The sequence below is a fragment of the Syngnathoides biaculeatus genome, chromosome 18 (assembly GCF_019802595.1).
Source record: "Syngnathoides biaculeatus isolate LvHL_M chromosome 18, ASM1980259v1, whole genome shotgun sequence".
NCBI lineage: Eukaryota > Metazoa > Chordata > Actinopteri > Syngnathiformes > Syngnathidae > Syngnathoides > Syngnathoides biaculeatus.
In genome coordinates, this window is record NC_084657.1 from 18,629,128 (window position 1) to 18,738,191 (window position 109,064).

The 109,064-nt window shown below is 40.6% G+C and overlaps 1 protein-coding gene and 1 pseudogene across 2 annotated transcripts; one reads left to right on the plus strand and one right to left on the minus strand.

Annotated features, from left to right (window-relative positions):
- The first annotated feature begins 390 nt into the window (after positions 1 to 390).
- kctd16b (potassium channel tetramerization domain containing 16b) lies at positions 391 to 66,365 on the plus strand. Of its 2 annotated transcripts, XM_061803432.1 has the most exons (5): positions 391 to 1,224; positions 11,282 to 11,293; positions 12,217 to 12,252; positions 26,415 to 26,429; positions 65,970 to 66,365. In XM_061803432.1, the coding sequence occupies exons 1-5, from the start codon at positions 391 to 393 to the stop codon at positions 66,363 to 66,365; spliced, it is 1,293 nt and encodes a 430-aa protein (XP_061659416.1). The 2 variants fall into 2 exon arrangements, with proteins under 2 accessions (XP_061659416.1, XP_061659415.1); XM_061803431.1 differs by lacking the exons at positions 11,282 to 11,293; positions 12,217 to 12,252; positions 26,415 to 26,429 and having other exon boundaries at positions 391 to 1,213; positions 65,902 to 66,365.
- Positions 53,789 to 53,907, minus strand: LOC133492330 (5S ribosomal RNA; annotated as a pseudogene).
- Positions 66,366 to 109,064: the final 42,699 nt, after the last annotated feature.

Genomic DNA, 109,064 nt, shown 5'->3' on the forward strand with positions numbered 1-109,064 from the left:
CAGTGATGTCAGTGAAAAACCGATGAGGTAAGATGAGCTTTGCCTTCCCTCCGTCCTCATCTAGAACGAGTGAGAAGAACCTTGTTTGGACCTTAAGTTTTTATGAGTTTTCCTGTATGTTTCTGGAGCTGTTCTATACTATTTTGAGCATTTTTTTTTAAATGCAACAATTTTTTTTATTTTGTTCTGTTTGGGATGGTGCCCGCAAAAAAACATTAATATGCTCTATATAAGGCATATATAAGTGGGAATTTTTTCACTCCAAATATGGATCGATGATGAGAATGGAAGATGGAGATGGAACTTTTGCCACCTTTGTCATTTTCATCCTTATATTATAACAGGGTATATATATAAGTTAAGCAGCGGTTCCCACCTCCCCCTACCACAATGGCGCTGAGTGTGAACTGCAGGACTATCCCTAAAGAGCAGGCGTCGGTCCAGAACAGTGTCCCTGACGTCCTGGAGCTTAACGTGGGAGGCCAGGTGTACTTCACACGATATTGCACGCTAGTGAGTAGCCCGAGTTCTCTCCTGGCCAAGTTGTTCTCCAAAAAGGACGCCTCCAACGACTTAGCCCGAGACCCCAAAGGTCGTTACTTCATTGACCGAGATGGCTTCCTCTTCCGCTATGTGTTGGACTATCTGCGGGATAAGCAGGTCGTCCTCCCGGACCACTTCCCGGAGAAAGGTCGGCTCCGGAAGGAAGCGGAGTACTTCCAGCTGCCTGACTTAGTGAGGCTTCTCAGCCCGGAGGAGGTGAAGCAAAGCCCGGATGACTTGTTCCACAGCGATTACGAGGACGGTTCCCAGGGGAGCGAGTCGCGCCATTGCCCGCCGCCCTCGCTCGTTCCCGCGGACAGGAAGAGCGGTTTCATCACGGTGGGGTACCGGGGCTCGTGTACCATGGCCCGCGAGGCTCAGAGTGACGCCAAGTTCCGCCGGGTGCCCCGCATCCTCATCTGCGGCAGAGTGGCCCTGGCCAAAGAGGTCTTCGGAGAGACCCTGAATGAGAGTCGGGACCCGAACCGGACCCCAGAGCGTTACACGTCCCGCTTCTATCTCAAGTTCAGGCACTTGGAGCGGGCCTTTGACATGCTGTCCGAGTGTGGCTTCCACATGGTGGCGTGCAACTCGTCCGTCACGGCCTCATTTGTCAGCCAGCACACTGAGGACAAGTTCTGGTCCAGCTACACCGAATACGTCTTCTACCGTAAGTCGAGGGTTCTGCTTCTGTGCTGTCCCTTTTTAGCTTGGACCTTTAATACAAGTTTGGTCCTTTAGGTTTACTTGGTTCTGGAAAGCCCAATACAAGATTAGCACTGTTAGGTTGTAGCCAGTTTGATGGTCTTATTGATCCCTTTTAACTGGACTTGGTTGTATTAAACACAATTATAGTGTTTCGGGTCTGGACCTAGTTTAATATATTGGACCTTAATATGTGTCGGGTTATTTTGGGCTTGGATCCTTTTTTATATCCTACCACATGTTCAATTCTGCTTCTGTATAACGCGTGGTCATTATAGAATGGATCAGTTTCGGTATCGTTAATATGGAGTGACCATTTCGAGTTGGACCTAGTTTTGCACAGTATACCAAACCTTTGATTCTGGTTCTGCATGGCTTTCCATGGTTATTTCAGGTTTAACCGGGTTCCGAATACCTAAACACAAGTGTTGTCCGGATTGTATATGTCAGTAAAATTGTGGTTCTATTTGGTTGTACCTGGTTCTTTGGATTGGTACCTGGCTCAGGTTTGCCAAATTTAAGTTTGGTTCTGTTAGCTGAGAACAAGAGTGGGTCTTTTTGGCTGTATCTGGTTTTGTATCGTGGTCATTTAGAAATGGTACTGGTTTAGTACAGCCAAACCAAGTTCTTATCCTTCATGATCTACCTGGCTTTTTTTTAGACTGGACCAGGTTCTGTATATCCTAATATAAATTTCGGCTTCTTTAGGTTAGATCTGATTCTGTATGGCCAAAACCAATTCTGTGCTCTGCTTATATCGTCATTGCCTTCATTTCACGTGTTCGGGATGGGCTCCTTTTCATTTTCTACTTTCATTTTACTCTTTGTGGCTCCGGCACTTCTGTTGGCACCCTTCCACATTTTGGCAGAGGACTAAGACAACTGACCATGAAGACATTGCCGCGACGTTCACCGGCCCATAAGACTTAATGGCGCGACACAATAATTCACATCCATGGATCCCGCTGGCAAATAATTTATGAAGCAGTTTAATACCGCACATCATGAAGATGTCTGCGGTGTGTGTGAGGGAGGCTGATGCATTTGTATTGAAGTTCTCAACATCCTATCAATTAGTCACTGAAATTCTCTAAATTAGTAGCAAAATTTTGAAGCTATTAGTGAGTAATACACAATTAGTGTGCATTGAAATGATTTTCATGGGGGATTGAGACCAAGCCCTGATGAATAGTGAATGAAAAATTGCCTGGACTATTAAACCATAAACGACTATCTCAAACCACCTAACATTTTGAAACTCGCCTTACAAAAAATTACCCTTGAAAATAAATTATTACAAATGAGTTGATTTAAAAAAAAAACCACACACACACACGATGAAAAGACACTTATTACTTCTGAACTTAGCTCCTCTCTGACAAACAGTACAAAGAGCTTAAAAATCATAATGTTGACTTCATTGAAACAAATTAGTCCTTTCCGACCAAGCAAGAGCCTTGGAGGTATCTTTATTTCATTTTAGGACGTTACAGAAAGAGCACAAAGAGTATGTTGAGAGTTGCAAACAGGTACATTTTTCAGCGAACAGCTGAGGATACGTTGCAACAAAATAAACAGAAATGGGTTATACTTGGCAAATCAGTGAGTTTCCAGTGATTAAAAAAAAAAAACATCACGGTGTCTCAGCTTCACGAACTTGTACTGGTAGTGTTCAAGCAAGCATCATTCAAATTAGCCATTTCTCTGTGAGTCAGAAAATTGTAGGACACTTTCTGGTCATTTTCTTTTCTGTGTGGGTTTTCTCCAGGTACCCTGGTTCCCTCCCACATCCCCAAAACATGCTTGGATTCATTGGAGACTCTGAATTGCCCCCAGGTGTGATTGTCTGTGCGACTGTTGTCTGTCTCTTTGTGCCCTGCGATTGGCATTCTCCATAAAAAAATGGGATGTGAAGGGGCCCTGTTCTTCATTACTTGGAGGTTCAGTTTGAGGCCCCAAACCTGAACACAACAGGCTAAAAAACATTTGTCAGTTTTCAGCAGCAAATATGCAAATTTTGAATTCTTATTCCATCCTCGCTCTGCTAGTCATTTCAGATTGCACGGGAAGGGGACGTTTCTGCTACTTTTAGCAAATGTAATGAAGTGGTGCTCCTCTTTCATATTCATAGGAAAACAATTTTGCAGATCAAAAAGGAAAGATGTTATTTTGGTGCCTTGTTCTCCAGATGTCTGGTAAGCAAAATTAGGTACGGGCAGAGACACAAACACACTCATTGATGTTCTGACACAAATAGCTGAATTTGAAAACCAAATCTTTTGTGTAGCCATACGTTTAAGAGTGGTTCTGTTGGACAGGGGTTACTGGTTAGAACCTTAGCTATCCTTTAGCTTTCACTTTAACGGTGTGGGCTCTTTTCATCTTGTTCCCATGCCTTACACCGCTTCCCAATGCACATCTTAGTAAGCAGGAAGATAACGCCTGCTGCTTTAAATGCTTCACTGCTCTCTTTTGCAACCCGCCTGTTTTCGTCTGCATGCTTGTACATCTTTATTAATCTTCATTCAACCTTCATTTCTACATCACTGACATTTCAGTTAGTTCGTCTAGCAGTTGGTTCCTAAATGGCGTGACAGAAATGAGGATAGCTGCGGGTGAACGTCTGAGAATATGCTTTTCGAGTGTAGGACTTAATTCATAGTCTTCTTTTGTCGCAAAATTGACATCTCTGATGAATTAGGGTTTGTTTGAACCATGTTTCTGTAGACCAGACTCTGTCCAAACTTTTTTTTCCAACTGAAATTAAGACTTTGACCTAAACTTTCTTCCCTGGGACCCGATACTTCCTAAAATATATAATGTATTAACATAATGTCACAGTTCACCGTTTTTCATAACTTTTATTGAGAGAATCTCTTCGCGCAGCCGACACGTAGAATGTATCCGGTTTGGTGGCCTCAGCATCACATTTCTGCTCTTTGCAGATGATGTGGTTCTGTTGGCTTCATGAAGCCATGATCTCCAACACTCACTTGAGCGGTTCACAGCAGAGTGTGAAGTGGCTGGGATGAGAATCAGCACCTCCAAATCTGAGACCATGGTCCTCAGTCGGAAAAGGGTGGCGTGCCCTCTCCGGGTTGGGGATGAGATCCTGCCCCAAGTGGAGGAGTTCAAGTATCTTGGGGTCTTATTCACAAGTGAGGGAAGAATGGAGCGGGAGATCGACAGATGGATCGGTGCAGCATCTGCAGTGATGCGGACTTTGCATCGGTCCGTTCAAGCGAAGCTCTCAATTTACCAGTCGATCTACGTTCCTACCCTCACCTCACGAGCTGGCGGTCAGAACCGAAAGAACAAAATCTCAGATACAAGCGGTTGCAATGACTTTCCTCCACAAGGTGTCCGGGCTCTCCCTTAGAGATAGGGTGAGAAACTCGGTCATCCGGGAGGGGCTCAGTGTCGAGCTGCTGCTCCTCTGCATTGAGCGGAGCCAGATGAGGTGGCTGGGGCATCTGATTCGGATGCCTCCTGGACGCCTCCCTGGCGAGGCGTTCCGGACATGTCCCTCCGGAAAGAGACCCCGAGGACGACCCAGGACATATCTTTCGGCTGGCTTGGGAATGCCTTGGGATCCCTCCGGAAGAGATGGAAGAAGTGGCTGGGGAAAGGGAAGTCTAGGTATCCCTGCTGAAACTACTTCCCCCGCGACCCGATCTGGAAAAGTGGTACAAAATGGATGGATGGATAATGTCACCATATATAATGTACAAAAAGATTGTTTGACATAAAAAAATGATGTAAAAATTCATTTGCTAAGAAAGGCAGCTTGATGGTCAATACTATTGATTACAGCAATTTCACTGTGATGATTGATGACAAAAAAATATGAAAGGCCCAATTTAAGACATTTGCCAATGACCAAATACGTTTTTGTAAATCAAAAATTTCAATTGCATGTGATGATGCATAAGAAAATAAGTAATTAAGCAATATGATGTTCATTCTTACATGACATCATTTCAGGGTAATGATGAAGTAATGTGCAAATCCCAGCTTTCCTTTGTGGTGTTTGCGGGTACTCCAGGTTCATCCTCTGTTCCAAAAACATGCACGTTAGGTACACTGAAGACTCTAAATTGCCCATAGGTATGAAATGTTGTCTAAATTGTTGTTTTCTTATACTGTGTGTCTGCCCTTCCAATTGGTTGGCGACCAGTCCAGGATGTAACCTCCCTCTTGCCTAGAGTCAGATGGGATAGGTTCCTGCTCACGTGCAACTTGAATTAAATGAACCAGAAGGATCTTTCTTTTTTTAAACTGATGTTATAAGATGTTCTGCCAGCCAACAGTTTATACCTTTCAGCTTTAATCAGGACCTCCATTATCTTCATCAATCCCCCCGCCTTTTTTTTTTTAAGTTATCTGCTTCCGCTCTCACAATGTTTGTGACTGTTCAAAATGCCGCTCAACCCCTAGAGGGCAGAGAGGCATATTCATCAATGTTTTTACATGGCTGGGCTGACTTATAATTTATCATTTCGACTGACAGTCAGTTCAGCCGTGTTCACCGCGGGGCCTGACAGGGCTGAACCGGTGGATACCCACAACAAAACATTCCTTCAGCTGCCAGAAACATGTTTTAGTCTGCATGTTGATATGTGAGCTATAGGCTTTATTCTCACTGCTACACCACATAAATGGTCTTTTGAAATGGCTGTTTAAATATGATAAATATGCCAGCTCGCTACTATTTGAAATGTTTTGTTTTTGGGTTGTTTTTGTTTTGGTATAAAATCTAACCAAGTTCTCATAGTCATAGCAAGTTAATGTTCTCAACATTTTAGATATGGTGACACTGGTTAATACAGTGTAGAGTCTTTAATGTATTTCCTTTATAGTTCAGGGTGTTTGGAACGTCACTGTGCAGTTATATTTTTGTTAATAGACATGTTTCAATCTAGTTGGCCACCTGAACCTCTGCTGGAGACTTGAGGGGGTCACCAGAAAAAAGTGTCAATGTCGCAGAACTGCAGCCAGTCATCATTAACATTTATGTGGCTCTCTCTACTCATGCACATTTCTAGCTCCAAAAATGTTAGAATAATGGCCCCGATATTTCATTATAGAGGCATTTTCTGGTATCTGTGTTCCGATGGACACTATGTGACACACCACTCTTGGGTTTGTGAGTTTAACCGCTCGTCCTTCCCCCAAAAAAAGGTGACTTTGGGAAGCCCTGAAAAACAAAGAATGATCACTTAAAAATGTAAGATAAGAACAATGACATGATATTGTGGGGGAACACTAAATGATTGATAGTTCATTTTTCCCTCAGTTCATCAAGGTAATTTCTCATTTTTTCATGTAGGTAAGCGGGCAAACTCAAATTCGTGTGATCCCTCCCTGGCCCTTGTGGGTGACGACATTAGCCGTGGCAGTCCCACGCTGCGGGCCTGTAGCAAGTAATTAGCTGAGGAGCAGGCAGGCCGTGACAGCTCTGAGGAGAGACTTGATAGGTACAGCTGCTACCCTGGCCTCATCTCAGAGGGGGAGTTTAACGCTCCACACAGCACCTCTGCATTATTCAGGCGACGCTGTTCTTGCAAATGCTACTGCTACGGCGGCTACAGGCTCCGCAGTGCTGCTCTAACGAGAGCAGCTGATTATCCTCATAGTGCCGTAACTACTTGTATCATTAATCAAAGTTTTACTGCTGTTGAACCATGACTACTGTAACACTGTGATGCTTTGTAGGGCATAGCAAAATATTTGACTACTTTTGCAAGGGTTCAAAATGATCTTATAAAGCAATAGAGCAGTGGGAGTTATACTATCCAATGAGAAAAACAATGCAACACGCAGTTTAAGTGTGTCAAGAGTGTGTTTGACTGGAAATCAGACCACGGATGGTCTGGGATAGACCCTTGCCAACTCTCAACGAGAAAGGAGTTGTAGCGGACCACAGTATTTCCTTTCTATTCAAGGTACTGGTGTATCATACATTTTTTTTGGTCTTTTTTTTTCAACAAAACAACAAGAACACATTTATATTATAAGACCAGGTAAACTGTAAGCCCCCCTTTGAATGGCACTGAATCAATGACAAAAATAATTCATCAAAATTGCTGACAGAGAACATTTTTGGCCCATGTGCTCAAGAGCTCAGGTTCACTTATCCTCTCCTTTTCCTTTGGTCTTCAACAATATTGGAATGTGAGTCATACAGTAAAACTGAGACCTGTGTTCTGAACATAAATATCTCAGATGGCTATTAAGCCAGTTTATCTCCTGGACTACTCTGATGGGATACAGTAATGGGTATACAAGATGGAGGGATCATAATAATGAGAATTAAAGCTCAACTTCCATGGCTGAGAAAGAATTAAGAGGTTTTTACTTGAAATATATAGTAAAAGGTACAGTATACTGTATATCCCCACTGACTCTAGATGCCACACTTAACTTGTCACAGGTGTAGAAGGCATAGTCTGTCACACTAAACGACGCTAATGCTGTAGTACACTCATCTTCTTCTTCTTTTCCTTTCGGCTTGTCCCGTTAGGGGTCGCCACAGCGTGTCATCTTTTGCCATCTTAGCCTATCTCCTGCATCTTCCTCTCTAACCCCAACTGCCCTCATGTCTTCCCTCACCACATCCATAAACCTTCTCTTTGGTCTTCCTCTCGCTCTTTTGCCTGGCAGCTCCATCCTCAGCATCCTTCTACTAATATACTCACTCTCTCGCCTCTGAACATCTCCAAACCATCAAAGTCTGCTCTCTCTCACCTAGTCTCCAAAACATCCAACTTTGGCTGTCCCTCTAAAGAGCTCATTTCTAATCCTATCCAACCTGGTCACTCCGAGCGAGAACCTCAGCATCTTCATTTCTGCCACCTCCAGTTCTGCTTCCTGTTGCCACCATCTCTAATCCATACATCATGGCCGGCCTCACCACTGTTTTGTAAACTTTGCCCTTCATCATAGCAGAGACTCTTCTGTCACATAACACACCAGACACCTTTCGCCAGCTGTTCCAACCTGCTTGGACCAGTTTCTTCACTTCCTTACCACACTCACCATTGCTCTGCATTGTTGACCCTAAATATTTGAAGTCGTCCACCCTCGCTATCTCTTCTCCCTGTAGCCTCACTCTTCCCCCTCCACTTTTCTCATTCATGCACATATATTCTGTTTTACTTCGGCTAATCTTCATTCCTCTCCTTTCCAGTGCATGTCTCCATCTTTCCAATTGTTCCTCTGCATGCTCCCTGCTTTCACTGCATATGACAATATCATCTGCGAACATCATGGTCCAAGGGGATTCCAGTCTAACCTCATCTGTCAGCCTATCCATTACCACTGCAAACAGGAAGGGGCTCAGAGCTGATCCCTGATGCAGTCCCACCTCCACCTTAAATTCCTCTGTCACACCTAAGGCACACCTCACCATTGTTCTGCTGCCATCATACATGTCCTGTACTATTTTAACATACTTCTCTGCCACACCAGACTTACGCATGCAGTACCACAGTTCCTCTCTTGGTACTCTGTCATAGGCTTTCTCTAGATCCACAAAGACACAATGTAGCTCCTTCTGACCTTCTCTGTACTTTTCCACGAGCATCCTCAAGGCAAATAATGCATCTGTGGTACTCTTTCTAGGCATGAAACCATACTGTTGCTCGCAGATACTTACCTCTGACCTGAGTCTAGCCTCCACTACTCTTTCCCATAACTTCATTGTGTGGCTCATCAACTTTATTCCTCTATAGTTCCCACAGCTCTGAACATCCCCTTTGTTCTTAAAAATGGGAACTAGAACACTTTTCCTCCATTCTTCAGGCATCTTTTCGCCCGCTAGTATTCTGTTGAATAAGTTGGTCAAAAACTCCACAGCCATCTCTCCAAATTGCTTCCATACCTCTACCGGTATGTCATCAGGACCAACTGCCTTCCCATTTTTCATCCTTTGTAATGCCTTTCTGACTTCCCCCTTAGTAATCATTTCCACTTCCTGGTCCTTCACTCTTGCCTCTTCAACTCTTCCTTCTCTCTCATTTTCTTCATTCATCAACTTCTCAAAGTATTCTTTCCATCTATTTAGCACACTACCGGCACCAGTCAACACATTTCCATCTCTATCCTTAATCAGCCTAACCTGCTGCACATCCTTCCCATCTCTATCCCTCTGTCTGGCCAACCTGTAGAGATCCTTTTCTCCTTCTTTCGTGTCCAACCTGGTGTACATGTCTTCATATGCCTCTTGTTTAGCCTTTGCCACCTCTACCTTTGCCCTACGTCGCATCTCGATGTACTCCTTTCGCCTCTCCTCAGTCCTCTCAGTATCCCACTTCTTCTTCGCTAATCTCTTTCCTTGTATGACTCCCTGTATTATGGGGTTCCACCACCAAGTCTCCTTCTCCACTTTCCTACCAGATGACACACCAAGTACTCTCCTGCCTGTCTCTCTGATCATCTTGGCTGTCGTCGTCCAGTCTTCCAGGAGCTTCGGTTGTCCATCGAGAGCCTGTCTCACCTCTTTCCGGAAGGCCGCACAACATTCTTCCTTTCTCAGCTTCCACCACATGGTTCTCTGCTCTACCTTTGTCTTCTTAATATTCCTACCCACCAAGAGTCATCCTACATACTACCATCCTATGCTGTCGAGCTACACTCTCCCCTACCACTACTTTACAGTCAGTAACCTCCTTCAGATTACATCGTCTGCACAAAATATAATCTAGCTGCGTGGTTCTACCGCCGCTCTTGTAGGTCACTATATGTTCCTCCCTCTTTTGGAAATAAGTGTTCACTACAGCCATCTCCATCCTTTTTGCAAAGTCCACCACCATCTGCCCTTCAAAGTTCCTTTCCTGGATGCCGTACTTACCCATCACTTCTTCATCGCCCCTGTTTCCTTACCAATACCAAAGTCCATTACAATCTGCACCAATCACAACTCTCTCGCTGTCTGGGATGCTCAGAACTACTTCATCTAGTTCCTTCCAGAATTTCTCTTTCAACTCTAGGTCACATCCTACCTGTGGTGCATAGCCGCTAACCACATTATACATAACACCCTCAATTTCAAATTTTAGTCTCATCACTCGATCTGATACTCTTTTCACCTCCAAGACATTCTTAGCCAGCTCTTCCTTTAAAATAACCCCTACTCCATTTCTCTTCCCATCTACTCCATGGTAGAATAATTTAAACCCTGCTCCCAAACTTCTAGCCTTACTACCTTTCCACCTGCTCTCTTGGATACACAGAATATCAACCTTTTCCTAATCATCATGTCAACCAACTCCTGAGCTTTTCCTGTCATAGTCCCAACATTCAAAGTCCCTACACTCAGTTGTAGGCTCTGTGCATTCCTTTTTTTCTTCTGACGCTGGATCCGGTTTCCTCTTCTTTGTCTTCGACCCACAGTAGCTGAATTTCCACTGACGCCCTGCAGGTTAGCAGTGCCGGGGGCGGGCGTTGTTAACCCGGACCACGACCGATCCGGTATGGGATTCTTTAGATGAACGCTCATATTTGTTTGGCACAGTTTTTACGCCGGATGCCCTTCCTGACGCAACCCTCTGCATTTATCCGGGCTTGGGACCGGCCTACAGATTGCACTGGTTTGTGCCCCCATAGGGCTGCATTAATGCTGTAGTACACTCATAATTATTGTAAATATTTTCATGAAAAACACTTCTAGACCATAACTGAGAAAACAATTGAAAAAAAAAAAGCAATAACTACAGAAGTAATGAAGCGTGACTTCTTGTGGTATGTGACAACATTGCTATGCTCCCTCGCAAACAACTTAATAGCAGGTTCGTAACCTGATAATGACCCATGACCAGACGATCGTATTCCAAGGATCCCCTGTACATAGTTCGATTTTGGTAAGCATTGTATAAAATGCATGCAAACATACATTGTTTTTCAATGAGTTCTGCATGCAAGGTCACGGCAGCTGCATGTAAAGGTGCAGCTTCAAGAAAATCAGTCATGGCCCACACTGATGAACAAAAAAAAAAAAAAAAAATGGTTCAGGCCAAGTAGGTCTTACGGAGAGAAGATTGTTTCTGTCCTGGCTCCTCTTGACCTTCTCCCCTGGAAGCTTAGTGTAGGTAGGTAGTGTAGATTCCTATAATCCCGGCACCCTGGAAGATACGTGCAGATGCGTATATCTTGAGGGGAAGGGAACGAGAGTCAACAACAAGCTTCCCCCTTAAGCCCTGGGTGACTCACCCGTGTGCTCGCCATCCATCAGCTAGTTTTCTCCTAATCTTTTGACTCTTGACTCTCTATTCTCTCTGAGGTGGTTGCCGCGCTTCCTCTGTCGGGGTCCAAAGAGAGGCTATGACAAGGGAGGGGGGGCATCCCAGTGTGGCGCGCTTGTGGAGAAGCAGCCAAATGCATCCATGCTTCAGCAACTGCTCGGCGTTAACCGTACAGCGAAAAACGTCTCAAATGCAAGTTTTGATGCAAGAAAGAAAAAGAAAAAGAGAGACTTTGGATGTTTAATGTCTGATTTAAGTGGGGTACAGACCCATTTTTAACATCACAGTCAATTTTTCAAAATGACGAAAAACTTGACAAGGGTTTTCTTACTCGCAGTTGTGAGTGGAGATATTGTTATGAGTTTGTGGTGCTTTCTTGGACATCACAAATGCACCACACATGATAAGAACAATAAAAACACCATTGCTGATTTTTCCTCATCGTGTGTGAAGTCTCGTCAAAAAGTTCCGTTGTTAAAATTTGTTCTAGGTGGTTCTTTGGGGGCCATACAACATAATACTAAATATTTGTATTCTATCCATCCATCCATCCATTATCTGAGGAACTTATCCTCACAAGTGTGGCAGGAGTACTGGAGCCTGTATATTACGAGTATGTATGAGTTCAATGGTTCATTTTTTTTTTTTATTGTAACAGGTCTTCTGAGATTTGGTTTGATTTCGAATTTCACGGCGGGTTGGCTCAAATTCTCTCTTGGGCCACCAGAGCATTGAAGAGACACAAATGAGGAAGCATGACGGTGTGAGAGGAAACGTGGTACGAGAAAATAACCATCAAAGTCCTAACATACCTTGTACGCATCAAGCCAGCATATAAAATGTGTGTTTTTAGTGCGGCTCGAAACTTGTAACCGTCAAACTTTTGCCTGGTAAAACAGCTGGTCAATCTTCAGCCCATTAGTACTCCAACTTCAAGATGACCCCCCCCCACCCTCCCCACTCCACCCAGTTTGATCGCATTTCATATCACAACCGTTTCCCTCCTTTGAATCCTGCATTGTCACTCCTGCAGCTTGAACCGGCATATATGGCTGTGTGTTCATTCTACAGCGGGTTATAGCTTGGTGGCGAATGAGCATATCAACAGCGTTTCATTTGCGAGTCTTTATGTCCCTTAACAAACCGAGGGGCACTAATGTGGCAACTCCAGAGGAAATTAACTCCAGGGGAAATTATCTCCAAAGGAAATGGCTGGAACCAGTCATCTTGATGCCTCATGGAAATATATAATGGCTTTTTTTTTTTTTTTACTTATTAGTAGCTCGAGCAATGGTTTTTAATGTATTTGTCTTCATCATGGCTGTCTTTTATAAGACACTTAACATGTTTTCAGAAATTCAAACTTTTATTACCAGAAGACCATAGGGGCAGATTAAGAGTTGTATTTCGTACTTTCGTACATGTTTCGGAAGTTTTTTTTGGTTACTTTTTTTGTTGTTAGAAATCGCATTTCTACTGTCACATAGTGAGATTTTGAACACAAATTACCTGATAATTTCCAAATTTAAAGGTAACCAGAGCCAAAACGGTTATTCATCTATCCGGCCAATCGTTTTCTATAAGCTAGAGCCTATCCCAGCAGACTTTGGACGAGAGACCCTGTAACGGTCACCAGACTATCTCATGAAACAAATAGAAGACAAATATTTAGACCTCTGGAGAATTTAGTCTTCAATGAACCTAACGTACACGTTTTTGGAATGCAGGACGAACCCCACAAAGAAAGAAGAAATTTCAACCCAGAGTTCAGAAATGTGAGGCAGATGAGTTGACTACCACTAATACTTCACTCTGTTGCCCTAAAATACTATGCAAAAAATAGTGATATCTTGAAATCGTCATTTTAGTTTGAATTTTCAAGCTCCCATTTCAATAGCAGTAACCCTTTTACACCGGCTTTAACACATAGGAAGGATGTTGCTTGGGTGTAAGGGAAAGCCACAATGAGGGAATAGGGGCGTGAAGTTTCAGACTCGCCACCTTTTATTCGGCTTGTAAAAGCAAACACTTTAGTGCCTTTTGCTCCTGTGTATAAAAGGCATGCACACGGAATGACTCGTCACGCAAATATTACATCTTTCGAAAATATATTGGAAACTTTTTACTAGGTTAACTGAGAAATGCATAAAAAGCTGACATTTCATTGACCGTATGTTGAGCACCGTTCCAGAAAGTAAGTAATGTCACTCGTATATCATACACGCACTCAATGAAGACAAATTCATATTCACGTCTTCATCCATCCATTTTCTACCGCTTATCCGGGTCGGAATACCTTTGAGCAAGGATGCAAAGACTCCACTTCATAGAGCTCTTCTGGAGGGATCCCGAGGCATCCTCAGTCCACCTGAGAAACGGAGTCTCTCCAGCGTGTCCTGGGTCTTCCTGATGAAAAATGACAAGGAAAATATGATTTGGATGGAGGAGATATGGATTCAGTCTGAACCAATGGCAGTGATATACACAGCTGAGCACACTGAACTGCAACTCAACACTAGAAGGTAGTCCGTCTTTATCTGTTTAGCTGTGATTTCGACTGAGAGGCCTTTAAGCGATCGAAGAGGATTTAAACGGCTGAATGAATCAGACAGACTTTGCTGTCCACCTCACTGATGGGTAAGCAGGCTCTGGTCGAGAGGGAAGGTAACCTCTGGACTGGTCGCTCGCCAATGGCAGAGCACATACAGACAAAAATACATCTAACCTGCAAGTTACTCCTATAGACAATTTAGAGTCTTTCAGGAACTCAACCTGAATGATATTGGAACTCGGTGAAAAACCATGCAAGCACAGAGAGAACATGCAAACTTCACAAAGGAAGGCCAGAGACTTGATTCGGACCCAGAGCCTCTGGGCTATAAGACAGATGCACTAACCACAAGCGGAGCCATCCCGAGCGATATTGACAGCAGTACCTGATCAAACTAGTGCCCTAACATATGAGTTTATCAAGTTATGAGCTGTCGGGTGGTTGATCTTTTTGCTATGTGCTGTGAGCCGGAATTTGACTTTGCAAACTTAACTTAGCAAGCTTCAGATATGCTGTTGCTTGAGTAAAGTGAAAAAAAGGAAACAAATTAACGTTTTGTAATACCCTCGCTTGTAGGCAAAGAGAGCTACTGTGTCCGATGCACTTTCAGCCATTTACTCAATGGGACCAATATTCAAACACCATCCATCCATTTTCTTTGCCGCTTATCCTCACAAGGGTCGCGGGGAGTGCTGGAGCCTATCCCAGTTGTCAACAGGCAGGAGGCGGGGTACACCCTGAACTAGTTGCCAGCAAATCGCAGGGCACATTGAGACAAACAGCCACACTCAGAATCACACCTAGGGGCAATTTAGAGTGTACAATTAATGTTGCATGTTTTTGGGACGTGGGAGGAAACTGGAGTGGCCGGAGAAAACCCACGCAGGCACGGGGAGAACATGCAAACCCCATACAGGCGGGGCCGGGTTCAAACCCAGGTCCTCAGAACAGTGAGGCCAATGCTTTACCAGCTCCTTCACCGTGCCGCCCATAGTCAAACGCAAATGCAAAATGAAAACACTGACATTGAGCAGACCCTCACATTGAAATAACCAACAAACAAATACAACCCCAAAAATACACTTTAGAAAACTTTATTTCTGAACATAATATAATTAAGACAGAAGTAGAAGTTTCTAGCCAATCTATATTTGTAACAATTTGTATTAACACTTTGGTCATTTAGAGCCATTGTTTTGCTTAAAATGAGTTAAATCCTTTGATTTTAACATTCCAAAAGTAAATATTGCAAAACAATGATCAAAACATTTGCCCATTTTCTGACAAAACCAGTAACTGAATAATAATCACTTTATGGGAAAAATAAATAATTGCTTAATCTGTTAGCAAAACTAATGGATATTTGCAGCTGTAGTATTAATCATTTGTAAATAATGTAGTTGAACCTCAAGCAGTATTAGGCCTTGCCTCGGTAAATAAAAAGTACTTGTGAAAAAGTTTTTTTCAATAGACTAATTCTAAATGTTATTTTAGCAATGAATCTGTGACCTAATGGCTAGAATAATCGATTCTAAAAATAAAAAATAAATCAACACTGACAGCCGTAGTTATGAGCTCAGTCATGGGAGGAATGAGGAATGAAACTGATAGACTTTTTGAAGTCCACCACTCAATATTTCTTCTTTTGGTACAAAGTCAAGGCCTCAATATCAAGATGTGAGCACAAAAGTATAAAAATGAGTATCTATATTAGCGTTTGAAACGAGATGGCGTCTTCGTGTCACGTCAAATCATTTCAATTTAAAGAGTTTTGTGGCTGAGCGACCGTCTTCTGTCGCCTCAGGACGATGATTTGTCACCGACGCCGACGACTATCTGCCATTGTCCCGTCTCGGCGGCTGTTTGTTACTCACCGTGTAATGAATTATTGAGTACTGCTTAGCGCGGACAGCTAACCTGTCTCGCAGAGGGCGTCGCCGCCCCTTTGTAAATGTGATAGGCTACTTACATGCACACATGCTTGCTGTATAACACAAGGGAAGGATGATTTAGTGGGCTGAGAAGCTACTCTTGCAAACCCTGCTTATGTGTTGTCAAAATGGGAGCCAGTGGCATAAACACACGGCGACGCACACACAAACAGTCAGATAAGAAAAGACAGTTGCATCTAGCCTTGGAGATGCAGCAATATTAACCCGGCCTGTGAAGTGACTAGTGAACTTCATGTCCAGAGAGTGGTTTTGCAGATGTGATCGTTTTTGCATGCATGTGCCGGATTGTTGTGCGGATGAAGCTCGGTGATTATCGGCATCCATCAACTCGGGAAGCCATTTACCCAATTAAAATGCATCAGGGTTGACATTTGGACGTAGCAGTCCCTGTTAATTATCAAGGCTCTCGCTTTCGTGCATCATGGTGGGATCATTGTAATAATGACGTTGTCTTATAATATAATGACCTTAGAGAGCACTTGGCATTTATCTTGATCAGGACTCTGTGCGTGTACATGTAGACTTTACAATTATTGGAGTCTGTGTGTGTTTGTCAGTGGTGCACAGAAAGGACACTACCCCTTGTTAAGGTCACTTAAGTCATTTCACCTAATAACAGTAATTGTCTGTCGCCCTGCTCCATTCTACGTCCCCTGACAAACACATGCTGGACGAAACATTAGGTACTCATGTACAATTCAATACAAGAGCTGCATCATGAGTTAATAATGCTCAGTTTCGGTTCAATCTGTCTGAGAGGTATACGAAAAATGATAAATCATTCAACAACGACCCAGTGTTACCAACCTACTGTAGCTGCAGTGTTATATAGGTCACTTATGTAGCAAATTTTCCGACCCCTCTTTTATTACGCTCCCCCACCCGCTCAAAAAAAGGATTAACTGTAGATGTTAATTTTTAATGTTAATGATCTTGATGTTCAACCTTTTGATTTGTTCCATTGTGAAATAAATTTTCCCATTGAAATTAACTTTAACAATTAATATTGTCAAGGATTCAAGCCCTCACCATTCTAATAAAATATGGAGTTTCATTTTTCTACCATCCTGAATACAGTTGAAATGTGGAGAATAATCATTAATGGCAATCCAGTGTTGCTAATGTGTTCTCACCACACACGAGCTCGGCTGGCATGTAGTCATTAAATGCGTAACACATTAAAATGGCGCACTCTGATCTCTGAGAGGAGTTAACGTTTAAAAAATGAAGTGGGAAGATGATGTGCACAGAAGTGGAGCAACAAAGGATGAACACAGACACATACACACTCATAGATAGTTTTGGCTCTGTGACACCATGATAATGTGTTTTGGATAACAACCTACAAGTGGGCGTTTTTCTACGAGAATATTATTTCTTGCTTTGCTGTGTAGGTCTCACCTTCCTGTTCCATATTTGCCTCTGCCAGAATGTTTGATTTTTTACTTATTTATTTTTTTCCGTCTTTTATGTTTCTCGCGGAGCATTTGAAGCATGGAGATGTTCTTCTGAGATTTTACCCTCTCCCATAAAAAAATTATCACTTGTTACATGGCTGATTTTGAAAGTCTCATTTGCCAGGGCATCACGGAGCAGCTGTCAGACAAAGATAGTCTCTGATTTATGACCGCTTTAGGTTTGGACCAATCAGTTGTAAATCAGAGCTTTGCAGTCACTCCTATATGGAAGCATTGTGAAGTGGAATGTATCTCGAACTTTAATCCCTGCTGCAAATGCTCTCATGGGAGGGAAAACAGTACATCAGTGTGGCTTTAGTGGTACAATACAGTAGGATTACCTTTGTACCAGTGATTTCAAGAGCTTGGAAATATCCATATACATGGTTGACCTTTGGAAAGGACATCTAAGTTGAACATGCGATCCTTTCACCACCCATTTTATTTACCGCCTTTCATCACAAGGGTTGTGGGAGAGCTGGAGCCTATTGCAGCCATCTTTGGGCAGGAGGCGGGGTACACCCTGAAATGGTTGCCAGCCAATCGTAGGGCACAAAGAAACAAACAACCAGTCACACTCACAATCACACCTAAAGGCAATTTAGTCTTCAAATATTGCATGTTTTTTAGATGTGGGAGGAAATCTGACTGCCTAGAGAAAACCCACACAGGTACATGGAGAACATCCAAACTCTACACAACCGGGGCTGGGATTTGAACTTCGGTCCTCAGAACTGTGAGGCTAATGGGGTAACGGTTAGACTAACCAGTCACTTCACTGTTCACATCATATTATTATTTTAAAATTCTCATATTATTATTAAATGATGATCATGAATGACATTTAAACATGTATTAAATAATATTAATATCAATTAATATTTTGGGAGCATGTTTTTCGGATGTGGGAGGAAACCGGAGAACCCACGCAGGCACAGGGAGAACATGCAAACTCCACACAGGCGAGGCCGGGGTGGAAGTCCTCAGAACTGTGAGGATACGCTGCGTCAGCTGACCCACCCATATATATATATATATATATATATATATATATATATATATATATATATATATATATAATAACATACACATATAACATGTAAAAACGTGGTTCTTAACATAGTAAAAAAATAGTAGTAGTTACTTTTAAATATTGCATCAAATGGAAAAACAAAAGCTAATTTTATATTTTTACCACGTTCAAAGGTAGTTTTTTAAAAAAAATAATATATAGCTTCCTCATTTATTAATTTTATCCAGACATCCATTTCTATTCCCGTTTTTATCACATCGTTGACATGACCTGTTTTACCCTGTCCATTTCTCTTCTAGTATCAGATTACCATATTTTATCCCATGATTCATTTCTATTCTATCGCTGGTATTATGTTTAAATCCAAGTGTCTATTTCATTGTTGTCATTGCTATCTTTTTTCTTATCACCCTTTTCTATACTATCGTCAACATTACCATTTTTATCCTAACGTCACCATGACCCTTCTCATCCTATCGTTCATTTCTATGATATAGTCCACATTCCATTTCGTATCCCATCAGCCATTTCTATTCTATCAGCATTACCTTTTTGATGGTATCATCCATGCCTATGCTTTTGCCGACATGATCATTTTATATCACATTGTACATTTCTATCATCGGCATTGTTTTTATCCCATTGTCCATTTCTGATATATCATCAACATTACTATTTATATTCAATCACCCATTTCTGTTCTATCAATTCCATTACCATTACCTAACAGTTGCATGCCCTTTTTTTATACTCTTATCAATTTATGTTTTGTAGTCAGCATTCCCGTTTTCATCCTACAACCCATTTCCATTCCATTTTAGACATTAGCATTTTATTCTATCACCCCCCCCCCCCCACCATATTATTTCACCGTTACTTCTTTATCTTATCATCCATTTTCATTGTATCCTCTGCATGACCATTTCCAAACTATCCTTGGTATGGCCATTTTCGACCTGTAGTGGGGGAGTGAAGGGGGATCAACACATGTTGAGTCGCTACAGCTCATCCTGTCTTATTTTAATTCGGGTTTTGGAATGGTTTTGGTTCTACTTTGGGATTATGTTTTCCTGTTAAGTTCTGGTCAATTTTTTTTTTTTTTTTGTGTCGTTCACTGCTGATGAGGGCCAACATGAAGTCAAACTGTTCCAAATGAGGGTTGCCACTGACTATCCGTATTGCTTTTTATGATCCTGCTTTTGTTTCCTGGTTGTCATATACCCTTCAGCCTCGTCTCTTATGAACTCTCATCCATGGTTCTCTTCACTTCCTTTGTCTCCCTTTCAACAACAGCTAGAGTGGACTGTGCTTTTTCCACTGCTCCAGGCTTCTGTCTATTTCTGTCCATCCTCTCTCTATCTGCCCATTTGCCTTTTATTCCCTTCCTGCGGCAAGAGCTGCTGTGTTTCTGCCCTCTCTTATTATTATTTTCTTTCAATTTTCATCCTTGTCTTCTTGTTTTTTTTTTTTTTTTATATCTCGTTGCCCCCCCCCCCCAACCTTTTCCAACATCTCCTTTCCTGATGACCGACTGAGAACACCACTGTACACTTTTGCCACATTTGCGATATTTCCATTTTCCACAGGTCTGAGCAATGGGAGCACAGAGGCAAAATCCACTTGGCTGTACTCCTGCTCTATTAAACATACATAAGATAAATACGCAGCCTAACCAAGTGTACATATGGCTCACCCAAAAGACTAAAATCTGAAGCACAGGAAGGTTGTGAGCCAAGTTTAAACGAGATTGGCTGCTAGGTTAGGCGCCATTGCTCAGGAGACACATGAGAGAAAAAAAAACAGGTTGGCTAAGCCTCATTTAAAAGAAAAACAAAGAGTGTAGCTTTGAAAAGGGAAATACTATTCCCAAAATTTCATCACATTTTATTTCAGTGCAGCAGAGTAATTTAAGTGTCGTGGAAATTTGTGTGATTTTCTTCAAAATTCTTACGGCATCCCATTGTAAATGGAGGACGGCACTCAGGAACGCACACATTTGGATCACCCCCATTCCTACCTTCATTGATACCAACATCCAGCTGACAGTATCTAAATTCTGTCTCTAAATTTAATGTACAACACCCTGGGAAAATGAGGAAAAACTAAATGTGCAATAAAACCATCTGCTCTGACCAAAAAAAGGTGATGAATGTCTCACCCAACCACAGATTTACATGGAATATGGCTAAAGTCATTTTTGTAAAACCCCGTTTCTTCAACAAAGATATTACAATAAAATATACTGTTAATAATTTATTTGTCAGAGGTAAGAAACTGTCTGTATCTACCAAAGCTGAATCAGTGAATGTAAATGTGGTACCGTGTTATAGTGTCCCATTACTTGCCCGATATTGTACTTGGCACTCATGCGATTTACCAATAAAGAAGCATTAATTAGTAAGTTGAGCTGTGACTATCAGAATTGGTAAACCCAGCGGCGATAAAGGAGTATACAATGAAATTAAAACTGATTGTTAGTGTCTCTTTGCATCGTGAAGATCATTTCCATCTTAATCTCTTTATTTGCCTCCATCTAATGGCCTTTCTTGTTCTTCCTCATTGTCTCCAAGTAACCTTGTTGACCCCTGTGGGAAAATTACTCAGCAAAACCATTAAATCCTTTTTGAGTAGCTATTGTCCTGGAAGACACCAATCAGACTGCATTGTGGAGATCGTAATAACAAACTCCGCCCACGTGAGCATGGCAGCGTTAATTTAGTCTTTCACATGGCAGAAGCAGTGCATGATGGGTACTGGAGATTTCTATCTCACGGACACATGCACATTCTTCTTGCACAAAATGAGGCAGAAGCATAGTATGCATCTGGACACACTTCTCCACTCCAATGGCCTGCGAGGCATCCTGGGGGATGATGGTGAAATATTTCCCAGGATGGGATTCGTAATCCCTTCTGGATACTCCTGGGCACCCCCTAGGGTTTCGGATCGCTTGGATGTGCCCAGAATATCTTCAGAGCGGATGTCCAAATGGTACCCCGATCCCACCTTTAAATTGCAATGTAACATGTGGAGCTTTCCTCAAGAATAGCTTTACAAAAGGATAACAACTAAAAAATAACAAACGAACAAAATGTGACATTTTTGTATTTGCATTAGATGTTTTTTTTAGGTTGTTTAAAGGCTTTTCTCTAAATGTTTTGAACTCCTGTTGTATTGCTATTGCCCAGTTGTAAGATAGTAGAGGTGAATGTGGATGTACAGAAGGCAAACTAACTGAGACTAAAGATAACTGCATTTTCCTTCAATTGTTTAACAGCGTGATTGATCAACAATTGACCTAATTCTTAATTTTTTTTTAAATAAATGAATGTATTAATTATTCAGTTCAATATACCTACAGATGCAGGGTGACAACTCTATTAATTTGATCAGCTTCTATAAGACCACAGTACACTTGTAGATTTGTATTTTTAAACAAAATGGTGACTTGCACGCTGGATGACTGGTTTGAGCATCTGACTCACAGTTCTGAGGACTGGGATTCAAATTAGGCATTAGCATGTTTTCCTATGCCTGCATGTTTTATCTTTTTCCCTCCGGGCACTCCTGTTTCCTCTGACATCCCAAAAACATGCATTAAATGGAGACTCTAAATTGCTCATAAGTGTGATTGTGAGTGCGACTGGTTGTTTGTTTCTCGGTGCCCTGTGATTGGCTGGCAACCAGTTCAGGGTGTATCCCGCCTCCTGCCCCTTGACAACTGGCATAGGCTCCAGCACTCCCCATAACCCTTGTGAGGATAAGCGCCCAAGAAAATGGATGGCTGGGTGACTTGCAATACAAGTGACGTTTTTTTGAGATTTTCCAAGATACTGTACGAGACGTCATTTCTATGCTTTGACCTGCAAGCAAAGATATAAGATACAAGTGCTGCATGGTGTCGGTGAACACACTTCAACTCAAAAGTGGTAGTTTGACAGATTGTGAACAATTCTTCTAAAAAGAAGTTTAAGGCTCTTGTTTGACACTCCTGGTTTAAGTCAGCTGTCAAACTAAACATAAAACAGAGAAAATTATACACTGTGTAGTTGAAACAACCTTATGGCTTTGCTTTGAAGCTATGATGTTATGTTAATGTAAACAAACAACAACAACAAAAACAGACAATTAATATTGTCCTAGTTTTATGAACCTTTAAGCAATGGACATTTAAACACAAACAGTGGAACAGCACGTGAAGACAGACAATATAACAATACTCAGAAGCTTTTTCCTTTGGAAAAATGACCAATATTACTTGTCACGACCCATCGGAACGGGAGTAGGACCCAAATGGAGGACTCGGAAGATGCAAGGTAAACGTTTATTATTCAGTGGTCGCGGATCGGGCAGGCAGTCAGGTGCAGCAGCGGTAGTTGGGACGTCGGGCGAAGAGAGCAGGTGAGCGGGCAGGCAGGAGTCGGTACAAAGGAGAATGATCAAAGCAGGCAGAAGTGTCAAAGGAGTCAGGCTTACGGGGTTGGTCGGAGAAAAGGCGAAGGTCGGTACACACGGGTTGTCGATCAGGGATACGCGAGTACTCGAACGGGACATGAAGATCAACGATCTGGCGCGGACCAGTCGTCATCGGGGTCATATAAATACACAGGATAATCAGCCCGCATGAGGCGTAGGTGTGCGCCTCCCAAGCAGCGCAACCGCACGGGCACCCACTCAGGCACCCGCACAGCTCGTGCTGGAGCGGCAGGATCATGACATTACTGAAGCTTACTCAGTCAATGATGAATTGTTCTTTGTGTGTGTGTGTCTTTGCTATATTAAAGTCCAGGTCGCCATGGTGTACACACCAAATGAAACAGCACAATGTCAATTGAATTGAAACAAAAAATATCAAATATTGTTAATTCTTTGCATTCTGTTCATTTGATGGGAATAATTCTTTTTGGATGAGGTGTGACATTCTGGATGGAGCTCAACTTCCCACAGCTCTGATAATATTGTGCTTTCTTTCTTTCAAAACACTATTAATTAACTACCAAATTCTACACATTGAACTGAATCCTTAATCATTTAATCGAGTTTTACTAGTATAATGTCCCAAGTGGATTTAAAAAAAATAAAGATCTTATTAAAGGTTTAGTGCCTGTTGGTTGCTTTGACAATCAAATCTCCTGTGAACATTGAGGCCCTGAAACAAGCCTGCAGAATTCCCTCATCTAACATGTCACATCAGCATCTTTTAACTTGAAAGGATTTCTGCAGATATTGCACAGCGGCGACATGTCACTTTTATCCTTCAGTCCCCAAAACGTCACCGACCTTGACTGTTCATTTGCCTGTTAAATCGAGAGTTCTGCATTTTTCTTCTCATAGCAAACTAGCTGATAGAAGTGCTGGCTCAGCAAAAAGCAGGGATGCGGCGCACGGGCCATAAAGTGGACAATCGCCTCAACCTGCCTGAGCTCCACTGCGTGGACCATTAAGCACTGAGGGTGTACAAGCTTGGCAGATGGTTTTCAACCTCACACAGCGCCTTTTTTTTTTTTTTTTAATAAAATCGAAGAAAAAAAGGGCCTCATCCTGTCATTTCAACATTTTCACAAGTTCTAGTTTACATTGTCTACCTCTTATAACATTGTGTAGGTTTTTTTTTTTACCGTTTATAGGAAAGTCAGTATAAAAGTCAATGCTTGATTATTCACTAATTCTAAATACACACAAGGCTTGTTAATTTTTTTATCGTTTTCTATTCATTGGCCTGTTCTATTTCATTCAAGTGCTGCACAAAGCTTCTAAGTAAAAATGAGAATATGAAGAGGCCTTTTGTCCTAGTTGAGATGTTGAGTCTTTAACATACTGTTACTTCTTTGACAATAATCACTATGTTCTGTTTTGTGTGGGCTTTGGCGCTATGTTTTGGTATCTTTGGGTATTCTGGAGAAAACAGCAAACAAAAAAAAAAAAAAATGCAAATACAGTAGGTCGAGTAACCAATCCCGAACTGCCATGTGTTTACTGTATATCTCCTTGGTCTAAAAGGAGGAAAACCCATGGTATTGCCACCACTCTCCCCTAACCTCAACCCTATTGAAAATGTCGAGCATCCTTCAAAAGAAGATCTAGTAAAGTAGACTGCAGTATACCTCCAAAGAGCCACTCTTGAGGTAATTCCTGCATCCTTCAATGAAATAGATGGAAAATTCCCAAGGATTTAGAAGTTCAATTGATGACAGTTGTTTAGATGACAAAGAAACATTCTAAGAACATTATAGAAACTCTCCCCTAGACCTTGACATTTGACTGAAATACATTTATATATTCTTTCCCGTTTGCTTTGAAGTCATGGCTGTTAGGGCTGCAGCACGCCTGATGTATTTCATACACGACGAAACCAGCTTTGATAGCCGCGGGAAACGTCTGTTCCCAGACGGAATTCTTTATTGAATTCAATTCGTGTGTGTACGTCCGCAAACTTTATAGTGCCCCATCTAAAAGACGCAAGGTGATGTATAGGATTCATCTTCAGCGCGGGGACCAGAATTCAAATGCAGCGTGAGATAAGCAGAAGTGTCACATCGCTGTTGGAGAGACTTGTTTATGTATTTTAATTATATCTTGCTGTTCTTGGTTGGGGCGAATCCTCTCCAAGGAGCAGTGAGGCTGTTATTCCGTCATTTATCCAGGAAATTAATTCTAATGTTGCTCCTGTTTGGAGTCCTCGAGCCACCTTGGGGGACTTCTCCAGCACTGTCGCGTCAACTGAGCCGCTTCATCGGCATAATTATAGGCTGTTGTTTGCTCAAGGGCACGTCCAGTGTGCATGCAGCCCCACTGCTCACCTTCAGGCTGCACCGCCGGCTCCCATGCCATGAATGCAAACACAGCAGTAGAATAGAAAGGCACCGCATACAACCATCGCATATCCCATTAGGAACTTTAATTATTCTTTTCTTTTCCAGCAGTGTGTTATTTTCATATATTTGTTTAATTTGACTTCATTATCACAACTTTACCCGTGGAATGTATCATAGTTTCAGCAAACAACTTTATAACCAACTGCACTTTTCTTATGTATCAGAATTCTGCGTGATGGCAAAGCTAAGTTTTGTTTGGCAGATACCAGCCATCGCATTTGATACATTCTAGACCCACTCGCTAATGGTGAAATTCCTTAATAGTGAATTATAATTTTTTTTTTTAATATCTTTTTAAATTGTTTAACCCCGACATATACTGTAAACATTTATTTAACACACTGAAAATATATTTGAACCCAAATGTACTTGCTTTTAAGAGATGGGGCTTTGTTGGGTGGCACATAATGTTGGCAAGCCTGCATGTGAGTTTCTGGGTGTGAGCAGTGTCCGACAGCAGCCTCCGTGTGAGTGTTCCTGCTGTTCAATAAATGGCTGAAAAGTCTATGAGTGACTGTTGCGCTCCTTTCCCACATGTGATAGCATTACAGTAAATATTGCATTGTTTTTTTTGTTTTTTTTTCACCTGTCATGTTCCACTGCTTAGTCGTGCAGTATGATCCCTTATCATCCCAGAACAGTTTTGTTTCTTACAGGTTTAATTTGAAGGTATTTATGTCCAAATCAGTTGAATGGTGGAGGAATTATGAGTTTATATCTATATGGCTGCTGCTTTTTAAGGCACGAAAAGTAATAGGAGACATTTGAAACATCAGTCAAACTTTCGCTTTCTAAATAATCAGTGACAATTGCTTACAACTTGAAGTCTGGAATGCATGGACATCACCAGACGCTGGATGTAATCCTTGGGGATGCTCTGTAAGGCTTCTATTGCAAATATCTTCAGTTCCCACTTGGTTTTGGGGCATTTTCCCTTCAGTTTTCAGTGAAATGCATGCTCCATTGCATTTAAGTCAGGTGATTGGATTGGCCATTGCATAATATTCCAATTCATTGCTTTAAAAATCTATATGGTTGTTTTTGCACTGTGCTACAGGTAACTGAGAAGGCAGTGGTACACCCTGTGAGGAAGGGAGGTGATGAGCCCCTAAGGGGAACTGAAAGGACAGGACAGAAGCAATGGAACTGGTGCGTGGGAATTGTTGTGGAGTGCCAATTACAGTTTTTTTGTTTTTAAAAAAGGATACAAATGAAATCCAAGAGATTAGTGTCTGTGACTATTGTCTTGGAAATCGTGTTAGTAGCTCAACTCATCCAAAAAAACCTTTCAATATTTTGTGTAGCTAAAGTGTTTTAGATACCGTCATAGTGGTATGAATTCAACACGGATTTATAAGATGTTAATTCGCTATTTGAGATGTACTAGGGGTTAAAAAAATTCTCAATATATTCAAGCGATCTAAGTACGTTTGACTGTTTGCGACTATAGCCTACAAACAAGCAAAACACAGTTGAGAATATACCTTTTGACAATGTCGATTGACTGTGAATTTACACCTCTTGTGTAATAAATGTCATTAGACTGTGCAGATTGTGCGTAACTAAGGTTCTAGCCGTGAGATTTGAAATGCACTTTCTTAAGTTCTATGAAATCACTGGAGGTGAGCGGTTAATTGAACCGATGAGTAAGACTGATTACCAACCTTTTACACCTGGTTTTAATTTTCCGAGCTACAAATTACAATTCTAACAGTGGCCTTTAAATATATATATATATATATATATATATATATATTTTTTTTTTTTTTTTCTTCTTTTTACAGCGCCGAGCCCAAGGCAGTAAAAAGGACCTCTTGAAATTGATGTTTGTTAGAAATCCTTTTTTTGGGGGGGGAATCAACATGGCTGGAAAAACACATTTTTAATCGGTTTCTCCTTTAACATGTATCCTGATGAAAAAGTCTGCATTTTAGGAATACAGAGCATAACCTCCTCAAATGTTTCTCAATAGTACCATGTGGAAAGCTTGATATCATTTAGCCCTGAACATAAGTTTCATTAATTAACACCAAAATGGTTAGATACGTCTATCTAATTAAACAGGAATCTTGGTTTAAGGAAAATGATTTTGGCAAATTCCTGAGCTCAGTTGTTGACGAACTCCAAACAAGGAAAGTAAAGGACTTTTAGTTTTAGTTAGTATCTGCGTCAAATCCTAATGATCATTTCGAGGATTTGCCATTGAAGCGAGGATGCAAGGTCCAGTTAATCGATGTTTGGAGCTTTAATTTTGACTAAAATTAGCTTGAAGTTGGACTCTTGAGGTACAGGATATGAAAGTTGGTGCTGAATTGTCAGGCTGTCTCATGATTTGAAAGGGCCCGGAGCCTCACGGGGATTGACAGGGGTGCACATTATGTATTCTCTGCTGACATTACTTCTTGATGTTGTCAAGTTGTGGACTAAATCAACTGGGACAGGACTTTGGCATAGAGGAAAGATATCCCCCCCCAAAAAATGCAAGGTGACTTGAAGTAATTCCCCTGAAAGGACAAGCACCTTTAGCCTTAAACGCAGGTGTAATGCACTTTGGCATGACCGCTTTGGCATTATACTGGAAAGTTACTACTACTGGGTTCTGTGTGGCAGTTATGACAGCCATCGGCAGTTTACAAGCTTCCCCAAGTGCTCAAACATTTATTTGCTTCACAGGAGATTAAATATTAAAAGCATTTCTTTTACTCACTATTTTTAAACTCTTTCTCCACACTTCCATCGAAATTGTTTTTGACTCATTTATCCACTTGAAAGCACATTTCCAAGCTGTCAAATGCCTTCTAAATATCGCACCATGCCCCCTACCTGCACAGTCCTTCTGAGTGTTTCAGAAGCAGGAAGAAAGAACTTTATTTATATTCAGTCTTTTTTCTTAACATATTAAAATAAAAATGCATGGGAAAATCTTGTTTTTACATTTCACAACCTGAGAAAATCCATTCTTTCAAAATACTGAAAAAAATACACTGTACTGCAGTAATCTTATTTAGTTAAATTTTAGATATCTATGACCAATTAGGTTGTTTTTGGAAGTTTTTTTTTACCTCTTTGTGGTCTGAATTTGCGAGCATATATTTTCGGTAGGCACTTTTGCAATTTCATTTCTTCTTAGTCATTATCATTCCTGGGTCCACCATGGATTCAATTTTACTACCTTATTTGAAGGGCTTTCTCACGTTTCTCGAAACAAAAACAAAAACCTTGGTTGTGTAGGGAGGAGTTGCACATATGACCCCCTCCCAAAATGCAAAACTTCATTCTCTAAAAACTAGTTTGCTGCAACAAAATCAAATTTGACAGGCATGTCTATCACAAAGAGACCCAGTGGGGGAGTCTTAAATCTATTACCAAAAAGAAAGAAATGTAGCAATTTAGCATGTGACTACAGTGTGGCGGCATTCTGAATCCCACTAACTTTATCGCATCCTAACGCTAATCCTAATGCATCATAACCTCCCATAACCCTAACCCTAACCCTAGCCTTAACCCTTGATTGCTTTTGCTTGATATAATGTGATACCTATTAAGAATCATCTCATCACATCTGCGTAGCCTGCGCCAGAGGGGGTTATCTTGCCAAGAACACTACTGGGATTCCAAATAGCGAGCCTCCTGCTGTTAGAAATAGATTGGTGCATAATATCTCCGATTTTCTTTCAATTGGGTATACTGGCATGTACTGTAGTCCTCCAACTGGCCTCTTTCATGTATCCGTGATGGGCGTGTGTCTTTTTTTTTTTGGGGGGGGGTATATTATATTATCCCCGCTGTGTATCCTTTCCACCGTTTCCTATTATACTCTGATTTAGCGTAAGAGTGCTGGTTCAGTGTCAACCACATACAAAGCTCTTTGTGACAGCTAACAACGATCCTTTACCTTTGTTGTCTTTTCAATGGCGCGTTGTACTTGGCTCCCTTTCTAACATTGATAGCAATAAACGTACTCCACAAAAAGCATCTTATCTGATTTTATAAACAAGCATTACAAATAGGCAAACTTCATTAATATAATCTCCTATAATCTCCCCCCAGCAGCAGCAGCATTCTTGTCTTGCCACACACAGAAGCACATTAATTCCTTACTTTATCCAGAAGAGTTACTGCACAACAACTATTATGAAATTACCCAGATGTTAGCTGTTTCCAACCTTGCCTTGAAAAAAAAAAAAAAAAAAAACACCTGAAACTGAATAATGATGTTTCTAATCGGAATGGAGGGATCATTACAGCACAATGGAAAGTATTGACATGCACGCAGTCACAAATGACACATATTCCAGGTTTTGGCATGTTCGGAACCTTGCCGTGTGGGCGGGCCAAAACAGATCTGTGTTCCGGTGTCAGCCCAGACGACTTCAGGGCTGAGGTCTAATTCGTGCACATTGAATAGCAATCTGATTAGAGCTCTAAATTGCTTTTTCCGCTCAGCCTTTTTGAGCTTTTGCTGTTACTCAGGTCCCGCAGCAGCCTATCTTTTCTCCTTTCACCACCTCGCTCTCTATCTGCCTCGCTGGTTTTTCAAGCATTACAATTATGCCTCGGCTTTCTGTCTCTCCAAATTTTATTCTCTATCCCACATGCTACGACAACAGTATATGACAATTCACTTTGTTTTCCCCTTTTAAAGTTCTGTTTTCGACTGTTTGCACTTTCCACTCTTGTCTTTATTCCATTTCATTAAGGTAGAGTGCATTCTCCAGTCTTTACCATATTCGTGCTGTTGAGATGGATGTAGCGATGCAGCGAACACTGTAATAGACATGCCTTGTTGAAGGGAAAGTAATTCACTTCACCATGACATCTCACGTACTTGTGGGTGGCAAAAGCCAGAGACAGTTAACAAACGCTGACATATCATTTGACTAAGGCAGAACAATTGAGAAAACACTGTAAATGGTTTGAATCACGAGTTTGTTTTTCTTCTTCGAGGTCTGTTCCCACAATGGCAGCAGATTTGAGCAGAAGTGGTATCGCGCCATGCTAACCCAGTAGTATAGATGTAATTACAGTAAATATTTGTATAAAAAACATGTTGTGGCGATGAACAGTAAACAATCAAGTGAAATAAAGCATTAAGTACGGCAGTAACGGCGTGTTGCCTCATGCTGTGTGACAACGTATTTTTACGCCACTTGGCAAAGGAGTTGACTGTGCACTGCCCGTAACCTCAAAATGTTTTGTTAGCACCGGGGGTGTGCTTTAATTATATTTTCCACATTATCTCTGTAAATACTGTATTAATCTTTGACAAGGAGATCATTTCGTCACAACACTTGGATTCCATTTCAAATTGTGGTTGGGAATACAATTTCTAACACTTATCGCTCTTAAATTCATGAAAATGTTTATTTTTTGTGTTTCATGAACTATTTTTGTGCTGGGGCATCAGAATCTACGGTTACGTGATATATGAAGGTATCCTAAGGTACTTGTTTTTCATTTCATTTTTTAATATTTGTGGCTAAGAAGTGATTTCTACAAATATTTCGTGTAATTATATTGTAACGTAATGTAACGTTTCAACGTGTGTACAAATCCAGGTTCTGTTATAAACAGAAGACGCCCCTACATAACTTAATGTAAACCTCCCCTAGCTTTAATTCAGCATGTTTCTGGAGTGTGCACCCGGGCGATAATGCGATGGTAATTGAAGTCCCCTCCAGTGTCGCTATTGTCATTCAAAAGAACATGCTACGAATTCCTAAATGTATTTGCACTGCCCGGTTTACGGTGAGTGATTGATTGCTCATCCCGGGCTTCCAAGAAACGCATATTTCATTGGGAATACCGTGAGTGAGCTTCTTGGAAAAGCATTCTCTTCCTCCTCCTCCTGGAGTCAGGTTGATAGAGAGCTCTGATTCCACTCAGAAGAGGCTGTGATCACATGCAGCCCTCATCGTGCTGCCTCTCCCAATCATCTTCAACATGTTTCACCATCACTCCTCCAGCATAAAAACACAATCACATCCTCCATCTCCTTTCATTCCCGTCTCTCTTGTCGCGCAACCCTCGGCTCGCCTGCAGCCCGATGCAGTTCTGGCCTTCTACCAGGTCGGTGAGGTGATGGATTTACTTTCATCACCCCTTGTGATCTCGCCTCTGGCTATTCATTGTAACACCCTCCGCCCAACACATAGCATTTAGCAACTAGCACCCAACCCACTCCCCTCCCGTCATTAACCATATTTCTGCAAGGTCCATAGATGACCTTTCAACTCTCAATTTCTATCAGATTATTTAACTCTTCTGAGTCACAACATGGGAGGACGGGGGCGGTTTGAAATTAAAAATATGAGCTCAACTTACGAGAAGGGCAATTTCACGGTGTGGCTATTCATCACTCTTAGAAAATTGGTTGAATAATGATATAAAGACAGCAGCATTACAGTAAATACAAAGGCGACAAGCATAATGAATCATAGACGCCCCTGGGTAATAATGCTGTACTGTACTTTGACTTTAAATGGAACCTAGAAACCTTTGAGGAATGAGCACATTTGCATGTTTCCAGTGCCCATGAGCGCAAGTGATTGTGTAAATTATCCTGCCGCTCAAATCTGAAGGAGTTGATACTGCTCTGTGAAGGAACTATTTAATTTTCTAACATCCGTGACCTCACATAGAGTAGGTTCTTTGGGGGACATTGGGTATATTAGCATAGACACACTTCTTCACAAATCTTATAGAAAGCCTTGAATTTCGTATCAGGAATTCAGTTCATGAATTCAAGTTACTCATTGTGTTGACTTCTGCGGAAACATTCCTTCAGTCATTTTCCATCCCGCTTATCATCACTAGGGTCACAGGCATGCTCGAGGCTATCCTAAATATCTTTAGCCAAGACGCAAGATACACCCTGAACTGGTCGCCGGCCAATCGCACTGCAGATACAAACAAACAACCATTGGCACTCAAATTCACACCTACAGTATGAACAATTTAGAATCCTCATTTAATCTACTATGCATGTTTTTGGGATCTGGGAGGTAATCGCAGCTCCTGGAGAAAACCCACGCAGGCATGGGGAGAACATGCAAACTCTTCACTGGAAAGGCTGCATTTGAAGTCCGGTCCTCAAAACTGTGAGGCGGATGTGCTAACCAGTCACCACCTTTTGCCACCTTTCTGGGCAGGTACTGTAGGTTTAATTGTCACTCAGTGAATATGACTGTGAATGTATCAGTAGCAGGCCACCTATGTGTTCTGGGCTTTTGCTGGAAGTCCACTACATTAGGCTCCAGATCCTCGCAAACCTAAACAGAAAATAATGATGCCAAGTTTTACAAGGGTCTTCTTTTGTCGGTTTGATAACAGTTTTGTTATGGGGTCCCTTAGAATAATTTCCATATAGTGACAGAAACAGTTATTCTGCCTGGCTGCTTGCCTGGCCTGTGCTCTCTCTCGATAAGTGTCTTGTGTCTTTTACCGGTCTAAACAAGTTAGAGCCCACTCCAAGATGCCCCAAGACAAATGGTAGTCGTCAGTGATGCGCTTCATCCATTTGAATCCTTTCCCTTCTCCTCAGCCAGCAAAAACTCCAGCTCCACAAATGTCGGACACACTCTGCTCTCTATCGCTCTTTGGGTCGATATCTCTACAGTCACACATTTTCTTCTTTTCCCCTAGAGCCCCATCCTCCCTCCCTTCCACTCGCACCTCATGCTGTCCTTGGTTCTGAGGTGTCCCGCATGCTTTTTCAGGACATCGATAAGGAGGTTTGTCGATGATGTGTGGTTCGGATATTTTACCTCGAACGTTGGAGGTGACCATCTCGACGACAGATACGGTGGCAGCCGACTGCGTGAATGCCACTATGGAGTCAGAAGCTTCTTTTAAAGGGGGTGAAGCACAGTTATCGAACTAATGTGTCTGCTACAAGAATGGGCAAGCACATAAAATGGTACATATAGTGCAACTTGACCTTTTTTTGAACAGCCTGTTTGCACTCTGTAACCAACATTGAAGGTCATCAGTTCTACATTTTGATGGGTAAGTGACACAAAGCGGCAATATTGACAAGCCAAAACGTTGAAAAGTGAGCTGGAATGCCTGCAGTTCTGCTATTTTTTTTTTTAAAGCCATTCGTGTTGAGTTGTTTTTATGTTGGTTGATTGGTTGGATGTTCGATTTGTGAACTAAAAGGACTACGGCCCCCCACCACCACCACGCAAAAAAAAAAAAAAAAACAGGCGATTTGCTCAAAAATTCAAGAATGGGGTGGAAAATATGCTAGCAAGAATGTTTTGGGGCAAATCCCAGAAAAAAAATGCAAACAGATTAATGCAATTTCTTGTTCCACTCATCTACTATCAAGCTCTCGAATCTGAACATTTTATAAAAATGGGTTTTTGTTACTGTCATCGAGGAATGTATGAATGCAGATGGTATATCCGAAGATTTCAAGCCAACAAATGGAAGCAAAGAAGTTACGGCATATCCTAATTTTTCCCTTTTTTATCCCACGAATGTATTTTCTCTCTGTTTATCCACATCAACAAATGCAAATGATAGAATCTTATCTGCCGATGACAAAAAGTGTACGTCATTCTCCAAGACTCAAAAGTAAAACAAACAATTGTGATTTTATTCCTCTTTTGTTGAGGACTTTATATTTTTACTCTCAGACGTACAAGGAACTTTTTTTCACCCTACTCCAGAATACAAATAGAACTGCCCCATTTTCCTAATCATAATGTCTTCCATCATTCACCGGAGTACTTTGTCCGCGTAGTCTGCTAACTAATATACAAATGGAAAAACACAGACGGTAGGCACGCTGTGATTTTTTTTTTTTTTCCTCCCAAATGAAAATGCCTAACAAGGTCACTTGTGTAATTCTGTTTGACTCATGGCATGTCACTACTGTTGCAGCACAGTATAAAGCTGTTGCTGGCACTTTGAATTAGGTCGTCTGTCATCAATGGCTGCCGTTGATTGGAACAAGTTGGAAAACGTCTTTCACTGTGCTTGCACTTATACTGGGCTGTAGCCTGCAGAATACAATTGCCAGGCAGACGTTCAGTAGTTTTATGAATGTGGTCATTACTTTATTATTGATTCAGATTTCTTTGAACCATTGTGAGAGAATCTTGTGGCCATATCACCCACCCACCGCTTTCGAATAGGATAATCACCATGAGCCATTTTATTATTTACCTTTTACTTTATTTCAGCAAGTTCTCCATTTATTCTCCTTGCTAGCCATTAAGTGGGAGCTTGGTTCTGACTACATGCACTCAGATAACAGCTGACTTTGTGCTGTCAGTTGCTTGAATAGGCCTCTAGTTAAGCTTTGCTGTGGTCTCATTGCTAATAGTGAGCCTGGTAAACAAAGAGTGCCTCTTAATAGAACCTTCACTGTACAGTGATTGGAAGTTTTTTGGACAGGAATACAGGGAGGTAAGCTGGTGTACCGTTTGAAGGGGAATCAGGTTTCAGAATACAGCAGAATGGGCGCCTCTCCCCCTTCTACATGGTGGATGTGCTACAGCCGTTGGACTGCAGGTGTGCTGGATCAGAGATTGGAGACTTCAAGCCAAGTCTGTGGACGAGGAGAAAGCAGAGAGAGAAAAAAATGACTCAGGGGAGGCAAGATCACGGTGGGATGCTCACTTATTCTTATGAAGCCGGTCGATTGGCCCTCACCAAGCAAGCTATAAGGCTGACTGACACACACACACACACACGAGACAGTCAAAGACTGATGAAGAAATTACTCACCGTTTCTCATAATGGACCTTTCTGGCCTGTCAATCACTTGTACAATAATAACCAGTCAGATAGCCGCATTGTCTTAAACGCCTGCTTGACACGCCCCTCTCGCCATATTGTCCCACAAGCAATGCTGGTTGTCAGTAGTGTGCGCTTGGAAAAGTTAATGTTACGAAGAAAATGGTCCTCAGATGCGCTTGGGGAACGTGCAATTCTGATGAAAGATATCCTGCTAGGTTACAAGGAGCCCGCTTGGTTCATTTTCCAAAGCCTAAAACACAGTTGACAAAGTGTCTACAATGGATTAATGCTCCCGGAAGAGCGCACGCACAACTAAGTGTGAACAATATAAACAAACACAAGGCTGTGTGTCAGAAGGTAAGTGAGGCAGAACTATCTTCTCTGAGTTTGATTTCATTATTATCAGTGCTTTATACATTGCAGGAGATCAACTTTCACTTTAGCGCAGTGGTTCCCAAAGTCAACCTGGGCCCGGACCCCCAGTGAGTCGTTCAAAAAGCTCCCGGACCCCCAACCTCAATAATGCCAATAATGTAGTGCTGGACACAGCTATCCCATTCTGGTACAAAGAAACACTCAATTTTAGTTGCTCACGTGGTCTTGGCTTTTATTTTTGTACAATAAATCAAAACGTGGTTCAACACTGGAAAGGGCAATTCTCACATCATGATTAGCTTCCAGATGATTTTGTATTTTCATCTTCACATCACGGACCCCCTGGAAAGACGTTTTTCATCCCCTGGGGGTCAGTGGACCCCATTTTGGGAACGACTGCTTTAGTGTATCACTCACATGCCGAATGAAGTGTTTGTTTAATGCGAAAGTGTCGGGTTAGAGATATGTAAATGCGCGATGTCATGCAAGAGAAATGTCCATTTGCCCATTTGTATCACATCGGACTTTTAACACAGAGTACTGGGTTCCATTACAAGCCAAGTCAAATGAATGCACACACTGACTTAAGAAGACGACAATGATATTACTCGTGATCTTCCCAAGGAAAATGTACTCACCCTGCTTTCCATGCGCAGTACAATTCCACTATTTTATCCTGTTGGATTGCAATATGAAGTTTGTGAGGCGTCAAACTTTTTTGCATCAATCGCCAACATTTCTCTGTAACTCTGACATTGCGTCCTGCTCCGTCCAAAATCTTCATTCCGTGTACATATCGTTACGTGAAATAGTTGAGACCTCTCTGTAGAACTCTTTTGAACAAGTCTGATGCATTTGGCAAAAAAACATGTTCTGTTCAATGGCCATTTTCGAAGCTTGTGGGACATGGCTAAGGCGGGGCGGAGCTTAAGATCGCCATCGGAAAGGTCCATTGGTCTCGACACTGAATTCAGATAGAAAGAGTTAGCCATAGAGGTGACAGTTGATATTGCTTTGTGTTTTTGTGGGTTTGTCTGTGGTCAACACTTGTGTTTCAATTTCATCTCCTGAAATGCTTGATCGTCAGAATACAGATTAGCTGGGTGGGGAGTTCTTCCCAGGACATAGCCAGGGTAAAAACAAGGTTAAACATTTCTAATGCACAGCAAAACAAACAACAACAACAACAACAAAAAAACGTCTTTGCGTCATATGTCATGTTACCAGTTTTTGGTAGTGATTGACACTAAGGAGAACAAATGGATCCAAATTCATTTAAAAAAAATAGACTGAGGAGTGAAACCAAAACAACCTCAAATTTATGAGTACCTCCTGTGAAGCATTTCCTTGAGGAACAATTTCTTTCTGTTCATGGAAGAATTCTACAAGTGGGTGTTACATCTGCATTAATGCTTTTTTAAATTACATTTTGGTTTGTATATTGATTTCATATTTTTTTTTCTTTATTCTGTTTTAATTTCATAGTACAGGCATTAATCTGCATGAATTTCAATTGAAAATGTAAAAAAAAAAGGAACATTGGGGTGTTTTAAAATTTGTGACCAGTAGTGTAAGTACAAAAGCATAGCTAACAACCAACCACGGCGTAACTGTCTTTATTTTATCTTAGTGTATTAGTAATCTTCCACTGAGAGTAACATTTGACACAAACACTTTTTGATAACGATTTAAAGACCTTTTAATTAAAATTTTAAAATCCATTTCAGCCTTTCACCAGTAAAGCTTAATCATTACATTTATTATAGTAGTAAGACTGATTGGCTTTGTCTTTCATCAGAATAAGACATTTGGAAACATGCTATGGAAGAGTTATCAACTTCTTTTCCTGTTTTCTGACATATTATAGTCCAAATTAGTAACTAAATTATAAATCAATGAAATGTTTGTGGATATTCTCCACTGTCAATTTGACAGACCCAAACTGGCACGCAGTCTTCAAGGGGTTTGTTTTCATCTGCAGTGAATACTGATGATCAGGACTGGTAACCGAGGAAACTATCATACAAGGTCGATCCTTTCCGCCAAGCTGAGCTCCGTGTCGTTCACGGTCTTTGTAGCCTCATCCCGCTCAGCATCCTCGCTGTATCCAGTTCGCCAGCCACACTTAAAGACTCTCAGTCACGTGTATAAATAACAGCATCGCCCAGCACAAGGTCACGACTCCTGCTCCGTCAAGGGCAGGGAGATGACTGCGAGGAGACTTCAATTTAATTACACGGTATGTTCATCATCATCATCATCATCATCATCATCATCACACCGTGCGCATTGCCTTCATCTTCACGGGTGTTGCCGGGTTGCTCAACGGCTGTTGGTTCTGCCTGAGTGACTGTTAAATGGAGGAGACATGACAGATTGATGATTTGAATAACCTTGACCACACCTACATGGAGGGTGTTTTCCTGACAGTCTTGTAGGAAAAGTCATGCATTCTAATTAGTAAAAGAAAATGAAAAATATATGATGACGATAAAAGAAAAATAAATAAATGAAAAAAATAAAATAGTACATATATATATATATATATATATATATATATATATATGTGAACAATGTATTTAACATTTTGACCCAAGTGTTTAGTTTTAACACTGTGGCTTTAAAATGACTGGCAGTTCTAAAACACAACTACTCATATACTTAAAATGTAAATTAATTTTCTAACTTTTATGATACCTATATAGAAAAGGCAGTAGTGACTTAAAAAAATAGGTGGGAAATGCACATTATACATGAGAAATTACAGTGTGTTTTTATGGATAATATGACATTTTTAAAAGCATTTTTTGTTACAATATTTTTCAGAAAATGCTGCTGGCCATCTCAAATAAGTTAAGTTTGTGGAGTGGCTAGCCCTGTGTTGTTTTGCTTGTCAATTTATAAAAATGAGGAAAATATACATATCTGTAATTGTTAAAAAAATTAAATGAAAAATTTTGACAATTGTATTGATTTACTAGACAACTAGTCAATTGTTACCTCCCAGATTCATGCTTCTCCATTTGCTATCAACCTGTATGATAGATAGAGTGACTCCATTTAAAAATTTCACATTGCACTCCTCCTGTAATGTTTTCCTTTTACACAAATGTGTGACACTTTCATTCTCAATTGAATCCCAAATAAAATGGGAATGGACTAAGAGACTAATAATAATCGTAATGGCTGGTTTTCTACTTAGTGTGGCCGTGCTCTCTTTAAATCATCATCTTTTCCTCACCAGTCCTCATCGCAAACCTCCACATGCATTTCAGTGTGTGCACAAACAGGTGACGAGCAAGACCTCAAAGATCCCGCTCCCCCCACGAGTTGTGTTGTCACACAGATGCTGCCGTAGCCATGACTTTAAAAAAAAAAAAAAAAATTGAGCTTGACAACACTCAGATGGAGCTGCACCGTCACGGGGATGGCAGATCGACATCTTTGCTATGCTAATTTCCAACTTTTCTCTGGTGGAATAAACATTTCCGAGACGTCAAATTTTGGTGATGAAATGAAGTACAGAAACCTGGAGAGGATTGATGAAAATAGCAAAAATGATCTTTTCGAATTTCAGTCAGCATTCTGCAACCATAGCCCTGCTCATTTTTATGTTGAACAATTCAATTTGACATTTCCACCACTCTACATCCCAACAAATTTTGTGTGAAAATACTGTATATCTTTTGGTAACAAAGTTTTCAAAAAGTATTTGAGTTGTCTCCTGCTCTCCCAAACAGCAAACTCTTAACAAAATAAATAAAAATTAATGCTGCTGTACATCCCAATGGATCTCTTGATTTATGACCATCCAACAAATACATTTTAATCTGGAGAGAGGTTCTTTATAAGTGTATGTAACACAAATGGCCTCAAATTTGGATGACATCTGACAAGTCCATATAGCAAATCAGCACACTTGGTTGGTTCTAATTTTTCACTGTTCGTAAAATTCTAGTAGTGGAGTATGTAAGGCCTGGAACACACGAACGAGATTTTGATCGAACTCAAGATGCATTCACTTCATACTTTGCAACTTCTGACTCCTTTTCAATCTCCTACTCTTAAAAATTCTACAGTTGAAACTGCTCGACTAAATCCAAATGATCACTCAACATACAGTGAAGAAAATAAATATTTGAACACTGCTATATTGCAAGTTCTTCCACTTAGAAATCATGAAGGGGTCTGAAATTTTCATCGTAGGTGCATGTCCACTGTGAGAGAGATAATCGAAAAAGAAAAATCCAGAAATCACAATGTATGATTTTTTAACAATTTATTTGTGTGATACGTATTTGAACACCTGTCTATCACCCAGAATTCTGACCCTGAAAGACCTGTTAGTCCGCCTTTAAAAGTCCTCCGCCACTCCATGTATTATCCTGAATCAGATGCACCAGTGTCAGGTCGTTAGCTGCATAAAGACACCTGTCCACCCCAGAACACCATCGCTACTGTGAAGCACGGGCTGGTAGAATCATGCTTTGGGGGTGTTTTTCTGCACATGGGACAAGACGAGTGGTATATATGAAGAGAGGACGACTGCGGCCATTTATTGTGAGATTTTGGGGAACAGCCTCTTTCCCGCAGTCAGAGCATTGAAGATGGGTCGTGGGTGTGTCTTTCAACACAACAGTGACCCGAAGTACACAGCCAGGAAAACCAAGTAGTGGCTCCGTAAGAAGCATATCAAGGTTCTGGTATGGCCTAGCCAGTCTCCAGACCTAAACCCAATAGAAAATCTTTAGAGGGAGCTGAAACTCCGTGTTTCTCAGTGACAGGCCAGCAACCTGTCTGATCTAGAGAAGATCTGTGTGGAGGAGTGAGGCCAAAATCCCTCCTACAGTGTGTGCAAACCAGATGACAAACTACAGGAAACGTTTGACCTCTGTAATTACAAACAAAGATTACTGTACCAAAGATTAACATTGGTTTTCTCAGGTGTTCAAATACTTATTTGAAGCTGCCTCACATAAATAAATCATTGAAAAATCATACATTGAGATTTCTGGATTTTTCTTTTTAGATTATTTCTCTCACAGTGGACATGCACCTACGATGAAAATTTCAGACTCCTCCATGATTTCTAAGTGGGAGAACTTGCACTATAGCAGGGTGTGGAAATACTCATTTTCTTCACTGTATTACCAAACTACTAATGGATTTCTTTTAAGTTGTTAAATTGCTTTCAGTCTGAGCTCAGACATGGTCGGTCCAAGCCCCTAATACAACAAGCCAAGAAAACGCTAATTTGATTCTATACAGTTCAACGTTTACTTTTCTGTTTTCACTTCCATCTCCTGGTCTTTAGAAAAGGCCCCTTTAAAAATGTAACATTTTACGCTGTTCTACAACCCAGCAGATCTGTCCGCTTTTTGCGTTTTAATATTACATGCGCACGGTATAGCTGCCCGTACTTTTTTTCATTTCAATGCTGAGCGAACCGTAAAACTTTCATGTTTGGCATTATGCTGTTCCACATTTAAGTTTTGCCTCCCATGGAGGGAGCATGTCAGCTCCACACCAAGCGGAAAAAGCCCACGTCGCCACGCTTCTGACGGAACATAAGTGGAAACTGTTCGCATTCTTTCAGTGGATAATATAAGGAGGACAGTTTCTTGTGATTTATCAAGTTGAGTATGGAGAGGTAGATGACCCATAGGCTTATGGGAGTAATTGGAAATAATATAGGACGAGGCAAATGAGGAGGTGGTGGAAAGGAGGTGTGAAGTTCATGAGATTGTTTGTTCACTTTTTAAAAGCAAAGTCAGCACGTAAGGTGAATATTACACTTCTGGCCACGACTCAGTGCACAAAATATCTTAAGTAAGGGCATCTCGTTGCACTCGCACGCATGTATTATTCATCTTAATATATAACAAATTGCTTTCATTGAAAGCCGCGGCGGTTGGCCATCAATTATTTAGTCGAGAGTGTTTTTGCAAAAGCATTTATGCAAATGACGACATCCGTGAGCGTTTAGTGGGTTCAGAGGTAGCGCGGCTCATTTGAAGCCACATGTGTTGAGCCGCAGTTACGGCGGTTATAATGAGGGCGTGAAAAATTATTAAGCTGCCTTGCGAAACCTCAAGTGTCAGTAAAAGGGATGTATAACTGAGCCATTTAGTGCTGACATAATGGCTGATATTACCTGAACTGGGACACATTTTAAGCAGAGGCTCATTTTAGGCTAGTGTAGGTTAATAGGTTTGTCATGATCAAATCGTTTTTAAAATCCATTGCTTTTATCCAACATAGTTACCGGATTTTCTGCACTATAAGGCGCACCTAAAAGCCTTTAATTTTCCTCAAAAGCCGACTGTGCGCCTTATAATCGGGTGCGCCTTATATATGGAACAATATTGAGCCTTTAGTGCAACTCCATCTAATGGATGCATAACGTAACCCCAGCCTCTACCGTAGCATCTATTCTATGCGCCTTATAATGTGATGTGCCTCATATATGAAAAAAGTTTTAAAATAGGCCATTTATTGAAGGTGCGCTTTACAATGCGATGTGGCTTACAGTGCGGAAAATACGGTACTTTGAAATCAAGTCATCAGTAAAGTAAATAATGCCTAGGAAGGCATCTATTTAAGGGAGGTTTTCTTATGGTTCAACTTAAAGAAAGGGCTGCAGAATTGTGGTAACTCCCGACACGTTAAGTAATAAAAGAGTCACTGGAGCATGTTGGCATCTCTATAATGTAGCAACATTCTCTTCCCACGAGATCTTCAGCTAAGCACATGAGTGGAGTGGAGAGTGTGCTGGAGGGTGCTTGTAATTGTTTAGCTTTCAATGAGCCTCACGCATTCGCACTCACTCCATCTCTGTACTGTTTGCTGGAATTAAACAGCTCACCAACACGTCTCGGTTGTGTTCATTTGATCGCATCGCATTTTTCCTACCGAGCCAAATAGTTTTGGGGGCAGCGAGAGGGAAAGAGACTAGTAGCAGGTTAATAGCTTGTCAAAGAACTGCAGGTCAGGCCACGGGAAGTCAGAGAGCAGGCCATGCTTCACGCAAGTTCATTCAACCACAGCCCACACCCGGGGCTGATGCTGCTTTGGGGCTAAATGGTGCTTTTTGAACAGTGTTCACAGGAAATAAAAAAATAAATAAAGGCAAGTCAGGAAAGAATGGGCATTTTTAAACTTAGAGCCAAACATTTCTGTTTTTACAAACAATAAATGCTCTACTTCTACACAAGCCATGCATTTTATTTATTTGATATACTGTTTATCCTTTTACATTCACTCATCCACTTACTCTGTACAAATATGTACACATTTTTTAATGCCGTATTTACCAACCTTCATTCAGCCAAAGTCTTTTTTGTATGCCAAAAGGTGGCTACATAGGATGATTGTAACCTAAGCCAAACAACTGGAAAAACATTTAATTGTTCTCCTTGTCACAATAAGTCGCAAGCATTGATAGATAATAATTTGCAGTCAAATTCAGTGAAAGTGAATTTCCCACAGCAAGTGTGATAATTTTTCAAGCCATCCAAGTGTGTCACGACACGCTTGATGGGAATTAATGATGGTGGATACTGTATACCATGCCCTGCCACTTAATCAGCTGTAAAGAACCTCATATATACGGTAGCCTGCATTTATGTACACACACACACACAACATTTTAAAGGGTGCATGTTCGCAAAATTGACTTTTTAACAGCTTGTAAACACATTGTTGGGTTTCGGAGTGCCTGCCCACCAATCAAGTGTGAAATTACACAACGAAGTAAATCTTTTGTCATCTCCCTATTTCTGAACATGATTCTGTGACCAAGCTGTTCTTCATTTCCTCTCTCCTATTACAGTTGTCAGAAGAGTTCCAGAACCAGTGCCACAAAATATATATTTCAAATTCAAACCACACGTTTTTAGGAAGGAATCAAGTAATCCCCCTGGAGGATCCCCCTGCTGTAAATATTGCGAAAAAAAAATAGTTGCAATATGAGGTCGCGCTCCATAAACACTACAAACACTAAAGCCAGTGTCACACACTACATTGTACAGAGACGTGTTCCTAATATTTGGGTTAGTTCATTTTAGCTACGTGAGAGGAGAAACGAGTGTGTGCATACATTTTTCATGGCGGTCATGAATTATAAATCTGGACAACCCTATTTACCAAGAGAGATGTGGTTAAAAAAAAAAAGGGACAGTGATAATTAGGCAGAAAAGCGAAGGCTGAGAATAGCATTAATACAGAGGAACATTTTTGGATTGAACTTTTTGGGCCTCAAAAAAACATGTGGAGTAGCAGTAGGTTATGGACTTCAACAGGTAGTTCGAAAGAGACAAAAAAATATCAACTGGAAAGTTGTGCTGTTAGATGAGTCACTACAGCTGCTGGAATAAAGGTTGAACTATAACAACATAATTATCTCGAACACATTAAAGCTGACATGTTTTTATTTTAAACACTTCATTAGCTTCAGGTCATTTCAAGCATGACGCTTGCAGGCAATTATACAGGGGGTACTACATTAGCATCTCAGCTGCAGAATCCAAAACATCCCGTTCCAAAAAGGCAACATGAGAGGCAAGACGTATGTGGGCAGACTCTCATTGAAAGTTTTTACCCCACATAATTTTTTTTCAATTTTTTTTTTTTAACACTGGACAAGTTCATCAATTTTCAATTGAGTTTGTCCTCATTTGTGCATGTTTATAATCATCAACTGAAAGCCCATTTTTCAACAGGTAGCTGTGGTCTTGTGCAATATGTCTATGAAATTCACAATGGTATAGCACTGGCATGACTAGCAGATCTCTGTAGATTGCGGTGTTGCATCGCTTTGGATTAGCGATCAGGACAGATTTTGAGTAGAAGATAAACACTTGGGAATGCTTGTAACACCAATTATGAGGAAGAGAAACACCAAGACATGGAAAGTTGGACAGGTTCGATGTCACACACAGCAACAAAGTATGTATATGCAAGATACAGAGTATGTATAATGGTTGGTAGTCAGAAGTGTGGGTCACAATTGCGGAAAAGATTATGCAGTTCATGGAGTGAATGATAAACCCCATAAAATAAAACCACTGATCTTCCACTGGAGCTATAAGTTAGCCTTGTGCACGGCGTATTTTATAGTTGATATATATATATATGCCATCAAAAGCCCCTTCTCTGTGTTATTTTTGTTGTTTTATTGATTTATTATTTGAGGGGTCATGAGCACAAAAAAAATTCTTGGTGTCAAAGTCAGTGTTTTGCTTAGCATTTTTCTTTTCCCCAAAAACTGTCAGAAAGCGCTGTTTTTGAAGAAACCAAGTCATGTCCTACGAAAGGACTGAAAGCGGTAGAATTTTTTTTTCCCGTGAAAGGAGGAGTCTACTTCTTTTTTGGGGGTAGGTTCAATGTATTTTCATAGAAGACAATATTCTGTGGGTCTTGAAAGAACTGCAAAAATGCTTTAAAATGGCTGAGAATACAGGAAACGGATTGTGAATGAGTTAAGAATGTCACCCTTAAATTTGCTGCTACAGGTGTTGTGACGGTGACAGATTACTATGGGAACAGGATTCAACATTTGCGGTTCCACTGTAATTAGATGCAATGCAAGCGCTCTATCAACTGGAGGATCAACTTTTATGTTGCTTCCTATTTAAAAAGAAGTCCAAATATGTCTGTAAATTAGCTTTATTTAATGTCTCTGTTATCTGTTTATCGTTGGAATGACCAGAGGGGTCTGTGTGTGCTCAGGATCGGCTCAGTGCGAACATACAAGGACACAGAGTGCAGCATCAGCAGCGTCGGTGGGAAAGAGAGAAGGTTTCCAAAAAAAAAAAAAAAAACAGTTGCACGGCAGCGCAAAAGAGAGTCAGTGAGGAGTGAGACCGTGGATGAGTGGAAGAAGTGGGATATGACCACATGAGGCAAACGTGATAAAGCCGAGACAAGGATGAGTCAGAGCTGAGTGGGTGAGAAAGATGGAGGTGTGTATGTGTGTGTGTGCATGTGTGTGTGTGAGTGGGAGGACAGATTAGTGAGGCAATATCAGAGTGTCCATCAATGTCACAGGACTCGTGTCCTCTGCAGGCCTTTTCATCCATCAGCCCATACCTTGCCAGTATGTTCACACCGATCCTTACGTTTATTTATTCTGTGACATGACACTTCAATTTGCTCGCTTTTATACTTTCTGCTGATAAAAGCTCCCCTGCACTCGCATTATAGTGGTTTCCATTACTGTCATCATACTATCATCATATAATCATAATGTTTGGTTTGGAGTCACACTTTTATAGGTCTTAATATGTTAATTGTTGTTTTGAACTTGTTTTCAAATGCTTTCCTTCTTCTTTGGCTTACTGTGAGCAAAATATTGTGAAACCAATCCTTGGTTTCGATATTGATGAAAACCTGTTGATTGGCTGGAACAAGTCACATGGCTCTCCTGCCCTATCATGACATGTTGGAAGTTTATATGAGGTCCTTCGTCATTGTGCCTTTGTAACCAAGCCATATGTTGCCTTGTTAATTCTAAAGCATATTTTGCAACAGTTTGATAACTATAATTTCAAACTTGAGGGAGATGAAAAATTTCAAAGACGAACTAATAATTTGAACTCATCTCCCTATCAAAGTCAGCAAAGCCACACCGTTATCGGACGTCTCCAAAATATTATCCCAAGTGGTTATTCAGTGGTGTGGGGTGCGTTGAGGTTTTTTTATTTCCCCTTCCTGATGTATCCATTAATCTATTTTCTTTGCCGCTTATCCTCACGAGGGTGCTGGAGCCGATCCCAGCTGTCAACGGGCAGGTGGCGGGGTACACCCTGAATTGGTTGCCAGCCAATCGCAGGGCACATGGAGACAAACAGCCGCACTCACAATCACACCTAGGGGTAATTTACAGTGTCCAATAATGTTGCACGTTTTTGGGATGTGGGAGGAAACCGGAGTGCCCGGAGAAGACCCACACAGGCACGGGGAGAACATGCAATCCCCACACAGGCGGGACCGGGATCGAACGCGGGTTCTCAGAACTGTGAGGCCAACACTTTCCAGCTGCTCCACCGTGCCGCCCCTCCTGATCTAACCAGAAGTATTTAATCTGTTCAATCGTGACGATAACATGTGGTCAACACTGTCGTGTCGGAGGACAGGACCCAAAATCAGGCGGAGACTGATGGGAGATGATGCACATGGAGACAGACAACAGTGGCACTCACCTAAGGGCAATTTAGAGTCTCCAATTAGTCTATATTTTGGGAAATGTGAGAGGAAAGCGGAGTGGCTGAAGAAAATCCACAAAGGCACAAAGAGGCATGAGAGTTAGCAGGGGAACAAGGAGTTGCGAGACTTACTAGAAACGTGACCTTGGTTCCACTGTGAGGATCTGCAATACTTTGGCACTGAACTTGAGAAACCGGTAGGCTTAAATAGAAGTGGTGATGCCTGATTGAGTGCTGGAAAAGAGACGGGACTGGGGAGAGCGAGCGCACGCATACTACGGGGCAGTACAAGACAAACAAGAAGTTCGGCTGAACTGCAGATGCCGTGATTCTGATGTCAAAAGGAATCAGAGCCCATTAGGAAGCGACTTGAGCCAGAAAAGAGCAGCAACTGGTCATATTGAGTGTTAACACAACATGTCTGAAAAGTCATTTTTCACAATGGAAATGATAAGGAGAAGAGTTCGTAACTGCAATCTAGTTATAAGATGAGCAAGCAGTTCATGTATTTATTCTTCTTCTACTACTTGTTTCTTTTTCTTCATATTTCCAGGCAACCTGGATGCTCTGTTCCTCTCTTACCAAGCTGCCATTTACAGGTCGGAATCGGTACTTGTCTGTGGGGTCGCTCACATTTCAAAAATCAGTTAACATGATTAAAAAAATGCTTTAGATTGCCTATGGGCCTATGAAGCCCTTTGAGACTCTTCTGTGATTAAGGGCTACTGAATACAAATAAACTTGATTTGGCTTGACCTCAATTGTGACTTGCGCATCCGCTTCATATTCATATGCAGAGTCTGACCTTTTACACGACACTTATCAATTTCATTCATAGCCAACATGAAATATCAACTCATTCGACATTGACACTAACAGATGTGAAGACATAAAAACGTTATATAGAGTTTATAAATATTCCCCACGTATTTTTCCATCTCCTCTACGTGCATGCTTTTCATTCGGATGCCCTGCAACGGGGCATATCCATCATCTTATTTTGCTGCTTACCGCTATTTGGCGGAGCCCGACGCCGTTTTATGAAGTTCTCGCCCGAGCTCCAAATCACTGATTGTTACCACTTTTGCTACTCCGCTTAGGGAAAATAATCTGCCGAGACCACTCACTGTAGGCATCAAAATTGGATTTTCAAACCGCGCGCATAATTCTCTATGCCGTGCCTAGTCATTTTCTGCTTTTGTGCACATGCAAATTTTCCAGAGGTGGCCAGAAGGCGACTATTTTATTTTCCACATACATGAACTATTTTATTCAAAAGGCAGCGTGTTGCAAAATAAGTGTCGCTTCACAAAGAGGCTCTACATGTTGCATGCAGAACGATGCATCCAATGTGGAAATGAGCGCCGTCGTTTGGAAACAGGTTTCCATTGATTATTTCTAAACTGACAGAGGGTGGAGAAGCATTTGCCACAACTCTCCCTCCATGGAAAGAACAACTGGGAAATACTCAAGACAAATTAAAAGATAGTTTATTTCACTGCTGCAGCGCAACTCAATGACTGTTACCTTGGATACAGTGGATTTAAAACAGATGGACTGGGTAATAGAGACAGAAACTGCGGGGCGCACAGTTTATCATTGTGCTTATTATTGATTCAGGCAAATGCTCGCTCAGGTAATGGAATACACTACCTAGCAAATAGAAGATTAGCAACCAGGTCTTGCCAGGTCTATCTCACTCAAACAGCTGCATGCATTGAGAATGGAGCAGAATTGTGATTGGGATTAAGGCCTATAAGGACCTGAAACAATGGGAAGCCAACTTAAAAAACAATATATGATTAATAATTAGAAACCACAACACCAAAAAAAAAAAAAAAAAAAAAGACAAGGAAGGATTAAGGGAAATTCTTGAGTCGTGTTTCCTAAAGGGAGCTGGCATCTGGCATGTGAAATCTTTCAGGCGCTCACGCAGACACGACCACAAACAATCAGCTTGTTTTCCTCCCCAACATGACGAGAAGCATGCAAACTGCAGAAACACAACGGCATCCAGGGAATACACGTCGATGCGTTGTCAAAATTGTCTGCAATACCTTGGCCTCATTTGAGAAACTGTCAGGGGTACGAGATGAAGATTAGGGGATTTGCTTTCATCTGCGATTGATTTTAAAAACCCAACATCTTATTGCTTTCAAATCAGTCACAGCAAGCGTATCATCTCTTGGATGTCAGGGTTCAAATGTCAAAATATCATAGAGTACTGTCTGGAAGGTCTGCACTTTGTTTGGCTACATTATTTCGTCGATCAACAAAGAAGACAAAGTCTCAATGTTTTTTTTTTTTTTTTTTTTTTTAACGAGCATTCCAAGCTATAAGCCATAAGAAATGTGTTGAAATGAAACATGTCGATTAGGTGATACAATTTATAATGGAAAAAGAAAAATAATGATAAAAGCGGCTTCCTGTAAGTTTGTTTCTACCGCACTCTTCAGGCATATTGTGATGAGAAGAAACAAGTAAGGAGTTCATTAATCAATGGATATTGCAATACCTGACCAGACACAAACTATGCTTTGTAACATGTAAGCAACTTTAGGAAAGGAGTATTTGTGAAAAGGGTCAGCATAAGGTTGATGCTGTCTCCATAATAATCCTCGGGAAACGACATTAGGTGCATTTGCATGTCTACTTCCTCGGTTGCAGCTGCCAAGTGTACTGTGCAAACACTTTCATCATCCTGCTTTGGTCTCAAGGCTGATTACAGGACAGTTCAGGAAATCTCTACAAGTCACTGGTTGCCGGTATTTATGAAAGCATTGACATGTGTAGCCTTTTTAGCACTTGGGCCTGATTTGAAGCTGATGATTGGAGGCTACTTGAGCCCCGTAATCCTTTCGAGGCGATACATCTCCCCATTGCACATATGCCTTTTTGATTTCTTTCTCCCACACTCTCACTGCCTCGTGCATCTATATTATTTTTTTGTTAAGGCACCCACACAGTGGCAACATTTAGTTCTCTCGCTGCATCATTCATAAGTGGCTCCTCTTGTATGATAAAAATGTGGACGTATGAGAGATAGCTTGTAATCAAATAAGCATACATCACATTATAGGATGCGTGTTTCAGGTAGGGAATTGTGAGACGCCATATGGGGCTCTGTCACTTTGCAGCAAAAAAAGGGAAAATAAAGATGATTCATACTGTCATAAGACAAGCCTGTTTTATCCTGTATAGTTGCATATACTCTATACCCCCTACAAGGTGTAGAAAAACACTTGACACGTTCTGCAACTGATGAATTCCTGCAAAAGTCACAACGTACAAAAGCTGTTACAACTAAGCACCTGACGCAAGGATAAAAGAAACTGAAACTAAATAACTGAACTCACAAAATAGCAGCGTCAACACCGAAAGTCTATTAACCCCATTTTATGCCCCCCATGCAAAAGAGACAATTCCCTTCAAACTACGGTACTCACATCGTTTTGTCCAACACTGCAAAGGAAAAGAGCAAGACAAAAGTAATGAAATGAGGACTATGTTACATAATTTAAGATCCTTGTGAGGATAAGCGACTAAGAAAATGGATGAATGGATGGATGGCACAATGTAGCTCACTTAAAAAAAAGTATGGATCTGAAAATGTATTTATGGCATAACGATTCATTCATTACATTTCCTACGATCCATTTGGATCTCTTTGATCGGTGCTTGGAAGTTCGTCATCCTTCCGGATGAAAATATCCATCCATTTTCTGAGCTGCTTATCCTCTCAAAGGTCGCGGGAGTGCTGGACCCTATCCCAACTGTCAACGGGCAGGAGGCGGGGTGCACCTTCAATTGGTTGCCAGCCAATCAATCAACGGTCACAGTCACCATCGCACCTCGGGGCAATTTAGAGTGTCCAATTAATGTTGCATGTTTGTTGGGATGTGGGAGGAAACCAGAGTGCCCGGATAAAACCAACGAAGGCACAGGGAGAACATGCAAACTCCTGATAAGAAGGCCAGAGCAGAGATTAAAGCATACTTCTCCCAAGAAATGTTGGCTGAACTTGGTTGTTTCAACTTTGTAGTTTCCACAATATTCATTTCCACCATCTGCTTGATGCCCGCTGTCACAAATCATAATTCCATTAGTGCTAAATCATGATCTGAGGCACTTGCACAGCATGCATTGATATTGGCATAAAGTAGAACCTATGTACAGTACAAGTATGTGTGCGTGGAAGTGTTTCACCGACTGTTTTGCGTGCAGCCGTGGCCCATTTCCTTGATCCACCCCACCATGCAAAGTCCTTAATGAGGCCCACGGGAAGTTTCTCCACATCTTGCACTGCTCTGGCAACGAAAGCTGTTGCCTTCCAGGCTGCACAACCTTTGAATTTGCCAGATGTCTACTCTCCTTGCAGTCTTCATTGACGTGATGAGAGCGAGATGCCTGCTGACATTAACTCCCCTCCTGCAATTGTGGATGCTTTCCTTGTAATCCTCTCCTCATTTTAACAACTTAATTAAAGAGATTGGTTGAAACGGGCAATGGAACTGCATAAAAAGCTCCAAAATGAATAATATTGAAAAAATCTCAAGGATTCAAAATACTTCATCTGAAAATCAGCAAATGCCTTTATTTTGATGTATTTCTGGAATAATTTGAAATTTTCGCTAATAATAATTTAGACTTTAAATAGACCACAAACTATGATGCCTAAAGCATTTCAGTGTCATGTCAAGCTATCTTTCATGACTCTCAAATATAAATGGCTTCCAGATAATTTGATTTCTGAGGAAGAAAATGTGCCACAAGTGCAAGGACACATTTGGCGACGACTTCATAACTTCCACCAACAACCCAGGCTAAACTTAGCACCTCCTCAATGTTTATCAGTCCAGATCCAATACTACAATGGATACTCCCTTGCCACCCTGTACCGTACTACTTTCATATTTAGACAGGACTCGGGCAGCATCTCGTGACATCCAAGGTCAATTTCAGAGGGAACATAAAATTTGCACAGAACTGACTTTTCAGTATACAACTGAGGATTCAATTCCATTGGGGGGAAAAAAAAATCTGAATAGTTGTGAATAAGTAACAGTGATTATGCAGGGTTTTCTGTATTAACTATTTTTGTCAAGTGATTGCGGATTTTGAACCATGATATAAAGAACTTTGATGTAGAAAACCTGGCACACTGTGTACACATAATGAGGAACAGCGACACACACACAACATGTAACTAACTGTAGATGGGAGCTTGCAAGCAAACCAAAAAGCTCCATGAACATCGATGATGATTCCTTGGTGGCAGTTTACCAAACCTCTCAATGAACCCACTGCTTTGTTTGCCGCCTTAATGAAACGAAAAGGGAGCCATCCACGAGACTACACCGATATTTAGCGAAAAGGCAATATGATAGAATGAGTGATTAAAAAGGCCACGTCAGGGCGTCGTTAAATGTAAACGACGTGCTACGGCTTCATTGATTGGACACCTTTCAACACCAACATCATCTGATCCCTCCAGTTATCATGAAATCGTTTCATCAGCCCACCCTGCATCCCCATCCCTGCTCATGTTTGTTTTCCAAAGAGTTTCTGATAGAGTCGAGTCTGATTAGACGCGGAAGTCCCCCTCTTGGTAGCGCTACATCCGCTTTCTGTGACACAGATGCCATGCATCAGGTACATTCCACTGGGGAAATCAGGCGCAGTACCCTGAATTATAACATCCATGAGGCTGCCTTGGACCCTTTCATGAAATCTAGGCGCAATGTATCTGCCAACATAACACATAACCTTGTTAACGCACACACACACACACACACACACTCACAGTGCAGAACAGAGTAGGTATGGCTTGTTCACACAAAAGACCAACTAAGGAAACTGGTAACATAAGCCGCTACTAACGAGTAGGAACAAGTACAAAAATAAAAGCAATAAATGTAAAGCTCCACTAGCGAATAGGGAAATGCAGTAATTTACAGAGAACGAGGGAAAGACAAAAATGCAAATAAATGGGGAATTGCAACAAAGTTAATAGTGACTAACAAAAGGAAGGAGGAGAGCGAAGATGATTACCAAGAAAATGCCAGTCTTTCCTGGGAGGGAAAAAAAAACAAAACACAAAAACATCTAAATTGGAGTAGAATGCAAAAATGGAGAGAGACAGAATATAGCACAGGAAACAGCAAAGGAGCGGTGGTGCAATAAAAGCTGTCGCAGTCTTTGTGTGTTTGGTGATCCACATCACTACCTACCATCATCTACAACTAGCGTACCACCGAAACCTTTGCTAACGCTATACATATTGAGACACCGGCAATGTTTTCTGCTTAGAATGAAGCTTCTTTTCCCATCATCTTCTTGTCATTTACTTACATACGTACATTCACTTTTTGTCATCATTTGTCTTGTCACGATTTCCATTTTGGAAAAAAATAGTCACAAAAAGCTAAAGCAAAAAAAGGAAAAGACACACTTAAAAAAATCATCCTTGCATGCCCGTTGAAGTGAGGTCTGGTGAGGTTTGCTGGTGACTTGTTGTTAATAACGATCAAATAATGTCTACCTAATGATCCATTTCAAAGGTGGACCTAAACCAGACATTGGAAGTCCATTATCCCAATCAGTTATATCATTTTTTTACCTTTTGATCGGCTTATAACAATTAAAAAGGGTGCCCACTCAACAAGCTAGAGACCACTTTATTACGGTCTACCTCATTGGTGTTACAATCCGCCCCCTCATGGAGTAATTGATGCACAAGCCACTGAGAGTCTCTCTTAAAGTACATTAAGTGAGACGAGATGAGCATCTTAAATTTATTGAACAGGCTACTTCAAGTTGCCACTTGTAGACCAGCAAACTTTATCAGGGATTCTGATGTATGTCAAGTAGCTTGCAAGACCCAACGACTTCATTCCCCAACGTAATCAAAAAGAAGATGCAGTTTAATGACAAACGTGGAGTTAATTATTGCATAATTCTTCTTCTTCTTCTTCTCCTTTTGGCTTGTCCTGTTAGGGGTCGCCACAGGGTGTCATCTCAGATGAACGCACATTTTTTTGGCACCGTTTTACACCGGATACCCTTCCTGACGCAACCCCTCTGCAATTTAGCCATGGAGAGAACCTTACAGCACCTGGTATTCCCGGGTGTTCTCCCATCCAAGTACTAACCAGGGCCAAACCCGCTTAGCTTCCCAGATCTGATGAGATCAGGCGTTCTCAGGGTAGCATGGCCGTAAGCAATTATTGTATAATTAATATTGTATAATTAGGAGAAAACTATAGTTTTAGTTGGGAACAAACTTCAAGCACTTCATAAATTGAAAAAATTTGCATTTATCCGGTTTGTTTATTCGAAGTGGAAAATAGTATGAAGACAATATAGGAGGGGTTCAACTGACTAGTCGACAAATCAACTTTAGTATTCCCTTTTTGACACTTAAGACTTAAATTATTTGGGAATAAAAGTTGCCAGCCCACCATCGTGGTCACAGCAGTCATTGGTACATCTTCGCTATCCTTTAAACTTCATTACGATCTGGCGGTGGTGTTGTGCGGGAGGAGCAAATAATGACTGGACGAGTGTGACCAAAAAGGGCCGAGATAGCGGTTGCCGAACGCGCTGCAGTGGAGTGATAATGGCCTCGTGGTTGTTTGCCCATTACTCTGTTTGTTTGCGCTCACTGCAGATAAGTCATCAGTGTCCATTGCACATCGGAGCTCCTTTGTACTTGTCTGCGACTCTGCAGTGTGTGCTTACAACTGATGAATCAGCACACAGAAGGGATCGGTCAACAGACGTGGATGAATCAGCTTGCAGACGATAGCAAAGTTTTGATATCATTACCGCCTAGAAGGCATCATCTTTCAATTGTGTCAGTGGCGAGTTTGTCCAACGGATGAGGTAAAAACTGTTTCATTTTAAAGTTGGCAAAGATCAAAATGTGATTGCATTCAAGGTTTGTTTTTAACTTTGGTTCACAAAAAAGTATTATTATTATTTTTTTTTTACAATTTAAAACCATTCAAAGATGTCTTCTTTGGTTATAATATATAAAAGGATAAAGTATAGAACAGAAGAATAGATGCAGAAATATAAAAAAAACTTCACAAGGGCAATTTTGCTGAAATTGGCCATTTGCAAGTAAACAACCATTCGTCTTGACTCCAGATGGAATTTTCCCCAAAAGAGGCCACAGATTCAGGATTTACTCTTTTTTTTTTTTCATTTTCATGGGGAGCATGCACTACGGAGACCCGACCATTCGGATACAAGCAATAAAAAGTACATTTTGCATAATAGAACCTCTTTAAAATTGTAAGAAGAGGGACAGAATATCAATATCAAACAAATACCATCCAAATATATTCTTTTCGTTTTTTGATAAGGGAAAATAACACTGAATTGTGTAAAAACTGAATGTAAAGTGTAATTACTGAACATACTATAGTAGCCATGCTAGATGGGTGCATTTAAGGGGGAGGGAGGGGGTAAATGTGTGACTTCTGGAGCTGGAATCAGGTTGGTTGGTTAGTTTAGTACGAGTGTAAGTTGTCCTTTTCTGTTTGTGCATATACAGATCTATGTTCCCTGCGACTACCATAGGACTAACTGCTCCAGGGTTTACCCTTCAAAGTACTGATTATCACAGTTGTTGGCAAAATATTTAAAAGCCACTCTCCCCTATTTTTAATCAGTGACTGATGTATGAATCCTAAGGACAAAATGAATGTTTAATAGGGAGATGTATGCTAGTCTACAATGTGAACAGTTTGATGAGGATCTGAAAAATGATTGGTTGATTCATTCTACTAGAAATATTTAACTGACTGATAAATGAGGTTGTTTTCACAACGCAGAATGAGCTGCCTCTGCCAGATGATGAATTAGAATGCTAACTTAAAAATAACACTTGTAAGAAGAGGCTTGATTAACAATCAGCAGCATTAAATGTGAAGCGTTTAAGTGTCTACATCAACATGTGCAGTGTCTGAAGAAGTGTTGTGACAGCACATTTACTTCTAATGTACATGTGAAGACGGGAAGCAACAGTTTCAAGGTTAATTTGACATTTTCATTCATCTCAAAATTAGTCAGACCTCTGGGATGCTTGAGAAACTTAATATGAGCTATTTTCCATTTATTTTCCCATCATCATGCCCTCCTTCGTCTAACCTCCCTGCAAAACTCCTCTCTCACTCCTGTTTTCTTGTGCTTCTTACGAACAAGAAAGGGGTAAAGCAGCAGTTCCATATTTACATTTACCGTGTACCCAAGTCTCCAAGGATAAGCCCCAGCAGCAGCATCCTATATAAGCATGCAGACAATGGTCAGCTCCCTGCTGTTTCAAACAAAACATGAGCTCGCAGTGCAAACCTAAGCATAGAAGGAGAAAAGAACTTCATCAAATGGACGGGAGGGATAAGGACGGAAAATGGAAATGCGCTGGAGCAAACAAGTAACACAAGACAGAGTCAACCTCTGCCAAGGCTTTAAAGGGGACATATGGGATAGAATGGCACACCACTAAAAGTAGTACAAAGTAAACAACAAAAATAGAAATAAACTAAAGTAAAACCTACTCCACTCAGAAAATAGAAACCTATTACATCAAAAATCTTAATTTATGGGTCAGAAATAAAATACAAATAGAAAATGTGTTCATTCTTAGAAAAATTCCATGAGAGCCAACCATTGACACAACAAAAGCTCAAATCAAAAGTCACTTAAATGTTGCTTATAGGCGTGTGCACCTGAAAAGCTGATTGGCAGGGATAGGAAACAACTTCAAAAAATATCACAATGCTGCACAGTTACTAGGATGACATACGATGAAGAAAATAAGTATTTGAACACACTGCTATGTTGCAAGTTCTTCCACTTAGGAATCATGGAGGGCTCTGAAATTTTCATTGTAGGTGCAAGTCCACTGTGAGAGAGGTAATCTTGAAAAAAAAAAAAAGAAATCCAGAAATCACAATGTATGATTTTTCAACGATTTATTTATGTGATGCAGCTGCAAATAAGTATTTGAACACCTGAGAAAACCAATGTTAATATTTGGTACAGAAGCCTTTGCTTGCAATTACCGAGGTCAAACATTTCGTGTCGTTGTCCACCAGGTTTGCACACACTGCAGGAGGGATTTTGGCCCTGATTTTAAACCATGACGTCTTCGTGTATGACCAACAGTCACCTTGGAAACGGTGGTCCCGACTCTTTTCAGGTCATTGACCAAGTCCCGTTGTGTAGTCCTATGTTGATTCCTCACCTTTCTAAGGATCATTGAGACCCCACGAGGTGATATCTTGCATGTGGCCCCACTCCGCTTGAGAATGACCGTCACGTTTAGCTTCTTCCATTTTCTAATGATTGCTCCAACAGCGGACCTTTTTCCACCAAGCTGCTTTGCAATTTCTCCGTAGCCCTTTCCGGCCATGTGGAGTTGTAAAATGTTGTCTCTGGTGTCTTCGGACAGCTCTTTGGTCAAGGCCATGTTACAAGTTTGAGTCTTACTGATTGTATGTGGTGGACAAGTGTCTTTATGAGGCCAACATCCTCACATGGGTGCATCTGATACAGGATAATACATGGAGAGGAGGTGGACTTTTATGGGCAGTCTTTGAGGGTCAGAATTCTAGCTGACAGATAGGTGTTCAAATACTTATTTTCAGCTGTATCATACAAATAAATCATTTAAAAAAAATCATGAATTGTGATTTCAGTATTTTTCTTTTTAGATTATCTCTCTCACAGTGGACATGCACCTTCGATGAAAATTTCAGACCCCTCTATGATTTCTAAGTGGGAGAACTTGCAATATAGCAGGATGTTCAAATACTTATTTTCCTCACTGTATTATATGTGGCAGCTTTTAGCCTCTCAGCTGTTAAACATCATTTCACGCTGTGTCACGAAGGCGTAATTATGTGGTCGGAGTAAGCAGAGCTAGGACTGGTGGATAAAGGCCACGGTCTTAACATCAACTATGCCACCCTTGCGCGGATATCTCAAAACCATCAATCACGTCGGGCCCGTTCGGAATGTTTTATCAGACAGCTGACATCTTTGTCCAGAACTCATTTCCTGGGACACGGAGCTCCAGATCGATATCTGACCATCGAGGACTCGGAGACAAGACAAAGGCGATGCGTCTGTGGTGATTTGGCGCTCTTGGCCAATAACCTAAATCACTGCCAACTTCCATTTTTGTTCCTTTAACCTCCCTTAAACTGTGCCCCCGTAAGGATAAACACATTACCACTTTGTCAATGTAATTAACCTGCAGTGGCACTGGGTTGTGCTCCAACACCTCAAACAACAACAAAAGTGAGTGACATTTTGTTTCAAACCAATTTACCATAGATAACTTATCAGAATCCCCCACGAAACATTGAAGAGATTCAGTATCTGTATCTTGTCAAAAGATCCTGATTTGTGGAAAAACAATCGAAACTGGGAGACTACGGTCTATAAATGCTTGGAAAACTAAAGCACACATTCATTGCCAATCAATTCTGTCTGAGGCGCTTTCTACCGATAGCAAAATATAAATATATATAAATGACACGACACCCTGGAATTGATCGAGATCACCTCGCCTTGCCACGATTTAAACAGGATGTTGCCTCAGAGTGATGTGTCATTACCATGTTGCAACAGAGACAGAGATGGGACGTTACAGAAAGACATGTCATCAATTACTTGTCAATCAAAGACATTTGTTGCCATCCCATCTAACTAATGGGAAGCCAGCGTTTGGGCCACCAAAGGAGAGTCAATGTGCACTTTTTTCAAGGTCCCCTGTGAAAATGTTCCACTGATTCGATTGTGACGTAGTTGACATAGCAAGAATGATCCCGGGCTTATGCAGTGTTGACAATGACAGCTTGTGGCTTGCATTTTTCATCCATTGAAGAATTAAGTTTGTGAATTACACCCCGCGATTTAGGTACTGTTTGTCTAATCCTGGCTGTCCCATCCAATGAACAATAATGTGCAATCTAAAAAAAAAAAAAGAGGTATTTATTTTGGGATGGTGGGGGTCAAACAGAAGATGGGTAATTGAAACAAATTGAGAATGGAGGACAGTTAGAAGCGATTGTTGTTTGAAAAGGACAATTGATCATTTTACCCATTCATGCATTGAAGTATTTACTGTACCTATGTATAGTCTATGTAGATGACCACTCGGGATGCACCTCGGAAAAGCCCTTTGAGACTTGATAAACTGGACCCATCTGTCATGACCGGTGTTTCGTTGGTTTTGATTAGATTTTGTTTGTTTCATGTTTTGTCTCTTTTTCTGTCTCACATGTTCACATCGTCTGCTCGTTGGGTTTTCGACTACAATTGTAGAGTTCGTTTGTTCAGTCTGTGTCGGATTGTTCTTCCTGCTTGTTTCCTGCTTTGTCATCTTCTCTACTGTTAAGTTTTATTACATTTTATCTGGAATTTTGGAATTTTAGTTATTTCTGTTTCCCCGGTGTCTTTTTTGCCATTTTTGTTTTTTGATCATCTTTTTGTTGTGCTTCATCCTGCCAAATCCTTTTTCACCATCACCACAAAATTCTCGCAGCATCAAATCGAGGACAATTTTCTGTTGTGTCATGCGTTCCTACCTTCACATTTAGATCAATTTCTTATCTGGCTACATGTTAGCATTTCAATCATCGCATTATGGGAATGAAGGGTTGATTCATTAGTTACTGGTAGGTAAAAATGTAAAATCAGCAGTATACACCCATTCCAATCTGAGCTACATTCGTGTTATCAAGTGCAATGTCTTTTTTCTTTTTAAATTGTATTACCTTTGTTTTATTATTCACGCCTTGTTGTCTATTATCCATACTTTTCCTTTGTCATCACGCATTATTTATTCTTTAATTTAGCTGTGGTTGCTTGACTCTAGACTTTATGTGGATATCATTGTAATATTATGCTGCTCTACACTCTAGCACATAAGTGCATGTAGCCCCTTATAAAGCTATGAGACTTATTCAAAATGTTCTCTGTTTTATGAAAAATTGCACGACAACCTTTTATACAGAGTATTTAAACTGACCTCATTGCATGTAAAGCATCATGTCAAAAGGTGTGAGAAAAAAGTGAAATGCAAGGACTTCTCTCAATCATGAATTCATTATTTAAATATTATGTAATGACTCTATACACTGTAACAGGCCTTAGTTTCACCACAAATGATCAATTTAACAGGCTAAAAAAAAAGTATCATTAAAACATTGTTTCCTTTACTTCAAATGCATCCCTCAACTGGGATGCAGCTGAGGGTCCAAAGACTGCTACAGATCTGGAGGATTCACGCTTGGCAAGAGAAAAGAAAGAAAAAAAATAACTTTGCTCTCCTTCACTTTTGAGTCTGCAACTCTAATAAGGCTAACAAGCCCCAAAAGGGAAAATAAACCTGATATGAAACACAAAGCCGAAAAATTCTGACAAAAGATCCTGGAAGATGGTGACAAGAGTGACGAGGAAGGCTGAAGAAAATGGACGTTCATAGATGGGCAGAGGATTTATTTGTTTTCGGTGTTGCGGCATCATTTATCTCCGGCGAACAGAGCTGAGCTACATGACAGAAATCAATCAGAAAACCAATCGTCCATACTCTTCCACTGATGCAGCCAGCCAATCAATATTTGCCTTAGAGGACAGTGCTGGAATAAGGAAACGCGTGTGATAGTATATTTGCATGAATCATAAATAAACACCATCAACATAAAAGAAGACATTTTTGCTTCCCCTCTGCTTATTCAAGACTATTTACAATCTCTTGAGTTATGAGAGTAAAACATAAATGGATGATTGAATCCTTTATTGCTTTAAAAAAAAAAAAGTTTGATGATGTGCAGATTGCATTTTATTGATGCTTTTGTGGAAAAGCTGGAGCACACATGGTGGATTTTCATATATCAGTGCAGCTGTCAAAGCATCATGGGTTTTTGTGTGTGTGCGTGCGTGCGTGCGTGCGCGCGTGCTTGGTACCGTTTTCATTCAACTTTAATCAGGTCACCTGCCCCACCGCACAAAATGGATACAACGTGAGATCACATAAATCCGTTACTGCACATGCGCGCACACACACACACACACACACAAACGGATACCTTAAAAAAGATGGCAGCGACAGTCCGACACCTCTGAGGATAGAAGCGGGACACCTAACTGACACCGGCCTCCTCCCCAGGGCCTGGAGGCATACAGATATAATAGCGGGACGCCCAATGTCACATCCACATGCAGGTCTGGCCACACACAAGCATGCACACGCACAGTATACACTTCAATAGGAACACACAAAGAGTTCTGCTTAAAAACAAATATAGTTCAGAAACATGTAGACAGACAATATAATAATACTACTCATAGCATGTACTCTTTTTTTCATTTCACGTAGAACCACTAACATTGGTGCCATACCAATGAGCTGTATTTTGTATGAAAGAGTATTTTCTATATACATTAGTTCACTTCAAATATGTATTTAAAACATGTTGGAGGAGTGAAACTATATCACATATTTTCAGCTATTATTCTTGCAACTATTGATCCATACATTCACATTAATGTTATGGACATGTATTTATTTCCTTGTAATTGGGGTTGAGATGTTCTCGAATCCTAACAACAACAGTAAGAAGACTCCCTTTCCCTCGAGCTGAACATACATCCATCCATTTTCTTTGCCGCTTATCCTCACAAGGGTTGAGGGGAGTGCTGGAGCCTATCCCAGCTGTCAACGGGCAGGAGGCGGGATACACCCTGAATTGGTTGCTAGCCAATCGCAGGGCACATAGAAACAAACAGCCACACTCAGAATCACACCTAGGGGCAATTTAGAGTGTCCAATTAATGTTGCATGTTTTTGGGATGTGGGGGGAAACTGGAGTGCCCGGAGGAAACCCACGCAGGCACGGGGATCGAACCCGGGACCTCAGAACTGTGAGGCCAAAGCTTTGCCGGCTGATCCACCGTGCTGCCTCGAGCTGAACAATTGGAGCTAAAGCAGGGCAAATACGTGGACAGAAGCGGAACATCGCCAAAGTCATTTCAGAATTTGTCAATGTCGCCGATAACTTGCGGGCGCAGTGAAAAAGTTTGAAAGCACAAGTTCAATGATTAAAGCAAACATGGTAACCTAATTTGCGCATTATTTAGCCACATGATGAATGTACATTGTAAATAACGAGCAAACAACACATTCACTGCAATTAACAGAGTAAATTGTTTTTACTGCTGATGTGATGTGCTAAGATGATGCATCAAGCCTGAACACAGATGGTGTGTTCTTTTCCTGATTCCACTGCAGCGAGCACACCCACTTTTTTTTTCTTTACATATCTAAGTTAGCACTGACTGGATTTAACATCCCTGCAAATGTCATCAATTGAATTTATTTCCAGTCATTTGTCGGCACTCCACTAAAGCTTTGACGGGAAAATCCAAACCATTAATGAGCAGACACCCCCCCCCCTTTCCCCCGAGTCATGCGTCCATTTCCGATTCGAGCGGCATAGCGCGGTCGGGACTTGCTCTGTGAAAAGTTAAAGTGAGGTGAGTGTAATTACGCGATGCTGAGGTTTAATCAGAATGTTGTCTGTCAAGTTTGTTAGCGAGGGTTGACACGTCCCATCATATTAATTTAGTCTTCACAAGCAAATTGGCTCCTGGCAGTTTTAACAATTCACAGGAGTCCGGGGCCATTTTTCAAAAGCCCAATTACAAGGCTGCTATGCATCAAGCAGAGGGCCTCTTTTTCATGCACCGCTGACATAATGAACTCATGTTAGCTTCAACGAACTAATGATACGTTCCATTAATATTGTATGTATGATTCCATGAATACTGTAGGTATGATGAACACATTCTTTACCTATCAGCCATGTTTCTAATTGCCTGCGTGTGTCTCAAACATTAAAATGTTCACAAAAGTGCCACCTGGTTGTTTGTGCCATTAGTAATTAAAGCGAGTTAGTCAGTGCTGCTGGTCTAACTTGCATTGGATGTGGCACCGATTGGTGTTAACATGGAAAGTAGCGTTTGCACAGAACCATGAAGTCATGGACAAAACTATCCAAGGAACCGGGAGGAAGGTTCCATTGTTCTAGGAAGACTTTTTACAAAATTATGGCGTGTTTGAGAGACATTGCGTCCATTCATCCAGAAATGGGCTCTTCTGCAGCATTCAAGCATGCCGTTATGGATCTTGCACAATTGAGCAGTCATGCCGGAAGAGTAAAAGAGCAAACTTTTGCTAGAGCGTACAATTGTCAAAGGAGGTTCAAGTGACAATTGGTTCATGGTCACCGTTGCAGGGTAAAGAGGTGAAAAAATTTGGAATTGGAAATCTTTGCATCAAAATTCAAGCCTCTCCCAATATGAAGATGACATCCTCCGCCGTTCTCCCGCACTGACATAAATTAGTGGTAGATTTCCGCCGCCACGGGAACAGAGCTCCGTAAATCGAGGATTTTTACAGTTGATTAAGGTCTCTGCCATATTCTCTATGTAATCCATCTGCTCCTCTGTAATGTCTGAGCTATGAATTATGTCCTTGGAGCTACAATCGGAGTGCTGGTGGTCAGGTGCGTGCGGTGTTTATTTTAACCAGGCTTATTTATAGCGCCACTCTGACTGAAGTGAATACTCGTTAGTATTTGAAAAGAACCAACAGTTCTCCCGAAAGTCATGAGTAGTGGATGCATGAAAAGCTAGTACAGATGGTATTGTAGCAGGTGGCGTGGGGATATTTTTTTTTTTAGCTGGTGCCTCACTAAACAACCTAGTACATTAGCAGCAGAGACCCATTTAATTATGCAAGAGGTTAGTATTAAAAATAAATGGCTATTTCCGGGAATTACAGTTCGTTTCGCTCACAATGATATGAGGTTCTGCTCTTCAACTGGTTTTGTCGTGAAAATCAGATTTGAATAAGGATCATGACAACTAACACAGTACCGTCTCATTACATTCCATACATTTGTCCACATTAAATTTTTAAATGCCCCTTTGCCAAAATGCAGGTTGCCCCACCTTCCCATGGGCCCAAGTCACTACGATAAATACAAATGAGCAGAGCCAATTAGTGTGAGTGTTTCCTCAAATAGTGGCTGTCCCTGTGATTCATAAAAATAAATCCCTTTGTCTTTTAACACCAAGTTCGAAGCAGAATTGCTTCTTGCAGCCATAGATGAAAAAAGGTCAGCTGGCATCATTTTTCTTCAACATAAATTAAATACCATGGGTAAAATGCTGTTACAGCCGACTCACAGCGCTTCTACGGTCACCTCAATATAATGTCTTTTGTTCAGTTTCGCTACATACAGTAGGTTTAATAGATTTCTGGAACAACGTGGGGTGACTGGCGACGCATGTTTCAACTGAATCCAAACTTTAAGTGCAATATGGTGTTTCACCTTCATGGGGTTCCGACTTACTCTAGCCTCTGGAGGCTGCAAGAGGAGAAGTCGACGGGGAACGTAGGCAATGTAGGGTTATTGCAGCTCAGCCCATATCTGGCATGAAGGTGTGTGAAGGGGAGACATAAGTTAATGGGAGATTCCGCGCAGTCAGAAAAGTTTGGCCGTGAACCTTTTTGGGTACAAGCACATGAGAGAATATGGCCCCTAATGGTTCATTTATTAAATATTCCTTTTCTTCCAAATTAAATGTGACAACTATACAGTATGTTCCCAAGTTAAAGAAGGCAAGCTAATGGTACACATGGAAATCACTAACAATTGTTTGTGTTATATAACAATCTATTGAAATTAAAGAAAGATTTATTTCAATGCTACAAAGTTTACAAAAAAAGCACTGCACTGACAAAATGATCAGGTTGGCCTGCCAGAATATTAAAGCAGACGATCTGGTGTTGCAGTAGCAACGACACGAGCCAAAATGTCAAACCTGGTGTTATAAAGTAGATTACTACAGACTAGTGTTGAACTTGCTACCATTTGTAATATCTAAACACATTTCTGTGTTGCACAGTAGCCTCTGTTGTCTTCCAGTACATTTACTGCCTGTCGATTTTGCGTATGACGTCCATTTCTATTGACAGGATGGATAAATGTTTGCAATTTTCTCAACAATACAAGGTAGTCAGCCAACTCCGTCTATGATTAAACTGGAAGGAAGCCAGTTGTCTCCGATGGTGGATCAATGTTTGAGGATGCATTGAATGCCTTTTCATTGTGCGGTTTTGGGGATAGATCCTTCCTTTAGCTTTCTCCTGCTGTCTGCTTCTCATATTACAAGATTTGGGTGAAATATGCCACAAAGTTTGGTGTGTCAGCATATCACACGGGTTTACCATGCTCCCCACAAAACCTTGTTTCAGTCGGTACGAAAAATGAGTCTTAAGTCTACGTCTTGCCTCCCTCTTTTGGCTTTTTGACACAATACTGAAGGACAACCTTAGTAAGAAACAAAGAACTCGAGTTATCATGAAGTAAGTGCCTGAGTACCTTTGACCAGAAACCTTGTTTCAGTGGGACAACACAGCAGCATAAATAACATGTTTCATACGGTGAGAAGGCCTTAAGTAACGGACAACCAGTCATTCACTGAACAGTTTGCTAACCCGAGCTAACAGCAGCTAGGTGCACTCTCATTCACTGACACGTACATATGCTCTGACCAGCCAAGGCCCGACCTTATAAAACGACACACATACTATTTATTGTAGAGTGTAAGGATGGCAACCACATGATGACAAAAATGATACCTGTATCACACGTGTATATGACATTGCTATTATTGTGGGTAATACAAAAAAAACAAAAAAAAGTACGTTTCTTTAGGCTTGTCCCGTTAGGGGTTACCACAGCCTGACATCTCAGATGAACGCTCATATTTGTTTGGCACCGTTTTTACGCCGGATGCCCTTTCTGATGCAACTCACCTTGGGGAGTAGAAGCCCCAGTGAGATACGAACTCATGACCCCTGGTTTACCAGACCAATGCTCTAACCACTGAGCTTTGGGGCCTTGTTAATATAAAACAAAATTTATCCAAATATTTGATAAATCAATGGGATGACTTGTTAAACTTCTGCAACCCCTCTACAAACAGCACGTTTTTGCAATATAGCACAAATTTCCAGAACAGATGGGTCCAAGAATCCTCAATTTAGTGAGGGGACACCGAATATAAATAAAAGTAAGTTGACATGCAAGCGGATAATGTTTTTTTTCCGTTGTATGTTTTGCACAGGTGGCACATCACGTTGGTCATCACCTCCCTGCGACTGCTGCTGCAAGAATCACAAGGGCGACGGAGAGGGCGAGAGCGGCACCTCCTTCAACGACCTCTCCACCTCCAGCTCGGAGAGCCAGTCCGAGGCTGGCTCTCCCCAGGGGACGGTCATCTGCGGCCCGGTCAGCCGTCAGACGCACCCCCACGCTAACGTCCAAACTCTGGACAGGCCTCTGAAAAAGGGGCCCGTTGCCAGGCTCCAGCAGTCGGAACAACGGCGGAAAAGTGACCTGCTGCGTACCCTCACCTCCAGCTCCCGCGACAGCAACACGTGCAAGAAAAGGCCACCCAAAGAGAAGCTGACAGTGGAGGAAGAGCTAGATAGATGCATTCAGGACTTTCGCAAGATCAAGATTCCTGAGAGGTTTCCCGAGCGGAAGTACATGTGGCAGGCGGACCTGTTGAGAAAGTACCGCCTCTGAGCGTGCAGCGAACTCGTCGCTGAAGCCAAGGATCTGTTTACACGTTTTGTCCAGCGAGACTTTCCTGGAAAAAAAGAGAATTAAACTGGGTCATTCACCATTCTGCCAGTTGGTTGAACAGCAAAACTCTGAAGCTCAAAAGAAGCATACAAAACCAGACTGTTCTCTTATTGACGTAACGTATGTAGTATGTGTGTGCATTTAGTTCCCTGCCCGCTTCAAATATCTGCTGTTATCTCGCTCAGTGATTAACAGCTTTGAATGATTTAGGAGAGGCCCCAAAGCAAGCCGGAAGACAGATGAACCAAGAAGAGGGTCGTAATTGTGATATGGGGAGAAGCTGGTTAACGGGAAGGACAAAATCATTTCCCCGAACATTATAAAAATATAATTTTACCCTCTAACTACTGAAAATGTTTGTGTGAAAAGGTATCTGGAGGCGGTCAAGCGCATGCCTAAGCAACTGGTGATGCTACAAGTGTCAGAACATTTTCGCAAGTCAGAAAGCTTCTATCATTTGAAATAACTGATAGTAGGTTGAAGGTAATTCAGAATATGAAAGCTCAAGCAACAAACTAAACAAAGGAAAAAATATCACAAAATATCTGGCCTTGTACAAGCTATAATGACATAAAATGCAGCAAACAAAAACGGCTAGATTTGATACATCTAAAAGACAATTTTAGCAAATCAGATGCCAGAAAAAAAAGACATTTACAGAAAAGGCAAAAGAGCAACAATGATGAATAATTTAAAGTATGGTAGTGAAGTTGGGAGTTATTCTGGTATAAAAACAGAAGAAAAAGTACACTATGTATTCATGAAAAAAAAAAAAATTGCCAGCTTTTACAATTTTGGCAGGTCAGAAGAAAGTCATTCCTGGAAAGGACACAAACCAGCAATGGAACATAATTTAAAGTAAATGATTGTGAACACTTGACATCCCAATTCTTTAGAAAAATGCCAAATCTGAAACAAATGTACAATTTGTGTAAAAGCAAAAGTACCAATGTCGAATTTCCCAAAAGCTAATGTAACAGGAAGGGTGGGTTCAATTTGTTTCAAAGTTGATATAAGTAGTACACATTTTTGTAGTGTTCTTCTTGGTCGGATCCACATAAGTACATCAATGACACAAACAGTGAGATATAGCAAATCGATGCCCCAATCAGATTTTTAGTCTGGCAGTTGAGATGTACTACTTCAAATGACTTCCTTGACACCAATTACTACTTGCCTATTAGTCAGGTTTGTGACACCATCTTGAGGCATCTAAGGACATAATAGAAAGAGCACAAAAAAACATGGATAGGCAGTTATTTTTCAGTGAAAAGATGAAGATATGTTTCACAGGAAACAATGTGTGAATAGTTAACTGTGGAGTTTACTATTTTTTTTTTTTTTTTTTTTTGAATAGTGAAGTACTGTCACTGTCGACCACGTGTGGCTGCAGTGGGCCCACACAGCGAAGGAAATACATCAAGAAATTTCTGTGGGCTCCTCGGTTATTGAAGTTTCAAATTTTGTATGCAAGTCGGAACATAGTCTTACGAACATATGCCAATTTAGTAGTATCCTCAAAATACGCAAAGTAAGTACTGTATTTGTATTGCACGCCATTCATAACTTTGAAGCTTTGTACCAATGTAAAGTGAGAGCCCGCTGTCTGTGAAGTGTTCACACTTAGGTAGACCCCGAGGTCACTTCGATCTACATCGCAGCAGTTGAACTCTCTTGATAGTGCTTTGACTGTAGTAGTGCTGCTCGGGTACACACAAATGCTTTTTTTTTTTTACCGCGCACTTCAGAAGCGGAAAATATTACAATTTCATCAGCAGCCCAAATTAATTTTCCTGTTCTAATATCAGTTCTATTGCAAAGGCACTCCCCCACCACAACCCCACCCCCACCCCCCGAGTGAATCGCAGAGCCGTGAATTGCTTTGGATCCTGCAGAGCAATTTCCGAGATGGGCAATAAAGCGAAGGTTTTGATGGTCAAATCATCGAGAACTACACGGGCGCAATAAAAGTCCGGATGGAGAGCACACCCACCCTACATAAATGTTTCCTTGTATATCGCTCGTTTATCACTGGTTATATTATACAGTATAAAAAAAAAATAATAATCCAACAAACACTGTGAATATTTTTCCAGTTATTCAAAGCACATGCAGGTGCAGTTGTTCAACAAGCACTAAGCAACAAAATGACATACACTAACTTTTTTCTTTAACGACTTGACAAGCTGATGAATAGTTATTGACGAGGTGCTCCGGTGGCAGAGTTGATATGTGGTTCTTGTTTACGGTTATTAATGAAGCCTGACAGAAACGCCATTGACAGAACAAGGATTCCACGCGTTTTCCAATAAGTTGATTAAATTAGTTCACTTTTTTTTTTTTCCCATGGTGTCCTTGCTGGACTTACCAGTCCTGCTAAAATGGAAAACTTAAAATGAAAGCACCTGTTATGTTTGCTTTTAGAGCCGTGAAGCTAAATGCCTTTGAGCACCATCATCAGGTTGACATTGAGAGAACATATAAAATGTCATTACAATTCATTTACTAGGGTTGCAATCAAAACATTTAACTGAACTAATTTCTTTGAAAAAAAAAAAAAAAAACAGTTTTGAGGATTTATCTACAGAAGCTGATACTGTATTCATATTTAAGTCCTGTGTTCAGAGCTTCACCCAAACACGCATTCATGAAAAATTGATCTATATACAATCAAAGCATGTTTGTGAATTACAAAATATATACTTGTTTAAAAGCACAAAAAGAAGGCTAAATATTGTATTTCTGAAAAATAAGAATAAAAATACCCTTGATATGTTAATATAAATTGCTGAAATGAAGATGCTTTACAATATTTATTTTTCTACAAAAAGGCCTATGGAGTAATAAAACCAGTTATGTTTGTTTTGGGTTTAGATTTATTAGTGTAACAACAGATTATTGCACAAATTCACCCAAGATTAATTTTTCTACATTTCAAGTTAAGAAATCAAACTATATGTAAATACGCGCCATAAATCCTCGCGTATTAATTCAGTATTGTACTCCTTGTACATAATATCCAAATGTATTGGTTTTCTTTGAGGCCAAACATATGTTGGATACGTTTTATGTTCCTGAATTAAAGATGAGAGGAAAATAAAAATACATACCTATAAGCCATCTCGCTCTCACACACACACACGCACACACACATATATATATATATATATATATATATATATATATATATATATATATATACACACACACAGACACACACACACATAAAATCATGTCCTTTCTCCTTCTTTACGAGTTATATTACCCTATAAGACCAACAATCAATCAATTATGAAGTTTTCTCCAAAAACATATTTTCATAACCAGAGGTCTTCAAGTCCCAAATGGGAATCAGATAGTATCGACAGAGAAAGGAAGAACTCAATCTGAAAAACATAAAGAGAGTTGTAAGTAGGGATGGATATACTTCAAAGAGTAATGGATTGAGTCACAAACCTTAAACGACTGCCATAGTATGTCATTGGTATAGTTATTTTTGTAATTAATAGAGGATTATTAGAATAAATTATAATGTCTATGAATGTGAGATGTGCGAGTTGTTTTTCCACAGTGTCGATTTTAGGCAACCTTTCATTTAAAAATGGAGTTAAATCATCACTTCAATACACTGTTGATTAGTCCCAGATAATTTGCTCTGCAGAGAAAAATCTGTCACGCTATTTGTTATATAAAAAAATAAACTGTTGGACTAAAGATGAAAAAAATCATGATAAAAACATTTACAACGACATAGAATTAACATAAAAAATTAACTCACGATTAATTTTCCCCATCATTGATCAACCAAATGGAATAAAAACCCGAAATGAGAGGGAAAACAAATTATTTCTTAACCACTTTAGTGCCCAAACCTCCCTAAATATCAAGAGCAAATGTTAGAACATTTTGATTCAGTTTGACTAAAGTGACAAAAGGCCAAAGACTTCGATTCCGCGTTGCTTTACAGTGCACTGAATGAAACAAACACGGCATTCATTTCAGACTTATTGCATGAAAGAAAGCACAAATAATAAAAAAAAATCATTTTAGAGGTATAAGTTTGTGTTGTGATGGAGGTTAAGGAAAAGCCATTCGTGGCTCTGGGGGATGCGGAACAATCTATGACGAAGCGTAAACTCCAAATCGCTACGTGTGGCATTTGAAACATTCAACTCATCCTTTTGACTTAAGGCAACTTTCTTGCGAATTAATTGACTCTAAAGCTGACCGAAGAACTCTAATTCTACACCTGGACACCACCAGAAATGAAGAAAAAAACCGTCACGGACTCTGCCTCAGCCTGTCCCACACTCCTTGAAGTTGAGAAAAAAAACCGGGTCGGTAGTTATTACATAATCCTGCCAATTTAAATGATGCAAATCAAAAGTGGTAATATAGGTAAGGGTTGTACAAACATTACATTAAGATCGACAACTGTTGTTTTAAAAGAGGTGGGACCTTTATGGATTTTGACCATCATTTGAAGGCTTTACATTGACTTAAGTTAAATTGAGGCTGACAGTCTATATTGCTACTGATATCAGTTGCGATACCAATATCAATACAAATTCCCTATGGAGATTCGATACCATTACCAATACTCTGGGTCCTTGGTTGACGACGGAGTTCTGTATATACAGTACTGCAGTGACTTAACCCAAATTTGTATGTTATCTGCCTGTCATATCACCTATGCGAACGCATTAGTAAATTCAAAATAACAATAAATCTTTGCATGAAAAACACTCCAAGGTTATAGATATGAAACCCTCAAATGAAAATTATGACTGTGTAACTGAGCGTGGCTTTTTGCACCATCTGGCAATGTAGCAAACGTGTCGATTGGGCACTTTTTATACCTTGAAATGTTGTCGTTACCGTCGTAAGCCAAGGAACACCTCTATATTAAAAATAATAATAATAATAATTTAACAATAAACCTTTCATTTCAAATTGAATTTGAAGCAGGTCCACCGTATACTGTACCATTTAAAAGAAAAATTGCTGCAAGCAAAATGGGGGGTTGAATGAGTGAGTAGGCTTAAAATGATGCTGAAACTGGAATTTAATGTACAATAAACACCTATGACAATGTCAGCAAAATTGAGAATTATTATTCATTCAAATTATAGAGAAAAGACAGATATTTCTTGGGAATAGAAGACAGTTGGTATCTGAATATTTCAGTGTCAGTTCGCCTGTTTATCAGTAGTCTGACATATGGATGTAAACAACTTTCCAAAGGGTTTTGAAGCCATAGACCATTTGAAAATGCAGAAGAAGAAAAGCACAACTTTTGAACTTAGATTTTAAGACTTTTAACCACAAATTAGCCATCGGTGAAACCAGTTTTTCATACACTATCATTTCAGACAGTGATCTACTTGTCCCTTTTCAGTTCAATCACAATCAATATTGAGTTGAGATGTATTCAAACATGATGGAGGTAGCTTTACAAACATATTTTTTATGCTGTTTTGGTTTAAATGTTTTGGATTTGGATGGATCTGATGATTCTGAAATACATTTTTTTTTTTTAAAAGCCCAAAATACAGCAGTGACACCCGGAGGCCTTGTAGACAAGACTGCAGATATTTTTGCACAATGTATGGAATCCTATAAAAAGAACATCACAGTTCATTTAAAGGACTTAATCTTCATAATTCTTTTGGATAGAGCCCAAAGTCTTCCATGTGACCATCAAACTATGTTGTGATACAGGTCCGGAGATGAAGGGTTTTCTTGACTAAATCTTTTTTTTGGACTACAACCTAAAACCTTCTTGTACAAAGTCAAACGTGAGGTATGGGAAGGCGTTTGTTGATTCTACGTGAACGGAAGTTTTGCCTACGTATCAAGTGGGCCGTAGTCACGGTTCTCTCCTGCCTTTGACTTTCCTGTAAACTATAAGAGAAAAAGAAAAAAAATCACATTCTTGGCACACACTGTTTGAAACTAAAGGGCGTGATGTCGTGTCGTATGTTTGTCCTGATACACACACAAACAGAAAAAAAAATGGTTCGGAATTGTTGTAAGCATGTCGGTATTCAAAACTTTATGACAGATTAATCTGTTGTTGTGAAGAATCTTTTTGTCAAAACTGCTAATTAACTTTACACACACAAAAAAAAAAAGCACAACTATGTTGATCGTGTCTAATGTTCCTTTACAGATGTGTGAAATTATCCAATAAAATTCCAAATCTGGAATGCGGTGAGTTACAGTATGTTCTTTCGTCACGAGCCAAAAGTGAATGCAACTATACTGTTGTACTGAATTGGTAAAAAAAAAAAAAAAAAAAAAAAAAAAAAAAATCATTTTATTCCCTCCTCTCCCCCCAAAAAATAATTGTTGTAATGGAAAATTTAATTAGGAGGACTAGCAGTCCATGATAAGGTTTTTTTTTTTTGTATTGTAATGACAAATAGAATTACTGTAAACTTTTTGGGACACACTTGAATGGGCATTGTGTTGATCCTTCTGGTGTCCCCGCCTTGGCCACCTGGGGGCAGTAGAGGACAGACATAAGTGTATACTGTTCGTCAAGATGCCTCAACTCCTCAGCTCATCAGTACGGCAGTCATTCTTGGCACAGAATAAAAAAAATATATGACTGATTACTGTGGAATGTCTGTCTACATGACTTGCTGGGCCATTTGTGTTCAAGGTCAGTCAGCCACTTAAGCTACTAAGCATAGTAAAATGCTGCATGTTTTGTTATGGTTCCAGATTGCAGTGAGAAATGGGCTACAGAACACTTAAAAGATGTGCGTTATGCCTGTGACATAGAGTGACACCTTTGTGGAGAGGACATTGTGACTCAAGGCTTAATTGATTCAGGCAAAAATAACAGCGCTTCCACCTTCACAAAGACAATTGATTCATCTACTTAGAGGCAAACATATGGAATGAAAGCTGCCGTTTCTTTTCCGCCAGCTTGTCTGCAGACAATGCAGTTAATTACGCTCATTTCAAAGTCTCAATAAGTGAACGTGAAGGAAGAATAAATGTTTCATGTCACAGTGTGGGTGGGTAGCTCACTCACTGTGCATGTAAAAAGAAAGAAAAAGAAAGAAGGGGCGACTTAAAAATAGCTTCAGAGGGATTAGCCGTCATCAACATGAGGCGACACAGACTGCTTCGCGGGTTCTGCTTCAGCCGGTGATGAAAACGCAGATAAAACTGAGTATGTAATGGCGGGGAGGAGGTGTGAGGATGGAAGTGTGAAGGAGAGGTACAAAAGAGCAGCGTATCGAACGATGGTGGGAGGTGACAAAAAGAAGGGTGGAAAGAGTGAAGGAATGGTTAAAAGACAAGTCTTCAATGAAAAGAATGTGCAGAGCTGGATGTACAGTCACCATTCAAACCTAGAACGCCATTCAGAGAAAAGCTGAGCAATACTAATTTTCAATCAAGCACTCTTGCTGTTTGTGTAAAAAAAAAATGAAAAAATTACATGTCGTATAGGTTTACTGTATATTTTCAAAGATTTTTTTTTCATGGCTTCAGAAGTTTGCATATGTGATTAGTATTTGGTACCATTGCCTTTAAACTGGATGACATGGGTCAAACCTTTTGGATATCTTTGGATAAACACAACAGATGGCAAGAATTTTGGTCCACTCCTGCTAACAAAATTGGTGCAAAAGGAGTCTGGAGCCCAGCTTTCTTACACATCCCTTTTAAGGTCTCCAAAAATGAAGGTCTTTGTCCTTCTGATACTATTTTCATTTTGGAGGAATGGCTTCTTCCTGGCAAACTGCCCTTTCATCCAATGTCCGCACAATACCCGTTTCACTGTGGATATTGACACGCTCTGACCAGCTTCAGCAATTATCTCCCCAAGGTTTGTGTTTTTTTCCCCCCTTGGGTTGATGTGCACATTTTGGTGCAAAGCACATAAATCTGTGAGCGCTAAGATGGCTGGACATTCCCGCGATGTTTAAACTTGCACATAATTTCTTGAACAGATGAATGTGGCATATTCAGGGATTGGGAAATTGTACCCGAGGATGACCCAGAGGTGTGCGAGTCCACAGTTCATCTCACTGCGGTTTCTGTATTTTTCCAATACTCATTGTGAGCATTAGTGAGGGGGAAGTCTACGGCACTGCAACTGCTGTCCATTATCATCAGGCAAAAACTTAGAATCTGATGAAGCTGCAGATAGATGGTGTGTGATCATTGTTCAATACCCATTGCACGCCACCACTACATCGAAGTTTCTTTTTCAAGTCTGCTTCGTCTGTAGTAGTTTTTGTACCAGCGTACTTGCTGTTTATTTGAATAAAAGTTTTTAATTTCTACACATTGTGTAGGGTGAACTCAGTTTTGATTTTGTTGGTAGTATTTAGTACGGGGCTTCTCCACTTATTAGTGTTTATAGGTATTCTTGTCGACAGCACAGTGGAACAAATGGTTATACAGTCTGCCTCACAGTTCTGGGGTTCAAACCCCTCTCCACCTATGTGGAATTTGCATGTTCTCGCTGTGCCTGTGTGTCTTTTCTCCAGTCCCTTCACTTTCCTCCCAGATCCTAAAAACATTCATGATATGTTAATTGGAGATCTCCATCTAAATTGCTCGCAGGCGTGAATGTGATGGTTGTTTGTTTATGTGTAACTTTTGATTGGCTGGCAACCAGCTCAGTGTGTACCTCACCTCCTGCCCGAAGATAGCTGGAATAGGCTGCAGCACTTCTGCGACCCTTGTGAGGAGAAGCAGCTCATAAAATGAATGGATGGATGCTATCCTTTTAGTGTGACTTGATTGAATACATCCAAAGGTGTTTCTAACTGTCGTCAATTAACCTATCAGAATGTGAATTCATGGAGCAAATATTAGGTTTCAACCTTGGATTTGTTATCGTACTTAGTGTGACTGCTAAGTCTCAGGAGTAAACGGTGCTCAGGCACTGAAACACACAGCTTGTCTCGCCTGTGTTCGCATCCATCTCCAAACAAGATAGAGGCTGCAGCTAACATGATCTATTTGCCAGCATCACAAATTTGAACGAGAGCACTTCGGCACAGCAATCGCACACACCACGCACATGTCCATTGTCGCCATTGGCTGGCTAGGGAACCGATGCCGGGCCACGTTGAATGCCAGGCATTGTGCAGAACAAACAGACAAGACACAATGGAAGGATGATCCAAAAGTCTTTGCAGTTGTCCAGGAGCCACTATTGCATTCACACAATTAAAAGAACATTTAATGCTTTATCTCGCTGTGAAGTAAAGTGAGCCAAACGTTACTTGCTGCGCGATGGCAGCCACACAATAGACACAGCAAGCGTGCCAACGTGTGGGCAAATCACAGAAGGGCTCCTAGCTATTTTGACTACGAAGCCTATTGGACATATGAGCATTTATTCTATTTTTAAAGTGCATTGCGTCAAAAACATTCTGAACTCTTTTATGCGATGTGATGCATGTTTTGCTGGTTTACTTTAGGATGTATTATTTGTAGACATCGATGAAAAGGGTTGCTGGGAACCCTGGCCCTGTGTCAAATGTTTATGGATCATTTAATGACTAATCAACAAACTTTTGTGAAAATTGTTTTTGCAGTCATTTAACAAATTTAAGAGACTCCAAACTACTTGAAAATCCAGTGGTGCTTTGAGATTTGACGCGACTTTTTTGCAGTGCCAAGCCATCATTTGGTCGATTGTTTGCTTTGACTTGCACGCAAACATGAGCGCTGTCTCGTGTTTGCAGTCAACTCAATTAAACTCACTTCACTATTTGTTTTTTGGCACTAGCTGAACTGTACTGACATTGTAATGGGTAAAGTAAGTTTCTTTCAGCTTGTCCCTTTCGGGGTTGCCACAGCGTGTCATCTCAGATGAACGCACATATATGTTTGGCACAATTTTTACGCCGGATGCCCTTCCTGACGCAACCCTTCTCAGGGAGTGGAGGCCCCAATGGGATATGAACCCACAACCCCTGGTTTACCAAACCAGTTCTCTAACCACTGAGCTACAGGGCCTCTGACATTGTAATGGGTGGGCCTCTTAAAAATTTAAAAGTGGAAAATGTATGAGATTATGGGACATGATTACTTTTACACACATGCTATGATGAAAATCAACCAAATGTCATGATGCTTAGAGAACCTGGCTTCAATGGCTGTATTAAAAAAATAATACAGACTAAGAAATCAAACTATTTCAAGAGGTTTTTTGTCATCCAACCAACACACACACAAACAAAAGCATTACTGCGCTGGCAGAGATGATAAAGATTGAGTGATAAAGAGGGACAACAAGTAGCTAAGAGAGAGAACAAAGGAGGAGGTGCTAATGGATTTCTCTGTCTTAATAGAACATGTCACATGTGTTGACTCTCCACAGGTGAAAATCTACGGGCTCAATAATCCATCACCAACTGTGGACATTCCAATCGATGCCCCCATGGCTAGTTCCCCAATTACAGGTACCAGTTTGTGCCATTTTGTGAGCTAGACCAAGTACTTGGGGGGAAAAAAAATGAAGACTGAACACATTGTTATTTGGTATTAACCATTTTATCAAACGATTTCAGCGTGCCATATTTAAGCACCCCCCCCCCCCCCGATTACCTGTACATCCATAATGGTTGAGCCTCACAATTTATAGCCAATGCCATCTTTGAGGATTTATGTACACTAAGAAAAATATCTAAATGATGTGACCTCACATGATTTATTAAAGGTAGTAAATATTCTCTTAAGCAATGAATGTTATGTCTAGATTTCACACTCCGGGGACAGCCTGAGCTCTCGTATTGTGAAAGTGGCTGAAGAGTCTTACTTATTTGTGTCTGGAAAGGAAGAGGACAAGCCAAGTAAGCTTCTAAAAGCAGCTAATTAGCGCTAAAATGAATGCCCAGTGGGAAATGAGCTGAGGTTGGGTCCCATCTGGCCCCTGCTTGGCACAGATAGCAACAACAAGAAGCCCTCGGTCTCGATACTAAAATATGTATGACCTATTCATCCGTCTGCAAGTCAAGGCAACTTTTTTTTGACACACCACTGCATACGAGAACTACTTCAATACCTTATTGAGAGGGTCAAGCAGAATGGTACCTCATCATCATTGTGAAAGCATAATTTGTGGGACTGTAGTGCTGAATGCACACACTTTACTCACCGTGACGACTGCACGGTCTGAAAAGCAAAAGTGGTCGAGATTTTCACGGTGGGCATTTGAATGTGGACGGTGTGAAAGTTATTACGTTCCTGCCAGTAGACAGTTTAATATTGACTCCAACAGATGGCTGTTGCCGGCGCAGTCTTAATCCACCGATCTGGGGCCGCAAAAATAGATAATTACACTTTACCTTGTTGCCAAACATTGACTGCTCTGCCGCACTTTGAAGTGAGTCAGTGGGACTTGGTATGAATGCTTTTGCGTGGAAAAAAAAAAAGGCTGTGTATGGAGCTAAAATGTCATTTAGCAAGTAGAATTCAAGCTTCTCTTCAATGGCATTTTCCCAATTTTGTTTCTGGGACACACTGCGACCCAATCTTTTTCAGAAGGTTCTGGGTTGAGGCTGGCTCAGGCACGTCCTGAAATATCTCTTCTCTTAAGTTATGCTTCCATAAGCCTACACTCTAAGGAGATTTCCCATGATGCACCTCTCTGTCATTCTGCATTTTTTGTGTCCAATTGGGCTCTCCCTTGTCGCAGATACTCCTGCCTGCTGTGCGCTACTAGTGCTGGTATTGTAAAAATATGTTATATTTTTGCAAATTGCCTCTTAGTCTTCTGTTGTGACCCTCTAAGCAAATGGTTAAGTGAGCCGGCTGCCTATCTTGGTTATATCTATGTGCAAGGATTTGCATCTGTATATCTACATGCACAAATCTACAATAATCATTCAACACACAGTACCGTAATGCATAATGGACTGTTCTCCCAAATTTTAAATATGCACATTATAAGAATAAAAGTAGGCAGCACTAAAAAATATTTTGTATGCGTGTGCACTGTCAGGCCAAGCAGGAGAGCAGGTCAAAAAGGCTTCTTGAAATCTTCCCGTTTTCTCGGAAAATAAGCAGACAGATTAATTGGCATCAAGCGGGGCCCACCATCTTCATTAGAACTCATCCGAAGTTCCTTTTTGGAGGCAGAGCACACTGAGGCAAAATGAACAGAATGAGGTCAGGAGGTGTCTGCGTCATTCAGCCGGGGGAGTCGTTTTCTTTCATTTCTTTCACTTTTATGGCTGTAAATATTCTGCTGCATATCTTTTGGTCTATTTGCCAAGAGAGATTCATGTAGGAAACAGAAAGCATGCAAAATCATCAACATGGAGTAGAAAATGGCCCATAAAGTTTTTCCCTTTAACAATCAAACTTGTTCTAGCAAAGCGAAGTGGCTGATGATATCCAATAAAAACCATACAAACATGGTTAGATTTTTGCACCCTAAAATATAAATTAATAAAAAACATTTGTTTTATACCAATTAATTAGTTAAGCAAAAATGCTCAAGTCACCAAAATACATTTGAAAACCAATACAGAATCTCCCTTTCAAAAATACAGCATAATTATAACTATGCTATTATACCAAAAGCGTTTGGTTTATGGACACTTAGCCACTTATGGGACATTCCAAGGAATAGATTTTTTTTATACAGTTTCAATACTTCTCAGAAAACAATATTGTACTGCATCTGTATAATCTTCTTCTTCTTTTCCTTTCGGCTTGTCCCGTTAGGGGTCGCCACAGCGTGTCATCTTTTGCCATCTTAGCCTATCTCCTGCATCTTCCTCTCTAACCCAAACTGCCCTCATGTCTTCCCTCACCACATCCATAAACCTTCTCTTTGGTCTTCCTCTCGCTCTTTTGCCTGGCAGCTCCATCCTCAGCACCCTTCCACCAATATACTCACTCTCTCGCCTCTGAACATCTCCAAACCATCAAAGTCTGCTCTCTCTCACCTAGTCTCCAAAACATCCAACTTTGGCTGTCCCTCTAAAGAGCTCATTTCTAATCCTATCCAACCTGGTCACTCCGAGCGAGAACCTCAACATCTTCATTTCTGCCACCTCCAGTTCTGCTTCCTGTTGCCACTGTCTCTAATCCGTACATCATGGCCGGCCTCACCACTGTTTTGTAAACTTTGCCCTTCATCATAGCAGAGAATCTTCTGTCACATAACACACCAGACACCTTTCGCCAGCTGTTCCAACCTGCTTGGACCCGTTTCTTCACTTCCTTACCACACTCACCATTGCTCTGCATTGTTGACCCTAAATATTTGAAGTCGTCCACCCTCGCTATCTCTTCTCCCTGTAGCCTCACTCTTCCCCCTCCACTTTTCTCATTCACGCACATATTTTCTGTTTTACTTCGGCTAATCTTCATTCCTCTCCTTTCCAGTGCATGTCTCCATCTTTCCAATTGTTCCTCTGCATGCTTCCTGCTTTCACTGCATATCACAATATCATCTGCGAACATCATGGTCCAAGGGGATTCCAGTCTAACCTCATCTGTCAGCCTATCCATTACCACTGCAAACAGGAAGGGGCTCAGAGCTGATCCCTGATGCAGTCCCACCTCCACCATAAATTCCTCTGTCACACCTCACCATTGTTCTGCTGCCATCATACATGTCCTGTACTATTTTAACATACTTCTCTGCCACAGCAGACTTACGCATGCAGTACCACAGTTCCTCTCTTGGTACTCTGTCATTGGCTTTCTCTAGATCCACAAAGACACAATGTAGCTCCTTCTGACCTTCTCTGTACTTTTCCACGAGCATCCTCAAGGCAAATAATGCATCTGTGGTACTCTTTCTCGGCATGAAACCATACTGTTGCTCGCAGATACTTACTTCTGTCCTGAGTCTAGCCTCCACTACTCTTCCCCATAACTTCATTGTGTGGCTCATCAACTTTATTCCTCTATAGTTCCCACAGCTCTGAACATCCCCTTTGTTCTTAAAAATGGGAACTAGAACACTTTTCGTCCATTTTTCAGGCATCTTTTCGCCCTCTACTATTCTGTTGAATAAGTTGGTCAAAAACTCCACAGCCATCTCTCCAAATTGCTTCCATACTTCTACCGGTATGTCATCAGGACCAACTGCCTTTCCATTTTTCATCCTTTGTAGTGCGTTTCTGACTTCCTCCTTAGTAATCATTTCCACTTCCTGGTCCTTCACTCTTGTCTCTTCAACTCTTCCTTCTCTCTCATTTTCTTCATTCATCAACTTCTCAAAGTATTCTTTCCATCTATTTAGCACACTACTGGCACCAGTCAACACATTTCCATCTCTATCCTTAATCAGCCTAACCTGCTGCACATCCTTCCCATCTCTATCCCTCTGTCTGGCCAACCTGTAGAGATCCTTTTCTCCTTCTTTTGTGTCCAACCTGGTGTACATGTCTTCATATGCCTCTTGTTTAGCCTTTGCCACCTCTGCCTTTGCCCTACGTCGCATCTCGATGTACTCCTTTCGCCTCTCCTCAGTCCTCTCAGTATCCCACTTCTTCTTCGCTAATCTCTTTCCTTGTATGACTCCCTGTATTTTGGGGTTCCACCACCAAGTATCCTTCTCCCCTTTCCTACCAAAAGACACACCAAGTACTCTCCTGCCTGTCTCTCTGATTACCTTGGCTGTCGTTGTCCAGTCTTCCGGGAGCTTCTGCTTTCCATCGAGAGCCTGTCTCACCTCTTTCCGGAAGGCTGCACAACATTCTTCCTTTTTCAGCTTCCACCACATGGTTCTCTGCTCTACCTTTGTCTTCTTAATCTTCCTACCCACCACCAGAATCATCCTACATACTACCATCCTATGCTGTCGAGCTACACTCTCCCCTACCACTACTTTGCAGTCAGTAACCTCCTTCAGATTACATCGTCTGCACAAAATATAATCTACCTGCGTGGTTCTACCTCCGCTCTTCTAGGTTAATATATGTTCCTCCCTCTTCTGGAAATAAGTGTTCACTACAGCCATCTCCAACCTTTCTTTCAACCTTTCTCCTAATCATCATGTCAACCAACTCCTGAGCTTTTCCTGTCATAGTCCCAACATTCAAAGTCCCTACACTCAGTTGTAGGCTCTGTGCATTCCTCTTTTTCTTCTGACGCTGGATCCGGTTTCCTCCTCTTCTTTGTCTTCGACCCACAGTAGCTGAATTTCCACCGACTCCCTGCAGGTTAGCAGTGCCGGGGGCGGGCGTTGTTAACCCGGGCCACGACCGATCCGGTATGGGATTCTTTAGATGAACGCTCATATTTGTTTGGCACAGTTTTTACGCCGGATGCCCTTCCTGACGCAACCCTCTGCATTTATCCGGGCTTGGGACCGGCCTACAGATTGCACTGGTTTGTGGCCCCATAGGGCTGCATTGTACTGCATCTGTATAATGTTCATTTTAATTTCAATAAAAATATTCTAGTGATTAAAATCATGTAATTTACACATTACATGTTACGTTCATATAATGTTAATAAATACGAGTTCAAATTTACAATACAAATGTAGTTATACATCAGATTGGATACATTTTTTGGATACCAACTATGTTATGTGATCATAGTCATCATGTCATCATATTATAAATAACATCATGTTACCAACTATGATGTTATTTATACCAACAATGCCAATGCACATGCATCCATATTAACAATATGGAACTAGAGAGGGGAAACAATAATGGGAAATAAAACGAAGACATCTGTTTATTACAATTGTGTGGCTTTGGTGGAGGTCTGAGATCCCTCGAGTGCTGTGATATAGCCAGTTTCTGTTGTGACTTTAAGACATGAGAAGTGCACTGATCATAAATCCCCACATGTTGTCACAGTGTGAAGTGATTATCCCCCCCCCACCACTACACCATTGACCACCCCCAACCTCGACATCTGGCTCACCAGGTGTGGTTCGAATAACCTCTCCACACATGTTCTCCAGGGAAATAACAAAGCTAATTGATATGGCCCCAGAGTTCAAACTCCTGAGCGTGGTTGTATTTTGTTTTAAGAGTCCTGTTAATGAAAAAAAAAAAAATACTTTGCCATTTTGATCCCTGAAAGAACTCACTCACTCTTTAAGCCTTTGCAACATTGAATAGTCATCAGCCAAGTTCATAAACCCCAGAATCCTTTCTTAAGTATTTCACTAATATTGTGACACTGAGAGCATTAAATTGAATCGATATGTGCCCTGCGACTGACTGTCATCCAGTCCAGGGTGTAGTCTGCCTTTTGCGCAATGTTTGCTGGGATAGGCTTCAGAACTCCTGCGACCATTTTGAGGATAAGTTGCTTGGAAAATGGCAATGCAGCCAGTATTAGTCCTGGATTGGGGGAGGGGGGAACATACATCCATCTGTTTTCCAAGCAGTCAGTCCAAAAATTCCAAGATATTGATTATTTGCCTCAAATAAAGTTCAACAGGTTGAACATTAAATATAATGTCTCTGTATTGTATTCAGTTAAATATAGGATGAACATGATTTGCAAATCACTATGTTGTTTTTATTTATTTTTAACTTCACTGGAATTGGGATTGTTCTTGTATATTGATAATGAACAGAATAATTGAAAACATAACAAACATGTATTCATAAAGAGTAAACAAAAGAAAAAAAAAACACTACAACTGATCATTTTCTACATGATGATCTCGTTGTCATTGTGGTGGCATTCAGAGTCCACTGTCCATCATTGGAACTTATCCCCCCTCAAGGCAAGCATTTATTTTGCTGCAAGAATGAACAGTTCTCCTTTTTCACCAGCTCCTGAAAATGTATTGGTGATGTTTCTAATTCATGTACCTGACTGCACTCTCCCCCAGGACATCTCGCCTTCCTTCTTTTATTGATATTTATAGTGTGACGCTGTCTGGGGTGCAGGGCTTTGTGACAGCTCACTCTCCCGAGCAAGTTTGCTGGCGCGCACGAAGCAATAATGTATTTGTCACCCGCTGCCAAATGTCATACATGCTGCTGTTTGTCTTGTTCATTTCCTTTTTTTTTTTTTGGGTGGTTGGGGAGGGGCGCCACAATGCAGCCAATATTTGGCCTACTTTCACTGCGGAAATAAAATGAAGTGGATCACAGATACATTATTGCCGAAATAATTGATGCTGTGTTTTCGTTCATTAGTATTCAGGCGAGCACATGTCGGAATGTTTGAAATGATGTAGTGAAAAATAAGGTGCATCCAAGCAGAAAGGTCTCAATTCAATATTAGATGCGGCAATGATTGCAGCATTTTCCACTTTCAATAGATCCAACCTTTTTACATCTTAAGACCTGTTTGGCATTTAGACTTAATGGACAGTCTAATGAGATCCAAAATGAAAGCTTTGTCAAAAATCTGTCCTTTACAACCCATGTTTAATTGCACTTCATAGTGGTTTACATTTGAACATCATCTTTTTGAGAGGTTAATAAACTGGTCATTAACTGCCTCATACCTCAGGGGGATTGGGGTTTCAAATCTTGATTATGGCTTTCCAGTGTGGAGTTTAGAAGTTCTCCTCATTGCACAAAGTCAACTGGGATAGGTTGCTGCTCATTTATGACCTGAATGAGGAGAAGATAGATGGATTGATGGATGAAATACTTCTTTGGTAATGAACTCCTTGGTCCTTGGTAGAAGTATACAGTCTGCCTCACATTCAGAGATTGGTTCAAATGGTTCACAACTTCCCATGTACATGTTCTCCTCATCCTTGCTTGTCTTTTTTTCCCCCAGTGACTTAAGCAACCAGTCCCGGGTGGTCCCTGCCACTCAGGCAAAAACAGTTGGGATGGGCTTCTGGTCACTGGTGAGCCGAAACAGTTGCAGATGGTAAACCGGTAACCAGGCCCCTGAAGGAATACAAGGGTTGAGATGTGGTCTGAGCAGACGTATCTCTAAGGATACACCCCTTGCTGCACCTAAACGCCCAACTTGGTCCAAACTGGTGTGTCAAATTAGCAAACTTGCGGAGGAAGTCTTCCACTTGCACCAAATCAGGATCTGTCAGCATTTGCGTCCTGCCACAGACCCACTGTTTTTGAAAATAGAGAGTCCTTTGTCTCGCGGGAGATTTCTGCCCTAATCTGATTGGTTCCACCTCTCTTTTGGTGTATTTTTAACTTTTTTCTTTTAAAGCATTTTTTCCTCCACCTTCACACTCTCTTTATGACTCCCTTCATGGCCACGGCTGTGCAGGGCCTGAGCATGTGACCAAAGTCAGTATCTTTCTGATTTTGGTATCACAGGGTATCTATCTCAAATAAATCTGTGACATCTTGGATAGATTAAGTATATGCTATTTAAAGGGACTTGGATGAGAGCAGTCCATTCTCAATGTGGCACAGTACATTAGTCTCTAACAATAGTTGAGAAGAATGGATTTGCCGGGGCAGAGCGATGAGGGACTTCCTCTGTAATGACTCCAAATGGAGTCAGAACCATGACAATGATGGCACATCGGCCGCCCAAGCATTCACACAGAGATCATGGGGTTGGCTCTCATTGGAATACTTAACTAGTAAAAAAAAAAAATAAAAAAAAGCCTGCCAAAAGCAAGAGATCCGCTCCTCATCTCTTCAGGCTACCCATCTAATTATTGAATAGATAACTTGTGATTTTGTGCAGATGCGGTTAATCTCTCAGCTCATTCCCGTCTCAAATCAAGCGATTTAACTGGATGGATTCAAGCGGAGAGCGCTCACACAGTATGTGTTTCTACCTTCAATTTGTCACCCAGTGGTGGCCCGAGAGTATTGCACATTATAGGCGCCATGGGTCGTTTTGTCGGAACCAACTGTGTCCTTTTGTATAATCAAGTTAACTGCTTGAACATAATCGGACAATTTGGAGCCAAATTCTGTGAGGAGGGCTAATTTACATTCACATTAATACCAGCGTGTTCATTTATATACTTGATTGCTCCAAAAATATATTTACAATAATGTATCTATTTAAGCCACTGAGGCATAGTGACAGAAAGAACAAATGAATGGTCTTCTATCAAATGGTGGTAAGTGCAATACACCCGTACAGTACAGTACAGTAACATGTACATTATTTTTTGTTGGTGTGCTGTGAGATTTTTCAATTGGCTCCATCAAGGCTGTACCCCATCTCAACTCTCATCAGGCAGGATTTGAGGTACACTTTGAACTGATAGTCAGCCAATCACAGGGCACACACAAATAAACAAGCATTCACACTCACAATCACACCTAAGGCCAATTTAGAATTAATACGTTGATGCTCTAACCAGTCACGCCACAGAGCCACCAGTTGGAAATCACCAGTCTTGTATTCTAACCATTCAGGTCTAACGGACATCACTCTACCCACACCAAAACTTTAGCCAATGATTCGACATAACGGCAGCATGCCTTCACACAACCGTTAGTGCTAGCACCAGTTCGCTAGGCTACATAACATTACGTTGCCTGCTCGCAAACCGTATCGTATTAAAAGTACGGGAATATAGGCCACACACCTTGAATGAATGTCCTCTCTTGACCATCAACTCACATTTTTCCCCATTTTGTTCTAAAATAAAGTCAGCATGATTCATTCTTGTTGTTGTCGCCACATTAACACGTCTATCTGGACGATGTGGTCAATGATCACAAAATAGGGGATGTGGTTTTATCGGAATAAAACATTTTATTGCAGTAATCTAGCACCGAGAAATCATGAAAGAGCAAATTTGTCTTGTAGTTGTATCCGGGCATTGCGTGTTGCCTGTCTCAGACATGTTGTCGGTCCAACACCGCAAACCCATTTTTTTAATAACTTTATTGGGCATCAGATTTTTACAGTACTATGCCAAAAGACAAAAAAAAGACTAAAAAGATTCAAATATAAGTGTACAATGATGACGCGGAGTAAATGTCTTTTGTGTAGCCGACGAATTGAGTCATTGATCGGATCTGCGAATTATGACAAAGCCGATCAACATAAAATGCTAAATATCAGCAAATACCGATCAGGCTGAAAAGATCGGTGTAATGTCTTTTTGCTGTTTTTTTCAGCCCAATTCATATCCCACTCTGGCCCACTTGGTGGTGCACCAAAAATGACAAAGTGGAATTGACGGCACGTAAATTACTCAATTTACCTGACAAAAGGCGAAGCACAAGCGCTTGTCGTTTGTAAAATATGCACAAAACATTTTAGGTTCGTTTTTTTTATCCGAAAACTAATCATACAGATATTGCTATGTCAAATAAAATAATAATAACTGCCATGAACCAACAGAACCTCTTTGTGAGGCCCCCGTAGCTCCCCAACATGGTGCCTGATAATTACACACACCGAACAAAGCATGCACAGAGGCAGCAATAATAGGAAATGACTCACTCTGTTTTCACTGAAAAGCCTGGGATATTTCTGTCGGATATCTTCACTACAAATGAAGACATGCTTCTTTGATAAAAGAAAACAAATTCAGTCTTCCGTGACCGAAATCCATAGAATCTCCTCCATTAGATTTGTTTCTGGCCACGTCTCGTTCAGAATAATATGTTCAATGTGATGGGTTTTTGCCTCCCAGGTTTTCACAAAATTGGAAGCAATATAACTGCCCAAATCATGACACAAAGGATAAAACTGACTGCTTAGCCAAATCTATGATTGATTGATTAAATAATTAATTGCCAAATGTGTTTGTCCTCTTTAATCCTTCCACAGGTCATGAGCTACTTTGGGGAACAAGTTACACTATCCAGTATAATGTTTAGGTGTGAGTTGGTGTCATTCTGTGCACAATAACTGAATTACGTAGTTTGTAATGAGGAGTAACCTCTATTAACCTGCCAAAGTGTTACGTAAACACTTTCATCCTTCCCACGATGACTCTTGATAGTGTTTAACGTGTTAAACATGGTAAACAAATAGTGGCCGTAATAAGAAACAATTCTATTACATGATCGCACTTAACTGGCTTTACTTTGAATATTTGTTCATTAGTGCTTTCAAAAATTACACAATCAGGCAGTGTACAGCAATTAAGGTCCATGGCAGCCAATATGAAAATGATCCAGAATAATAACTTAAGAGCTTTTATGGGCCCCACACACAAGAACAGTTATGCGTCACAAGGTCAATGAAAAGCATTGAGAGCATTTTTTACCCCTCAGTTGAGTTGATTATTGTTGTTTATCTGCATTAGCTGTGAAAGAGACGATACCCCGTCAACCAAATATCTAAAACTAAGGAGAGGCAAAAATAGATGGCCTACATTTTGGGAGGGCAAGAGTATTGTTCAATCACACTTTCTGTCAATACTTAAAAAGATCTATTATTATTATAGCTATTATAAGCCATCAATTTGAAAAAAATAAATAAATAACTTGAAACCAGCAAATAATCACATTTTATAAAGTATCGTAAAAACAAAAGATGTTTAGGGTCCTTTGGATATTTTTAGTTTCTACTCATTTGTCAGCCAGTAAATTAATGTCTATTACAATGGAAAGTTTCAATATTCCCACGGCGGACCATTGGAAAATTAACACCCTCCCCCACCAAAAAAAAAGGCTAGTGTTAGCAAGGTCATGCTTAACTTACTCTCAGACTTGTATAATTGTTAATGATGCTATCACGTACCTTGCCTTTAAAAGGTTTTATGATGGAAACGGCTTGACTGCCGAACATAACACCTCTAAATACAAAACACAAAAATTCTGTTTATCATGAGAAGAAAAAAAAAAAAAAAAAAAAAAAAAATCATACCAGACTACTATACTAAGTAAAAACACACATCACAAGTAATATAAAATGTTAAGAAATTTAAAAAAAAGATGCATCATGATTTTATGCTTCAATTCAATTTATTGGGGTGCTCCTTCTGGTGTTGCAGCTTTGGCCAATAGGAGCCATGATTTATGCTTGGCGTCACGTCGAAAGGCGCAGATGTTTGACCTCTTAGCACACACACAATGAACAAGAAAGTCGGATGCTTTGCCAAGTGCAGTGTCAAAAGGCCAAATATTGAATTCCTTTTCTCAAACAATTGATATTTTACGATATTTGTCAAGATTTTTATTTTGTCGCTTGTAAAAGCTGTGATGCTTTTGAAAGCCAAGGCAAGCAATATTCTCAACAAGTCACGAAGCCTTCTTTGGATTCCACATCGCTTTGTGTCTATCTCAAAGGGCACAACTGTCCAAATAGCAAAAGGAATTGAAGAGCTTTTCGAGCAAACAAGCAGCTGGAGACGGCTGCAAACCAACTCACCTGAGTCGTGAACGGAACACTGAACAGTCACACTGTGTGCTTTGATTTAAGTTCAATTGGGGTGTTGTGACGGAACGCTCGAATCCCTGAGGTGGCTCCTCTTAATGACTCTGGTTTAAATGCGGCAACACTTTCATGTCTCCTCCGATTTGCCGTCTTGTCTCCAAGCAAGAAATGACTTTTGAAAGGAAAGTTCTATCCTGTTTACGACCTCAGATTAAATGTAATCTCGTTGTAGTTGCAAAGATTCTTCAAAGTCATGCTGGAGGTAAGTGACATTAGCAGCTGGAATGGCACTCAACAGAGAGATGTCTATTCAACTTTGACCCATGGACCACCAGTGGTCGGCCCCATGAAATCCTGTGGTCAAGCACAACCTTTTTGGTATATAGATTCAACATTTGTCATCCTTTTTTTGATTAAATCAATTGATTTGGAGTTGCTGATTCTCATCCCAGCCGCTTCACACTCGGCTGCGAACCGCTGTACCCATTATCCATAAATTGACCCTTTGTCATAATCCATCATTTATTCTCTGTTTGTCCGTTGTCTGGTTCATAATTTTTTGTACTTTTTACCTGGATTCATGTTGTAGTGTAGAAGGAAACCTTATTATGCCAATTTTTACCAAGTAACAAGTGACTCAAGTCGGAAAAGAAGAAAAAAATCCGATAAGAATGGAAATTGTTGATTCACAGTCAAGGTAACATAGTGGGAGTCTTTCTTGTTCATGGACAATGATCTTTAGATTCAATGAACAGGCATCAACTACTTACATTCTGGGATGGGGCGTGACTGGCAATGGTGTACAGAATATATATTATGAACGCAAATAATGCACACATCATACACCGACAATACAGTTACAAAATCCCCCTTTTAAGCAGCCAAACAAATGCTATCACCGACATGCAGATATTCATTTACATAATTTCCAAATGACCATGCTCATAAAGGGATTGTTGCATGGGAGTTAGCGTTTGTTACGTTTTAGCCTGAAGGAAACCAATTGGACACATTAATGCTTGAGCAAATTAAATCTCTCCTTTCAAAGTAAAGTCAATATTGATTTTTTTTTCTGATTTATGTTCACGCAAAACGACCCAATTTAGAATAATTTACACTTGTCGAAAAGATGCTACGATAGCAACTGAAGGTTCAATCATTTATTTTCCCAGCATGCTCGTTGCAAACCGGCGGAGGGGAGAAATTCATGGAGAGAAGTGCTGATTCAGTTGAATTTTCCATTATTACATTTCTTCCCACAATTATATGATACAGCAGAAGAAATATAATAGCCCTCCTGGCGGCATTATTCTCCAACAACGAAATGGGGGGAAAATGGAGGAGTTCAGAACATTCATGGGGATATTCTAACACCATCATGAAGAATATTTTAAAAATTACAATGAAGGCATTGATTGCTCCTTATTTTTCCCCCCAAATGTTACTTTTTACCCAACTGGCATCACAATACAAATGAGTATGCAAATGATCTATTACTGGAAATCCTACAACATTGTGTTTGGAGCAGAAGTGCTGCACTGAAAATGCTATATTTTGTCACAAATTAATACATTTCTGGTATCATTTCAAAGCAGTTATTGGCTGATGTGTTTTAGAAAGTGTCATCCAACCATCCATTATGTGAGCCACTTATCCTCACAAGTGTTCACAGGAGTGCTGGAGCCTATCCCAGGTGACTCTGGGTGAGAGGTTGTGTACACCCAAACTGGTGGCCACCCAATCGTACGGGACAAAGAAACAAACTACCATTCACAGTCACACCTACGGGCAATTTAGGGTTTCCAATTAACCTATCACGTATGTTTTTGGGATGTGGGTAGAAACCGGAGTGCCCGGAGAAAACCCATGCAGGGGCAGGGAGAAACCTTGGCTTTTAACCCCGATCCTCAGAACATTTGTCCACCATGTTGCTGAGAAAGTTTCAATCAAACATTTTTTCTAACTGCATTCATTTTGTTTTTGTAACACTGCTAAATTGTGGGCAGAACAAATTTTGGACACTACATTTTGACTTTTTTTTTTCCCACCACAAATTGATACATTTTACGTTCTAAACGTCTTTTCTGTTGAATCAGTTAGGTACTACTTGATTACTTAAGTACAATAAAGTTAAGACTTCAAGTATACTAAACAATGTCATATTTCTATTAATTGCCATATTCTATATGAAAACTTACTACATTTGGGGGAGAATGGATGTGCTGTACTTGTTTTCACTGTCCTTCAATTATTTTCCATTCCATGGTAAGACTTCTGAAGAGAAAGGGGGAACCTCACAAATATGAAAAGAACCAGTCGGGGACTCTAAACAAAGTCTTCTGGATTAACTGGTTTTCTCTGTAACTGTGTATTCATTAAAAATATACCTTTTCAGATTTGCTTTCTCGTTAGTTCTCCTACCTTTTCACTCCCCATTTTGGTTGGTATAGTCCATCATAGTGTTTAAACATTTTGGGGGGGGGGTCCGGAAATTAATCCTTGTGCATTTGTCATCTTGCTTTCATATTGTGACCCGCCCAATGTGACGTGCCATTATCACCAAAATGGCCATTTTCCAAACGTATTATTGAACTCCATTCCCAACGGGCCGACAGACTGGAGATTGATGTCTCGTTAATGCTCAAGCAGCCGCCCTGAACATTTGGAGCGCACCGAGGGCAGACCCACCATCAACGGGTCCCACCTGTAATTTGGTCCTCTTTGAAAGCAACGCCTGCTGCTGCGAGGATCACTGATTGACGCTGATTTTGTCCTCTTGATTGTCTCCCAATGGACCTTATTGCTTTTCTACATAATTTGACTGCTCACGCTAATTGTAATAGGCCACATTTGAAGATGGCCAGATGCCTTTGCCCATTTAAAACACTCCATCATATGACTTTTTAATGATACTTATGATGATCTTTCATGAAGTAATTTTGGTGGAAATAAAAAAAGAACTGTTTCCACTGTCAAAACCTAACATTGGTAAAGCCTCGTAGAGACTAGACTTTATGATCATTTGATTGGTATTAACCGATTTTTTAATGCTGATTGGATGATCAGCTATATTGTCATAATTCGCTGATTCACTGATTGGTCCCAAAAACCCTGACTGTCTAAAGCCTACTAGAGACATACCTCGAGCTGGGCTGAATTTGAGCATCATTTATCAGGAATCTTGATAAGATTATCATGACCGATTATCCTGTGGTTTGGGGTGTGTTTAGAGTGCCCCACCCCTCCCACCGCCACCCTTTCCATATTACAGGAAAACAATGAGGGCCAAGAAATGTAAATGCTGAACATGCTCAAAATCATCACGCAGATATGTCGTGATTTGCATAGTGATTGAGTTCGGCACACACAAAGACGTAAGAAAATGCTAGATGTTTTTTTTTTCCCCTCATAATTTGACGTCCAACATATTTTACACTTACAAAAATCATTTCAGATGTTAAAAATCAAGAAGTTTTTTTTCTGCACAAGGTAAATGTGGGTTGTTCTAGATAACGTGTCAGTGGAATTCCTTAAAAAATCAACAGGCACACTTTTAAGGAATAAAAAAATCCCATGCTGGTCATTAACCTAATGGTAACGTGAAATTCCCAGGGAATATTTGTGGCACTAGCAAGCTTGACTAGCTAAGATAAAGAGGCTAGCAGCATGCTTCTGGTTGAAATGTTTGGAAAGGCCTATTTCTTTTTTTTTTGCCTTTGAATGACTGTGATAGTCAACAGAAAGCAGGCTAGCTTCATGGGAGCAGTGTTTCCCATTTGGATAACGCTCTGTCTGAGTGGGCAAGGAATGCAGTTGTTTCCTTTTGCACTGCATGCATTAGACTTCATCTTTGTTTTGAATTACTTTATCCGGTCAGTATCAAAGTATCTTGTGCCATTTTGATTTTTTTACAAAATTCCAAAAATTTGGATCGACATCCTATTCATAGTAGAGCGACGACAGCCGAAGGAGAAGATGGCATATTCTCTCTCAATTTGAAATAGGACGATGCACGCATGATGAAGTTGTAATCTTCATACGATATCAAGTGGAACGTAGTGGGCGAGCGAGTGAAAGATGTGCCACTCAAACGCGAGATGAGCGCGAACAAAAATGTGCCAAATCATCGGTGCAGGCCGACCGGAACCAACCATTTATTGTCATCCCAAAACAAACCACACTGGAAAGATCGTACGCACATATATGGGGATTAAATTCCCCCAATACTGTTGACGAGGTAGGGAATTGACAAAACAATGAACCCGTGGTAATCTTGTAGATTTCATCCATGTCACGCTCTTCTTTTAGTATTTGTGTATGTCTGTTCCCAGGCAAAAACAGATTGTACAAACACTCAGAATACTGTGACACATTAGAGTGCAACATGATTTCTGCAACAACTCTCAGGTGTCGGTCTCTTCAAAAAAAAAAAAAAAAAGTATTTGTTTTCCTCTCTAGACTCGATTCCATTTGCACCAAGCTGCATATTACATTTGTCATTTTTTGTGTACATTCATGCATGTGGCAGATGCATTGGACACATCAGCATATGAATGATAATGTTGCACTTCAAAAGAAATGTTCAAAGTGTTGCAAAAGTCACCGTATTTGTTGTTATTGTTTCAGGTATTATTTGGACAGATTTGACATCTTGGGCTTCTTCCACTGGATCGACCTCCCCTGGCATCGTGCAAATGCCTGCTCAAGAGCTTCTGTGTTTTCATCAGTGGTGGTAATAGCAAGTGAAGAACAGATGATATTTCGAGAAAGTTCCCTCGGATATTTAAAATTATACTGCACTTTGGGAAAGTGTGATATTCATACAGCTTCGGAAACTGCTGAACTACATTTGAAAACAGAAAAAAAAAAATCTTGAAAAGTGACAGCTTTTGCAATTTAAATTGGGGTCCCGTGAGCAAGGGAAAACCGCAAGATCTAAGCCATCAAATGCTAATGGTCACACGTCAGTCCGAATGACACCTGAAACTTTATCGAACTAAAGGAGGTGCATTGTGGCCTTTGGGACACTGTCTAAATATATGATTTCAATTTCTGAATCCGATCCCAGCTGACATCAGAAGAAAGGAGAAGCCAGTCAATCACAGGACATAGTTTTGTTTTATTTAGCTGGGGTACGCCCCAGCTTGCCGGTGACTCTAGTGAGGAGAAGTAGTACAAAAAAAAATTGATGAATGAATCAATAGCTTTTTTTCCTAATATATTTATTGGTTTCTCTGCTATGAAAAGTCTTCTGGTTGTTATATGCATTTGAAATGTCATTAAATGTGTTTTTATTTACACAACAGAGAAACATTTTTCTGTCTCATGTATGTTTTCTTAGTGTAGTGATTGTGACCAGAACCGTGATTTATGCCGAGCGGTTTCACCACTTCTCATTTATTTTTGACACGTTGCTTGTTGGAAAAAAAAGACTTTAGCAATGACTCAGCCATACAATGGAAAACAAGAGCATTCAGAGGCTTATAAATGTGTTATCAACATAAGTTGAGTTTCTTTCGCATCCATAATTCTAGCCAATGTAATAAAATGAAACAGGAGCCCACCCAAATATCACCAACTACACCTTGATCTACAGTATGGCGTGGGTCGGGGGCATTTGGGAACATTTAAAGTCCTAATCCAGAGGAAATGTGTTTGATTTGTCTATCATACACATGTAGCTAAAATTTCATTAAAAAATATTTTAAAAAGTCTCAACACAACAGAAATGAAATAAATTGGCATCAAAGTCAGTCTCGAGATTTTGTTTGAAATGTCGCGTGGATTCAGCAAGTTCCAGTTCCCTCCGGAATGTGATGTAACACCTAGATACCATTTAACCAGAAAATGAAAATGCTAGCAAAGATGGTGAGGAAGCGTGTTGCATCCGGCCGTTCTGCCTCAAACACCGAAGGAGTCTGCTTACATGAATGGCCAAAAGATCAACAGGTAGGCAGGTTATGGACCAGGTTTGTGAAGACAAAGCATTGGACTTACAAATCAAAGTGGACAGTAATATGTTCCAAGCATTTCACGGAGGACTGCCTTGAAAACCCGGTACAGCGTTCACTTGGCTTCGGTAGCAAGTAAGTACTGTACGTGCATGTTCAATTGTTTAGTATTGACAAGTATCTACCTCATTTTAAATATAAGTACAATGCCGATACAGATATATATGTCAGCTAATCCGTATCCATGTGATGTTTAGGAGGTGGCGGAATTTGTACACTGTATAAAGTTAGTGTATTGTTGACGCTGAGGTCTTCCTCAAATTCGACTATGGCGGTGTGTGATCTCAAATGTTCGGTGCATTACTTAAAATACAGGCTAAATGCATGTAAATAAACATAAAGAGCAGTCACTGATGGTGTAGTGGTACACACGCCTGCCTTTTGAAGCGGGCAGCGTGGGGTCGATTCCCACTCAGTGATGTCTCTTCCCTACGACTGACTGGCAATCAGTTCAGGGTGTCGTCTGGCATAGGCTCCAGCTTTCCTGAAACCCTTGTGAGGATAAGAGGTTTGGATAATGACACTTGACAAACATATAAACGTGATCATTAAATGCAGAACGATACCGAAGGTTTCGATTTTTGTTTTACGTCGACTCCATCACTAGTAAACAACAACAAATGACTTACTGTTGTGTGCAAGCTGCATCAGACGTTTAAACACGTTTGAATTAGATTATTTCCTCAACAAGGTGTACGTAGATTTCCTGGGGCACCTACCGCTCTGTGTTTTGAGTGCGAAGTTCCACGTCAACTTTGTCAGGTCACGCCGAATCCTGTTCTTGTGTGGCATTCTTCAACTGAATTCCAACCGCAACTGCATGGGATGTTTTTCGAACATGGGAAGAACAACTTCCTATCTCTTCCACACAGCATTCCATAAAAACTTCATCATCACTGCTGTCTAGCTCCTCAAGATCCCACTCGCAGCGTTTATGATTGTCTATGTAGGAAGCCATTTTTTTACCGGGGTTGTCTAGATGTGACGTCACACGGAAGCAGCTTCAACAGAGCCTCGGTTTGAAGCAGACATCGGAGGGATTCGGATCCCAAAGAAAATGTGCACATTGGCACTAATTTATTTCAGTTCTGTCGTCTTGAGAGTTTATTAAATATTTGTTTAATGAAAAATCAGCTATATTTGTGTGATATACAAATAAAACATAGGTCCTCTGGATTGGACCTTTAAACATCCATATTGCACTTCAGCCGTTGCATTATACACAATCTACATCAGATCCAGAATTCTCTTCAAACCCCCACTGCAAGAGATATTGAGTGACAAAATGTGATGTGAGTGAATCTCGTTGTGGGGAGGTGGAAATGATGGTAAATGGGGACGAGCAGACAAGGCTCGAACTTATTAACTTGTGGTGTCTTTCGAGACACGGGGGAAGAGACCATGGATGTGTTTGTGTGTGTCCGTGCATCCTCCGGAGGCTCTGGAGTGAATTGTTGCACATGTGCACTGTTGCTTCTCCTTGGGAACTATTGATTGTTGCTGGATTAAGTCCCGGAGGAGAGTCCACAGTGCCGGCGCTTTATTTATACACAGTGTACTTGTCTTTATTGACGAAGGAGGAAAGCAGATTTAGCCTTTTGTCTTGTTAGAGGCTCAATGCTGTTACAACGTCCCAAGGGCTACATATATTTGTTTTGTTTTTTTTCCATGATAGTAATGTTACATACTTCAACACGCACGCACATGCGTGCACATATTTCCCATTGTGAATTGTAGGCAGATGTATAATGTATAGAAGTGTACTCTTTTAATGACTTAAATTAAGCTTAAACTGGTTAAAGCATCATATTCTGTGCTGGAATAAAAAGCTCTTTTAATTTAACATTGTTCGAGTATACAATATGAGTTCAAGTCACTGATCGTGTCGTGGTACACAAGCCTGCCTTTGGTGCGGGCAGCGTGGGATCGATTCCCGCTCAGTGATGTTGCCGATATCTGCCCTGCGACTGCCCGGCTACCAGTTCAGGGTGTAGTTCGCATTTCCCTTTAAGCTAGCTGGGATAGGCTCCATATTTTCCGCAACCATTGTGAGGATAAGCAGCTTGGATAATGACATGACATATACAATATCATTCTTATATTTGACACACTTTTACAGGTTTAAATGCATAGCTGTCCAAACGTGCAGGTAATTTAGCATTATGGGGCACGAGGAACTGTTTTTTTTTTCCTATACCAGGATAGATATACCGCTTAGTATAATTATTATTTATATTCTCTATATGAAGAGTCTAAACACTCCCACATCTGGGAGATATTTGTTATCCCCCGATGAAACCAAGGTTGAACTTTTTAGCCAAAAGGTATGCTTGACACAAACACTGCTTCAACACCAAAAGGACACCCTACCTACAAGAAAGGAATGGTGGCTTTTTTTCCCCTTCTGCTGAACCTGTGAACCTTACAGTGGAGAGAAGTATGAACGCTTCGAAATGGGAGTCAATGTGAGCGCTAAATAAATGAAAAAACTTCCAGGATACTACTGGAAAGCAAAATAAAAGTCAGGGAAAACCCTACTCGCTGTAAATGGTGGATGTTTTCCTGTGTGTTTAATTCTGAACACAGCCATATCCCTTTTAAAAGGAGGGTGTGCTTACATGTTCAATCAAAATAGTTCAGTCATTTTATTGTGACTTGTGAAAAGTTTGAAAAATTATTTACAATTGAGTTGTAGAAGCGAAATTGTCACGTCCCATCGGAACGAGAGTAGGACCCAAATGCAGGACTCGGACGATGCAAGGTAGTTCAGGGAGAAACGTTTATTATATGCCGAGGTCGGGGTTCGAGCAGGCAGTCAGGTGCAGCAGCGGTAGTTGGGACGTCGGGCGAAGAGAGCAGGTGAGCGGGCAGGCAGGAGTCGGTACACAGGAGAACGATCAAAGCAGGCAGAAGTATCAAAGGAGTCAGGTTTACAAGGTTGGTCGGAGAACAAGCGAAGGTCGGTACACACAGGTTCGATCAGGGATACCGGAGCACACGAACGGGACATGAAGCTCAACGAACTGGCGCCGGCCAGTCGTCATTGGGGTGATATAAATACACAGGCTAATCAGCCCGCATGAGACGCAGGTGTGCGCCTCCATCAGCGCACCCGCGCGGGCACCCACGCGGGCACCCGCACAGCTCGTGCTGGAGCGGCCGGATCATGACAGAAATATTTGTGTCACAAAAAGTTGACATTTGAATTGACAACTATGATGTTGTACAAGGCTGGGTCTAAAATTGTGTAATTGTGTCTAAAAAATAAACTAAAGAAAGCCAAATGTACAATTATGAGGCATTGTTAATAATATTATGTTGTGTAATTGGCAATTTAATGTTGTTTAATATGTTCCCTAAAAAAATAGCGGTTTAAAGAGGCTTTTCTTTTCCAGGATTCAGGGGCAACTATGCACACATTTTCTTTCAAATATGTATAATAACATTAAATACAGAGTAATGATTCATTGGAAAACTAAATGTGTATATTGTAATATCTACAGCACAGTATTGTTTTTCCATAAGGATACTGTAGGTTCTCCCTGTGCTTTCTCTGCTGTGTGAGTCCAAAAAGCCACAGGGAAACCATAACTGCTTTTGAGCAATTTTTGGGAAACATTGGGGCAGAAATGCTGGTGCCCCACTAATTCTGCCTAGCAACAAATGACCGTGTAAAAAGAGTGATGCTCCATGAAGATGAAGGTGCTTGGTACCCAAGTGAGTAAAGAAACTTTTTCCCTGAAGGGTGACGAGTGCCCTGTGATTGACTGGCAGCCTGTTCAGGGTGCGCCCCGCTTGTTACCCGAAGTCAACTGGGATAAGCTCCAATAACCAATGAGGATAAACTTTGCAGGAAATGTATGCATATATGGGTGGATGAATTCATATTTGTACAACAAATTGATGTTGAATGTAAAAATAAAATGAATCAAGGCCATCAACGGGTTGTATGTTGTTATTGGATTTTATGGTAAGTATTTAAAAAAAAAAAAAAAAAAACGATGCAAGAGATGAACATAATTTTGTCACCTACGCAAGTGTTTGGTGAATCACCAATAAAAGTATAACACCCAGAGGATATAAATGACAGCAGCATATATTTAAATATTGACGTTTAGATTTAAAAGCCATAGTCACGTCTCTTTGATCTATTATATTGACGCTTTAAAGTACTGCAGCTCGATGCTTCTCAGGCATTAATGGCAAGGCGTTTATGTCCATTATTACACGTTAAAAATCTTATACCATCCATTAGCTACACAGCATTACTCCTGCTGAACAATAAGCGTGGGCCTTAAATATGCTTATTTTATTTGCTGTTAATTGGGCTACTATTAAAGCCGCAAACATTAAAGATCTTTTTTTTGTTTTGTTTTACAAGCTAATTGGAATCAGTGTTATCTGTGTTGCTTTCCTGATGGTTTTAATGCGCTGATTGCGTACGGTCAATGTTTATTGATTCGCTGGAGCAATTTTATGTGTATGGCTCTAGTTTTGGAGAGGGAAAGAAATGTAAGCAAAGTTCTGCAATTAAAGTACAAAGATAGCTAAATTAAAGGAAACATCTTATCGTCCCGGTGAGACCTGGGCACGTCGTTAAGTTAAGAGAGCGCGTTGATAATCGGCATGAGTCAACTCTTGTTAGCTTCTGTTTTTACATGGCCTTATTCAAATCTACACCAAAATTTAATGGGTTCCTTTTTTTTTTTCCGAACCAAACAGTTTTCATGGAGCTCATTATAAGCGTGCTAGAATACCATTAGTCGTCTCATAAGGAGCATTAGGGAGGGAGTGCTTACAGGCACATGGAAGACAGACAGCAACGTAAGGAGTTTAGGAAATTCACGGAAGTTGGATAAAATTGTGATCAGATTTTCCCATTTTGATTTGTGTGATTCAGACAGCCGCAATAGGTTAAGTTCAATTTTGATTTGAATTATGTCTTTAATCAACTAGAAAAATGAGAGAATACGACTCGGCTGCTAACCCTGGTCCCCAGAACTGTGAGACATACGTCACCCACATCTAATATGTACAGTATATTTCCATGTAGCAGCCTGTCCAGGTAAATGTCGAGTAAGCGTCTAGTCCAGGGAGTCTCGGGTTAAGACGGTCTCGACCTGAGATGTTTCGACTTTATAATGCCTGTCCCCCGTCCGCCATTTGGTCTGGCTAATGCATGTCTGTGTTTCTGCGCCGGGAGTATCTTTGCATTTTTCACCCACCTTTTTAGACATTGTGGCCCGAAAGAAGAAAGTTTTCTTTTAGCAATGATTCTGCAGCCAAAAGAAAATCAATTACCACGGAAACGAAGCCGAAGATCCTAAAAAGATTGGAGGCAGGAGAGACACCAACACCACCAAGGCTTAAGTCGGTCGACCGTGGTGACAATTATTAAAGACAAAGCCCGTATTTTTGCACATGTGAAGGGTTCCCTTCCTATGTCAGATACAATGTCCACAAAACAAGGATCTTTGATACTTGTGGAGATGGAGAGGAATGAGGACCAGGTTCCTTCGCAATAGCTAAGCACAGCCTCGCCTTCTTCTGCTCCTTCCATCTCTCAGCAGTAATGCTAAGTACATCATCTTATTTATTTTAATATATATATATTTTTTTTTTAGGTAAATTCTGAATTTAATGGTGGAATCCGACTTAAGTTAAAATCCGAGTTAAGTCGCTACTGTAGGAACAGATCTCAGTCGTACACCGAGGACTCCCTGTAATTCCCTTCCAATTGTAAGTGTTCACTTAAGGCGAGGTTTTTACTTTGGCATGCTCATCGGGATTATACCACCAAGGTCATACAGAGTTTGTGGCTTCTGGAGGGTGTATATAACCAAATCACGCATTAAAGCAACCGCTAGGGTCAGTTTGACGACTGCCTGCATTTTTATCTTCAGGCTGTCACGATATTCCATCAGAAAAGTGATGCTAGACATACTAATGCTGCATTCATTGCATTATTTGGAACACTGCTGAACATTCAGGCAATAATGATGCAGCTCATGCCCACAAAATGGAAAATATGACTTCCATCACTTGTGTGTATGTGTAAACGTGTATGTGCAGACTCACTGAGCCGTTTCCGTTTGGTCTGTGGACTCATCAAAGGCCTCAAACTTGAGATGGTTTTAATGAGAACGTCTGGCAGCCAATTATTGGGAATGACCTAATTGCGTGAGATACTTCTGAAACACACACGCGCGCGCGCAGACACACACACGCACGCACACAGTTCTCCCTTCTACTGGTTTGTTGATTTGCCTGTCTACTTGCATCCGTCTGGCTGGCTCCTCTGGCCACAACGTGATTTTTAACGGTGGGGTAGTTTTCAACTTGTTTTATCTTCTCGTTGCCGCCTGTTACTGTCATTGAAGTCCGCTCTCTCAAATATCCAACGCAGACATCATGTCATGTGCTACATTCAACAGAATAAATCAGACACGTACAATAAGGTCTTTCCAAATTGGTTTTTCAGGTTGACCCCTTGATTAAGATTTCTAAACGGATAATTTACTGTACTTACTATGAACATGGAGATTAGCACTAGGGCAACCGAATAATCATGAAAGGGCAGACAAAAGAATCATGTGAGTATACGGATATAAAACAAAATCCCATTAACAGTCCTTCATTTGCTTTTGAAACAATGTGAGTGAATTGTAAACTACCTTGACATTTGAATATATTGTATCAGTAAAGATTCTTTGCTATTATTCCAAAATGCCTTTATACAAATGAATACAAATAATACCCCTGGCTGCTATTTGCAAAAACACAAAATGTGTATTTGTGGAGTTCCTAGCTCAATCACAGTGAATTACCAGATACTGAACCATATTCAACAAAATGACAAACTTTGTACAGGATGGAAAAGTTAGTCCAAATAATTGGCCTGGAGTGTGCAACATGTCATCGCCTGTCACCAAATGATAATTACTCCCATTGCTGCCTTTTTCCACAGGCGGCTGAATGCCTCTTACACACACACACACATACTTCTCCTTGGCTCATTCCGCGTGGTAGTTCTTAAATCAAGCAGGAGCTGGGCAGCTGCATTAACAAACATCTTTAAAACTGTGCCGGGCAGTGGCTGTGTGTACGGTGGGATGAAAAGACAGTGAATCTATCAAACACACAGAGAAAGAGGCTATTATGCATGCATGTGTTTGGCAGAGACTCCATCCCGCCCGCGCTCTAATTTGCTGTATAAATACGCGTGACAGATATGGAAATGATCTCAGGATGTATGCGAAACCTGAGTGGAATGCCTCGTTTTAAGTGTGCGCGCTGTCACGACTGGAGCACAAAGACAAGAGAACGTGCGCGCTGGTATAGCTGTTGGGTTTGTGTTTTAATGCGCTCAAAGACTACATGTGAGACAACACAAAGAGGGAAAAAGGGTCAGCAGAGGAAGTCAAGAAGAAGGTAAATAACTTAGATTATGTGGTTGCACAAGTGTGCACAACCCTCTCTTACTGGGGGATGTGGCTGCGTTCGGAATTATATTTAAAGTCATTAAATGGGAGTCGGTACACACCTGCCACCATTTTAAGTGTTTCTTAATAAATATCTAAAGAAAGTTGAAACATCTCAGAGGAGGTTGCAGGTCATAAAATTGGGGCCGAAAAAGGGTTGAAATGATTTGTTTTGTTCTTTTATATCACAAAATCTGACAGTTATCCAACCTTAGACATTATCTAATCCATCCATCCATCCATCCATTTTCTTAGCTGCTTATCTTCACAGGGAGTGCTGGAGCCTATCCCAGCTGTCAACGGGCAGGAGCACTTTGGGGTACACCCTGAAATGGTCTCCAGCCATTTTTTTTTTTTTTACTAATGTTACCAAATTATCAGGCACATTCTCAATGTGAAACAGCGCACAATAACAAACATTCATAAATGAATCTGGCGCTTTGAATTAAAAATGATTATTGTTTTCTCGGTCCTCCAGCTCTCGCATCAGATCTCATTGGATGGAGCAGGTGTACCTAATGTTGTAGCATGAAAACCATTTTTCTGTTCTCCATTTTTTTGTACAAGTTTGAAATGTCGGTGATGATAATGTTTCTGTATGTTTCCTCACGTGGTCTTTCTGCTTGCAACCAGCAGTTGGCCAGGTCAAATCAACATCAGCAGTAAACAAAAAGGTTATTTTGTTTATCAGCACATTTCAATATTTTTACCATCTGCTGCTTCAGCAGCTGTTTTGGGCTCTGCCTTGGTCAGACCTTGGCATCTTGCGTGTTTTCACGTGGACAAAACAGTAGTGCATGTACAGTATCATGTCAATATCAAGTAGATGAGCAGAAAAGGCTGCATAGTCATTGCAAAATGAAAAGCAGGCAAAAAATTGAAATGAGAAAACCTTTGGAGAAATTTGGAGATACATGTAGTTGATATTCATGGGGAAACAATTGTTTAGTTTGGCTCTGTGAATTGAAAAACAACATTGTGTGAAATGCATCTTAAAAAGGACGTTTGTAACTTGAAGGGGAATAGGAGAAAATTTGGAGATAAAATGTTTTTCATTGACAACAGCCCCTAGGAAGTCTATTCGTATACGCGACACTAGACGACTCACCTGACGTTTCGTGAGCGTGAGAATGCTAAAACGACTACTACACACGAGAAGTTATTTGAACACAAATCAGTAGAAGAGTGATGATCAAGGATGATGATCTGGGAATGAGGGACGACGGAAATCATGTTTTTGAAAGCAATCTTGCCATTTGAATTAAATTATACAGTCAGTTTTGCATGTGTGACAAAAAGAGAAGTTGTTTGAAGTCTCTGACGGTACCAACTCACTCTGATCCAGACAGACGGGGAAAAAATATCATGGTTTGAAAGAATAGTAATTAAGAATTCTCTAACAAGTTTTAAGTGATTACTAAAAACCTGTAACGGTAATTAATCAGACTTATTTGGAATTAGTAGGTAACTATCGATCCCGTGTAATCCACTGTCTTTTAAAGTACATGTGGTAGCTGTACCACTCTAAATTGTGAATTTCAATCCGTGAGGTTTGTGTGCAGCCCAAAGATTAATTATGGTCCCAACCTCTTTGTTAATCATACGATCCGTTATTGGACGCAAATGAGCAGCTGACGCGGCAGGCCCATTCATTACCGTTCTCTTCAAATGAACATGGCTGCTCACACACACGCACACATATCCAAGTCAGTAAATGGGAATCATTCACATGCGCCTGCTTCAGGGTTATTTAAAAAGACGAGGAACTTAATGTACGAATGATACATCATGACTGTGTCAAGACGGCTCAATGGCTAAGGAATTATTGACTGAAGAACTAAATCCGTCTGATAAATGGGTGGAATGGCCATAAAAACAAGGGCTTAGGATCTTTTTGGAGATATTTTTGAGGGTGGGAGAATCCCAGCCTGAAAGGACTTTAAGATTAAAGCCCTGCTATGGACTTAAAAAGGTGAATAGCATCTACCAACCAAAGAGAAACCCATTTATGTGGAGATTTCTAGCCCTGCATTTTTTTACACTGCTTATGGTGTTCAGGGTCGCAGGGACTTGGGGCCCACCCGAGCTGACATCGAGCAAAAAGCAGACTACACCCTGGATCGGTTTCCAGTGATCATCGAGGTGTGTATAGAGACGGGCAACCATTTGCAAACACACATTGACATCTTCACACAGTAGGAACTGCACCCAAACTGCCTGAATACTGGCAAATGTGCCACCATGCAATTTGATTTTGATTTTTTTTAACAAAATTACAATCTCATTGTTTACTTGCACATCCTGACTAAGTTGTATATTGCTTTTTATTTTAAAATAAGATGATAATTTCTTGGAGGAGTCAAAAATTAATTGCTGGTGGTTGATCATTTGTGTGTAGCGTTTTGTTTTTCTGTTATTTTTCATTCATGTACTTGTAAAAAAAGTTACAACATTTCATTGTTTTTTTTTTTTTTTTAAACAAAATAGCTGAGAATTCATGGTCTTTTTTTAAAGAGTTTTTTTTAATCATATATTTTGTAAATAAATTGTTGAAAAATCTGTAGGACTTTTTTAAAACGATCTTAAACAGTTTTTTTAAACTGTAATTTTTATTCTTCAATTACTCATTTTAAGGCAGTTCTGAATTTGCATTTAGTTTTCGATATCATAGATATCACGATCAGGAAGAAGCCTCCTATCTCCAATGTTTCCGCAAGTATATTTTTTCCTTGTGGGTCTGTTATTCTTACAAATTATCCACCAATCTAAATTGTTCAAAATATTTGATGATGCAACAGTAATGGCTAAACAAACACGGCCTTTTTTCCTCTCTTGGGGGGCTGGGGGTTCTTGAAACGTTATTGATAGAATAGAGAGGCAAAACAATCCGCCTGTGATGCGTACACCGGACATGTTTTATTTTGAAATTATATATTCACTTTTGAATAAATGTTAAATACAATTTCTGCATGACAAGATTATTATGAAAGGACATGCTACCTTGTGGATGGATAGATTTTATATTCCTCATGAATGAAAAATCAATCATTGGCCTTAGTTTTAATGTCAACTCCAAGCATCACGATGATTACCGCAGCAGCTATTTCCCAGATTCTGACTTTACCCTGGTAATGTTTGACTTTTTCAAAAAATCTTTTACTCATTTTGGCGACTTTATTATTCGTTTTTATCCAATATTTTTTTCTCTAACATTGATTTGAAGAAAGCAAGGTGGGTTGATATATGCCAAGCCAAGAAATGGAGAGAGAGAAAGCAAGAATGAAACGAAATGGGTTCAGCTCGGCCCACACAATGTCTGCCTGGTCGGGTGGAACGTTCATCTCCTGACGTTTTTACACAAACACGCACATTCACACACACGTACACACGACACCTTTGACATTACCTGTGTTGCCTCCAGTTTTCCCCCATCATGGAAACTGATGTAGGCCTTTATACACAGCCAAGGGAATCAACAAACCTTCAACCTTTCTGATTTAATCAGTCTTTCTTATATATATGGTTTTAGGAACTGAAGGTTGAACATAAGAATGTTGTTTTCTAAAAGCCCTTAGTTTGTCCATTAGCAAGTAACTTCACATTCCCCATTAAAAGGAGTGTTTAGGTCAGGAGTTTTATATGGTTGACAAATCAGACTTTGACATGGAGCGGAAAGGTAGAGCAAACAATTGCTATTTACATCAAGTTGTTTTTCTGAAATGGATTTACAGTATTTTTCTTCGTAGAGGCATGATCAATATTTTTTTGTGTGTAAATATTTCATCCGGGAAAAAAAAAATGGACGTGGGAAAAAAAAAGAGTTACGGTATATAACAAACTAAACTATCATCATCAATTGTTGTAGTATGATAGTTGTTAGGGCTTCACATCCATGGAAGATGTGAATGTTGCAACCCCCGTACATTTTCAACACCAACACTTATCACTCTCTCCCTACCTATTTTTTTTTTTTTTCCCAAATGATGATACACATTGACGCAAATGTTAGTTTTTTAATATGTCGTGGGCTGTTAACGCGAATGGTCCCTGTGCTGCAGTTTGAGCAATGGCATCTACTCCAACAGGTTCAAATTACCAAGACAATTGAATCCATTTCATCTTTTAAATCAGATGCTGAGTATCTTACCTCTGTCTTCTAAACCAGAACAAAAAGTGCCATTTCAATCTGAAACCTGAAGAGATTTTTTTTTTTTTTTTTTAAACAATGAAGCCATTTTGTGGGAATTGAGTGTAAGCACTTTCAACACAGGTGGTCTCACCTTTACCCCAATAGAAACACCCAGACGGCACAGCAAAGAATTAAAGGTCAACCTTTACATTTCGTGACATGACTTTGATTTCGATAAAGCAACTGTACAACAGCTGTGTTCCAAATTCAATATGCTCAGTATTGGTGTATGACGTCACAGAGCTATGAGTACAAAATATGTTTATTACTGCGACATCATTCTCAGAGGACTTTAACTTGGAATTTATTTACACTCTCTCCCTCTCTCTGGCTATATTCCAAATTTTATAGAAGAGAATGAGACCTTTTCCAGCCTTGCAGAGACCCTATCAGAGTGCTGTACCTTGGAGGAGGGGGAGGGGAAAAAAAAAAAAAAAAGACTACCGGTATGTGAATAGGCCACTGCACCACATGAGTTTTGGTAAACAACCTTCCTAATTAGACTAATTGCTTTCACACACCTGGCTCAGCCACCATGATGAATGGGGTTGCCAACTTTGTGTGCATGCAAACCTTCTGTAATTCCTACTCAGTGTGATGCACTATTGGCTGAAGATACAGATTCATGACCATGCTCACAGACATCTTGACATTGACATGTTGCTACAAAGAGGCACAGCAGTTCTATTTATAGAAAACTGTTTCTCCATTATTTTCAGAGGATGGGCTGATAATTGACTATAGATACCACAAGATGCCATTAAATCAACATACAGCGGAATGTCGATTTATTGGACTAATAACAGAGGGGAAGAGCATCCGTTAAAGCCAATTTTCCATTATATTGAAGCACTTTTTTTGCATGGCCATATGCAACCATAGAACTGTACACTACAAGCTTACTGTTTTGTGTGTGTGTGTGGGGGGGGGGGGTCTTGTCTCAAAAGCAAAATACAGTACAAAGTTATAGTAAAGATAATGCTTGAACACGTTTGAAAAGTTTTACATTTTGTCCATCTGTTGGTGGCTTTGTTGTTGTTGCAATGACTAATGGCAAGTCAAGGTAGATCTCTTGAGGCGTGAGAAATTAGTGTACTGACTATTGCCAAATCTGCTGCCGTAGGTCTACAGCTTATCAAAAAATACTGGACTAAAAATGCCATATTCCACATTCTAGAAGTGTGTGTCTTGTATTTCTCTTAATGTTTGCATCCTCATCTCTTTCTATGCCCAGATCTCTATGTGAGGATAGCTAGAAGTCCCAATATTATGGCCGCCATGTCAATGCATGGGCTGGAAATGTACCACAATCATGGTGTAATGTGTCCCCATTCATCGTGGTCGCCACATTGGTGGGGTTGTCTGCTAGTACAGTACCAATATTTTTTTTCTCTGCTTGATTGGCCTCATTTCATACTCAGCTTTGGTAACCACAGTTTGTAACTTCTGCATATTCACCGCTAAGACAAGAAATTGCCTATTACGATTAATATTGTAAATCTAGACTTTGTCTGTACCCTTCTGTGTAGGTATTGCAAATGGGTTCATTCCGCAGGGACCCCTTCTTGGTGTAGAAGGCAATGAGAGGGGAGGGTTACAGCATTTTCTGCTCATTTATCAATAGTGACCTCAGGCTCACCCATTGTTACCGTTACTGTTGTCTGAATTGCATGGTATTGCTAATTGTGTTAATTTTTAGAGTAAGGCTGCAAATCTGTGGAAAATATCCAGTAGATGTTTGCTTGCATGTACAGGAACTTACATGGGGATTTAAGATGGGGTATTTCAAAATACAGCATTGCAAATTCCTGTCTCATTCACACAGATTCTCTTTCCCATAAAAATGTCCAACTTTAAATCTCGTGAAATTTTGCAACACTGGCTCCGAAACAAGCAGCCACACTGTTTGTCTATCTCCTTTACCTAAATGCATTGGTGCCCCTCCCTGCAGCCATCTTTCTGCGTAATACAAATTAAACATGACGTGTGCCTTCAGAGGGTGCAATGCTTTTCACACCAATTCTGGCCTCATCTAGCAAAATACTCCAATTTAATTGCACATCCCAAAGTTGACCCCACACGCAGACACGGCGACAGGCATTTTGGGGGTAGGTTGTTCACTGTGTGGCTTGGGGGCGTTCACACATGGCTGCTGCCGAGTCCGCCGCCTAAAAACAGGCAGATTGTGTCTCTGCATGTGTGCTACACAGCTCAAAACACTTCTAATGAAATGACGGGAAAAAAAAAACAAAATTAATATGAGATTAGTTGATGCCCAGGGCGCAAAATCATTCTTCAGTAGGTTTAATTGCTTCGTTCAATTGCTCAACAGACATCTTCATCACATGTAAGAGATACCAAAATGGTCATTCACATCACATCACTTGAAAGTTCACTTCCTTGGGTCATGACGTGGGTTGCAAACACATTTCTACAAGCTTTGGAGACATGAAATATGCATACATATTTAATTTCAATGCTCTGCTGCCCTTTAGCCCAGCTGGAATGGGGAAGAGGGAGACAAACAAATCGACACTAGTGTCTGTTATAACCCTGAAGTCATTTAAATAGCCACATTCAGTTTTGCATTCCAAAACCTATATTTAATGAAACTATATTATGTTTTTTGCATTTTAAAAAAGAAAGTCATTTTTGGTTCAATGATTTGCGGCAGCATTGATTTTTATACTTTGGTTTTTGAAAGTATATGTTGGTTTGTGTTAGCTCTATGCATAGTTAGACC

Bases quoted from the DNA above. Each gene is read 5' to 3' on its own strand.
- kctd16b (XM_061803432.1), top strand. From the start codon at position 391: ATGGCGCTGAGTGTGAACTGCAGGACTATCCCTAAAGAGCAGGCGTCG.